The following is a 140,687-nucleotide window of genomic DNA, read 5'->3' as shown; positions in this document are numbered from 1 at the left end:
TTGCCAGTGTCACAGGAGCAGTGCTGGCCCTCGGAACCTGGCCGAGGGGCTGCGGTCAGAGCTGTCGGGAAACTCCTGTCACCAGCATACCAGAGGCCCTCGGGACCACTGCAACACTCTTGCCACACTTGCCCTTAATTCAGCTTCTCAACACACCTTTCACGGCCTGCCCACAGGGCTGCCTGATCCCTGGGCACTGAGCTCAGCATGTTCCCCAGCTCTGCTCCCTCAGGAGATGGACTTAACTGTCACGCCAAGGTCACACCTCGATTCCCATGACAACAGTTCCACCATAGCTTAAAAAATGACTTGTGTAACGTCCTGATTCCAAAATGTATCCCAAAGCTACAGTCGTCAAAACAGGGTGGTCCTGGTACAAAGACAGACATGTGGACCAAAGGAACAGAATCGAGAGCCCATAAATAAACGCTGACGTGTGAGGTCGGATGGTTTTTGACAAGGATACTGAGACTATTCCGTGGGGAAGGATAGTCTTTTCAACAAATGGTGCTGGGAAAACTGGATATCCACATGCAAAAGAATGAAGCTGAACCCCTACCTCACACCATATACAAAAAGTAACACAAAATGGATCAAAGACCTAAACGTAAGACTTAAAATTACAAAACTCTTGGACAAAAACATAGGACAGAAGCTTCATGACATTGGGCCTGGCAGTGATTTCTTGGATGTGACCCCCAAGGCACAGGTAACAAAAGACAAAAATTGACAAATTGAACTTCATGAAAATTTAAAAATTTTGTGCATCAAAAGACAATATCAACAGAGTAAAAATACAATCCACTGAACGGGAGAAAATATTTACAAATCATACATCTGATAAAGAGTTAGTGTCCAGAATTTATAGAGAACCCCTAAAGCTTCACCATCAAAAACCAAACAACTGGATTCAAAAATGGGCCAAGGGCTTGAATGGACGTTTCTCCGAAGAAGACACACGAATGGCCACTAAGCACATGAAAAGCTGCTCAGCATCACTAATCAGAAAAGTTCAGATCAAACCCACGATGAGACACCACTTCATACCCATCAGAATGGCTATGATCCCCAAACGAGAAAACAGGTGCTGACAGGGGTGTGGAGAAACTGGAACCCTTGTATGCTGTTGGCGGGAATGTAAAATGGCACAGCTGCTGTGCACACAGTATGGCAGTTCCTCAAAAACTTAGAGAATTATCATATGACCCAGCAATTTCACGTCTGGGTTTATACTCAGAAGAATTGAAAGCAGGGTCTTGAACATATATTGCACACCCACGTTCACGGCAGCATTATTCACAATAGCTAAAACGTGGAAGCAACCCAAGTGTCCATGGACAGAGGAGTGGATAAACAAAATGTGGTGATAGACACAGTGGAATAGTATTCAACCTAAACGGAGGAGGAAATTCTGACTCAGGCTACAACATGGGTGAACCCGGGTGAGATAAGCCAGACACAGACACACACCCTGATGATTCCACCTGTCGCCCAGTTCATAGACAGAAGGTAGAACGGTAGCTCCAGGGCTGGGGGAAGGGATGGGGAGCGAGTGTTTAGCGGGGGCAGAGCTTCAGTTTTATGAAATGAAAAGAGTTATGGGGACTCATGGTGGTGACGGCCGCACAGCAACGTGAATGTGCCTAATACCACTGACGTGTGCTCCAAAAATGGTCGCAGTGGTAAGTTTTATGTGATGTGTATTTTGAAACAATTTTTTTAGATGGGGGGGTGGGAAATAACCTGTGCAAAAATAGCAGTTACTCCTTGGGCTTCTTGTTGACGTATTTACTGCACTGGGAAGACATAAGTGTCAGGCTCTGCAGGTTTTTGCAGGTGCAAAAATTTCATAATTCTGCCTGCCTTTTCCAGTAACATCATTGTGTGTTTTTGTTTGTTTGTTTGTTTGTTTATTTGTTTTTTGAGGTACGCGGGCCTCTCACTGCTGTGGCCTCTCCCGTTGCAGAGCACAGGCTCCGGACGCGCAGGCTCAGCGGCCATGGCTCACGGGCCCAGCCACTCCGCGGCATGTGGGATCCTCCCGGACCGGGGCACGAACCCGTGTCCCCTGCATCGGCAGGCGGACTCCCAACCACTGCGCCACCAGGGAAGCCCCATTGTGTGTTTTTGATGATATGAGTTATTTGAAAGAAACTGACATTATCCAAAATACAGAACTCCTTTGGAAATTTTGAGGAAGGCTCTTGAACTGCGAAGGGCTTGTCTTCTGTGAGCTGGTCCCTGGAGGGCCAGGTGAGCGGGGGGCCAGAGCCAGGGCTGGGGGAGCAGGAAGCACGAGGGCCCAGAGGCCGAGGCCAGGAGCGCGGGGGCCGCCCTGGTGAAGGTGGGATCCCGCCGGCCCCTCAGCACCCGCCCAGGACCAGCTCCCGGCACAGGGCGTCCTCAGACGTGGAGGACACCCGGCGCTCCCTGCCTGCACCTTCTGCAGCCGTCCACGCCTCCCGCGGTGGCCCTGGGCTAGGGCCTCTGCGCCTTGTCTCCCTCCTCCCGGGAGCCCATGTCTGCCCGGCGGGTCTGTCTGTGCGTCTGGACGCACCCCAGGCTTGTCCTCTGGGCCCTGAGCTGAGGACCACATCCTGGGGCCCCTTCCTGAGGCCCTTTTCTGCCTCTGGGGTGTGTCCTCCTGCTGCGGGGCACCCGGGGCTGGCACAGGGGAAGCTTCTAGTGGCAACGGGTGCCCACAGAGGGGACCCGCCCCAGATCACCCCCGAAGGGAGCAGGCGCATCGAGGGCCCTGGGGCCACACTCTGCTCGGCTGCCCAAGGCTGCAGGGCTGTGACCCCGACGCCCAGGACTCCATGTGACCCCAGCCGAGGGGCCCAGGCCGGGCAGTGCCCGGGAGCAGCGAATCCACAGAAGACGACAGACTTGGGCTCCCTGGAAAAGTCATGATATGCTGAGAGGGAGCTGAGCCGGGTGAGGAGAGAGGGCCCTGCTTCCTGCCGAGCCTGATCTCCCCGAGCCCAGGAGCCGCCGCCCGCCACTCCCACCCTCGCAGGCGCGGCCAGCTTGTCCCATCCCAGGGCCGAGCGGGGAGCCGGAACACACAGGCCTGCGGTTCTGTCCGTTCGGTTTGTGTACAAAGTAGGCACTTCCACACCAGAAGCCTGGGCTCCGAGACCCGGGCTGGACGGGCCCCCGGCCTGTGAACAGCCCGTTGTGGGTGACGGTGACCCCAGAGTCCCACTGTCCTAGCGGCAGGAGGTGGACTCCGGGCCACAGGGTGGTCCCCACAGGCCGGAGGGAGGCCCGGGAAGGTAGGCGACGTCTGCGGGGACTCCGGCAGGTCTTACTGCGCCCCCAGCTCCCAGGACGAGACCTGGACGTGAGTGTGGAGAGGAAGGGGGGCTCCTGAGCCCCGCAGACTGGTTCACGTCCCCGCCCCAGCATTGGGCCCCAGGTTCCTCATCGCTAAGCGTAGGGGCACCCACGGCACCTCCCTGCAGGTGTCGGGTGATGGGGCGGCACCAGCAGCAGGAGGGGGGCGGCAGACTCCCCGAGAGCCCGGGTGCCTGCAAGCCTGGGCCTGGCTGCAGGGGGCGAGGGGCTCTAGCAGCTCCCGGGGTGAGGACCGCTGGGCCCTCGGAGGGCCGAGCCTCAGACCCCAAGCTCCGAGTGGGGAATGGGGTTCTCCTGTGGCTGATTTAGCAGGAAAACAAGGTAGACAGGGAAAACGGGAGTCACGGGTCGGATCGTGTCCCCAGAAAGATACGTTGAAGCCCTAACCCCGGGACCTGTGAACGGGGCCCTGCTTGGGAATAGGGTGCTTGCAGAGGTGACCGTCCTCGAGGCCCAGGGACGATGTCCTGAGACCACCGAGGCAGAGGGGGACGCGGCCGTGAGCTGAGGGGCGCCCGGGGCCCACGTAAGCTGGGAGGCAGGAAGGACCCTCCCCAGAGTCTCTGGCAGACTGGCGGCCTCCAGGCCAGGAGGAATACGTTTCTGTTGTTTTCAGCCACGCCGTTGTGATGGTTGGTCATGGACGCGCACACGAGGGTCAGACAGGGAAACGTGGCTCCTGCAGGCTCACGGCCCCTCGGCTGCAGGAAGAAAGGCTCGGAGACAGGCCCCTCGTCCAAGGTGCTCTGAAGGGAAGGTCTGTATTTTGCTTTTTTCCCCCGGACTCTGTTGCTCCAGGCTCCTTGCGCGGTGACGAGATCTGCCACAAACAGCAGCGGGTGTGGCTGCGCAGGCCTCCAACCCCAGGAGGCAGCGGCGGGAGGCTGATGGCCGGGGCTCCAGGGCGCTGCCGCCTCAACCGTCCAACGGACCATTTCCTCGGTCTCTGCTTAGTGCTCTCAGTTACACTTCTCTTAATAAAGAACATTTGCTGAGGAAAACGACAGAGGCTAAAACAATCCTGGCGCCAGGTTGAATCAAAGTGAAAACAGGTCAGCACTACCTCCACTCCTGGGACTCGACCCCTACGAAGGTGGGAAAGAGGGGTCCCGGGACCAGCAGCGTGGCTCAGGGGCCGGGGCGCAGGTGTGCGTGCGTGTGTGAGCGTGCGCTGCGCTTTGGCGAGAAAGTCCACGAACTCATCCTCAGGCCGTCCCCAGAGCCGCTTGCAGGTCCTGTGCGCCCGTGTCTGCGGACGCTGTTTCTGTGGAGGTGCTGGGATTCTGAGGGATCCTTTCTAAACATGAACAGGAAGTTCTCCAGCTAAAGCTTCTTGGTTCCAAACCTCACTTGCTGCCCAGAGCTCGGGCTGCTCCCAAGGCAGCCTGGGTGCCCCCTGAGGGTGGAGGCCCCAGGCCCTAAGCCCCATGGGGCCCTGCCTGACCCGGGCCTGACCCCTTCAGCCGAGCCCCTCCCAGATCTCAGACAGCACGGTAGCTCCCTGGCCTCATTCACACTAAAGTGTGAGTGACTGATGGCCTTTTAATAGTCCACACACATCTGCATTTTTCGAATAGAAAGCTATTTACCCAAATAGATCTTTAATTGGCTGCCTTCCTGGGGGCTTAAGTGGAAACTTCAAGAAGCAAGCCCTGGGGGAGGGACGGGGTCTCCCCCATCAGCCCTCGAGGTACCCCAGCTCCGACTCTCTCATGCTCCCCCGTACATTTGGGCGAAGGCGGCAGGAACCAGAGGGGTTCCTGAAGGCTGTCGCAGCCAGGAATTCAGAACCGGACATATCCAGGAAGACGCTCATCCTTCCAGACGCCCCTCCTGGGTCTCCCTCCCAGGAGCGCCCCACCTGAAAGCACGTCCCACAGGTGCGGGGTCCATCCTGTGCACTCCGCTGCTGTTGGGCGGCTGCCCCACTGGAGCACCCCTGACCCCCACTTTGTGTCCCATCCCGCCAGCGCCTCTCCATCCCCCGGCCGGAGCGGACCCGGCCCCTCTAGGGGTTTTCTGCCAGTTTCTAGGTTTTCTCCCTGGTCTCAGCGTCCCGGGCGCCCTGCTCTAGTCCACACTCCTGCTGCAGCAATACGGAGACTGTCCATCTATTTTCTCCCCGCAAGTGTGTATCGAGCGCCTACCGTGCCAGCAGCAGCCTCGGTACATACCGCAGGCCCAGCGTCTGGCCTGGTCCCTCCCCCAACGAGCCTGGCGGCCCATGGCTAAGTCGGAAGCAAAATGACTTTAATGACTTTAGGCAGAAAGAAATTGAAAACAGAATCACCAGGGATGCCCCAGGGATGCCCACCTGGGCAACGTGCAGCCGGGACCCTCAGCCAGAGCTGTGCCCACCTCAGGACCCCACAACCAGACGCCAGCAGTCCCGCCAGACCTGGGAAGACTGCCGCACGCTGCTGCCCCGAGGCCGTTCTCGAAGCCTCCAGAGACCAGGCTCACATGTGGTCCAGCTGTGCACGCACAGATGAGGGCACCCAGGGAAGAGGCCGGGGTCCCAGGCTGAGTTTCTGCTTCATTCTCACCCCGCTTCAGACACTGTGCTCTCCAGCCATGGAGGGTCTCGTTATTTCTAGAAGAAGCCCGATGCTTAATCACTTGGTACTTTCACATGTCATGCTGGGGAAAGCTTCTCCCGCTGCAAACTCCTCAACATCCTTCAAAGCCCCACCCTGCATGACTGGGCCTCACCACCCCTGGAGTGAGCCCGCAGGCCAACATTCCGTGGACAGAAGGGGAGCGTGTGGCCAGGAGTGTGGACCAATGCGCTCAGCGCCAGGCCTCCCCGCGGTCCCGTAGGGACGCTGGAGTTGACCAGACTTGGGATGTGGAAAGGGGAGGGGCAGGCGGGGGCTTGTCCAGGCCGCGTGCACGGGTGCTCGCCCCTCCGCTACAGGCTGGTCTGGGAGTCCTCGGTTGTCACTTTCCCTGGACATTCCGGGCCCCGCCCTCTCCCACTCTCTGTCTGGCCGCCTCTCAGCTCACAGGAGAACCTGCCCTTGGCAATCCTTTGGGCGGGCAGGCTGCCCAGTAGGCCGTCTGGGGGAGTCCCCTCCTGCCCGGCCTTGGGGGCTGGGCCCCTCGGTGACGAGACCCCCTCCCCGGCCACAGGGGCGTCCAGGGAAGCTGGATTCCAGGCCTGACGATGCACCAGGACGCAGTGGTGGGGTCGCGGCCGCTGAGAGCGCCCGCCAGCTGGCGGTGCTGCTGGCGCCCACATCACCCCAGCCAGCCTCCAGCTCACCAAATACCTGGGCTTACAGTGCCTGCCTTTCTCCCTCCCGGCAGCGGCCGGGGCCCAGGGGCGGCTTTGTTTGGGCGCTGTCTCTCCGAGCTGTGTGAACACAGCTGTGGAAGAAGGCTGAATCGCAGGCTTGGAGTTTTCACCCTCTTCTCGTTTCAGTTTATGTGACTGAATGGCTTGCAGCTGCTTCAAAGGGATGTCCTCACCCCCCCACCTGCCGCCCCATCACTTTATTCACCGTCCGCAGTGGGGGAGAGGCCCGGCCCGCACAGCTGGAGCGAATTAAAACCCACCTATTCAGGCCTGGCATCTGTGAGCCACGCATACCCACCGCACACACAGACTTACACAGCTCGGCAAAAATGGCCTTTTCATGGCAAGGCAGGACGGAAACCACAGCCGCGTGTAAAAGGCCTCCCAGTCTAGGTCCGGGATCCTCAGATCCAACCTGCGAACAAGGAGCGCTGTGTTCCCGCGACCTCGCTCCCTCGAGAGCCCCGGTGCCCACATTCGACAGATGTGCCGCTGCGTGTTTCTCCCCATCTGCGAAGGGCGCGCCCCAGTTTGTCACATTCTTACGCTTTTCCACTCCCGTTCATTTGAGCCCTTTTACCCAAATTGTTCCACGCGAAGGGAGCTTTCCCCCGGAGCCTCCCCAAAGGGCTCCTGGCAGACGTTGCCCCCTGGACGGCGTCGGGAAGAACAGAGCCGCAGCAGGGCAGCTAGCTTCTCCGGGAGTCAGGATGCTCTCAGCACGTCCACACCCGCCGAAGAGGCCAGGAGTGAACTGCCGCGGGGGCGGCTCAAGCAAACCATTTCGATTCGATGTGACGGAAGGCCCGGCGCAAGTTTGCTAGGATTTGCTCTCCGGGATCTGAGAAGGATGTTCCTTTTTTTTTGTTTTTTTTAAGCTTTTTGCATTATCATTATCTCTCAGCCAGCACTGAGGTGCCTGGAACGCATAAAAGAGTATTTTCCAAACTGAAAATATGAAATAGAAGCACCGATAAAAACAACAAAAGCAGATCCCAGACTTACGACCATGTCTTCACCGCCCTCTCCCTCCCTCTCTTCCTCCCCTTCTCTCTCTCTCTCTCCCTCTCCCTCCCTCTCTTCCTCCCCTTCTCTCTCTCTCTCTCCCTCTCCCTCCCTCTCTTCCTCCCCTTCTCTCTCTCTCCCTTTCCCTCTCTCTCTCATATTTCTTTCTTCCAGTTAACTTGGGACACCTGAAAACAAGTGACGTCAGAGACAAGGGATGGGCTCACCCTGCGTGCTGGGCGCCTCGGTGCCCTCCTGCTGCAGCCCCCGTGCAGCCTCGGGCGGCCGGGCCGGGCGGGGCTCCACCCTCGCCTTTTGAACAGCTGTCTGGCAGCTCTGAGTGAAGGTCGATCTGGGGGTGAACTGCAGAATGCAGGGCGAGTGGTTAAGAAGCGGGGTCTCCACCGTCTTTGCACTTTTGCCTGCGGTTTCCCAGCTGCTCCCAAGGGCTGCCCGGTCGCGGCCGGCTCTAGCCTGTGCCCTTTGGATTCCTCCAGAAGGTTTCCTTCCAGAAGGATTCCTCCAGAAGGTGCTCCCTCCTCGGCCTCTGGGTCCCGTCCCCGCAGGCCCTGCCCTCCGCGGGTCAGCAGCGTCCCCGCGGCCACCTCGCCGCCCGCCGGGCACAGGCCTGTGCAGGGCCGGCCTGTGCAGGGCCAGCCTCGCCGCCGGTGCGTGGACCCGGGCCCGAGAACAGGAGGCCTGAGTCACACCCTCCGGCGCTCGCACCCAGGCCTCTGGGCCCCGTGGCCGCGTCCGGGCCGGGAGTCCTCCGGGGCCCACGTGGCATTTGGCCACCCCTCGCTCTTCCCTCGTCGGCGGGGACTGTTTGTTTTGGGGGCCAAATGCAGACAGAGGGGTGAGGAACTCCCCACAGTGGCCGTTTGCGCCATTTAAAAGTACTTCTTGACCTAACAGACATCAAGAACTTCACTTCACAGTGTTCTGCACAAGCGGTCTGTAGGGTAGAGCCCTTCCCTGTGAGAAATCAGGACAGAGCTATGCTGTCGGCCGTACCGCGCCTCCCAGGTAAACACGGAGTGGCTTTTGCTTTAACATTTTAAGTGAAAGCCATTAGGTCTGCAATTTAGTTTAATTGTTTGCCCTATTTTCGAAATCCTAACCATTCAGGGCTTAAAGCTTTCAGTTTCCTGTCCACCCAGGAATCCGGCAGCTCAGCCCGGGTGGCTGGAGAGCTCTGCTGCCCGGAGAGCAGAAGGCAGAGGCTCCTTCTCGAGGCAGGCCGGCGGGGCAGAGCGTTGTAGGGCAGGGACCCCGTCACCCGGGCCCCTCCCGAGGGCAGCCGTCCCCCGGCACCAGCCCGGTCTTCGGGGAGCTCCGGCCTCAAGGTCAGCAGGGAGTGGGCTCGGCGGAAGGGCCCGCTGTGTGGAGCCTGTGCCCTGCAGGGCGGGGGGGCTCCCACCCGGCCCTCCCACACAGGGAGGCCTGGGCGCTGGTGCTGGGGCGCTCGCGCGCACCCCTGCGCGACGTTCATTTCTCTCCTTGGTGCGCAGCGAGGCCCCCTGGCTTCGGGCCCCTCTCTGTTGTTGATCACCGCACGGGTTACTTTTCCTAAAGTTAACAAATTCCTTTAAATGAAGGCGTATTCTTATGTTTGCAGGGCAACAAGGGAACAGCATCACACCCCGCCTCTCGCCCCCCAAAGGCCCCCATTCCATTTCTTTCCACTTGCTTTTCATTTCTACCTGCAATTTTTGAAAAACGTGTTTCACTGCCAATTTAGGATTTTTCAGACTTAGGTGTCATCCGCTGACGTCCTACTATGGAAGGTGAAGGTTCGGGGCGTTGAACCCTCACCTCTGAGGCCTCACACACGCCCTCCCCTGCCTCCTCGCACTTGGAGTAGGTGACTCACCCCGGGGGTGGCTTTGTTACGTCCACATGGATGCCACGGGGAACACCTGGACGGGCAGCACGGCCGCCACCTCCCTGGCATCGCCACCCTCCTCTTCTAGACGAGACAAGACACGTGCTATGACTTTTTAAAAACTTACTTTTAAACTGAACAAGTTTACATAATATGAATAAATACACTTGGAGTCTGAACCAAATCTCGGACATCATGTCGTTTCATCCATAAATACTTCAGCTTGTGCCTCTTACAGGTGAGGGCTTGTTCCTAAAGTCACCCCAACACCACTTTCATACCCAGCTAAGGTAAGAGTCACCCTCAATATCCCACTTCCTCCAATTTCCTCGAGATGCCTTTTGTAGCAAACTGTCGAGGGGCATGTGGGTAAATATCCAAGGTTCCTTCACAGCAGGTCTGCCCTTGAGTGGGCGGGAAGGGCGGTGGGCTTGGCAGCAAGGGTTAGACCACAGAGGAGGGCCACGGGCTTAGGACAGTGAAACCGCAGGAGACAGGCCTGTGTCCCTGGCGCTAATCTCCCTGGACAGCAAGACACACCAGACTTTGTACCGGTTCCAGGTTTTCCCTGGGGGTACCCACCTGTACCCTCTGCTCTCACACGTGAATCTGGCCACTGGAAAACTGTCACCCAGGACACCCTCTCCCGTGGTCCTCGGAGTCCTCAGCCTCCCACCTGTGCTGGCGCCGTGGTTCCTGGCCCCAGGCTTCCTGTTCCATGATTTACGCTCTCAGGTTGCTGGCGCACATCCTCTAGGAGCCTCCATACCTGTCTGAAAATATCTCTTCTTTCATGCTTGATCGATAAAGCAGTTCCTAAAATGGTAGGAAATTATCTTCCCGAACGAACAGTAAAGCATTTCTCACCGTCTCCTGGGTTCCGTGTTGCTATTTAAGATGCCAGTGTCTTTCCCATTCCTGACCCTCTGGAAGTCGCACGTTCTCTCTGGAAGCTCTTGGGATCTTTATCTCAGAGTTCTCAACTCCAAAATGTCCCGAGGGTGGGTCTCCAAGCAGGCGTGCTTTACTCACAGGGCCAGGAACTTGGTCATTTCAGTCTGGAAACGAAACGCCTCCATCCGTGGAAGCATCTTGCATGGTTTCTTTGATGGTATCCTGCCCTCCGTTTTCTGAACTTCCTTTACTTCGATGTTGGGCCCCTTGGACTGATCTTTTTTTTTTTTTTTTTTTTTGCGGTACGCGGGCCTCTCACTGTTGTGGCCTCTCCCGCTGCGGAGCACAGGCTCCGGACGCGCAGGCTCAGCGGCCATGGCTCACGGGCCCAGGCGCTCCGCGGCACGTGGGATCTTCCCGGACGGGGGCACGAACCTGCGTCCCCTGCGTCGGCAGGCGGGCTCCCAGCCGCTGCGCCCCCGGGGCGGCCCTGATCTTTTAATTCACCGAATCTCTTTCTTCTCCTCTTTGTATTTTTCTTCCACTTTTCGGGATATCTCAGTTTTACCTCCAGCTCCTCCTTTGAATTTTTATTTGTGCTTCATTTTTTCTAATTTCCAAGAGTTCTTTCTTAAACTCTGAATAATCCCTCTAACCTAGCCTCTCCCTCCTGTGTGATTGCAAATGTCTTTTTCTATCTTTCTGAATATTCGTTAGGGTTTGTTCCCCTGCCCCCTACATTGTCTGTGTTCCTACTCTTTTCCTTTTCTGTCTATTCTCCTCTCATGTTATAGGCAGAGCAGAGCTGGAAATTGTTCAGCCATCGGCTCTCTGGAGAAAAAAGCCTTGAGTTGTCCAATTTCCACGGTGCAGATTCTCGCATGGCGGGCAATTTCTGTTACGTGGTGCTCTCCAAAGGCCATGGCAAGCAAGACACCTCCTGCGGCCTGGCAGCGTCCCCGGTGCCGGTCAGCCCTGCGTGGTCAGCACGGAGTGCCTGATCCTCTCTCAAATCCATCTGTGGGTCTCACTGAGGCAGCTGGGAAGGAGGGGTTGAGGCAGCGGGTCTGGATTCAGACAGTCAGCGCTAGGAGGGAAGATGAAAAGTGGTGAAAGAGAGAAGGAAAGAGCAAGAAGGCCCTGCAGCAAGGTCAGCTCACCAGCGAGTGGAAGGGCCACTTCCCGAAAGAGGACCCAGTGGGCTCCAGCTGAGTCATTTTGGGGCGCTCGAGACTGCACATTCCTTTCGCTTACACTGTTCCTAATTATAATTCTGGGAGAAATTAGAGCAGTGGAGAATGGGGCCGATGGCCGAACAGCGTTTCTGAAATAAACATCCCGTCTCTCAAGTATCGAAGCGCCCCGCCAGACGACAAATTGCAGGACGTTAATTCCCGTCTCGTGTCCAGTGGCCAAGCGCACACGCCAGCAGGACGCTGCTGCCACGCTGCTCCGCCCTCACCCAGGCGGACGGCGCTCTCGGGCCCGTGCAACTTCCACGCACCTTTGTTCCCGGACGCGGGCCGTCGGTCGTGGCAGGTCACCCTCCATGGCATCTGCTGAGGCCTCCAGGACGTCGGCTTCCGAGATGGGGGCCGAGCACCCTGTTCTCACCCATCTCCAGTGCAGGAAGGAGACAGATACCCAGGTTGACAGAAAACGAGAGCCCGGCCTCCCACTCCCGTGAGCTTTCACATCGTGACCGTGACAGCTGTAAGGGCTACCCTCCATAATGAGCATAACATTTACAATGGTCAAGTGGCCCGTGGCTTCCAAAAGCTACCATAAAAGACTGGCGCGTGACGCGCGCCCTTTGCACCTTCAGCGTCCGCCCTGCGCTCGCCGCCGCTGCCCCCTTCCCTGGGGCCCCTGCGAGGGCTGGGGATGCTCTGTCTTCAGCGGGTCTGGCTCCGGCCTGGACGAGTGCAGTTCCCTTCGTCTCGATGGCCTGTGCCAGTGCCTCCCCAGGTGCCCAACCGAAAAAGCCGGAAGTCACGTCATCAAGGCGCCGTTTGGGGCCCAAAGGGGCCTCCCGCTCGCCCACTTCTGTTCATCCGCAGCTTCAAATACAAGGACGCTGCAGACATCATTCCTCCCACGTGTGTGCGTTTACACGGAACACATTCATTCTATTCACCGTCGACGGGACTTAGGACTAATTACCTAGTTCCCCAAAGAGTAAGGGGTTGCAGGGGTGACTGTTCCCGGAATCCTGGGGTGGAAACATAGTAACGTTTCTTATCCAACGTCTTGATGCTGTTTGGTCAAAACACACCTGAAGACACAACATAAGGTTCACGGCAAATGCCACAAAAAGCCCACGCAAGGCTGGTACAGCTATGCGAGCGGGCGTTTCCCCTGCACGGGCGCGAAGCAGACCTGGGGGATGTGAGGAGACTCCGTCGGAAGCCTTGACCCCGTGGGGTTTCTGGAGCCCTGCTTACTGGATTTGTGTCGCTCTGTTTGGGCTGATTAACGTGGGTGTTTGTTTGGACCTTGGAAACGTGCTGGCTTGAATCTTGGTCTGTTAATTATGAAGAAGCGTTCCTCTGAGTTTTTCCGGAGATGGATACAACTCGATTCTCCAGAGGTAGGACACTCCTCAGTTCTGTGCTGAAAAGAAATCGTTAGTATATCAAGCGGCTCTAAATTAAAATCTCATCCTGTAACTCAGCTTTGTGTCCAGTTTCTAATATTTACTGGGACCCTTTGGTCAACCTAATCTGTTAGCACGTGGAAGCGCAGCTGTGCCTGGTGCCAGGTTTTTCAGCAATGTTTATGCACCATACACGACAGCAACTAAAGCCTGCACAGAAAAGAAAGCTTGCAGACGGGCTACTTCCTGAGACCTGGTGTTGGATGCATGAGTGAAACATGAGGCCACGAGGCCATGTGATGGGGAAGAATGTGAAACGGGCGGGCATGGCGCCAGCCCAGGGCAAACAAGTCTGACCACCTGGAGAGAATGAACCACCGAACAGCTGGAGGAGCAGCGGCGCTTCCTGAGCTCCGCGGGGCAGTCGGGCCTCCAAGCTTGATCCGCGTTTATCCTCACAACAGCATCTGGGCTGGGCACTGCTGCCACCCCACTGCCCAGAGGAGAACCGAGGCCCAGGGCAGTCCGGGAGCAGAGCAGGGTCAGACCCCGGTTCAAACCCAAGGAGGCCTGATTCCAGGGCCTGTGAGGCTTTACGTTTGGTACGACAGACGCACAGCCAGGTGCACGGCTTGGGGAATGTTCACGTGAGTGTCCGCCCTGAAACCTCCACCGAGACCGAGATACGGAGGGTCCTCGGCACCTCAGAAGGCGGCCCCGAGCCCCACCCAGAGTCAGCCCCTGTGCTGACCTCGGTCACCGTAGGTCACCCCTGCCGGCTCCCGACACTCGGGCCACTGTGCCTGTTTGCTCTCATCTGACCTGTCAGAGCCGTCCCGCGGCGTGAAGGGGCCGGTTTCGTTCCGTGCTGTGTAGTGTCCCGTGTGTGGACACACCAAACTGATGATCTGTTCTGCTGCTGGTGGGCATTTGGGTTGTGTCCGGCGTTTGGCTCTTTGCATAGACAAGACTCTACAAACACGGCCCCCCACATCCCCGGTGGGCACACGCCCGTGCCGCGGGGTGTGCACCAATTGCCGAGCAGATGGGCACAGAGCCCCGCGGGCTCAGCTGCGTGGATGCCGCTGGACGGTTCCCAGCGGCGCTGCCTGCTCACGCCTCCGCCGGGCCTGTGGCCCCCTTGTGCTCCACACCCACGTGCTCGTCAGCCCTTTGGCCTCCAGTCACTCCGAGCCCCTTCCCAGATGCTGGCTGGACGCCCGACGTCTTTGTGTGGACGCCTGCTCAGATCTTCTGCACGCTGGAGGATGGAGCTGTCAGCCTTCCCACGTTGGTTTCTAAGAGTTCTCTGCGTCCTCAGTATCCGTGGCTACGTGGCAGCACCTCTTCACTTTCTGAACGGTATCTTCTGATGAACAAAAGCTCTTAATTTTCATGAAGTCAGATCAATCCACCTGTGTTTGTTGCTAGGTTCTCTGTGTCCTGGTCACCCCTAGGGTCCCCTGCCCCGCCACCTCTCAGCCTCTGCTGCACGGCCGCGTCCCGGCCTAGAACCGTCAGGGCTGCACTCTGTCCTCTCAGCCTCTGCAGACGATGAGGCAGAACAGACGGGAAACAGGACCGGGGGCCTCGGCACTACTTTCTCCCTCCATCCCTCCTGCCTCCGAGGCCAGGGTTCGGAGACGCCCCTCTTCCGTGCACCGCTCTCAGGGGGTGAGCCAAGCACTCCCTCGGCCGACTCAGCTCCGGGAGCAGCACGTTCACTCGGGACGCGGGCGACACCATCGCTGCCACTGAAGGCCGAGTGGCCGCGGGCGCTCCGCGACTCCAGGCGGAGACGGCCTGAGCCCAGTCGTGGGGTAGCGGCCTGAAGCTCCGATCGGCTGAGAGGCACTGACACGGCTCGCCTGGCTAGGGTGCAGGCGAGGTGAAGAGGCGCCCGAGGAAAAGCGAGGGGAGGCCGCTGCCCACCTGCGGGTGGAGGACTCACACCAGCCAGGCTTCAGCTGCAACGCAGAGGCCGCCTGGGCCGGGGGACATGGGCGGGCAGCCGGGCCACCGTCTTGTTTCTCCTCTTCCATCGCGTCCCAGGGGGAAGGTGTGCCAGGACCGGGGCCAGCCTCGCGGGACGGATGGGGCCCTCGCAGACGGAGGCTTCACCTCGAGCCGGGCACCCGCTGTCCCGTGAAACGTGGGCGGACTCCGCAGTGGCCCCATTTTATCCTGCTCTCTCCTAACCTTGATTTTCTTTCTGGTTTTAAAAGTAACCTGATCCGTGGGAGACAATTTGGAAAACGCAGTTAAAAAACTAAAAGCACATTTTCAGAGTCACCCGTAACAGCCGGCTGAGGCTCTGCTGGGCTTTGTCTGCTGTACTGTCGATGGCGTCTTGGTCTGTGGCCACAGCAGAGGGGAGCTTCGGGCAAAGGAGCGCAGGTCCCCCAGGCACCTTCACAGGAGGGGACGGCCGCCCTGGGTCAGCAGGTCCTGGGCAGAGCTGGTGTCCAGCTGCGGCGGCCATCAGGCCAGCGTACACAGAGTTCAGCCAGGCTGCGGTCACCACCCATTAGCTGGCTGTGAAGTCAACGTCATGAGTCCTAGCTAGCATTAAAAAATGGAATAGAGATGTCTATTTCTACGATTGCAACAGACGCTGATTTCTATTGGGGAATCGCTCACCTGGCAAGGTCGTCGCCCATCTGCCTGTGCCGTGTACGCTGTTGTGACAGCAGGGCCATTTCTCATGGCGGGACTGGCCTCGGTTAAGAAGGTTGGGAAGCCCCTGGCTGGCGAGGAGGGGCGTTCGGAGGCTGCCCGTGGCCTTTTCTGATGAGGAGGAGGGGGAGACGCAGTTACCAGGGCCAAGGTGTGTTGACGCCAAGGCGGCCGGAATGTGGGCAGAACAAGGAAGGTGCAGCCGGACCTGCTTAGACCTGGGCTAAGCACCCCCTCCCCGGGCGTCCACCCCTCCACGCGCCACGGCTGTCCCCTTGTCCCCAGCTCCAACCACAGTTTCCCTGGAGGGACCCTTGCAGTGGACATCAGAGAAACACGGGGAGGGTCCACACATGCGTCAGCTTGGGTAGAACACACGCTGGCCGCACACGTGTCTGGTGTGGACACACTCTGGGGCGCGCGGAGCTCCTCCAAGAACTTGCCCTCGACTCCACGCCTGTGCTGGGAGGGCTATTCGCCGATCACATCTCCCTTCCCTCCCAAAGAACGATTCCCGTGTGTCGCTCGGAAACCGAGGCCTCCGCTCCTGGGCTGGCAGCGTCAAGGCCACCGTGCAGCCACCACGCTCGGCCCAGGCACCAGTCTGGGGCCCTAACCCCTCGGCAGGTACCGTGCTGACCGGATCCAGTTAGAGCTGCGAAGCCAGGAGGGACCCTGTGAGGGCGACGCCAAGTGGTCCAGGCCCCTCCCTGGAAGGTCAGTGGGAGACGGGCGCCTGGTGACAGCAGCCTGGCCGTGGGGGGCTGGGTGGTCCTCCTTCCAGCCCAGATGGTGTGGGGGCCCCGAGGAGCCTGCATTTTCGGCTCTCAGAGTCAAGACGCAAGATATGAGACTGGGAGCGTCTGCTCCGGGCCCGTCTTCTGACTTCATATTAAGACAAGTGAGAACGGAAACGGTGGAGAGAACGCCCTGTAGACCCCGCGGGCCCCCTTCCGCGGCCAGCCTGGTGCCCTCTGCCCGCCAGCCGCAGAAATCCCAGGCTTCACGTTCCATCCATAAATATTTGGTCAGCTTTCCCTGAAAAATAAAGATTTTAAAAGAACATGAGTAGCAATCTATTACCACACAGAAAATTAATAATAGCCTTGAGATCATCAAATTTCCAGCCGGTGCTCGGCTCTGGACCGAAGCCACTGGGACAGAGCTCGGTCGCAGCTGCGGGGCAGAGGAGAGTGTGGGGAAGCGAGTCCTCTGGTGCGTCTGCCCCGAGGACAGAGGTTGGACGACGGCAGGAATTCCAGGGCAGCGATTCGCTGCAACGTGAGGAAGAGCTCCTGCGATCAGAGCTGCCCAGTCCCGGCCATCGCTGAAACTGCCCTGCTGCTTCGGGCGCTGTGACGCTGGCGCTGCCCCGGCAGGGCAGAGCCCGGTCGCCTGGCGCCCTTGCGGAGCTGTCTGCTGCCTCTGGCTCCACCCGGCGTCCCCGGTTTCTCCTGAGGCACGGCCCACCGGTCCAGGCCCCACGGGAGGATCCACGCTGGGGCGGCTGTGCCCCGCGGTGCGGGATGCTTTAGTCAGGCTTAAGGCTACCCACTGGCTTCCCACATCCTGCCGTAGTGGACGTCGTCACGTCCCCGCCCGGCATACCGTGCTGGTCCCTCCTGCTTGGTGCAGACACGCGGGGCCACGACGGGGAACCCCGTGCTGCGTCCTCACCACCTGGACACCCCCCAGGCAGCGTGCACTCCGTGCAATGTCACCGCTATTCGATGCGGAACTGCTGCTAACGGCTGGCACGGGGTCACCCAGACAGAGGCCAGAGGCCTGACGGCGAAGATCACGGGGCGCGATCAGACCACGGCGCGGGCCTCGCCCTCCAGCCCTCGGAAGTGAGGCGGAGGGCGGCGGCGCTTTTTTCTTCACTTTTTGTGCAACCAGCTCTGCGTCCTGAGCAGCTCTCCACCCGCACCCGACCCTGTGCTTCCCGCTCTCTCGCACTCACAAGTGTTATACGCAGCCCGCAGAAAAGCCCAGTCAGATCCCCGCGGGAGCCTGTCCAGGGGGTCTGTGTGCTAACAGCCGACCCACAGGCCCCCGGCGGGCCCAGGTGGCCGTGGCGAGCAGCGAACTCTGGGGACGCGGGGCAGGTCCCCGCGAGGGCGCTGCGTGGGTGCCAGGCCCGGTGCAGCCGTACCACATGCCCTGCGGTGAGGCCTCAGGCCCGGGCTGTGGTCCTGCCCAAGGCCCTGCCCCCGGCCCGGATGCTCTGCCGTGGCTGCGCTGCCTTAGAGGCCGGAGTGACCCGCCCATCGGCGCTGCCCACGCAGCCTGACGGGGTCTGTGCGAGCGGCACCCCTGCCCCACCGCGGACGGAAGAGGAAGCGGCACCTTCAGCCCATTTGGTAGAATCACTTTTTGGGGTCGTATCTGAGCATCAGTCCTCAGTTCCACAGGCAATTAGGAACGGCCGGCTGAGCGCCACTAAGCATCTCGGCGCCCCGGCCCGGAGCTCTGGGCTGCCCTGTTCCGTCCCCTCTCAGGCTCATCTCAGAGGGCCGGGTGCCCGTCCCCGGGGGAGTGAACTGGGCGGCCCCCTGGGACAACGGGGGCTGTTGGGTGCCGGGAGCTCAACCTGCTTCCCTAGACCCGCCCTGCCCTCCGCAAGCTGGGTCTCATTCCTGATGGAGCCAGGCCAGCGATGTCCCCCCGCCCCACGGCTGAGTGTCAGCCTGGCTTGGGCTTTGCCTTGTGCCCAGGGCGCTGTGGCGGGATCTGAGCTGCGTCGGGAGGCTGGGGAGCGGCGAGTCCGGGGGGCGGGCGACGTCCGGACACAGTGGTCTGTGGATGGTCAGAGGGGCATGGGGTGGCCAGGTGGCCAGGAGGTGGGAGAGATGCTGCCCCGGGCCACCGAGAGGGTGGAGACCCTTCCAGCCGAGGCAGGGACGGAGCAGTAAGCCGGGCACAGGCTCGGACACTGTGCCCCAGCGCCTCTTTGCCTACAGGCAACCCCAAGCCCGCCCTCCTTCAGACCTGCGCAGACAGCACCTCCCTCACCCTGCGTGCTGCTTCCAGAAGCTCTCGCTGAGCCTAGGCACCTGGGGAGAGAAGGGCCCCGAACACCAGTGACCACGGCCAGCAAATGAGGGGCACCTGGCCCTGCTCACCCCCTGTCAGGGCAGGCAGCCCCTCCCCCAGGACCCCCGTGGCCTCAGGCGGGAGGGCCCCTCCTGGGGAGAACGGCCTGCCCCAAGCCAGCCCTAACCCTCGCCCTGACCCCTGCAGACCCTCGGAGTCCCTCCCCAGTCGTCCGTCTGCCAGAGCACACAGCCAGGGCGGCGTCAGCTGGACAGGTGGACCGGGGTCAAGTCGGTGGGGACGAGGCTGAGGAAAGGAGACGGGGAACCTGAGCCTGGTCTCTCCCCTGCTGCCACTTTGACTAGAAAAACCAAGAATTCTAAGTTCAAAGCTGGACTCTCAGGTGGTTATGAAGGCATAGTTTATACAACTTGCAAGCTTGATTTAACACTTTTCAATATTTAGGCAGCCTTGTACCCAGACAGCAGGGGACCTGTGGCCTCCAGTGCAGAGAGAAAGTGGGTCTGGTTCTCAGAGTCACTGGCCCCAACGCCCGGCGGTCTCAGCGATCTCCGAGGGTCCCACTCAGCTCACCTCCAGACGCAGCCTCTGGGCCGTCCTCTTGGCTTCTAGGACCGGCGACACCCTTTTCGTGGTTAGCTGCTGGCTCTCACCACCATGGGCCCCCAGATCCCCAAGAATGATCCTCCTGGACCACCTCTCTCCAGGCCCCGCAGGGGACGGCCAGTCTTCCCGCAAGCTGGCCACAGAGTGTCTCCCGGACATGTGTCTCCCGGCAGGTGCAGCGCTGTCTCAGGGTGAGGGGGCTTCACCCTAGAAACCACGGAGCTGCCCTGGCCTGGGAGACCCTGAGCCAGACGGGACAGCTGCTCGGGACAGCCGGCTCTGCCTGCAGACCTGTCTCCGTGACTTCCCGAAACCACCCTGAACCAGGGAGACGCAGCCCCCTGACCATGGCTCCGTGACCGACTGGGCGAGTATCTCAAGCCAACCAGGGGCCTTCCCAGCCCTGGGCGGGGTCTCTGCCCCGGCCTCGCCCTCCAGCCATGGGCCTCCCAAGCCACCATCAAGTGGAAACAATGCAGCTTTTTTGTCTGCAAAAAAAAAAAAGAGGGGAGGAGAGAGTGGGGAGGAGAAGAAATCACTTGCCTCCCGGTGGGTGGCAGGGCTCCAGTGTGGAAGCCACTGTGTGACCCCCACTTGCAGCAACCTGAAAAGGACCGTTGCTTCAAGAGCTGGGACTAAATCAAGCAACGTGTCCGTGTTTGCAGGAACATCGAGCGCTCTGAAATGTGCTTTCCATCTACCGCTTAGCATTCAGGAAGATAAACAAGGTGTGGCTTAAACAGCAGTTCCAGACTCCTGGGTACCTCACAGAATTCTGCCAAGGACTGAGGGAGAGGCCATCGGGCAGAGACTCATCGGTGGGGCGCGGGCGGGGTGCCTTGGTCCGGGGACCGCCGGCCAGCCTTCTGAGGTTCACCCAACACCCGCCGAAGGGCCAGGAAGGGGCAACACCCTCCTGACCGGCCAGGGATTCACAGTTACACGTGGCCGTGTGCCGCGTTTGGACTTGGGCTAACTCCTCACTTCGTTTTTCAAGCCAAACTGCACAAACACACGAAACTGAACAGCCCCCGGGAAGAGATAGCCTCGCGGTTTTCAATCAGCCTCTGACAATGGCGAGCGGCGCCTAAGCTAGAGGCGGCTGTACCACACGTTCGAATAAGGAGACGGTTTCCACCTGGAGAGTCAGCTGCGGGAATCAGCAGATCAGAGCGATGCTGGAATTTCTAAGGTCCTCGGTGGCAAAGCGAGCTCTCTCGGATGACGTGGTTCGAGGGGGCCAGGAGGACAGCCCTCCAGCAGAGGCTTGAAATCCCATCAGCTTCTTCAAGCCGTTAGCTTAAGGCGGGAAGGCAGAGGCCTCCTCTCAGGGTCCGAATGTGATTGCTGGGCAGTGGTTCCTGGAGCGCCAGGCTCATTTCTGTCTGGGCTCAGTGGGAGAGGATGCTGGGACCAACAAGCGATGTCTTCCGTGGGCGCGGAGAACGGGCTGGGAGCATGCGTGCCGTGGAGCCCCCGCTGTTCTTTGAGGTTGTCAGCCGCTGTACCTCGGCGCGGTCTGAGAGGATTCAGAGGTGGAGCGGGGACAGTGCGTGGAGCCAGGCGGCACCTGAAGGGACAGGAAGGGACACGAGGTGGCTTGGGGAAATGAGCCTGAACTCGTGTTCTTGTGTAGGGCCTAGACCTGCCACTGGGTCCAGGGTGTCGCCCTGACGGTGAAGAGTTATGGGAATGAAACTTTACTGCCAGTTAACACGGAAAGCGTGGTCACGAGGGGAACTGCTGCTGGAGCAGGGCCTCTCTCCTGAGCCTCTTGTTCCCAGTTCTCCCAGCACCCAGTGCAGCTTCTCGTTCATTCCCTCGTTGCTTTATTCGCCTACGCGTTCACTCAGAGATCAGTAGCCTGGGATGGGCTGTTTACTGTGGAAGGCAGCTTCCATGAGCTTGCGTCTCCGTGGGAAGGCGGGGTCAGGCCGGGTCCGCCTCGGGAGAAGCCGGTTTCCCGCAGCGGGGCAGGCGTGGGGCTCAGACTCGGTGACTCAGCGGGTGGCGCCCAGTCACGTGGTCACGGAGAAGCCGCCCCGCGCTGAAGGTGTCTCCCTAGGTGTGACCGCTGGAACTGGGCCCACCGGTCGGAGGTAGATTTAGTGCTTCACTAATCTAATTTTAAAGTCACAGGACAGAAGCCTAAATGGCCTTTGGCAAGATCACCCTGAATTTCCATTTCTCTTGCTTCCCCAGCTTCCCAGGTGCTGCTGTTAATCCTATAAAAGCAGCTCCTCTGCCAGCCCTGGAGAAGCAGGTCCCAGGGCCGGGCCCACGTGGGCCCCCAGGGCCTCTGAGGCCTCCCCGCCCCGGGGGAGGTGACAGACGCAGAGCCGTCCGGCCTGGACTCCCACGTGTTCAGAGGCGATGCCAACTCCAGCTCCTCGGAGCAAATGCCAAGGAACACATTCCTCCCCGGCTGAGTCACGGCCGGCTCCTAGAGCCTTCTGCTCTGTGCTGTGGGGCTCGGGGAGCTCTGGGGGTAGGACAGCCGGCAGCACAGAGGGCGTGACCGTGGAAAGTCCTGGGAAGTCCACGCGGGGTCCTCGAGGCCTCAGCCGTGGGGCTCTGCAGGCCTCGCCTTCACAGGCTCAGGGCCCCGTCAGGGCCAGAGGGCCCCCCAGGAGGCGGGGCGGGCGGGCTCCCAGTCCCCCTGGAGCTGGTACACCTCTGGACGTGGGTGGGCAGGTCTGCGAGGGGCCCGGCAGGGTGCGGACCGCGTCTTCAGGGCGCACGCAGCACACGAGAGGATTTAAAGCAAAAGCGACAGCACACTGTCCAGCCTCAGGCAGTCGGGGACGGCCGGCTGCCAACCCTGGAGCCAGAGAGCAGGGCCGAGGGCCGAGAACCTCGGAGAATATCCCTGTGCCTCCGGCCCAGAGCCGGCCGGTGCGCGAACACGGGGCGTCCAGCCCCGCCGTGGCTCTGCCTGCAGTACCTCTGCTCCTGGCGTGGGCGCGGACGGACTCAGGCCCCCAGGGTCAGGGTGCGAACCGTGCCTGAGCGGTCCACGGGGGCCAGCTTTCGTCTCTGTAGTTTTCTAGAGAAATCCTGCCCAGCTGTTCACTTTTCTTAGGTTAAATGAGGGCTTTAAAGAAAGATCACGCAGTAGAATACACGCGTTATCTTCTGTGTAAACTGGACTAGTTTCAGTTTGCACTGTGGTGAATTAAGTCTTGTTACCAAGGGAAATGTAAATATATTTTGTCTCGGTGACCAAAAGGAGAGAAAGGAGGGACAGTCGGTAGGAGAACAGTCCTTGGGGAAGCGGAGGCCAAACCCTGGGGAGACTGGACCAGGCCTGGGCGGAGGCGGCGGGATGGGGGGGGAGGGGGGAGGAGTGGCACAGGAGGCCCTGCTGGCGACTGGACAGCAAGTAGGAGGAAGCCCAGCGGCTGACTGCAGGCCTCTGCCGGGGCCCGAGTGTGTCTCCCCGGATGCACACGCTGGAGTCCGACCCCGGGGCCCCGAAGATGCCCCTCTTTGCACGTGACTGGTTAGGATGAGCTTGGGCTGGAGCAGGGTGGCCCTCGCCCAACACGAGTGGTGTCCTTGTGAAAGAGGGACATTTGGACGCAGGCACACCTAGGGAGAGGCCACATGACCACACAGACAGAGATCGGGAACCCCAGCGATTTCAGGCGGCCACCAGAAGCTGGGGAGGGGCTGGGATGAGGTGCCCCTCACGGCTCGGAAGGCACCAGCCTGCCCACAGCTTGGTCTTGGTGTCCAGCCCCAGTCCCGTGAGGCGCTTAGGCTGCCGGCTGTGGGACCTGGTGCAGGCAGCCCAGGGAGGCGACAGCCTCCAGTGACTCCCGCCTTGTCTTCCTGCTTTTGCTCCCGCCCAACCAGGCACCTGGGTGTGAGGCCCTGTGTGCCCACCGGGTTTACAGTCATGCTAATTGGAACCAATTTGCCAGACACACTGGGCAGGTCCCAACAGGAGGTGCTGAAAGGATTGGCAGGAAATTCAGGTGACAGGGAACAGGCAAGGCAGAACCAGAAGCAGATAAAGTGAACAACGCCTTCTTGAAAACACAAATCCAGGTGGGGGGTTGGCTGGCACTGGGGGCTCCCGTCAGAAGGCAGAGAGGGCCGGCCGGGCCCAGGTGGAGGGAGGGCCCAGTCGGAGACAGGCGTCTGACCAGGGCATCTGGGCAAGGGGACCAGGTGGGTCCCCCGTGCGGGGCCCATGGGTGGTTTCGAGGCTGAGGGTGGAGTGACGGGAGGCCCGAGCTGCGGCCTTAGGATCCGAGGGGCCCTGGAGGCAGCCCTGGTCGGATGTGGCCATAGTCGCAGGGCTTGTTGCAGGTCCTGTCCCGGGTCTGAGCTGGACCACGTGCTGTAAGGACCCCCGACCTCTCCTTCCTTTGTTCCCCACCGGCCCTGGGCACCTGTGGCCCCGCCCCCGCCCCTCGGCCTCTAAACCAGTCTCTGCGGGTGGCTTCTGTGCTGTCACGCCCTGCTCAGGGCCTGAGCTTCCCTTTCGCCAGGTTGTAAGGAAAATCCCTGCCTCACACTCGGGCCCCACAGCCAGCGGCCCCGCAGGCCTCAGCCGGCTGCGGAGCTCCCGCTATGGCCGCGCCAGAGTCCCACGGGGGGTCCTGCTGACGGAGGACAGGCCACCGACTGCCCGGGGGGGGCGTGACGCCCGGGGGGGGGGCGTGACACCCGGGGGAGGGCATGACGGTGTGCGGCAGCCCTGGAGGAAGACAGGACAAAGAGGAAGACAGGACACGGTGGCCTCGGGCACTTCCTGTCACAGGGTCACCTGCCCGCTGGCCTTTCCGTCCACGGGGCACAAGCCACAGCACAGAGCCCAGAAGATGTGGTATCAGCTCCACTGTCAGCCACGCGAGAGGGGGGCCCTGAGACCGTCACCCCCCAGGCCACTGTAAGCTTTGCCCCATGGTGACAGACATGGTCTGAGTGGCCCTGGAGGCCAGCACCTGTTTTCCCAGATGCAGAGAAGGAGGCGTAGACGTCTAACTGAGTCAGCACGGATCTGCGTTTCATCAAATCCAAGGGCAGGTGCTCAGCTGCCCCTCTTGGACGGCGGGCACGGTCTGTCCCGTCTCCTCTCCCGTCAGCTGGCCTCGGCTGCTGGTGTGCTGAACGCGAGGCTCCCGGGCAGCGGACTCTGCGGAGGCCACGTGCCCCGGGCTTCATGCCGCAGTCGCCCATGACCGAGGACAGGGCCTCGTCACGGGAGCCTCTGGAACAGAGCAGGGGCCCCACCACGGAGACACCCACGCCACCCAGCGCAGCCCTTCCCCCCGGGCGGCTCTGCCAGTCGCTGGCGCTGTGGGGCCGAGTGCCCTCCGCTGTAAAGAGGGTGGACAGGTCCCTTTGCATCTGTGAGGACGGAGCGTCACCGCCCGCCTCGGCCGCGCGCCCTTGCCGGCAAGGGGACGAGCCACACGCGTGGCCGTCGTGTGCATCTCGCGAGGAGGGGCTGCAGCTGGGGGTCGGGGGGGACGACAGCCAGACAGGGTCCGGGGGGGGCGGGCGTCTTCTTCTTCCAACTCTCTGTCCTGTCGCCACGCCCAGGCTCACGGGCCTCCTGGAGGCTTGTGTAGAGCTTACAGTTTAAACAGGGCCTCACAGGACCTCGACGTCCTGAACCACATTTGAAGCAAAGCTGAGGTTCGGCCTCAGAAGGTGGTGACACAGAGTAACCCTCAGCCGAAGCCCTGCTACAAGCGACGGCAAATTTGCTTTGCCAACCTCCACTTTAGTTCCAAAAGTAACGCACCCACCAAGACCAAAGACGGGAGACAACGCGCCCAGGTTTCGGGAGCAAAGGCACTGACGGCTCTGCTCCAGGAGCGGCTGCCACTGTCCGGTCAACGGCGGGCCGTCAGCAGCGAGCCGGCACGTGCCATCGACGTGTTTCCCCGGAGCCCCTAGCCCCCAGGAATCAGCGCGGCGGGGCCCTCCCACACTCGTCTCCCGCGGTTCGGCCCCAAGCACCCTAGCCCAGGTCCCCCCTTTCTCCCCACGGCTTCTGGTACGTCTGGGTCCCAGCTGCCCGGCCGGGCTCACCACCCGCACGGGTCCAGGGGCGTCCCTGGCAGAGGCCTCGTGCGCACGGGGAACAGGGTGGGGTCCGGCGGCCAGGAGAGTGTGACTCTGGGGCCGCTGGAGGGCGTCGAGTTTGGGTGACAGGGAAACGGCACTTGGACAAACTCGAGGCACCTGGAAGCAGCACGAGCTCAGCTTTAGGCCCCTGGGGGGGCTGAGGCCGGCGTGGCCCCGCAGACGGCACGGCCAGTGAGGGAAAGGGCTACGGAGAGGGTAAGTCCTCTACGTACGGACAGAAATAAAACCGTTAGGTCGTAGCAACCTGTGAGAATATCCGTGCTCTTCACAGCGTCCGGAGGTGTGGGCCAAGCGAGGGAGAGGGTGCGAGCACGGAGCCCCCGTCCCTCGGGCGCGGCTGGTGACCCCCCGCGCGTGTGCGCAGACCCAGCCGTCGGGTTGTGGTCGGGAGCGGGGGTCCACCGTTCCCTCGGGCGCCCGGCTCTCCTTCCCTTCTTGGGGGCTCCTGGAGGCCAGGGCCTGGGTACATTTTCTTTTGTAATAACGCCTTCCCAGCCCGGCCCTCGTTGGGCACTCGGACACCCCCACACACCCTGGGACTCAGCCTGTCGAGCAGGGATGGCAGATATGATGACTCTGCTGAGTTCAGGCCTTGGGGTCCCTTCCAGTCCCCGCGTGCAGTCGCCAAGGGCCAGCCCCCCAGTTGTGGGCGATGACTTCTTTCCTGAGAGCAGGGACGAGACGTCCCACGGGCTGAACAAAGCCAGTACTCTCCCAGAGCCCAGAGGGGTCCCGGCACAAACACAAATGCTTCTAACGAGGACGCGGCCTGCGATGAAACGCCCTGTGACCCGGGAGTGTCCGAGGCCTGTGCTGACTGCTGTCCACAACCGGGGCGCCTCCTGCTTTGGGATCCAGACCCCGTCTCCCATCTCGCCCCTCCGCTGAGCGGCTTCCCGTCCTCAACATGCCCGTCTCCACTCACCCTCTGGAGCCCTGGGTCCCCCTAATTAGCTCTGTGCTCGAGCGTCTTTCTGTATCTCCTCGCTGCCCTGGCTGGGACCTTGGCTAACCTCCCAGCTGAGCCAGCGAGGCAGGCAGCTCCACCGTTTAGGGGGCGCGGCCCCCAACTCCTCCTCCTTAAAGAGACACTGCCTGGGATTTCATCACAAGCCCATCAAAACATAATCCAGAAAGTTTTGCTTAATGGAATAATCAGGAAATAAATGATGTGGTTAATGGGCTTCCTGGTTAATGGGGGTTAAAACCTCTTTTGTCCGAGGCTTTCCTCAGATGTATCACCAGACCACCGCCTCCAGCGCCTGCTGCCACGTGACTCGGTCTTGAACCCTTAACTCCCACAGAACCCTAAGGATAAAGGCAGGCCTTTCCCGGCCCTGCGGCCAGACGTGGCCGTGTTTGTTCCCCAGAGCAGCCTGGCGCTCCCACCCCCGTGGGCTGGAGGATGGCAGCTCAGCTCAGCCCCGGGAGGACGTTCCGTGGAGGGGCAGCTGCACCCCGGGCGCCCACACAGCCGGCGCGCGGGAAGCTGGGCTGCGTGGATCCCGGGCCGCAGGACAGAGCGCGGGTCCGGATCTGCTCACCTGCAGAGCCTGTGTCGATACCGCAGCTGCTGACCTGCCGCCCCTAGGCTGGCCTGGCACCCACCCCGCCCCAGCCCTGGGGACGACAGGCCTAGAGCAGAGCTGACCTGGGAGGCCTCGGGCAGGGCCGGGGGCTAAGAGGGAGAAGCAGCCAGCGCACGGCAGCGCGGACGGCAGAGCGCTGAGCGCGTGCGCACCTGTCCCGGCCGCACGTGGGTCTCTCCGGGACCAGCTCCGAACACGCCTCACCGCTGCACATCAGGTATGGGACGCCCGCAGACAGCTTCCGGGTCACTGAATGTCAAGCGCGGCAACACAGAAAACTCAGAAAGCTGCCTAAGTGCCACTGCTGGCGACTCCGGCTAAAGCCCCGAAGTGCTGCGAGCACGGGGCCTCGAGCTGCTCAGCCCCCAACCCCAGCACCACAGCCCCTCGGCTTGGCAGCCACGGCCCCATCACAGCAGCTCACGCGTCCCGCTTGATGTCTACAAGCACACCCCCCCCGAGGCCTCTGCCCCGCAGGCCCCACCTTCCACATTTCTGGCCACGGGAAGTTCCAGGCAGGGGTGGCTAGGCCAGTGGGGTCCACAGGCGTTGCCTCCATCTTCCGCTTGGTTCTGGCTCCAAGAATAATTAGGAAATCCCTGTGAGGGGAATACCAGGCCATCTGTCACCAACATCCAGGATGGGAGGAGATGGCCTGGCCAAGGGGGCCTGATGACAGGAGCACGGCTGATGGACACAGGGGCAGAAGGAAGCCTACCTACTGGGCCAGCTGCCCCGGCCAGGATGCACATCTGCCAGGAAACTGCAACCAACAGATGCAGAGAAACCCAAATCTAGGCACAACGGTGGGGGGGCAGCAGGAGGGGTCCCTGACCCCCAGCAGAGGAGGGTCACCAAACATGGGGGGGTGGGGCACAGGGGATGAATGGGTGGATGGATGGGTGGGTGGATGGGTGGGTGGGTGGGTGGGTGGATGGATGGGTGGATGGATGGGTGGGTGGATGGGTGGGTGGATGGATGGGTGGGTGGGTGGATGGGTGGGTGGATGGGTGGGTGGATGGATGGTGGATGGATGGGTGGATGGATGGGTGGGTGGATGGATGGTGGATGGATGGGTGGGTGGATGGATGGTGGATGGATGGGTGGATGGGTGGATGGATGGGTGGATGGATGGTGGATGGATGGGTGGATGGATGGATGGATGGGTGGGTGGATGGATGGGTGGGTGGATGGGTGGGTGGATGGGTGGGTGGATGGGTGGATGGATGGGTGGGTGGATGGGTGGGTGGATGGGTGGATGGGTGGGTGGATGGGTGGGTGGATGGGTGGGTGGATGGATGGTGGATGGGTGGATGGATGGGTGGATGGGTGGATGGGTGGATGGGTGGATGGATGGATGGGTGGATGGGTGGGTGGATGGGTGGGTGGATGGGTGGATGGATGGGTGGGTGGATGGATGGGTGGATGGGTGGGTGGATGGGTGGATGGATGGGTGGGTGGATGGGTGGGTGGATGGGTGGGTGGATGGGTGGGTGGATGGATGGATGGGTGTATGGGTGGGTGGATGGGTGGGTGGATGGGTGGATGGACGGGTGGGTGGATGGATGGGTGGACGGATGGGTGGATAGGTGGATGGACGGATGGATGGATGGGTGGATGGATGGGTGGACGGGTGGGTGGATGGATGGGTGGGTGGGTGGATGGATGGGTGGATGGGTGGGTGGGTGGATGGGTGGATGGATGGGTGGGTGGATGGCTGGATGGATGGGTGGATGTGTGGATGGATGTCAGTTCTCTCTCCTCAAAGCACGAGCACAGGGAGAAAGCCACAAGTTAACAGAGACAATTTCCTCCCCCGAGGCCTCAGTAACTTCACCTGTCGACCGGGGGTTTCATTTGTCTCACCTCCCTCACGGGATGGCTTTGAGTATCAAATGAGGTAGAGCGCATTTGAAAATAACTTTGGAAAGTGTCATTGAATCATGTACACGAGCCATGTACCGTTTCTTTTTATTTAAAATTTTAAGTATTTATTTATTTAGGCTGCGCCGTGCAGCTTGTGGGATCTTAATTCTCCAACCTGGGATCGAACCCGTGCCCCCTGAAGTGGAAGCCCAGAGTCCTAACCACTGGACCGCCAGGGAATTCACCTTGTACTGTTATTATCTAGATTAAGTGGAGTGAGTAGAAATTAGTGAGAGGTTTGGATTAGAGGGTATACTTTTAAAAAATTTACTTTATTCCTTTCAAGTATATGTAGTTACAGGAACTAATTACTAATGGTATATTTTCAAGTCAAAGTCCTGCTGGGCCTACTACAATGAATAGGAAAAAAATCATAATTAGCAGCCTTATCTGTATGCAAACAACGAATGTTCCCAAAGACCTTAACGCCACTTACATTCTTTAAGTGATTAAATTGCTCGCAAACCCCTTTCTCACTAGAAAGTCTAAAAGTGAACTTGAACCAGCCAAATACCATTAACGTCTAATTGTTCCAAATTCCAAACGAACGTAGTCTCAGCTGACATTGTTTTCCAGGCACAGTACATGAAAACACAAAAGGTAGCTGCGCCCATGAAGTTCACAGACCCTTATTTCTGGGTGTGAAGCTTAGATGCGCCGACAGCCCACTGTGTTAGTCTTGGGTCCGTGTCGTCTGGGATGAGCCTGATAGCGGCTTTGACCTGGGAGAGGCCGCGGCTGTGAACTTCCTGTCTTCCTGTCACAGGGACAGCAGGACACCAGGGCCGTGTGAGAAGGGTCTCACGCCACCTGAACACAGATATGTGTTTTTCTTCTCTGTTGCGTTTTGAAAAGCCATGACCAGGACTCTTTTGTTCTTCCTCCAAGTAAAAAGCATACTTGGCAGCTAAGGCCGTTTTTCAGCCTCTGTTTGACGCCTTCCCTTCCGGTTAAAATTATACGAGGCCCCGAGGCATGTCTGGTGATCACGGGCCACTCTCTTGGCTAGACGTGTAGTTTTTATGTGAATAGCATTATTGTTATATGATATAAAACGCAGGGAAAATGGAAGCTTGACTACTTCTCTGATTAAAATTTGGCCTACCAAAGAAGCTTTGAGAAGTCAAGCATCAGAACGTCTGCTTTCAGTCAAGGTGGACTAACAGGGCCCAGATTTACCCTCCCACCCAAAACAGTGAAAACTGGAAAACATACATGAAACATGTGTTAGACGTTAGCCATCAGGCAACGAAGAACAGTGATGCCTGAGAGGGGCACCCGGCAGCGGCCCAGCCTGTGGCCTGCAGAGGGTGTTCCAGCCCCCGGTGTGGGGAGATGGACCCCAGGAGAGCCTCCCACAGTTGAGGAGACGAGGGGGCGGGGCAGGGCTGTCGAGGCTGCTCGAAGCTTAGGGGCGTTACTGCAGAGGAGCGGGTTGCCCAGAAGGGGGCTCGGAGACCTGCAGAGGGTTCATCCTCGGGCTGTGGGTGAGTCCTGACCCACACAGGCATGGGGGGGAGTCCCCTCAAGTTCTAGTAAAGAGTGGCGGTCCTAAAGGATTAAAGGGAGAGATGCTCGGTCCCCACACGAGCCTGACACACGGCGGAACATACTTCACAGGGCGTCGGGGAGTGTCCTCGGAAGGGTTTTGCCCTGTGAGTGGGAAAGATTAGCCTCGGCCTAAGTGTTCCCATCAAACAAAGTCTAAAAGCTAAAAAGACCCAAAAGGATCAAAACTTTCCAAGTGACTTAAACTGCATCCCAGAACGAGCATTCATGAAGAACACAGAACATACCCAGCCCTCAAGCAGGCAAAATTCACAATGTCTGACCTCTGATCATGCAAAGAGGCAGGAAATTACAATCCAAATGAGACGAAAAATCAGTCCATGAAAATCAACTAAATACCACACCAATCATGGAGTTAGCAAACGAGGATATTAAAACCGGTATTATAATTACCTCCTACGTGTTCAGGAAGTCAGAGGAGTGAGTTAACATGTTAACAAACAAGCTTCTCGCATTAAAGGCTGCAGTGTCGGGACTGAAACACTCCAGAGCCACAGGGGATTGGATGCCATGGAAGAGGACACAGCACGAGAAACTAAGGAAAGCAAAACAGAAGACGTCTGCAGAACTGAGCGTCGGTGGACTGTGGACGGACTTCACGCAGCCTCGTGTGCGTGATTACAGCTGCGGAAGGAGGGGTAGAAACACTGGACGGGATCGTGGCTGCCGTGTTCCACTTTTGCTGAAAACCATAAAGCCACGGATCCTTGAAGCTCAACAAACCCCGAACACAAACGACACGCATGTGAGGGCAGAGGCGGCTGAGGATGGGGGCTCACACGCCCCAGCTCCCACCTCCCGCATGTGACTTAGCCTTCCCCCCCACCCCAACAGACGCTCGTTAGTGTTCTTCCTCCTCCTCTTTGGAAAAAACGAGGAGTGGCCGCTGAGGACCGATGTGCCCTGGTAATTAAGGTCATGACCACGAGCTGCAGCCCTGCAGCCCTGCGGAGGCCACGACGCTTGAAGACCTGTGGTCACAGCCTCCAAAACACAGCAGCTGCTGGAGGATGGGAGATTCTATGGGCGTGTGTGTGTGTGAGGCGGGTGTCTGCAGCTCTGTTTGCAGAAGGGCCCCGTGGCAGATCCCACCGTCAGCAGGGAGGTCGTGTGAAATGCCGGCAGCAGCTCCGTTCTTTAAGAAACGGGGTGAGGCGCCGGTGGCCCCCGTGAGGCGCTTTTCTCCGCTCTTGGAATTTGGACGTGTGAAGCAAAAGACACACGTGTAATCTGGGGCCTGGTTGGTACCACCTGAACAACTCAGGCTCCCAGGCAGAGGCCCCAGTTTCCTGGCAGGAACCAGGACAGGTTGATTCCACCCAAGAGGCTGTGGAGGGCACCGGTGAGAGCTGCATGGGCATCAACGAACACGTAGTCATCTTATCGTTAGTGTAATTTTTTTGGCACAAAGAATTATAAATACAATGTGCTTCACATATGTGATTCCAGATTAGGTTAGTGATCCAGAGTCTGTCTGAGGGACGGATAATCTAAAAATTGAACACGGGAAAGCAGTTCTTCAAGAAGGAAAACACACAATTACAATATTACCAGGAATTCCACTCCCAGGTGTGTACCCCAGAGAACTGCAAACAGGGGCTGGAACAAAAACTCATATACGAATGTTCAGAGCAGCGTTACTCACAGTAGCCAAAAGGTGGAAACAGCCCAGATGTCCATCGGCTGATGATGGACACAAAGTGTGGTCCATCCGCACAGTGGGTAGTATCTGGCCACAAGGAACGAAGCTGTGGTAAGTGCCGTGATGTGGATGAACCTTGAAATCACTCTGCCCCGCGAAAGAGGCCACGAAGCATCCAGCACGTACGAACCCACGCGCAGAATTAACGTGGTTCCCGGGGGCTGGAGACGGGGCGGGGAGGGACGGCTCACAGGCACAGGGTTTCCTTCTGGGGACACAGGTGGTGGCCACACAACACTGTGAAGGTACCCAATGCCCCGAACTGTGCACTTTAAATCGGCTCATTTCATCTTCTGTGAATTTTACCTTAATTGAAAAAACACAGTGGAGCAAGGACTTCTCCCACATCTGGCCCTTTTCTCGCCGCTTCAGCCGCTCCGGTCTTTCTTCTTTCAATTTCTTCTCCGCAAACACATCAACTCAAATGCAGTTTATATATTGCAACGCGGAACGTATTTCTGAAGGAATATGTAATGCGAGTGGCGCAGAGACCCCCTCCTTGCAGTATCGTTGGCTGGGGCCAACGGCGGGGATCCACGGATCGAAGCAGCTGGGCCCGCGGGTCCCTCCTCGAAGCCAGGGCGGGGCCCACGCATCCCAGGTGGTGGGGAGGGAGCAGCCTGTCTGGGTGACAGGGTCGGGGGCTGCAGGAAGTCTTCCAACCAGCCGGGGACCCGCCTCCTCAGGTCAGGGGCGCCCTCGGACAGACAGGGGCGCCCTCGGGCAGACAGGGGTGCTCCCACGGCGAGCTCTGCTCGGGCTGCACTTGGTCTGACGTTTAGCAGATTTTCTTCACACTGTCCCGTCCTGGGCTGGGGCCGGGCTGGAACCGCAGGCAGCGCGGGAGGGGGAGAGAAGGGAGGTCAGCAGGGCAGCCCCTCGAGGCTGCCCCGCTTGTCCCGCGTCAGCGGCTCTGGGGCCGCACCTGCCCGGTTCCTGCAGGGCCGAGGTCACCCCGGACGTCGCGGGCGGGAAGTGACCCGACGCTCCGGGTCTATACGCTTGAGCGAAACACAGTAGCTGCCCGCAGGAAACAAGCTGGTGGGCATCTTTCCTTATTATTCAAGAGCAACAGAGAAGAAACAACACTAAGTAAACGCGTATTCGCAGAAGCCCAGCCTCCTCTGCAGAAAGCATCGTTTTATAAACGTACATTTTTATTTCTGGAATATAAAACGCTGTTGTTGGGAATGGGGGTGGGCTTGTAAAAACTCACGTTGAAACTAACAGCCTCCAGCACACTCTTCAGCGAGGCGGGCGGAGCTCTGCCCTCCTCTGCGCCCCCCAGCCTCCGGGACTCCCTTTGGGGCCCGGCTCTCCAGCCGGACCTGGGGGCTCGAGGGTACCTTGTCCACAACCCCACCAGGCCCTCTGCGTGTGTCCCCGATTCCCCAAGCTCCTGTGGACATTATCGTTGGGTTCCCTTCAAATGCGTCGGCACAGAAACGGGCTGGGAGAGTCTGTTGCTAACTGCGTTGATGAGATTCTTCTAGGATTTTACCTCAAGCTGTAAACCTTCTGGCCAGAGAAACAGGAATTCTTGCGGTTTGAAAGTCCTGAATGCAAGATGTTGTTTCCATAATTCAGGGCACTCATCCCTAGAGAAGCTCCAGGTGTCACGCTTGCTTTATCAACAACTAGATGCTATTCTCCCACCCAAGCCTGAGGCAGGGGCTGGGGGTAGGGGCAGGGAGGGTGCTGCAAGAAGTAGAAGGAGACGGCAAAGCCAGGCGGCCACTCGCCTCGTCCTGTCCGGCGATGGCGGGTCTCCTGTGAGCGTGGGAGGCCTCGCCAGGCTCCGTCTCTGGGCAGAGATGCTGACGGCCTCCCGACGTGGAAGGAGGAAAGACACACCCCTCACACTGCTCAGCGGGAAGCCCCTCTTACAGACACAGAAGTACACGGACCTACAGCAGAGAACGCGCTTAAGAACAGAGAAGGATTTTCCACACGTGGGAAGAATCACTGTCAAACTAAGATCGTCCAGCAAAAAAATATTGCTTTATTGAATCGATTTTCTAACTACAAAGAGAGCTAACACAGTATCAAACACTTCCTTTCCATAGGACAGTCTCCCGAGAAATGTCTCATGCAACTCCTAGGAGGCTGAATGCAGGGCAGGGCTTCAGGCGGGAAGGCAGGGTCATATGCACACGAAGCCGTATATCTTCAGCTCTTCACAGTAATGTGCAAATGTTACAAATATGGCTTTCAGATTTTCGGTTCTGTGACTTAAAAAAAAGTAAGACGTGATCGTACAGAAGACATTTTTAAAATAATTCTTTCTGTGGGAGAGCGCTTTCCCCACCAAAACGCCGAGTCTGGTGACAGGACTTGTCACCTCCCCCGAGGGTGCCGACTGGGCGGAGTTCCAGGAGGGGGCGTGAGTTCCTAAGGCACAGTCATCAGGTTAAACATGTTTTCGTTAAAACCATGCTTTTTGGTTACGTGAAACGACAGGTCACTGCTAGCAATAACGCGTACTAAGCTGTTAAGGGTACAAAATGCAGTAGTAAAGCTCACACTAACCTATCTGGTAACAGTAACTAGTCTGGAAACACACTACAGTCACCACATATTAAACGCTGTTTTTGGTTATCGTTTCCTTAGATGAAGCAGAGTTATAAGGCTTCTGTGAAATAATAATCTTACAGCTGAACAAATATATTACACTCCTTCTGTAACGTTATTTGTAGTTTCTTTCCAATTTTGCTGTTTGGTAACAGACGGTATTGTGGACGCACCTCTCCCGGCTTTTAAAGTGCTTGGTTAACTGCAGGAGAGGGAAACACACAGACCTCCCGGGGGGTGGGTGACGCCCCCTCGGAAGTGGCTGGGAAGCTGGGTTTGGAGCCTCAGGTGAATTTTCCAGAATGGATACTGGTTATTGCTGACATGGACGCCCTTGCTGGGCGAAGAGTGAGTATCACCACCTCCGTTATGCTTATACATAAATACACGGCTATAGATGTACACGCATGCAAATTCAAGATCCATCCCGAGACAGATAGATTTCTTTTTTTGTCCAGTAACCTACCTTGTGCTATTCAACTTACCTGTGCTATGTTCGAAGCCAGATTAAAAACAAAATCCTAACATGCTATAATGAACAGCCCTAAGGCTTGAGTAACACAGGGTAGGGAAGGCAGTCATGAAAGAGCTGAGATGACACCTTGGAAGAGTTCTGAAATGCACCGCGTAAGGCAACAGGATTGTATCACAGCCCAGGAAACGGTGAAGGAAGTAGGAAACGTGTTAGGCTTTCCTCACCATGCCCGGCTAGCCAGTATTCTCTTAATTTATACATAGGATGAAGCCTCATGACGAAATGTCTTTACAGCTTTTGCTCTTACAGATACTCTCCTGGTAGCCAGTTCAATGCTCAATCCCATGATGCCCGGCTGCTGCGGTCTGCTTAAATAAGGCACTTCCAGTATGAAATGCAGGGGTGCCTGAAGGGTACGCTTGGGGTCAGGCTGCCACGTCGGGTTGCGGTCACGAGGGGCGCATCACACGGTCTGTCTTCTGTGCTTCCCCTACCCACCCACCTTCGTCTCCTTCTTGAGATGACTTTCCTTCAGAAGATGGAGTGGTCTTTTCTTCCTTCCTTGAGCTACTTCTTTGTACGAATGATCTAAGCCTTCACTAAGGTGGAAGTTCCGAGTGGTACCAGGTGTGAGTTCAGTCTGTTGACTCAGTTGTCACCGTCGAATCAACACCACGCAGCTTCTGAGAGTCCCAATTGCCGACTACGAGTGGAGGTTGGTACTGGAGAGGTCGTTTCGTATTATCTCGTTTACTGCAAGAAAACAAAAATAGAGAGCATTAGAGAGACAGGACTCTGCACACAAGCTTACATAAATCACCAGAAATTCCATCAGTCAGTTATGTTCAGCCTGTGAAAAGGTGTCCCCAGAGGATGAGGTGTCCTGAGCCGGCAGGACACAGCTGCCCGGGAGCCGGCACTGTGATTCCAGACACCAGTTAGGCCTCGGCCTCAGGTCCCGACAACTGACCCAGGCGCCGGTGCGCAGCCTGTGCTCCCACAGGTTTGCGAAAACAAAAGATAAACCCTGCAGCGGAAGCACCCCGGTGAAGTCCTCGCCCCGTGGGCCCTTCTCCGTGGCCTCGTGGTCAGACGGGCCAGGGCAGCTCGGGGAGGAGCGCTGGCCTCCCGGGCCTGGGCCTCCCTTTGTTCGGGGCTCTTCCTTCACGTCTGTCCCGTTGTTCGTGTCCACGATCGGCCTGTGATTTTTGGCAGCCGGAGGGGAAGTGAAAGGAGCTGGCAAAGGCCACGGGAGTGACCTGCACGGCATCTGCCCCCCATCACGGCACCAGATGGGGAAATGCTGCCCAGAGGCTGTCACCACCGCTCGCAGGGCTCAGAGGTGGGGACGTGCTTGCGTCACGGAACTGCCTGGGCTCCCTCTACTGCCAGATAAACGTGTGTTTCTGCAGGGCCCCCGCCCAGCCCAGGGCGGCTTCCTGGAGCAATTAGTGGAGTGCGTTTCCCGAGCCCACTCCCTTCCCCAAACTGCCTTTCAACACCCCCCCCCCCAACTATTTTTAAGAATAACAATAATAAGGCCCAGCGGGGGAACCAGGAATTGTGTCACGGGAACTGATAACAGAACGCGCTGGCCCTGGTTCAGTCAGGAGCCCGCCCTGCGGACCCCAGACCCGGGCTCCTCCCGAGGGGCCGCCAGCATGCGGGAAGGGGGCGCCGGGCAGCGGCCTGCAGGGGACACGCCTGACCGACACGGCCGCCTGACGTGCACCACACGTCCTCTGCAGCCTCGCACGGTAAACAGCGGAGGGACTGTGCTCACCCGGCCACCAAGGAGGCCAGGACGAGGCCCAGGGCGCGGGCAGCTCCTGGGTGGTGGGCCGTCTCTGTGCCACTCGGCCGCCCGGGGCATGGGGTGGCGGGACTCGGGCCACCAGGGCCAGAGCTCCTCTCCGTCCACACCTCGCAGAACGTCGCCATGAAAGAACATTCTGACAAGAACACTCACAACGTCCCGGTCTCTTGGGGGTTTGGTCTGGGTCAGGACAGGCCGCACCTGCACGCAGGGTGTCTCTGTCTCAGGCCAAGCGTGTGGAATGTACTAGAAAGATACAGTGTGTGTGTGGGGGACCCACACACGAGGTGTGACAGCACTGGCACCACAGAGCCCTGCACCCTGTATTCACTCAGCAAGCAACAGTTTACAAGGTGCTTTCGTGGCCACCATCGCATTTGTCCTAAAGCAGCCTAGGCTGTGGGCCCAGCGGGGCTTCCTAACCGGTTCTGAGAAAAGCGAAAGGTTTGGGGCCACACATGGGCCAGAGTCCCTCCCACAGGGTGGCAGGTGCTACTGGGAGGGGGGAAGGGAGGCGGCGGGGCCACCTCCACCCAGAAGAGAAATTAGAGTCAAAACCTCAAAGCAGGCCCTGCACGGTGGGAACAGTGGTAAACAAGGTCCCACATGAAGAGGAGGCGTGAAAGTTCAATCGTACCACACAGAACTGGGGTATGCCTTCCCACTCAGGGTTTAGGACAATGAAAGTCCCAGAGCAGAAATCTGATTCTAGTAAGACCAGCAAGAGGGGTAGAAAAATGTCTGAGGGGTAATAATGACAGGAATTGGGATGGAAGCCTGAGGGGTAATAATGAAGGGGATTGGGAGGGAGGCCTGAGGGGTAATGAGGAAGGGAATTGGGAGGGAGGCCTGAGGAGTAATAATGAGGGGGATTGGGAAGGAGGCCTGAGGGGTAATAATGAAGGGAATTGGGATGGAGGCCTGAGGGGTAATAATGAAGGGGATTGGGAGGGAGGCCTGAGGGGTAATAATGAAGGAAATTGGGAAGGAGGCCTGAGGGGTAATAATGAAGGGGATTGGGATGGAGGCCTGAGGGGTAATAATGAAGGGGATTGGGAGGGAGGCCTGAGGAGTAATAATGAAGGGGATTGGGAGGGAGGCCTGAGGAGTAATAATGAAGGGGATTGGGAGGGAGGCCTGAGGGGTAATAATGACAGGAATTGGGCGGGAGGCCTGAGGGGTAATGAGGAAGGGAATTGGGAGGGAGGCCTGAGGAGTAATAATGAGGGGGATTGGGAAGGAGGCCTGAGGGGTAATAATGACAGGAATTGGGCGGGAGGCCTGAGGGGTAATGATGAAGGGGATTCAGAAGGAGGCCTGAGGGGTAATAATGAAGGGAATTGGGATGGAGGCCTGAGGGGTAATAATGAAGGGGATTGGGAGGGAGGCCTGAGGGGTAATAATTAAGGGGATTGGGAGGGATGCCTGAGGAGTAATAATGAGGGGGATTGGGAGGGAGGCCTGAGGTGTAATAATGAAGGGGATTGGGAGGGATGCCTGAGGGGTATTAATGAGAGGAATTGGGAGGGAGGCCTGAGGGGTAATAATGACAGGAATTGGGAGGGAGGCCTGAGGGGTAATAATGAAGGGGATTGGGAGGGAGGCCTGAGGGGTAATAATTAAGGGGATTGGAAGGAGGCCTGAGAAGTAATAATGACAGGATTTGGAGGAAGGCCTGAGGGGTAATAATGACAGGAATTGGGAGGGAGACCTGAGGGGTAATAATGAAGGGGAGTGGGAGGGAGGCCTGAGGGGTAATAATGAAGGGGATTGGGAGGGAGGCCTGAGGGGTAATGATGAAGGGGATTGGGAGGGAGGCCTGAGGGGTAATAATGAAGGGGATTGGGAGGGAGGCCTGAGGAGTAATAATGACAGGTATTGGGAGGGAAGCCTGAGGGGTAATAATGAAGGGGATTGGGAGGGATGCCTGAGGAGTAATAATGAGGGGGATTGGGAGGGAGGCCTGAGGGGTAATAATGAAGGGGGTTAGGAGGGATGCCTGAGGGGTAATAATGAGAGGAATTGGGAGGGAGGCCTGAGGGGTAATAATTAAGGGGATTGGAAGGAGGCCTGAGGAGTAATAATGACAGGATTTGGAGGAAGGCCTGAGGGGTAATAATGACAGGAATTGGGAGGGAGACCTGAGGGGTAATAATGAAGGGGAGTGGGAGGGAGGCCTGAGGGGTAATAATGAAGGGGATTGGGAGGGAGGCCTGAGGGGTAATAATGACAGGAATTGGGAGGGAGGCCGTAGGGGTAATGATGAAGGGAATTGGGAAGGAGGCCTGAGGGGTAATAATGAATGGAATTGGGAGGAAGACCTGAGGAGTAATAATGAAGGGAATTGGGAGGGAGGCCTGAGGGGTAATAATGAAGGGATCTGAGAGGGAGGCCTGAGGGGTAATAATGACAGGAATTGGGAACGAGGTCTGAGGGGTAATGATGAAGGGAATTGGGAAGGAGTCCTGAGGAGTAATAATGAAGGGAATTGGGAGGGAGTCCTGAGGGGTAATAATGACAGGTATTGGGAGGGAGGCCTGAGGGGTAATGATGAAGGGGATTGGGCGGGAGGCCTGAGGAGTAATAATGAGGGGGATTGGGAGGGAGGCCTGAGGGGTAGTAAGGCAGCAGCAGAGTAGCTGCGAATCTTTTAGTTACTCAGGGTTATGCAGACCACAGGAAAAATAACATCTGTCTGACAAGAGAAAAGGGGAAGAAGCCTCAGAAGTGGGCTTCCCCCTACTACCCACTGGGGCACCTGAACCTCGGAGGGGGTGCCATTGCTCGATGTGTCCTGGACATTCTGGGCCCAGACGCAGGCCATGGCGTGGCTACTCTCTGAGTGAGGCTGGGCCCTGTCCTCCTTTGGCCCCGTCGGGAGCCCTCAGGAGAGCGGCACGGGATGCGCCAGGGCAGCCGAAGCTCTTGCCCATCACGGCGGGTCAGTGGTATCTGACGAGCCTCCCTGAGGACAACCTGTCAGCTGGACCCACTGCTGTCCACACCTGGCAAGGTCAGGCTGGAGTCACAGGGTTTCATTCCTTTTAGGAACAGACTCAAGAACCACCCCACACGCACAAACATCCTCCAGCATCTTCCCTGAGCGCCGCGGGGCCTGAGCCGGGCAGCTGCCCAAAGTGAAGCTGGACGGCCAGGAGCCCCACGGCAGATGACGCTTCACACAGCGTCCACACGGCTGAGGGTGGACGCCCAGACCTCACTCTCTTCCAGAGACACAATCTGGACAGGAACCCTGTAGGGAAGCCATGACGGTCCCATTTCACAGATGGATAAAGAAAGACCACATCAGGGAAGGGCTGCTGAGGTGGAGGGGCCTTTGACGGTGGGCGAGGGCGCGAAGCACAGGGTCCTGGGGCCCCGCCGCCTCCCAGCCACATCCTATCTTCCCTCCGTGAGGTCATGGGTCCGAGCCCGTATCAGTCCCGGCCGTGGGGCTCTGTGTGGGTTATTTTGGGGGTGGCTTTCTCTCTTTGATATGGTTGTGCCGATGACACCTACGATTTCCCACAATGTCTTCTCTCTACTGATAATTTCCATCTTCTTATTCAGCTTTTCCACCGACACAGAGGTTTTTTTATCTTTACAGAAGTATTTTGAACTGCAGGTAACATGTGACCCTCACGGATCGTCAGGAACCTGAAAGAGGAACCTTTGCTCCGCTTCACGTCAGATGTCCTTGCAACAGGATGTGGTGAGCTGTTATACCACAATTTAATAAGAAGGGTTTTTTCCCTTATATTTAATTTTTCTCTAAAATGCTCCTAAGGTGGAAACTCTTGTTTTTTTTCTAAAACTCATGTGGCAGTTTGAATTGTTGTTTCAATCTGGGGTATGTACGCAGGGTGTTATGTGTATATCTGATACACACACACAAATCCACCTCTCTATATAAATCTGGAATTGAGAGAAAAGGAAGGCAGCATTTTTTAAAATACCAAAACTAACATGTACAAAGTACAGGCGTAGCTTTTCACCTGTACTTGCATGACATTTGTAAATATCCTTCCTGACACTATAGAAAGATGTCTCTGCTATTCGTAAATGAGCATGTAAATTAACTAATAAGGTGAAACGTCCTTTTTAAAGTAAAATATTTGAGTTTCTTCTTTTGAGCCCCCCTTTGAGAACAGTTGGCGTCAGAGCTTCACGTTGTAGTGAAACATCCATGGTTCATCTCTCAGGTTTCACGTGTGGGTTTTGTGTGACTATCTTGAGAACAGTGCAAACCTAAAAGGAACTGTGAGTCCCAACAGTTTTTATGTATTTCTCCCCTCTCGACGCCTAACCTTTAAGCAAAGCGCTCCCACGTTTCTGAGTGCTTGGTTTCTGAGTGCTAAACTAAGGATCTCAAGACGTATCTCAAGGAACGAACAAACCACGGATCTACCCAACACCTACGCAGCCTTCAGCGTTCACTTCTAAGCCCTCGCACGCACATCGTTCTTCATTCTGCAGCAACCCCTCGAGAAAGACAAGGCAGGCAGTGTGACGATGGAGGCCTGGCCAGTGGGAACGGGGCCGCTGCCCTTGAGTGACAGGGGAGAAGCTGAGATCGGGACTTGGGGCCGCACGCCCCGCGGCTCTGGGAGCTTCCAGGCTGCTCCCTCCTGGCTCCACGGGCAGACCCACAGGGCCGGCGTGAACTGCTCTCCTCTCAGTGCTCACCGGGAAAGTCGGGAAGGCGCAGGGGAAAGGTGGACGGGCACAGCCCAGCCCTCGGGACCCCTGCCTGTTCGTCCCCTCCTCCCGGGCCTGCCCCCACCCCCAGGTCCCTTGTGTCCCTGGTCCTCACGTCCTCCGCGGCGAAGCCGGTCAGAACACAGAGGCGAGGGGAGGCGAGGGCACAGCCACTGCTTTCCTTTCCTGTGCACATTTCTCTTTCAACAGAACAAAACATCAACACACCCACCAGCCACCACACACACACGGTGCTGTGTCTGAGCTAAAAAGACCTTTTCTTTCCGTCATTTTTCCTGTATAGCTTTTACGTGCTTCAGAAACTTTTTTTCAAAAAGGAGGACAAGTTGCAGGTGACCGTGGACTATTTCCCCTGCCCTGGGGAGCCACACGCCAGCAGCACGGCCCCGGCTCTAGAACCGACGGCAGATGAGCTGGTCGGTACCAACCTGCTGGCGCAGGTACCGGCGCCAGGAGGGGGCATGCTGGCCGCTGTCGCAGGAACGTCACCCCAACGCCGCAGCCGCGCCAGCCTGTCACATGAGCAGCCCGGGGAGGCTCTGAGCGAGAGCTGCCCCGCGCCGAGGCACCTGGCGGGCTTCTCACGCTTCTCTTCTCACTATTCTATCCGACTTGACTTGGTTTTCAGATTTGACATCCGAGCAGCAGCGGGCGGCCGTCAAAGCGCAGGGGCCGTGGCTGGCGGGGGGGCCTCTCACCCTCCCAGCCCCGAGGCGGGTCCTCACAGCCAGCGTCACGGCCTTATCGGTCCCAGGACTTTATCAGCAGCGGCCCCGCTTCCCTGACTCTAAGTGAAGAAGCGATATGTATGCTTCTGTGTTCGACTCTGAATAATCGGGACTTGGACCACAGTGATAATAACATCACTTTGCTCTGCGAGAGGAAAGAATGACTACGACGGAAAGCCCAGGGTCCTGACACCCAGCAGGTCCCCGACACCCCAGGAAACACAGGACAGCACGTGGTCAGAGTCAAAATATAAAGCAACCCTACGGCGCGACAGAAGCCACAGAGGGCTTCAAGGTGGAGCTGTTTCTAAAGACGGCCCGGCCCGGGTTCCCTGGGCAGCACCTGGGCCCCGGCTCCTCTGACGCCAGTGGGCAACCTCGAAGCCAAGCATCCTTTACTTTTTCAACTTCTCTCAGACCTAAGTTCTTGCCATGTCCACGTTGTAGCATTCAAACCATCACTCAGAGACGTGTGAGCAGCCTGTGACCTTCCTTTAGAAAACCTGATACAAGGCCTTCGCCCTGAACGCGCTGTGGGGAAAGTGCGGGACAACGGCCACCCGTCCTTTCCTCATTCTGCCTCCAAAGCCCCCCTGAGACTGTCCTGCCCCTGTGGGGCCTGGAGGTTTTCTCTGTGACAACAGGAGGCTTGACTAAGGCCCCTTTCTGCCCCAAGAATCGGGGAACTCCTCAGTCATGTCAGAGGGAGAAACAGATTCCTCCTGGGTTAGAGTTCTGTGTGCTGGGAAAGGCATGCCCCCGCATCTTCCCAGCTCTGGGGGGCAGCTACTGCTCTGATTCTTACTTTGGATGGGACCAGAGAGGGCAGGAGACGCACCAGGGCTCACACAGCGGGGACGGCAGGGGCCTCCCTGGGGGAGGCAGCCCGGGCAGAGGGGCTGGCGACAGGGCAGCCCCTCGGTCTGTCTCAATGTGGCAGGATGGCCGCTGAGAAGCCTCCATCAGCGGGCTCGCCATCCTGCATGGGTAAAGGGAAGAGAAGTGCTCTAGCACCTTCTGGTGAACTTTCAATTTACCGACTGTCGGAAAAAGAGAAAACGACTGGGCGTGTGAGTGGCAGCCGCCCTGGTCTGCAGTTAATGCAAAGTCTGGGTTCAACCACAAGACACAAAGCGGGATGAGGGACAGGGCCACCTCAACTCTTTCAGTTTCCTTATTGCTGACAACGTGTGTGTGGATCCCTTTATTGTCAGAACCAGTATCTGTGTAGGGTTTTCAGGTTAATGAGAACATCAGCCACGTCCTTTCGTTGGTCAGAGAACCGGCAGTGTCGCTAGTCTCTCATCGGACACAGCTGTGAGTGACGACCGGAAAAAGCAACGGGAAAGCTGCCTGTGCCTGGCCCCAGGCTGGGAGCGGGCGGTGGGCTCTGTCCCTTTCCCTTGTCGGGACCCCAGCAGAGACGTGGCCCTGCCTGCGGGGCTTGGGGAAGGAAGCGCCAGGAGAAGCAGGTGCTAGAACCTTCCGGCTGGCCTTCACACAGACACCATCCTAGTTTCTCAGGCCTGGGCTTGAGGTTAGAGAATAAGAAATCTAGTTCAGCAGTGTTAACCTAGCCACACTGTTTAATCCTCGCTTAGAAAAAAAAAAGCTTAATTAACTCGGATAAGGACCATACTTTACAAATAATACCTTTGTGTGAATTAAGAAAAAACATATTTGTTGATACAGCTTATCACACTAGCCAAATTCCACGATTACATACTTAACTACGTACAACACACTTTAAAGCGTCTTTCTCTTTTCCAACAGTTATGTCAGTTCCAATAAGGAAATGAACTGTACTACGAATTTTAAAAAACTAACAGTATTTATCTACTGCTACTTAGTAAACCAGCCAGCCCAGCAGGGATACTGTCATTCTTTCCATCTCTGGCTTTACAACGTTCTGCGATGCTGCTTTCACGGAGAGAACGATTTCTTTAAAGCATCGATGTCCTTTAAACAAGAGCAATGCAGGGACCAAAGAAGGTCTTGGCGATTCCACTGCGGGCCCCGTAGAGCTCTGTCCCCAACCCCGTTCCAACACACCACCACACGCTGCATGAGGTACCACGATTCTTTCCGTCAGAGCTCACCATCAAATTAAACACTCTACAGAAATAAACGCATGGCACAAAAGCTGCTGTTACTTGCCCACTCCACTTTCCTCCGAGGGACAGAAAAATGCGTATTCTTCCAGAGGACAAGTCATCAGAAACATTTCTATTTTTAAGGGAAAGCCAGAATAGCTTTTTGAAGAGCAAAACAAAACAGGAAGGACATTCTTTCCCATTCTTATAACTAAAAGATAATTAAAAAAACTATTTGCTAACTTTCCCAGAAAATACACCTTTGGCTGAAGTTAGTATTGTAACCTGAGAGGATGATAATTTGGGTGGACAGAAGTAAGGATGTCTCAGGCCAAACCTCTTCTTAAAGAGCTAACTTCTAGGAAGTCTCCAGATGCCATGTGCTGCGCTAAGCCTGCAGATCTAACGATTCTTGGATAAGGAAGCCCCTTGGTGGTGGCTGAGAATCCTAATGGACGTACGGACCGTCACTGCGGCGACTCTGTTACCGCTGGGACACACGTGCCCCAGGTGAGGACACACGCCGTCCCCGCTTGCACTGCGAATTTACACTCAGGTCTCACTTCGGGGAGCAAAGTGGACGTGAGCTAAGCCGAGGTTCAACACGATTAAAGCCGCAATTCAGAGATCAGGGCACAGCCAGGGAAGCACGTGCTCCGGTGCCACTGGGAGGGGGGCGTCAGCTCAGGTGCAGGAAACGTGAGGTGGTGACTCCCGTGTGGGTGTTTAGTGTCTTGGGAAGAGGCGGCCTCCTGGCAAGTCCGCCTCCCCACAGGTGGGCCCGGGTCAGTCGTCTCCCCGGTCCGGTGGCCTCTGTGTCCACAGTGTGGCCGCATCTGGTCCACCAGCCGCCCCTGCCCACCCACCTCGGGAGGCGCTGCCTCCATGAGACTCTGGGCTGAAAATGGTGATTTTGCCACGAGCGCATCACAACTGCTGTAATTCTGAAAATGCAGAGTTGCAACATCACTAAAATCCTTTTCTGCTTTTCTTTTTTTTTTTCCAGAGATGCTTTGTGAAGCAGTGGAAAATAAAACAGTTTCTCAAGTTTCATTAAAAAGTAAGTTCTCGTGTTACCTCGGGTGTCCTGGACCTACTTCAGCTTTCACTTATTTTTATCTTTTTAATCATAATAAGCCACTGCCACGGGGCCTGCTATTTTTGGAAGGAGAGAATGGGACAGCGGAGGGACTGGATGACGACAAGTCACGGTTTTAATAAAATATGACCCTCCCAGCTGGATGCAGGCTTGGCTCTGATGGACACCATTGTTAGGTGGAGCTGCCAGCCATTAAAACAGAATAATTGTCCTACCTCCGTGGCTGCTTCCTTATTTAGCCTGAATACGCCAAATAGCGCAAACGCCCCGCGTGGAAACTCCAGGGCCCGTGGGGAGGGGGCGGCCACCTGACCGGGAGGGTCCCCTGGCTCGTCCCCCCTCCCACTGGTGTGTGCCAGTGAATGCTTTCCATGTGACTGGCGCCATTATTTCATCTGTGCCAAACTCACTCTGCTTTACTCACTGGGGTCATTAAATCACCAACAAGCATTTTTCCAGGGCCTGCTTTGTGCCGCTAGAAACCACGCTGCCCCAGTGATGAAATTCCTATTCCAACAATTAACAAGAGTTGGATAAATAACAAATTTAAAAGCACTTTAATTAAAAAACAAAATAGAGTAAATGCACGCGGACGAGGAGCCACCGTGGGCTGGCAGGTTTGCCCCCGTCACCCGGCTGCGGGAGCACAGGCCCTGCTCTGGTGGCGGGCACGTGACGTCAGGGCGCCCTAAGGCCCAAGACACACACCACGTGGCTGGTCTTACTTTGTGGGGCGTCAGAAGGGACAGTGAGGTCAGACACGCCCACTCCGAGTCTGGGGCACTTGGGCCCCCGTGGGACCCGACCCCCCACCTGGCGCCAGTTTTGGTCAGAAGATGCTGCTCGTGAAGGAAGCACAGGAAGACGCTGGGTTCGCAGGAAAAGAAACCACACCTCAAAGCTAACCGTGACCTTGAACTAAACCCTCACCTCACCCGAGCATCATCGGTAGTTCTGTTAGGTGTGATCGTGTCAAAAAATGGCCATTTAAAAGGACGCCTGTCGGACTTCCCTGGCAGCGCAGTGGCTAAGAATCCGCCTGCCAATGCAATGGACACGGGTTCGAGCCCTGGTCTGGGAAGACCCCACATGCCACGGAGTAACTAAGCCCGTGCAACACAACTACTGAGCCTGCACGCCACAACTACTGAGGCTGCGAGCCACAACTACTGAAGCCCGCACACCTAGAGCCCGTGCTCCGCAACAAGAGAAGCCACCGCAATAAGAAGCCCGCGCACCACAACGAAGACCCAGCGCAGCCAAAACAAATGGAAAAAACAAAAAGGACGCCCGTGTCTGGGGGACACAGGGTGAAAGACGCGAGTCCGGGACTGATTTTTAAACATCTCGGCACGAGGTGGCAGATGCAGTGACAGTGCCCTACTACCCCCCCGCACCCGGCCTTGAATCAGGGTGAGGGGCTGCGGGACCCTTTACGCTGTCCATTCTGCCCCAGCAGACATCTGGAATTTTCATAATTCAGCAACAGCACCACGATCAGAGAGAAGCTGGGGACGGGCTGGCTCAGCACCCACGGTCCTGCAGCGACAGGGACACGAGGGCCCCGCGCTCCGCCGGCCATCACCCCCACTCCCCACCCCCGGCCATGCCCGCTGCCCAGGCCGGGTCCTCGTGCCGCCTGAGCTGGGAGGATGCCAACGCTTAGGCCCACCCAGACCCACTGAACGTTCTAAGTAGATCCCCGAAGACTGCATTTGAGCCCACGAGAGTCTGGGGGTCCCTGGGCTAGTTGGGGGATGGACGGGGGGCAGACAGGAAGCCTTCGGTACCACACAAGAGATTTACCTTAAAGACAATTTTCCAGAGCTGCTGCCGTAAAGGCCACGCCTACACCCCTGTGGACAGAAAAGCACACTCTTCTCACCTTCAAAATATTCTAAGCTATCGTTCAAATCGCTGAGAAGAGGTGCTGCACCACAGGCCCCGGGCAGCCCAGGGAGGGCACAGCTGCGCTCGGCCACTGGGCGCAGCCCGGCTCCTCCGGGGCGTTGAGGAAAGAACTGAAGGGACGCGCAGAGACTGTCACTTGTATCGGTATAGCTTGCAGGCGATGCTGCTTTTAAAGCAGTATTTCAAATTATTATTGGTGCAACTCCCCGTTTCCTAGACTGAATTCCTGCGAGACCACCTCCACTTAGGGTGCACAGGCCGCGGGGGCAGGGGAGAGGGCCGCGAGCCGACGACCGGGCCTCACTGTTCCCTGCGGGCTCGCGCGAGCGCACCATCCTCCGCCGTCCTCCCCGCATGCGCGGGGCCTCAGGCCCACTAGGGCCGTGCGTCCGTCAGGGCTCCAGCTCTGAGAGCGCTGGGACCGCAAGGCCTCGGCTGTGGGAGCAGACGCCGCCCTGGGCCCTTCCCACGTCCCTGCCCAGAGCAGCGCTCGCCCTCCGCGGCTAAGGAGGACAGTCCGGGCGTGGGTGTCGTCCGGGCCCGGCATCGTCGGGGCGGCTCTGGAAGGACAACTAAGAATTTCGGGGCCCGGTGGCTCGGGGCAAGGCCGGCAGCGGGGGCGCGGCGTGGACACCTTGGCTGTTCACAGGACAGCGCCTCCAGTTCAATTTCAGCAAAAGGTCCAAACCATGGCCTCGGGAGCCCTGCGCACCCCCGCGCGCCGTCAGGGGTGCGGGTGCACGCTCCCGGCTCCCACGCCGTCCCTACGGACTCAGACATGGCCGCCACGCGGTAGCAGGGCCCCAGCCTTCTCCTGGGCTCCACCGTCCGGGTCCTGAACATGGCGGCCGCCCCGTCCGCCCGCTCGCACGGGTCACCTGCGCACCAAGCGCCAGTGCCGGCCAATCGCCCAGCGCCCCACCCGCGGCCGGCGCGAGTAGGCGCAGGACGGACGTCACGGAGGGTGCGCAGGGCCCGTGCCTGCAGCCCATCTGCCCCCCGGGCAGCCCCCAGCCCGTGCCGACCGCTCCCCCGAGACCAGACGCCAGCCCACTCCCGCCGCCGCCTCCGTGCGGCCAGTCTGCCCCTCCTCACGGCTCCGAGGCCGCCTTGAGGGTCACGCTGTACCTCTGAATGCTGACAAAAGCAACCGACAGCAGATCCTGTTTGCTCACTCGGTAAAGATCTGAACAGAAAAACCACAGACGGCGTGAAGAAAGTGTGCAATACCAAGCCGGCAAATGACTCAAAATCAGCAAATTCGGAAAAAACAGGCCGATAGACAGGGAGGCGAGGAGTCAGAAAATTCGGGCAACTGAGACAGGCCCCACAATCCTCAGGACACACTGACCTGGGGGTAGGAAAAAGGCAAAAACCAAGACTGCATTTTTGTATTGATTATCCAATTATGAATCTTTACAGAAGCTATTCCAACACTGCACGTAATGAGCAATTCATCAAAGTATATTAGGTGCCATGGAAGCTGCCTTCAGTATAAAGGGCCATTAAGTTTCTTGTAATTGCACATCACTGGAGCTTTCGTTAGCTCTAAATCAAATCAGCAGGGCCGGCATGCACGCACTCCAATCGACTTCATGTAATGACGCCGTGCCCCGGTGCTTACCCAAACGAGCAGCCCTGCAGAGCCGCCCTGCCCCAAGCCCACTTCTCAGCCTGAGGAACGGCCCAGCCGCTTCTAACGACACTTGCAAGAACCCGGAAAGGACGCACAGGCCTGTGGACCGGGGACCCCCGGGGGGTGGGGGGCACCAGGGGCACATCCCCGTGGGAAGGGTCTTACAGGCCGGTTTCTGGAGGAAGTTCTAAAATTGACCGCTCCCGAACTCGACAGACGTGGAACCCAGGGCTGGAAATGTGTCCTGCAGAGGCCTCAGGCCCAGTGACACTGAATTTCCCAAGTGAAACAGAGACGCCAGTTGAGGTAGAGAAGACAGCCTCTGAGGCTTAGCTCCCATCTCTGAAAAGTCCTTCCTGAAATGATCTCTAAGTCCCTCAAACCTAAAAGCAAGAGCGCTGGAATCACTGGCCTCCGTAATTTACTAGGCAGCCAATCGGGTGCTGTCTGGAGCCCTGCTTTGTCATCCTGAATTGTTGTTTATATTGTAAATACTATTTAGCTGTTTAACCTGCTCTCCCAGACCCCACTCTAACTTCGCAGGGGTCAGGAGTCTGATGCAATCACGTGTCTCGACAGCCCTGCGATGCCGGAGCAGAGCAAGCAATCTGCAAATACTGGTTGGGTTCTGTCGTCTTTGAACGTTGAATTAATCCCTTGCAGGAGCCTCACCGAGGTTGAGTCTGGGCAAGGTCTGCCCCGCAGGCCTCAGAGCACTGGTTGCCCAGCTGTGAAGTTACAACCACAGTAACCTGCACATCATCTTCCTGTCCCTGGGGCGGAGCTGTGTGTTTGGAAATTTAAATTCCTTCTCTGTTTATCTAAATTTGATTTCTGAAGAAGCCTTGAAATAACGTCCTTAAAAAAAAAAAAAGAAAGGAAACAGTACGTAGAGAACAAACTATGTAGAACATTAGTTCACAGTAAGTGTCAACTCAGACTGAAGATAAACGAGGCCTTATGGCAGCACCTTGAGGGGTCATCGCTGTGCCTGAGCTGTGCTGGACTTTCACGTGGGATTCAGAGTGAGCTTAAGGATAAATCAGGGGCCCATTTCCGTCACAGGGCATGAAGAGATCCGAGATGAAGTGACAGGAGTCTCAGGCCAGGAGCTGGGGCTCTGAGCTCCGCGCCTTCCCTGCTGGCCACCGTCCGCTGCTCCATGAGCTGCCGGACAAGCTTCCTGCGCAAGAGCACAGGCAAGACGTTTTATCAAAACACTGTGTATTTAGCAAGCCCTGGTCCAGCGGAGATCACTGATGCAAGCAAAGGGATGAAAACTCCTTAAAAAATCCCACAAGTGTCTGTAAAATTCCCCGTGGTGAGCAGGACACGTTTCTAAATCCAGGGGGTCCTCTAACCAGCCAGTGACAGTGAAGGGCTCCGTGAAGGAATGTCATCCTGCATTTTTAAGTCTCCTCCTCACCCTCCTACCACTTAGTTAAGTGCTCGCCGCCTGCGGAGCGAGGCTCGCGCCCCATGGCCCGGCTCCTGCCCTCTGTGTCGCCGTGTCCTGGCGGGGCAGGTAGGAGCCAGGGGGTCTGGGTGACCCCAAGGCCGGCTCTGAAGACTTAGCAACGGTGGTGATCGGACAGCTCCAGCCGACTGTGGTGGCCGGTGGATGTCGGCCTGTTTATGAGTCAGAGGTCGTGAGCCGACCTGGCCTTGAAAGCAGAGAGAAACAGGACGCCATGCGGAAGAGGGCACGGCAGGTGAGGGCAGGAGTGCGATGCTGGGGAGAGGTTGCCCGCGAGCCCAGGTCAAAGCCCATCCACAGGGAGCCCACCCAGCTTGTCACATTCACCCATCGCGGAGTTTCTATCCGCATGTCTCCCTGCAGCTCTGTGATTCCGCAGCGTCACGGCAGGAAACTGCTCGCAGGATGGAAAGCTGGCATGTGATCCAGTGGAAATCACCGTTTCCAGAGAGGGAAGGACAGTGTCACAAGAACATCGCAGGCTACAGCTGGGGGCGGCAGCTGCTCTGCGTTTCGCGGCCTGATCAGTGGACGAGCTCTGAAGGACGACGACCTGTGCTCCCAACTGTGGCTTTCTGTCCAGCACGAAGGCCGAGTTAACAGACAGACTCTGACAACAGGATTTGAGCTCTTTCCTCAAACTAAAGCGCATTAAAACCGCCTGCGCAGCACCCCGCCTCCAACGCGGGCCAGCCGCCCGGCCGCGGCTTTTCCAGGGCGGCTGCAAGCGCCCCTGCCGACGCCAGAGCAAACACCCAGGTGGCGCCCCGCGCGGCCACCGCGCTCCAGCCACGTCCACCGCCTCTTCTGCTCCGACCGTCTGCCAAGAGGAAATCACTCCGCTGCGCTGGGAGCCTGCGAATCCCAGAAAACAATCTTAAATCCACAAAAATAACTGACTTCGCTTCTCCTGAGCTGCCCGGTTCCATTCTGATTTTTATTACAATGTCAACAAGAGTTTAATTTGCTTTAAAGTTTAGGTTCTTAAATCTGAGTGATATAGGGTAGTTTACAGCTTGCTGGCAACAGCTACTGTGGAAAAAGAAGGAACGCACATATAAAGGCGATTCTAAGTTTGACGCTGTGAAAGCAAGGAGCCGTGCCAACAGCAGCACACGGCAGGCCTTCCCCTCCGGACAGCGGCCCCGACACGTGGCCACGCTCCGTGTCCCTCCCTGACCAATCTCGCCCAGGGACAGTAATTAAGAGGAAATGCCCTTACGTCTCATTTCTCTCCCTAAACACTCGAGGATGCCAGCTGTCTTACCTGGGCTCCTCCCTAAAAACCGATTCCAGAGAAAACCCTTGAGGGGGAAGGAGGGTGCTCTCCCCGCCCCTCACTAGGTGACCTTCTCATTCCCTAGACTTTGGTCCCCGAGCTGAGCAGACGCCGCACGTGTCTGCACAGGACGCTCCGACCTCAAACGCAGTCAGAGGCGAGATGTCAGCTCCTGAGGCCTCTGCTGGGGCCCAGCTCTCATCTCTGCTGAAACTCTCTGCAGAGACTCGAGACTAGCCGGCCAGCCAAGCCGCCTTATGGAGAAAGGACGGGGCAGGCCTTGAAACAGGGCTGTCCCTGGAGCCCCTACCCCCGGCAGGGCAGCAGAGGGAGCCGTCGGGCCAGCGGTTCACAGCCGAGGCCCCTGTCTGCTGCAGACGCCCCGGCGGCATCTCCCCCTCTTCCCTCCTGCCAGGCCTCTTTCTAGCTGTCGCCCAGGGCTCTTCCAGGCACCCTTCCTGCGTATTTGAAATAACAGGCTGTGGGGCCTGATAGGGCAGAGATGGGGCAGCCTTCGTGGGGAGGGAGGGCAGGCTGGGCCGATAAAACCTCCCAGGCCCCGGCTAAGGACTGTGTCCAGCACTGTCTACCCGGCTTCGGGACAAAAGAAAGCTGGCCACCGGGCTCTGGGAGCGATAAGCGTCCGCGGCCTGGGGGGGGCGGGCCTGGCCCGCCAGCTTGGCTCATTGTCCCAGGACCAGGCTGTGATTAGCCGGGTCCCCCGGGCCTGATAAGGGCGGATGTTTTAAAAGGGGGAATAGACTTTCTTTGTTCTTTACTGTGTGGAAGAGTCCACATTATAATCTGGAAGGAAGGAAGGACGTTGTGTCAAAATTCAAACTGAAAAAGGTAAAGGGACTCAAGATTTTGTGTGCCCAGCCTACGTGAAGAACCCACGTCACCACGGTCGGCAAACGTCTGGGGCTGGTCCTGCATGCGGCCCACATTTTGATGAAGAGAATCCTTAATTTAACTAAACAGGTAAGTAACGAGAAGCACACACATTTTTATTCCACGAGAGAAGCTCTCCCATCAGCATTATGTTCGTGTCATATAAACACAGAATTAGAATTTTCTCCCAACACTCCTGAAAGAGGGCTGTGCGTGTTCCACGGACAGAGGGAAACGTGCACGGCACACACAAGCCTTCGCTTGAAAAGCACTTTTCTCCTTCTGCGTTTTAACAAAACTGTACTTAATGAACCTGCATAAGAGATCAGACCAGAAACATCCCCAAGCCAGGCTGCTGGCTGCTTCTGGAGAGTTGCCTTTCTGGACATCTTCATACAAATGGAACCAGAATACATGGTCTTCTGCGTCTGGCCTTTCGATTCAGTGTGATGTTTTCAAGGTTCATCCATGTCCTAGCATGACTCGTACTTCCTTCCTCCTTCCGGCTGAATAATACTCCATTGTATGGGTATGTCACACGTTTTCTATCTATTCCCTAGTTGCTGGACATTTAGGTTGTTTCAGGTGTTTGGATGTTATACATAATGCTGCTAAGAACATTTGTGCACAAGTCCTTGTGTGCACATACATGTGTGTTCATTTCTCTTGGGCAGACGCCTAAGCACAGACTTGTTGGGTCTTAGGGCAAACGTATGTTCAACTTTTGAGACACTGCCAAAGTGGCTGCACTGTTTCGTGTCCCCACCAGTAATGTGTGAGGGTTCCAGTTTCTCCACATCCTCTCCAAAATTTGCTATTGTCTCTGTTATTTTTTACAGGTATGCAATGGTATCTCATTGGCATTCCCTGTGACTGATGATGTTGAGTATATCTTCATGTATTTATTAGCCGTTCATATACCTTCCTCGGAGAAATGTCTATTTAAATCTTTTACCCAGTTTTTGATGAGGCTTTTTATCTTATTACTGAGATATGTGTTCTTTGCATTTTCTAAATATAAGCCCTTTATCATACGTTCGTCTCGTATGCTGCTTGTCTTTTTCTGGACGTGCTGCATGGCTTGTGGGATCTTAGTTCCCTGCCCAGGGTAGAACCCAGGCCCTGGCGGTGAAAGCACTGAATCCTAACCACTGGACTGCCAGGGAATTCCCTTGTCTTTCTTTTTCTTAATGGTATCTCTTGAAGCACAAACATTTTGAATTTTGATGAGGTCTAATTTATCAATTTTTCAATGTTATGGACTGTGTTCTTGGTGTCATATCTAAAAGAATCTTCGCCTAATCCAAGGTCTCAAAGATTTTCTCATATGTTATCTCCTAAAAGTTTTGTTTTAGCTCTTACATTTAAGTCCATGATCAATTCTGAGTTAACTTTTTCGTGTAAGGTGAGAGGTAAGGGTCTAAGTTTACTTCTTCCAGTGTATCATTTAAATGCTTTTTTGGTCTTGTTTTGTTTTGTTTACTACATATATTCTTAACATTTTCTTAGTGGCTCCTCCAGAGATTACAGTATACTTAATATCTGTTTCAGATTAATACTTATTTCTAATAATATATAGAAACTGTTCCAATACAGCTTCCTTCCCTACTCCTTCCTTTCTACTACCATCGTCACAAAAATGACATTTTTATATACGCCCATCAGCACAGGTTTGTAATCATCGTCTTATGCTTTCTTAGAATGCTTATGTTGCTTTTTTAATTATGTAATTACTTTTACCAGTGCTTTTTACTTCTTCATGTGGATCTGAGTTACTTACTGAAGGACTCCCTTTGGTACTTTCTGTAGGCCAGGTCTGACGGCACTACATTCTCTATGGCGTCTTTGCTTACTTCTCCTCTATTGTTAAGGCTAGTTTTGCTAGATAGAAACTTCTTGGCCACCAGTCGTTTTCTCTGAGCGCTTTCGAGGATGCTGTCCCACTGCTTTCCAGCTTCCATGATTGCTAACGAGAAGTCAGCTGTTGATCTTTTTGAAGATTCCACGTACTGTACCTGATGACTTGGTTTTTTTCTTGTGGCTTTTAGAACTGTCTCTTTTTCTTTGACTTTTGACAGTTTGGCTATGATGTGACTCTCTGAATTTATCCTACTTGGAATTTGTTGACCTTTTGGGATGTCTACAATGTTTTTCTTCCAATCTGGGAAGATTTTGACCATTATTTCTTCAAATACTTTTTCTACCCCTTTCTTCTCTCTTTCTGGATTCTTATTATACACACATTTGTATGCCTGATGGTGTTTCACTTCTTCAATTTTCTTTAATCTTCTTACTTTCTATCCCTCAGACTGGATAACCTATTGACTTTTCTTCAAGTCTGTTGATTCTTTTATGCTGTCAGCTCCAAAATGTTGTTCAGCCCTTCTAATGTTTTTTCATTTCAGTTATTGTATGTTTCAACTCTAGAATTTCTACGTGGCTCTTTTAGAAAATGTATCTCCATTTGGTCAGACACAGTTGTCCCACTTTCCTTTAATTCTCTAGACGCAGTTCCCTTTGGTTCCTTGAGCATCTCTGTGGTGGCTGATTTGCTTTGCTACGAAGTCCGATACCTGAGCCCGCTCAGGGACATTGCCCACTGCGTGCGGGTTGCTTCTTCCCCTGTGTGTGGGACATATTTTCATGTTTCTCTGCATGTCTCATAACTCTTTGGTTGAACACTGGACATTAGAGATAGTACACTGCAGCAGCTCTGCAATCAGCTCCCTCCCCCACCCCACCCCCATCCAGGATTTGTTGTTATTGCTGGATTCTTTTTTTTCCTTAGTTGTTGCTTATTTGATTAGTGACTTTCCTGGACTAATTCCATAGATTCTGTATCTCTGCAGTGTGTAGCTGCGAAGTTCTGTTCCACTTTTTAAAAAAAGTCTTGCTTTTATTTTTGAGCCTGGCTTCCTAGGGGTCACCCTCAGGTTAGCATCCTTCAAGGATCAGTCTGGTTTCTCTGAATGCCTTGAACCATTAGGCCTCCCCGTTTTGTCGAGGAGATATGTGTGCAGAGGCCGCCTCTGACACGCCCTCAGTTCACAGTCAGCCTGGGCTTCACTCCTGTTCGTACAGTCGCGAGGTGAAGGAGCCACAGGTGAACGGCTGGGCCCTCTCCTTGCCCACGTCTTCTGAGCGTTCACACACCCACATGCATGCGTGCGGCCTTCCTGAGTGTGCACATATCCATGTGCACGTGTGCAGTCTTCCAGACCCCCAGGAGCATGTCAGGGGTTTTCAGAATCCCCTGTGGTCACCTAGCTTGGCCAGGCTCCTTTGCCCTAATTGAGATCACAGCCTTGGGCAGCTCCAATGAGGATGACCCCAGCCATCTGCTACTTTTTATGCTGCCCTGGGAACGAGGCTTTTCCAGGGAGCTTCACAACCAGTCAAAGGACTGACTGTGCTTTGGGGATGGGGTTTTTTAACAGAGCCCCAAAGAGGCCAATCTCCTTCACTGTCAGTGAAGCTGCTGGCTTTTCACAGCTACACTCCATGGAGCTGGGGAGGGGGCATGGGAGTAGCCCCAAATTACAGCACCACAGATCCCACGTTCGTCACCAAGGTCCAGTTTCCCTTGAATAAGTGCTTTTCAGTTTTTTCTGCCTCTGGTTGATGTTCAGACTCTGGGATAATTGATTTGAAAGTTTCGTCACTGTTTTTACTGCTTTTTAGGGGGTGCTCTCTCAGTGAGGTCCTCTCTCCACCATTTTGGAAGTCCTGCCTGTCTTCCAGTCCTTCTTGGGTCATCAAAAGTGCCTCAGTTAATAACCAGAGATTCTCTGATGAAGAAAAAAATATACCAGCTTCTCTTTGTCTCGCAAGGCCATTCATACCTGGAAGCTGGACTTCTGCGCAGGAGTCTTTGCTCACTGCATCTCTAGTGGGCTAAAAAAAAGCTCAATAACACAGCTCAGCCTTGAGAGTAGAGAGACAGTGTTGAAGTCAGGACTGGCGGGTCAAGGTGGTGTCCCTGGTCCCGTCACTCACCAGCTGTGTCCTGAGCAGGTCGAGTGACGTTTCTCTCTAAGCTGCGGCCTCCGTCTTTGTCCGCTGGGGCTGAATCGGCAGTCTTGCCCCCTCACAGGATTGCCGTGAGGCTGAATAGGTCAACAGAGACTGTATGGAAACGTCACTCTGGAAGGAGCCGAAGGCCACACACAGGTGCTGTTTCGCCGTTTGGGTTTTCTGTGTGCTGGCAATGATGTCAGGTTGGACTGGGAACCGCCTTCTCAGCTCGACGGTAAGACGGTTACTCCAATAGCAATTTTCCAGGTTCTTCTCTGCCTGGACGTGATGGACGGCTGCACCAGGTACTCTCTGTCCCTCGGGGCTCCACGTGAAGAGGGCACTCGTATCAGGGGTCACTTAGAAGTCCCACGGCGCTGGCCCTGTGCGTGGCGTCCAGGGCAGGGCCGCCACGCGCCTGGCGGCTCTCGTGGAAGCGCAGGCACCCCGCAGAGGGAGTCGTAGCCCTCTGTGGCCCTGGTCGCCACTCTCCCCAAAGAGACGCCAAGCCCTGATGGTCCAGCATCACCTGGGCGTTTGAACGTGGCTCCTGTGCTGCTGGACACCTTTCCTTCTGGCTTCACGCTCTGGTGAACACAATACAGCCGTGTGCCAGGTGTGGCTCGCGGATCTGAGAGGATCTGTCAGGTGTGCTTGTTCTTCAGCGAGAAAGCGCTTTGAAATGTATGGCATCAGAGAGAGAAAACGCAGAGACCAGGCCAAGGTTGTGCAACCTGGTCTGCAAGGGAGACGGAGCTGATTAAATCCCCCTGGAAAGATGCTCGCCTCTGCAGAAGTATTGCCACACTGGAAAACTGCGTCACGGTCCTGACGCGCTCACTTGCCAACACTCTCCCACCCTCACAGCCTGCCCGAGACTGGAGACAACGCACCACGAGGCGCCCAAGTGCCCCGCACGCAGCCAGGTCCGAGCGCCAGCTTCCGTCGCCAGTGTTTCCGGCACCAGGTAGACCTAAGTGGTTCTAGTTCCACAAGACCTTTCCAGCTCTTCCCTCGCTTTCTCCCCTGTTTCTTTCCCTCCAATTAAGAACGTCAAACAGCTCTCCCATCTACAGAAGGAAATCAGCTAAGACCTAGGATTAAGGGAGAAGGTGAATGTTAGCTGAAAGCAAACCACCAAATTCCCCTCCAAGTGCACAGAAAATAACTGGGCTGGAGAAGACCTGATTAGAAGTCAAAGCAGTCCACGCTTCTAGCTAGCGTCTACATCCTGCAACTGAGAGGCGCCCCGAACCTCGGACACCTAAGCTGCAGTGTCATACGAGCTGCAGGAGACTCTCAAACGTCCTAGCCTAGCAAGCTGTGTCCCCGGGGCCAAAGGCAGTGCCCTATTTATAGAGGCCCTGACTCAGCGGACACCTCAGAGCAGTCCCTGCCTTCCCTCCTCCTCCGCCAGAGGCAGATCCTAACGGCTGCTGCCCTGCAGCGCACCGCAGCGGCGAGCACACACCTCCCAGGGCGCAGCAGACGCGCAGTGCTCGAGCGCTGCCCGTGGCGGGCTGACAGTGGTCGACCGCTCCCGCCACTCACTGGCTGTTGCTCGGGTCCACCCAGTCGGGGACGAGGCAGAGACTTGCGCCCAAGCCTGCACACCGGTCTGACCCACTTGGAGGCACAGCGGCCCTGGAAGCTCAGCCCCGAGTCCCCGTGCATACGGACTCCGGCGCCCGGGAGGCACGCACCGCCACCGGGTGGGCAAAGTGGAAGTGAGCGGGCGGGGGCTCCGCTCCTCCGGGTGGCAGCTTCAGCCCGGGCCCCGGTGGACTCCACCTCAGGAGATAAAGCCTGCGGGTCAGCGTGCCACCAGCATCCGCCGCCTCTGGTGGTACCCCAGGGGCCCGGGCCTTAAGGACTGACCCTCAGGAACCGCGTGCACGGCTGAATGCGTCCTCCCGCCCCCGGGTAGCAGCCCACGTCTGCGGTGTTAACAAGCCCGTGCGTTTGACCTGCAAGGCAGGCTCTTTCCATCATCACCAGGAGCGGGGAAGGCCTCAGAGCCGGGCCCTGGGCCAGGTTAGTAAGACTTTCCATGAGGAAAGCACCGTGTCCTCCCCCAGAGCAGCCCAGGCTCAGGAAAGAAGGGGGGACGCGGGGGACGCACAGCCAGACGCGGGGCAGACATGGTCCTGGCCGCCTGCTCCACCTGCTTGCTGTTCTAATGACATCTAGACTTGTGGAAACCCGAGAGCCCCTGCAGGGGACCGAAAGGGCCGACCGTGGCCGAGGCCACAGGGCGGGCGGGGCACGACGCGGCGGGGCTGCTACGGTGGCAGACAAACCGACACCCCGGGAGCCGTCGCTTGGGTCGCAAAGGGGGATCCTCACGTCAGCAAAACGGGGCCGCTTCACGTTAACGCTGGCTGGATAAACTCTGCGAGCTTCAGGGACGTTCACGATGGCTTTCCAGCAGATGTACGCAAGCGGCACACGGACTACTGTGCGCGTGTGTGTGAGCCGCCCACGTTCTCACGTGTGTCGGTCAAGGACAACCCGTCGCCCAGAGAGGGCTGCTGCTGTGCGGTCGCGTAGCGCAGCTCTGCGAGGGGCGGGTCCCAAAAGTCACACCGCGGAAAGGCTCACGTGTGGCTTTTATGACACATTTCATTCAAAATGAATGAGGCCCTAAGCTAATTTTAAAAGAAAAGCTGCGCCGTGGAACCGCCACGATCGAGAAGTCCGAGGGGAGAGCATGTTTCACGCATATTGTTGAACCAAAGAATAAACCATAGTGGGAACTATTTATGGTCCAGACACTTTTGAAACAAAACCGAAGAGTAGAAACAACTTAAAAAAAAGCAACCCTGTCGACAAGTTGGGGTTCATCTGAGGCGAGTCCTCGTGCACTCAAATTGTTCCTCGAGGTAAATGGAGACTTGGGACGTGCGTTAACCCGCCACATCTGGGGAGCCACTCCACAGACTGAGCAGCTGGCCCCCGCGTAAGGCACGGCTGCTTTGCGGTCTCTAAATGGTTCATTTACGGGCCCCAGATGCCCCAGGCTCTCTGGAGCTGGACATAATATCCTATTATTGCCTTTTTCATTCTACGTTCCTGGAAAGCAAAAAACCCAAATAAAAAACCAGAACACGTGTGAGATAAGCTCTCACCCCTCACAGACCTGGCGCCATTAGCATCACAAACAAGCCCGAGGAACCCCAATCGCCCCCTGACTCAGTGGTTGCACCCACGAAGCAAGCAAGGGCCAGAGTCACTGCAGCCTCGGCTCCCATCAGCCTCTGAGAGCCCTGAGGGCGGTGGTGGTGAGGGGCGGGGCCAGGCGGGATGTCACCTAACCTGTCACCTTGGGGTCGTGACGCGCAATGGCTCTGCGTGCCTGCAAGTGACACGGGGCTGAGTTCGCTGTGTGAGCCGTGGTGCACGGCTGGTCCCTCCTGCCCTGGGGGAACGGCGCCACGGCTCTCGGGGCGAAGCCCAGGCGACAAGCAGGTCGTACCCGCCAGCGGCCCCTGGCACCAGCTACCCCGTCCTGCTGAGACGAGGCCTGGGGAGGGGCCGCCGTGCACAGCCTGACTCGCCCCCTCCCTCCTCCCCCTGCGCCCCCTCCTGGCCCTTGTTCCCTGGTCCCTGTCGTCAGCCACCCCAACTACCCGCCTCCCCCTGGCTGTCAATGACAACGATGAAATCTCTGCCTTTCGACGTCAAGGCCACTTGAAAGCAGCGCCTCGTTTTCTGATGTAGTTTTCCGCCCTCGTCTCCATTTTCTCTCCTCTGCACCTTCCTGGGCTGGGCTGCCAACTAAAACCCAGACATACAAGGAAAGTCGCGTGTGCCTTAGACTGAGGCGATGACCCCCTCCCCGGGCCCCCTTCCAAACCTTTCACAGGGGCCTCTTTTCTAAATCAGGGATCGGCCTGGCCGACCGGCTCCCTCTCCCACCCGGGCCTCGGGGGCCGCGCTCTGTACACGCGCCCTCGAGGCACGCCATCCTCCCCCCAGAACAAGCGGGAGTGTGGACATCGTCCCTCTTAACAAACTAACTTTCAAACCCCTCAACCACAAACGTTTAATGGTGGGACCGGACAAGGATCAGGTCACTGGTGCCAACTCAAGGCGTCCAAGCTGTACAGGAACCTCGGGGGCCCACACCCACCCCACGACACCGGCGTACCCCTCCCCCCATCCCCGTCAGGAGGGACCAGTAAGAACCTGCCCCGGAGCCCCTCAGCCCCTGGGCCGGGGAGGCTGGGGATTCAGGTCCCCACGCCACCATGTGGGCCTTTATTCTGCACTAGGCGGTCTTTCGAGGACTTACGAGGGACTGACCTGTGTCTACGTCACAGCTCCTGTAAGCAAGAGAGCAAGTGGGTTCCAGGCGGAGGAACCACGGTGAGCACGGAGATGTGGCCTCAAGGTCCCCCAAGAGCCCCCCCGGCACGCAGCTGACAGCTCCGGCCACCCGCTCACGAGGACAGACGTGCTTCCTGCTGCTTCCACTACAAGCCTTCTAGCAAGAGCCGGGCCCCTTCTCTATGCTCACTGCCTGTGGACGCGGGGAGTCTTGAGCCGCTCAGACCGAGCAACAAACACTTGAACTGCTTTCCTGCGCAGGGACGGACGCCTGACCGGAAGGCGTGTGGTTCCAACTCCAGGAGAGAAGCCCCATAGCCTTAGTTTTCAGTGGCCACTTCCAGGGCCGTTCCTCCGGCCTGTGTGCTCAGACCGACCCCGCGGGCCCGAGAGCCCCCCGCAGGGAAGCCAGGCTCGTGCGGGGCCGCCTCCCGGCCACGCGGCGTGTGCGCCCGAGGCCTCCCTCCACCTCGGGGGCCTCCCTCTGGGAAAGACCGCTCGGGGGGACGCTGGGCGCAGCGTCCACGCAGGGGATGTCCACCCACAGGGACGTGGCGGGGCTCCTCGGAACGGGGCCAGGGCAGCGTTTACTCTTTGCCGCTCAGGGCTCCACCCTGGCGTGGCTTTAACTGGGGACGAGCAGGGTGGCACCGAAACGTCACGCGTGGGGGTGGTGTGAAGATACATGCACGTTCACGGACACGCGTTCACCGCTTTCTGGGGAAGCCGCACACCGTGACCCCAATCCTGACCAAGGAAACCGACGTCACTTCGCTCTCGTGGCCAAAACCGAAAGGCCGCGTTGACAGCTGGCCCGGGCGATGGCCGCTGAGTACAAAGCAGGGCCCACGAGGATCCTTTCGGGACCGAGTCCCTGAAGCTGCTGTCCCAGGAGTGGCCGCAGGTGCCCCCGGGGCCCCCGCTCGCCGCCCCGCCTGACGCTCAGGTGCAGGCGGGCCTGGAGCACAGGGGCCTTCCTGCTGGTGAAACGCCGGCTGCAGCCCCCAGCCCAGCAACAGGGCTGGACCCCGTCAGCTTGGCCACCCCAGGCCTCAGGGTCTCACAGGTCCCTGTCTGCTCGGGGGGCAGTGAGGCCCCTCCCAGGGCCTCCCCTGCTCTTTCCTGAATCAAGGCCACACGCTTTCAAGTGTCCTTCTTCTGTAAACGCAGGCGGCCCCTCTGTAGGGTGTGCTGGTGGGACCCTAGAGAGGCCAGGTCCCTCCCTCCCACCCTCAGACGTGCTTTCAGAGGCACCGCCCCGAGTTCAGGGGCTCTTCCCTTGAGGACCACGTTCTGGGCCCTCAGCAACCTTAGGGGCTTGGTCACGGCCCAGGAGGTGCCAGGCTCACCGAACCAGACGCCTGCGCTCACAATGGGACCGGGACGGCGGTCAGGACGGGAGGAGGCCCTGCTCCGCACCCCCGCTCACCCCGGCGCCTTTGACCCCAGGGTCCGGCCGAGGCAGGCCCGTGTCTGAGGTTGGACGCTGGCCCTCAGGTCTGCTTTGCGCCAGCAAGCTCCGCCGTGGTCCCGCTGGAGTCCGGGCGGGGGCCGCAGAAGGCGCCCGTCTCCCTCCTCCAGGCCCTGCCCCGCCTCACAGCTTTCGGGCGAGAGCAGACGGCTGGGCTTGGGCCCCCGTCCCCCATGGGCTCTCCCGGCCCTGCACCCGCCGACGGCGCTCGTCTGCCCGCTGTTTTCGGGGCACACGTGTGGTCCCGGGGCCCCTCAGGCAGAGGTTCTGAGACCAGCCCGGTGCGGCTTCCTCTGGGGGACGGGTTCTCGCTGCCTTGTTCCAGGCTGGCTTTGTGCGCCCACACGGACGGACCGTCCACGCAGGGCCCACGAGAGCACCGGTGACCTCTCACCCACCAGATCACGGGGCCCCCGGCACCTTTTCCCAAATGAAAGAGAAAAACAATCCTTCGACGAGGTGCCTTCTGCTCTCATTTTATAGGAAGACCTTGGGGCTCAGATTTTTACACGAATTAGCCTGACTGCAGGTGTCTCGAGGACGCCTGGTTTCCAAATCACCCTGAACGCGTCTCCATGGAGTCCGGTGCCGCGCTGGGACCCGAGCCCCGGTCCAGGGAGCCACCGGCACCTCATCGCCTGATCACTGAGCTTCCGACAAGCCTGTCACGTGCTTAAAATGTTCTCATGAGCCAAACAGGGTGCCAGTCGCTCACTTTCAGCTGCGCGAATACATAAACGGTTCACGCGACTAGAGAAGCAGTTCGGACACTAGGAATCGAGAAGCTGGAGCCGCGGCCGAGGCCAGGCGGTCTTCTCTCCTAACAGGGCACGTCAGCTCCCGGGGGCGCTTGCTCCACGCGGCCAGGGCCGGCACACCCGGGCGCCCCGAGCTCTCCCCGTGTCTCCCCGTGGACAGTGTACCCGAGGGTCGACAGCCACAGGCCCCCACCGGGCAGAGCTGCGCGACCCCGCTGGCTGGCGGCAACACTGCCGGCCGCCAGGGGCCACTGAGGGCGGCAGGGGCGTCCCGCAGGACACACGCCAGGCCCGCCCCAGCTGGGCGGCTGGTGCACGCGCCCCTCCTGCCGCGGCGGGCCCACGGCGCCAGGCTGGCCGCACGCCTGCCCGCGAGCACTTACCGTCGTCCAGGTCCAGCGGGTCCAGCTCCTGAGGCTCTCGCTTGACCGTTACGGGAATGGGGGCCAGACTATGATTACTGTCCTCACGCACCTCGGGCGCTGGCAGGGGCCGGGCGGCTGCAGGCTCGCTGCTCGGAACCTCGGACGGCTGCTGCTGCTGGTGGCCTGTCCCGGGGGGGCGCGCGGGGCCGCAGGGCTGCAGGCGGGTCGGCTCTTGGGTCCCGGGCGGCAGCGGAGAGGAGGGACTGTGGGGACAGAGCGCTGGCCGGCACCCCGGGGAGCAGCTACCACTCGACGGCGGACTCACCTGTGGCTGCAGCGGGGCGGGGGGCGGCGGCTGGGGGGGCCCGGGAGGCACGCCCGCGGGTCTCGGCGCCTCCTGGCCGGCGAGGACCCCGCCGACTGGCCGCGGAAGTCCGAGGGGGCCGTGGCCCGGGCCGGCCGTGGCCGGGCCGTAGGGGGCGCAGGAGAGGTCATGGAGCTCGGGGCTGGCGCTGCTCTGCGGACGGGGCGGGAAGCCGGGCGCGAGGCAGGAGCCCGGGTCAGGCGGCAGGGCGAGCGGCTGGCCGTAGCAGGGCTTGGGGAGCGGACTCAGGCCCTGGCTCATTGGTCCACAGGTGAGGGCAGGCTCGTAGTCATCACTGGGCTCCGTCTTTATGATTGGAACTGCGAGAAAGAAAAGAAGTTAAATAAACACGCGCTGCAGATGGGAGCCGCGGGGCGGGCCCGTGGCTAGGATACCCTCCGAAAACAAACAGCGCTTTGACTGAGTCCCTGTGTGTCTCCTGCCTGCTTCTCCCACCCGATTAAAAGGAGGGTGTGAGTCATCGGCCCAGAAAGCTGCAGCTGGCTCTCATACGAGAGCACTGTTTTCCTTGGCATCTCCCCCAGCACTAATGTGCTAGAAGAATCCATTCGCAAACTGCGGTGGAAGCCTTGGGCCCAAGGGCCCGCGGATTTGTAGTAACCAGAGGGACATTTTTAACTTGGATGCACTACTGCATTTCTGCTGCTACTGACGCCCTATCTGATAAATGTCTGACATTTGGTGAACCTGAACGGTAAGATGGCGTTTGGAAGTCAGTAAAAATCTGACAGAAAAGATGAGTGTCCATTTGCTGTAGGAGAGGAGCCTTCAGCCACTCGACAAGGAAACCAGTTCCACACGAGCAAATACACCACCCCTCCCTCCTGCTGCTTCGTTTCCACTGGAGACAACACACAGCCAGTGATCGCGCAGCTCCTGGGGCAGAGCCGGAAGCCCCCGGACGGCTTCCAGACCACTGCCCTGTCCACCCCTCGCTAGGAAGCCGGCGGTGCAGAGAACCGGGCTGGGAGGAGGGCGTGATGGGCACTGGAGGGTCCCCTTCACTCCCCTCCAGGCCGTGGGCCCGACCAGGCGCCGAGAGGGCCAGGGAGAAGGTGAGCAGATGTGCCGTGGGGTCTGCACAGGGGCTGGGGCTCCACTCCCGCCCTTGCTTACTTCCTGTGTCCCGTTTTCTCGTTGGTTCCTGCCTCTTACACCAGTTTACAGGAGACATCCCGGTGGTCAGATTATCCTGCTAGTGACTGGTAAGAGCGCAGTTAAATTCGTAACAGATGCCCGGCGCTGCCGTAGCAAACGCAGGATGGGTAATGAGCTGTCATCAGATCCCCCCTAATCACATTTTCACCTCTTCGTGTGTGTGCTGCCGGATTCCCGGCGGCCGGGGCAGCCGCACGGAGGGAACGCCCCTCGCAATCCCAGCCTCCTCCTTAAGTAAATAAAGGTTCTCTCCCAAACAGAGCTTTGCTCTAACCAAGGTCTCGAGCCAGCAAGGATGCACATCTCTTCCGGAACAGCCGGCACCTGCGAATCCACAGCAGCCGTGACGAGGAAGACGGCCTCTTGCGAAGCCTGTCCGCGGGGCGCCTGGGTAGCACGGTAGCCACACGGCTGGGACCCAGGGGACACTCCAGACCCACTGACGCAGGAGCACATAACTCCGCTGAGCGTCTCCAGGCCCTGGGCTTTCGACTCAGGATTCCCAGAGAAGCTGTTTCCTTTAGTCTTGCCCTCGTTGTGCCAACTTCCCAGCCCCTGCTTCCCGTCATTCTTCCCGCGTCTGACGTGTCTGCATGCTGGGCAGGGAGGCGCCTGGTCCCCGGGCGGCGCTGACAGCTGGAGGGCAGGGAGGAAACACGCGGGTGATGGTCATTGAGGGGCCGCCACGGGAAGTATCCCTGCTGCCTGCAGGCCGAGCCACGGTCGGCCACTCGTCCCCGAAGTCACGTCGGGCCGAGAGCTGTAGGGCGCGGCGCCTCGGACGCCCCGACCCCAGTGTGCCCAGCGTTCTTGGACAGGACGCACCCAGCACGGCGGGGGCAGGCGAGCCTGCGGAGGGTGCACGGGGCGTCCTCACCCCGGGTGCTCCGCGGGGGTGTGCGTTTGCTTTCATCAGCCAGGCCGACGACCCACAGGGCCTGGCCCGCCCCGGTGCCCACACTCACGGGCCTTTGCTGGGGAAGGGACCTCTCTCCCTCTCTCTCTCACAGTCAGCTAGGGCTCTGCGTGAGGGGTCGGGTCCCCGCAGGACTGGATTCCAGGGAAAGTGTCACTGGCTGCCGGCAGGACACCGAGAAGGGCCGCTGCCCGCCGTCCTCGGGTGGCACTGATCTCCGTGTGGCTCACACGTGGGGGAAACGCCCGCAGGTCCCGGCAGCAGCCGCGTGTGTCTCCCGTGGCTCCGAGGGCTTCCTCCGCAGCGAGGGTGTGAAGATTCCCCACGTGAACGTGCCCTGACGCAGGGACCGCAGGCCCCAGGGGAGGGGTGGGCACTTGGTACAGGAGCTGTTCACAGCCCAGGCTGGGCCCCCAGACTCGGTGCGCCTGTGGCCCCGTGTCCCGGCGCGAATGCGGAAGCACTTGTGGCTTCGTCGGGTGGCCCCTCAGGACCAAGGGTCTCTCCGCTCCCGATCCGCACGCCCGTGGCGGCAGCTTCTGCAGCCCAGGGGTTCTTTCTTTTAAATTAATTTATTTGTTTATTTATTTTTGGCTGTGTTGGGTCTTCACTGCTGCGTGTGGGCTTTCTCTAGTTGCAGTGAGCAGGGACCACTCTTCCTTGCAGTGTGCGGGCTTCTCATTGCGGTGGCTTCTCTTGTGGTGGAGCACCGGCTCTAGGCACGTGGGCTTCAGTAGTTGTGGCACGTGGGCTCAGTAGTTGTGGCTCACGGGCTCTAGAACGCAGGCTCAGTAGTTGTAGCGCACAGGCTTAGGTGCTCCGCAGCGTGTGGGATCCCAGACCAGGGCTCGAACCCGTGTCCCCTGCATTGGCAGGCCGATTCTTAACCACTGCACCACCAGGGAAGTCCCAACCTGGGGTTTCTGCCGTGAGCACCTACCGGCTGGGGTCCCCGCGTGGAAGCCCACCTCAAGGAGGGGCCTCTGCTGGGTCCAAGCTCTGTGCAGCCCGACACGGGCTCCTGCTCCGAGCTGGGCCTCCCAGGGAGGCGGGCTGGGGGTAGCGGAGCGGCCTGGGGCAACCCTGACACAGACGCACGTCCTCGCCTGTAAGAGAACACGTGATGTGCCGCGCACGCCTCCCGCTACAATGCCCAGGGTGTGAAGGTGGCCGTCAGCTCCAGCACAGGCAAGACGGCCTCTCCCAGGAACAAGCGGCCCTGCCTCTGGTCCTACAGCCTCAGGCTCCAGGACGTGGCTCTGCAGACGGCACTGCGGAGCTGGGGGCAGCCTCCAACCAGAATCATCCAGAAACGGCCAGTGGGCACAGCTGTCACTAAAAACAGCCCCGACAAACCCATATGACCCGGGGCGGGGGGAGGATTCGAAAGCTGCCCGTGTGGCCTGTGGCGTCCAGAATGGCAAGGGTTAAGCTCTGCATCAGCGCGCTGAGGCTCAGAGCTCTCGACCTTAAGGAAATACGTGTCTAGCAGGTTAAGTTAAAGCCCTGCTGGGTGCCTCTCTCCTGCACCGGATTTTCAGCCAGCATGAGGGCCAGCTCGCCCCTTTCGTCCAGGGTCCCCCGAGCTCTCTAAAAACCCTCACCCTGTCTGCTCTGCCGGCTTTGGAGGTGCAGCCGGGGAAACGGCCGTGGGCCTGATTTACATGCCACGCGGCCAGCCTGGGCCCTGCGATCCCGGGGGCTGGCGGAGGGCAGGAGCGATCGGGCATCTGTGCTGCTGGCCACTTCAATGTCCGTGGTTTATGACCTGTTTAAAGCTGCCCTGGGGCACCCGCGTTCACTCCCTCTTCGCCCTGGGGGTCTTTCTGGGAAAGTCTCAGCAAGACGATCTTGGGGGGCCTCTGTGGGCCAGACCCGGCCGAGGGCATGAGGCGAGGGCTCAGGAAATGCATCACCTTCCCATGGCGTCGGGACCCACTGGATTCTTCCCACGGTCGGGTGGAGACTCGACCCGGGCGGGACCCCTCCCCACCGCAGCCTCCGGGCCTTCGCGGGCGCACGAGTCCTTGGTGACCCAGCAGAGCTGGGCCTCCTTGCTCGGCTCAGACGCCCTCCCCTGCATTTGCAGCCTCTCCGCACCCGCGCAGTGGGCCGATCCCACCTCTGGAGGCCCCAGCACGAGGCCACCACTACGAACTCCCTTTGGGCACAGACTCCTGTGCACTTAACGGAGATAATCCCCCCCCTGCCTGCCCTGAGGGCTCCGCACAGCCCAGGGACAGTGACCAGGACAGAGACCCCAGCGCCTCAGCGCCAGGTGGGGGCAGTTCCCGGCAGACGTGGAGCAGACGCGGGGCCCGGGGCACATGCGCCCGCTACCCCCAGGGCACCTACAGAGTCTAAACGCACCGAAAGCAGAGGGTGCCTCCCGCCTCCTCTGGGGACGAAGGGGACCTGCCCGGCCGTGGGCCCGCCTGCTGGCCACCCAGTGGGATCGGGGAGGCCCAGGCAGGTCCGGCCGCGTTTCCGGATCCGCTGCCAGACCCGCACCTCCTCGGGTGGACGCTCTCCAGGTCCTCGCGGTTCACAGACGCGGCCGCACTGCCGTGTCACTCACGTGGCCAAGCAGTGTGAGCCTTGCTCTGTCCGCAGGGCGCGGGGTGGACACGTGGCCCCCCAGGCACAGCTGCCCCATCCCATCCGCACGCCCTCCCGACGCCTCTCAGATGGCATCCACCCATGGGAATCGGTGCCCACGTCCACACCCTGCCCTTCACCCGGGGTTCAGTGGATTTTGCAAATGGCTGATTTAATGGAAGATCAGACAAGGGCAGCAGAGGCCCTCGGCTCACGGCCACTCGGCCCTGGGCCGCTACCAGGACCCGGGGCAGAACTGAGGCCTGGGGTCCTCAACTCAGCCTGACCCCCAGGATCCCACGTGGACGGAGAAGCCAGGGGGCAGCGTGACACGACCCCTGCCGGGGAGCGGGGCTCACACCCTGGCCTGCCGGCCGTTCACAGAAGGACGCCGTCTCTCGTGAATCACGCCATCACCTTCCCACCGTCCCCGGGCAGACAGGTGGAGCACAGCAGCCGTCCCGGGCTCCCCTCACACCCGTGCGCCTGGGGCTCGTGCCCAGACCAGGACCCACACACGAAGCAGGAGGAGCTGGGCGCCCTCCACCACCTTAAGAGCACGGCCCAGGGGTCCGACCACGGGACGCCCGTCCTCTGACCCCCGGGAGGCCAAGGCCATGGCCCAGGGGTCCGACCACAGGACGCCCGTCCTCTGACCCCCGGGAGGCCAAGGCCACGGCCCAGGGGTCCAACCACGGGACGCCCGTCCTCTGACCCCCGGGAGGCCAAGGCCGACTGCCTGGCAGCTACAGGGGAGACATTTGGGCCTCGGCCCTCTTGAGTATCAGAACCACGGGAACCCAACTGTTTTATTCAGAAGACTTTTCGCGCCTGTGACACAAGCTCCTCTGTGAGTCCCCGGAGCTCAGGGTTTTACAGACGTTCGCATCCCTGGCACTTTGCATGGCGTCCAGACGCAGGCGAGTGAAGAACAAAGGCAAAACGGACGCAGAAAAGCAGGCCAGCCCGAAACTGCACCAAGAGAAAAGCAGGCACTCCTCCTAAACGCACAGCTAGTGTCCTGCACACACGGACGGACGCACAGACGTGGCCACACCTGGGACGAGGGCGAACGTCTGCGCTGCTCTCAGGTGGATGAACTCAGAGCCCCGGCAGGCACCCGCCGGCTGCGCGGCCCTGGGGCTGATCCTGTGACCCACAGGCCTCGCTTTTCCAGCTGTAACACAGACGTGACGGCCACCTAAGAGGTGGTGAGGGACCCAACGTGGCATGAGCCGTAAGGGCAGCGGCACCGAGCCTCCCTCGCACAGGGACAGCGGTGCAGGGCCCTCCCTCTTACCAACCCGCTGGCACAGGGAGCAGCGGGGCCAGGGCTCAGGCTTGGGGCCACAGCCCAGCTCTTTGGCCTCGGACAGGCCAGGGGTGCTGCTGCCGACTGAACTGTCCCCCAGACGCGGGGGCTGAAGCCCTAACTCCAGGGTGACTGTGTTTGGAAATGGGCCATTAGGAAAGGAGTCGGGTTCAATGAGGTTGGAGGGGCCCTGATGCCATAGGGCTGTGGTCTTAAGAGGGAGAGAGGGTCTCGCTGTGCATGGGGGACATGGCGAGAAGGGGGTGTACGGGCGCTGAGCATCCCCCGCAGGCGAGGACGCCCCCTGTGACCGCCCCCCGCCCCTCCCACCAAGGCCTCAGCGGTTCGGCTGCGGCCACCGCCCTGTGCAGAAGAGGTTGCCCCGAGCCCGGAGAACGAAGCTCAGACTGTCTTCTGTTTGTTACGCGTGAGCCGCGGACACAAACGCCAGCAGGGCAGCTTCAGGGCGCGACTTTTCTGAGGCCGGAGACGTGGTGGCAGGAGCCTTCTGCACCGCCGGCCCTCAGCAAGCGGGCGCCCACGTCTGCGTCCAGGGCCGAGAGGGGGCTGGGGCGGATGGACCGGAGGACGAGGAGGGGACTCACAGACCCCACCGCCGCGTGATGGCAGGCACAAGCTCCTACCCCCCCTCCCCCAGCACAGCCAGCACTTGCGCCAGGTCCTCGGGTTCCCAGAGGACAAGGCTCTGGGCCGCATGGCAGGAACCTCCCGACCGAGACACCACAGACTCCGCTGAGACCCCAGCTCCGCGGTGGCGGCAGTGCCCGCCACGCCCGACGGGGTGGCCTGTCCTCCCTCGGGTCCTCCCCGCCTTTCTGGGGGTGCTGCCTGGCAGCCTCTGCGGGAGCGTCGAGTGGACACCGGGAGACAGCTCTGTCGCGGCAGGCGGGGTGTGAGCGGGTATGGCGGCCTCGCCGTCTGTGGCACCAGCCCCGTGGCTCCAGGGCCCTTACCCGGGGCTCCGGCTCCCCGCAGCTGGGTTGGCCATGGCCTTCGGGCAGAGCAGACCGCACGAGCCAGCAAACGCGCCGCTTGGACTTCACCCGCTGTTGCCAGCGCTGCGTCCGAAGGGAATGTGATTCACTCTCCTGTGGTTTGACCCGAGCAGCTGTGCACAGAGGGCTGTGACTTGGCGGGGGGCCGTGCTGGGGTAACCCCCGCGCCGCGCGCTGTCGTGGGCAGGCCCCGGTCCCCGGGGGAAGGGGTCACCAGGTCTTCCCTCCGCAAGGCTGTGCTCAGACTTCTTGGGGGTCCAGCCTCACTCCCGACTTGCGTTGCCTTTGCAGTCGGTGGCCGTGGCCCTCAGGTGTCTGATCAAAACCACCCTCCCCCTCGCTGTTCCGCCACGGGTGACGGTCTCAGTGGGGGAGCCTTGGGTGTGGCCCCCCCCACGGAAAGGGCACCCGCCTTCTTTCCCAGCAGCTCAGGCCCCACGATTCACCCCCTCGTCCTACTCTGTTCCAAGCTCAAACCCCTCCCTGCGGATTCAAGGCCACGTCGGGGGCCTCAGGCCGGTGTCTGTCAGGACGGTCGACAGAGTTGACCCCGTGGCGGCCTTTAGAGGGGAAGCCCCCTCCCCTTCACATGCCTGGGCTCTCCTGCCACCGGGTCTGGACACCTCACGGGGAGGCCAGCGGCGTGCGAACCAGACACAGCGTGAGGAGCTCAGGCCCGTGGAGAGCGCTGCGGGGAAGGGCGGCTTCCAAACCCTCCCCACGGGCCCCGGCCCGGCCCTGACTCGTCCCTCCCGGGGCGCCCGGTGGGGCAGCCAGTTCCCTGCCTCTCTGCGGCGGCAGGTTTAACGTGGAAAGAAATGAAAACATCGGTCCCTCGTTCTCCTGCTGGAACAGCGAGAGCGCCCGAAAATTGGCAATTTACTAACAGCAGCCTCCGGGACGCGGGAGTTCCCAGGAGAAGGTGCATCACAGCGCCTGCATGAGCCCGACGTGCGTAGCTGTGCACCGTCCCCCTCCAATGCACGCTCACCGCCACGCGGTCGCCACGCCACTGAGCTGACTCAGGAAGGTTCCAAAAGGCCCATGGGCAGCGGCCGTGCCACCAGCCACAGCGGGCGCCCCGTCCCGGCTCCCGCCGGCCTGCACCGGGACCCACCCGGCTCCCCTCAGCCTTCAGGTGGGAGTGTCGGGTGGGCTTCAGGCCCAGGATCAACACCCCCAGGGCCTCCCTGGCTGACTCTGGTGAAGCTCCAGGACCCCCACCCCGAGCAACAGGTGGGCAGGGGGCCTGGTGCCACTGCAGGCGCTCCTGGGGACCAGCTAGAAACATCTCAGGGGAACAGGCAGACCCTCCAGGCCCGAGGATCTGTCATGACTGACCTCCTCATTCTAGGAACATGCTGACTTTGGCCCATGACTCTGAAGTCGTTGGCTGGGATTCCCCCCTAGTGTGTGAGCTGCCGCCCCTGCCTGCTCGTCCCGGGGTCACTTGGCAGCGTCGGAAACGGAAGCCCTGGGGACACAGCCAGGGTGGACGCCGTCGTCCCCCCGAACCCAGGGGCTGCTCCCCACAGAGTAGGCTGTTTTCCCTCTTTAACTGGGGCTGTTTCCCCGGGGTCTCGGCCTCGTGACAGGTACCAGGGCCCCTCAGCTCACAGCGCTGGAGAGAGCGGACGCTTTCTTTCGGGAGACTGCGGTTAAACCCAGACAGCGACAAGAAACTGAGGAAAACCTCCCTGGCTGCACGTGGGTGGGTCCGTGGCCTCTCCTGCAACTGCCCGGCTGTCTTCTCTGCTCTGCCCTTGACCTTCCCGCCAGGAACCCCCGCTGTACACACTCTGCTTGCTCAGGGCGTCCTACACGCACCTGGAGACTTTCCCCCAAACACGGCCCCCAGAGACGGGGAGCGGCCCTAGCTGCCCGGGCCCCGCGCAGACCCGCAGCCGGGCTTCCTTCCGGTTTGAACGACACGAACGATGCGTCAGACGGCGGGCGGCGGGGTGGTAGGCTTCTCTGTGCGGAGGCTTCAGAGGGTAAGGACAGGCTGAGACCCGACGTGGGAAGGAGGTGCCCACCTGGCCCCTAACCAGCACCACCTGCTGAACCACGTGAAGACTCAGCGCGAAGCTGCAGGGGGCAGAAGCGACCGCGAGAAAAAACACCAAACCTAAAAGCTGGGAGCTCGAGTCCCGCTCTTGCACTGGTGCATTTACTGTTTGCAAGAGAAAAGCACAGGAGGACGGTCCCCACGACCCGGGCACGGAGTCAGGGCCGGCTGGGTCCCTGCTCCCAGGGAGCTCACGGCCCCACGGGGCACGGCCACCCAGGAAGGCAGGGCAGGGCCGGGGCTCTCAGGCGTGGGTGGCACGGACCCCTCGACCCCCTGGGGATGGCGCAGATTTCCAGGAGAGAAGTGAAGGGAGACCAGGGCCTGATGAGAGCAGCACAGGCCACAGAGCCAGACAGCCATGCTCCGGAGGGACGGACGGACGGACGGACGGCTCTGTGGGCGGGGCTGGGTCACCAGCTCGAGCGACCGGGGGGTCCGGGTGACGGTCCACACAGCATGAGCGATGGGTGTGCTGGCCTGACACGGGGGTGATGGGGTGCGGAGCGGGGGGCAGGTCAGCCCCTGGCGGGAGGGAGCCTGCAGGACTGAACGGCAGCTGTAGGGTTGGGGGGAGACGGTGGCCCCTCGACAGTCCTGCCCCAGAATCTCAGTGACGTGTCTCTGGGGGCCTCGGTACCTCCCCCGAAAGGGGGACCCGGTTTGCGCGCAGACCCCCTCCCTCTGACTGGGGGCGTCTGTGTTAAGCGGGAGGTGAACTTCGAGCAGGAACTGCAGGAAACGACATTCGAGCTGATTTCTAAACTGCTCTAGAAAGGAATTTTTCTTTATAAGCCTAGGTTTTCTTTAAAGCATTCAATTTTTAGTCAACCATGCTTGAATTTTAATTAGGACACGATCATTACATTTCCAAACAAAGACTGAGTATTTTCTGCTGTAAGGACTGTAGTACACATCCGAGAACAGGCAGGATTAGTGGAGTGCGCAGTGCCCATCCCAGAAGTCCCAGAGGGGCCCCCACAGACGGCCCCACGGCAACGCACACTCCTGCAGGTCTGTTCACGTACACGCTCGTGACGTGATGAGCACGAGACCACGTTATTCAAGCCTGGACAGGCGTGGCTAGCGTCTGCCCCCAAAACAGTTGATTCTGCTTGCTATCCCCTCGGGTTTTCCAGGGCTTTCTATCACCTAGTCTATCGTACGTGACATTTCACACTAGGAGGAGACCGAAGCCTTCAAAAACGTCTTGCTTTTACTAAGATGATGACATGGCTGCTTTCGCAATCAGTCCTAGTGCGTGGTTTCCCTCCTAGGTTATATGAATCTCAAGTTTTTAAAACAGCAGTCACAGTATAACAAGACCGTTGGCACAGCTGTGCTTACGTGACACAGGTGAATCAGGACGCGGCCCTCTCTGGACACACACCCTGCCGGCCTGGAGGAGGGCGGCATGGGCCCCAGGCGCCAGGCCTCGGGTCTGGGCAACACCGAGAAACAACTTTCTACTAGTTCAGAAGCGAAACAACACACGATGCTGTTCTCCTTCAGAAAACAGCCTGAAAAGTGGAGAAGGTACACACACAGGTCTTTTTCAGGCCAAGAAACCATCCTCAGAGCGTGTGAGCGGACAACCTGAACGAGGTGCTTTTTGGTCGAGTAAAGGGTGTTTGGGAGCGCAAGCCCCCTGGTCACCGGAGACGCAATTATCCAACCAGGAGTTTTCTGTGGGACGTTAGCTCGAGGACAGAAATCATTACCGTCAGTTAATGATCACACCAACCACCAGCCTTCAGGCTTCATACAAGGGTTTATTTCTAAAGGCACCTGCAAAATCATTATAACCATTTGCTTCTCCGCCTTAAACATCTCTAGAATTTAAACTCACACCGAGGCCACCTCAGCTTCTGTGTACAGAAGAGCTGCACCTCTTCCCCCTTGGCGGTTGTATATCTGCAAGCAGCTAGCAAAATGATCAGTAATTATTCCCAAATGCAGCCCCCAGCCCCAAGAGTGACGAAGGAAAATACACTGAAAGCTCCACTTTTCTCTGGAAGGAACCGACGACGTGATCTTGCTAACAGGACGGTAACAGCTCGGGCGTGCAGCGCGACCACACGGTCTGAAGCCACCACGTGTCAGGGTTCCTGATTTTCTTTCAGGAAAAGCACCCCGTGGGTTGGTTCGCAGCGTTTAGGGTTAGAAAGAGAGCGTTACCATTGGCGGGCAGGTAGGTGAAGTGCTGGTACTGGCTCCTCTTCCGCTTCCCGTTGCAGACGTAGAAGTTGACTTGGACGGGGCTGGTTATCCTCTGGTTGCGAAAAGGCGGGATCTCCACCACCAGCGAATTCTAGTGAGAAAGCGGCAGAAGGAGGGGGCGGTGAGCATCTCGCAAACGCACAGACACACCCAGGCCCTCCCGGAGTGTGAAACACACGGCAGGTTTGCCCTTCAGAGAGGCCACCCTGAGAGCCTGCAGGGACCCTGATTCCTCCCAGCAGAGCCGAAAGGTGGGCTGGGGTGTGTGCGAGGTAGGGAGGCGGGGGCTTCACCTACGATGCCACCGACTGGGCCCAGGAGAGAAGCCGTGAGCACAGATGCTAAGAGCGGGCCCGCTACCGGGCAGGGAAGTCTCCACAAGACCCCACGCCCCTCTGCCCCCACGCCAGGGCATGACCTTCAGAAAACTAAGCCCACATTCACCGACTTGGTGCTCCTGGGGAAGCCGGGAGCAGCAGTTCAGGTAACTGGCAACGAAGACCCAGGGGAAGTGCTCGCCGCAGACGTTCTGTGCCGACGGCCCAAAGCCCAAGCCATGACCCTCTCAAATCGAAGGGGACGGGAGAGTCGGACTCAGCGAACTTGGGGGGCCAGACAGTCAGGCACGGATGCATCAGGGTGGCTTGCGGAAGCTGCTGTTACCTTTCCATGTTTTCAATGAAAAGTCAACGACATGTTTACAAAAGTGGCCCTTTCAAGTACAGGTATAAACACAGGTCGCCGTGGGGCAGCACGCGTGTGGGAGAAGGAAGCAGGCTGGGGTCCCTGTGCCGAGACCGGGCGTCCACGTGAGGGCCTGTCCTTGGCGGCAAGGAGGTGCCCTCGCTTTGGGGGTGGGGAGGAGAGTTCACATCCAGAAAGTTTCTTCCAGGTTTTTTGTCATATGACTTCGGTTAACAAGTAGGAAGATGTATAAGAAAAATCCATGGCACCCTTTTTTTTTAATTAGAGTAACTGCAGCCTGGTACCCAATTTAACAGCAAAATTATTGAATCCTGTTAACAGTGTAATCTGAAGAGTGTCTAACCGAAACCGAGGAGAACTTCGGGACAACCGCTTCCCTCTCCAGGCGAAGAAAGGGGCTCAGAAGCCTGCTGCGGAGGGCACACGGGTGGCAGGGCCGGAGGGGCCGGGACCCGGGCTGCAGCCCCCTCTGGGCTCCGTCCCCTGGGGCCACACTTGCGTCAGGCAATGGCCCCTGTTGTTCTAACAGCCTCATTCCATTTGGAAGAAGCCACAAGCACGCAGGTCTCCTGCCTGAGCAAAGGGACCCCAAGGGGACGGACCCAGTGGGGGTGAGGGTGTGCGCCCGGCCAGACCCCTGCAGAGAGTCTGCACCCCAGCTACGCGGCCCGTGTTCGGGAGCCTGGCTGGGGCCCGACGGGTCTGGGTTCCTGCCCTGGCTCTGCCATCTCTGAGTCTTAGCTCCACCACCTGCGCAGGGAACCGGAAGAGAAAGACACTCCTTGGGGGCTGTTTTCTGAGAATTCAATGATATGAGGCGACCCTGCAGGTGATGCTGGCCCCCGGCACACAGCGGGTGCGCCATGATGGCAGACACGGCGGCCCACGGTGACCAGAGCCTGATCTCTACAGGAGGAACCAGGACAAGAGACAGAAAGGAAGAGGGTTTGCCTGAGCTGAGGCCAGAAGCAAAGCGGGGAGGCGTCAACAGGAGCGGCTGCAGGAAGCACCGGGATGCGTCCGGCAGGGCAAGGAGCCTCGACGGTTCCACGTCGCGCGGTCGGCTTCTGTGGGTTCTAAGAGGCTGGAGGGCTGTGTTTTGATGTGGTCACAGACTGCTATGCTAGACAAACTATGAAATTTTGTGACGAAGTTCTGTCCTCGTGGGAGCACTAATGCTAAATACACAGTAAGGTAGAGGTGGGAAGGAAAATGCAGTGACAGGAAAACCTGTCACGACAGGAACAGAGTAAGGGTTACCAACGGCACTCAGTACATCCATGTCACCTGCTTTAAGAACACCCACTGTCTGGGGGCTTCCCTGGTGGCGCAGTGGTTAAGGATCCACCTGCCAATGCAGGGTACATGGGTTTGATCCCTGGTCCGGGAGGATCCCACAGGCCGCGGAGCAACTAAGCCCGCGAGCCACAGTTACTGAAGCCCACGCGCCTAGAGCCCGTGAGCCACAACAAGAGAAGCCGCCGCAACAAGAAGAAGCCTGCGCACCGCAACTAGAGAAAAGCCCGTGTGCAGCAACAAAGACCCAATGCAGCCAAAGATAAATAAATAAGATAAATAAATTAATTAAAAAAAGAAAACCCATTGTCTAAATTGCTCACGACAGTACATAGACTACAAATACAGCACAATCCGACCCTGTTTTAAATATGCACACGACACAAGGCACGTGTATATATGTGTGTGCACGTGCAGACACACACCCATGACAGGAAAAGCATGGAAGGAAATACGCCCAAATGTGAATGCTGGCTACATCCAAGTGGTGAAATTACACTAGGCGTTTTCTTTGGTTATACTTTGCTATATCTTCCAATTTTCCACAGTAAATATGACACTCTTTTATAATTAGAAAAAAATATATAAAGGTAAACTTCATTTAAGGGATAAGAAAGATGAACTGGTGAACGTAAAGCACACCATCATTCACATGTCCTACGTTTCTTTTAGAACACATGACTGATAACCGTTAAGCTTTCTTTAACATATGCGCTGTTCACAGTGGAAAAGGAAACTCAACAACGGAAAATCTGAACATGCAAACTTGGCAGAATTATTTCGATGCCAACAGATGCATAGCTTCTGCAGGCCTCTCCTTCCTGCCCAGGGAGAAGGGGTGGGCGGCACTGGGGCCTGGGGGCAGAGGACTCGGGCCTGCGGTGGGGCTGGAACTGGGAGCCGAGGGCCCCCGTTTCGGGGTGACGGCTGGTGGCCAGTGTCTGTCACAGCAAACCTGAGGGCCGGCTCTGCGACTGCTGGGCCTGCGGGACCCAGAGTCCCCGTCAGAAAGTGGAGCTGCCTGAGATGGGGCACTTTCTCGGGGGGGCCAGGAGGAGCCCAAGAGGATGTGTGAGGTTAGAGGCCTGGACACCCTGGGGGGAGCGAGGTCGTGGACGCAGGTGTCACCCCTGGGCCAGGGAGGAAGCATCTCCTTCTGATACCATTTGAAAAGCCTTCTGGTAAATGGGTCGGTGCTTGGAAAAGAAAGCTTAAGTCGCAGGTGAAAGATGCTTCTTCCTGACAGCGCCGCCTGTGCGGAGGAAGTGCAGGCCCCAGGCCTCCTTCCCAGCACGTGTCCTCCCGGCCACCGTGCAGAGGGCGCCTAGATCCCTTCGGCAAAGCGCACAGCCCGAGGTCCCCTGTTCACACGGGGGAGCCTGAGGAAAAAATTCAGTCCTTGACCTGGACGAGATTCTGAACCGTGACCCCCCCATTCCCTGCATCCACACACCTGCGTCAGGAGTGGCTGGTGGGCCGAGGCAGAGAGCCTGGAAGCTCTGTGAATGTCTCCAGAGAGTCACCTGCTAGCCTGGACATTATGTTACCTGAAGGTTTCTACTGCTCTTCTGGGACCAAGTAGGACACACACGCACTCGGTGGTGCACAGTTAACCCAAGCCCGGCAATGATCGCTTCACACACAATGGTCTCAACGCCCCAACGAGAAGACAGAGGCTGTGAGGCAGGTAAGAACACCCTGGCTCTTTGCTGTCTGCAAGGGCCCGCTTAAGACACAAGGACACAGACTGAAAGGCGGGTCAGAGAACGCTGCGGCAGCTACGACTCCACACAGAAAACATCCTCCGTCGACAACTCGAGAAAGTCATTCTGCCTCAGGTCCCTCCGTGCGTGAACACCACGAGGGCCACGGGAGGCCGCGCGTAAGGACGGGCTCAGGCAGGCCCTGGGCCAGCGCGGCGACCCCTCAGAGGTCAGGCGTGTGCGGCGGGTGCCCGTCCCCGCAGGGGCCCCGGCTGCCGGCCAACGGACAAGCCGGCTGAGCACACTGAGGTCTGACCTCGCGTCTGTGTCCTGGCTCTTCCCTGGGAGGACAGCAGTGAGGGGTCACTGTCAAGGATGCTGGCGGAACCCCGAGGCCCACCTGCCCAGGAGCGGGGAAGGTGTGCTCAGGTTCCGGACAGCAGGTCCTCCCGGCGGGGGGAGGGGGCAGCGGGCCCCCTGGGGCCCTGGTGACAACGGCAGCCAGCGGGGACAGCAGGCCCCGGGGGTATGAGTGCATCCTGGGCTTCCTGGTGGGGGGCCTGCAGCACACGAGGCGCCCTGTCCTCCCTGGTGGCCCCACGTCCGAGTCGTCCCCGTGCTGCAAGTCCCGAGCGCTTATGTCGGGAGGCATTTCCCAACCATCTCCGAGCCTCGCTCTGTCTGTTATGTTCATCAGTGGTTCGTTTTAACAAAGTAGAAGCCATGTGCCTCGTGCCAGGAGCCGCCGCCGCCAAGAGCCCCGCCCATAATAAGTCCCGCCCATAATAAGCCCCGCCCATAAGAAGCCCCGCCCGGAGAGCGCCGCCCGCCGCACTCACCGGCTTGCACAGCGCTCCGTCGATCTTCGCCTCCATCTCCCAGATGTGGTGGCCGTCTGCAAGAAAGGGCGCGAGAAGTCCGTTACTCTGTCCTGACCGGGCACCGCCCCGAAATCACACCCGGATGCAGGCAGACGGGACTCGGGGCGGGAACCCTCTGATGAGAGGGTCCACCCTGGCCCGGCCGGCCCACTCACAGCTGGTGAGACTGGTGAGACCCGACCGCACCTGACTGACCGGCTGGAGAGAGGCCACGAGGCCCCAGGGAGAAGCTCAAACCCAAACCCGAGAGCATGGACCTGGCGGGGCCTGGAGACCCCCGCTCTGCAGGAAGGAGCCACGTGCCAGCCCCGGGAGGGGTCCACGCTCGGGTCTCCAAGGGGAGCGAGCCCGGGAGGCGTGCGGATGACCCGGGTAGGAAGGGCACTGTCTGGGGACTCGGACACGGTTTGAGTCTGGCCTGCGGCGTACAGGGGGCTGCGGGGCCTCGCGGCCGGGGCCACAGAGCCCTCGGTGTCTCGGGGGCAGGGTTATTCTAACGAGCAGGGGCCCGGGAGCCTCGGTCCTGCCCCAGCTCAGGGGAACCGCCGGGTGAACAAGAAAATCCGCTCTGTGACTGCGCTTTGGCGCATCAGGATACAGAAATGCAAAACACAAGGTATTTTTAACCTCACCCTGTGGCGTTTGCATGTTTGAAAAAACTGAAAAGGCTCCAGTGCCGTGAAAGAAAGGGTTTATTGTCCCCGGACCAGGCCCTCGAGGGAGCCGAAGGCTGGAAGCCCGCCCTCCGGGGTGACGGAGCGGAGCCTGTTCTGGGAGCTGGGAAGCACTTCTGGCAGGCACGCTGTTTGTGGACCACGTCTGGCCGCTACTTTGAATTAATAGACGTCAGTCTCCTACAGGGGCCTCCTTCCTCTGCATCTTGTATAAAGTCGGCTCCCCAAACAAACCATTACAGCTGGATGGGCTGAGCTGTTGCTTATTCTCTGTTTTCCAAGAAGAAATGTGTGTGTGTTCCAAATCCTAAATTATAAATAAATTAGACAAAATCTCCTTTTTCTCCCTGGCAGTGCTGGCCGGGCAGGGGTGGAGGGTGGAGCAGAGAGGAAATGTGACTCACAGAGCGGCTGGGCCGTGCCAGGACCACACCAGCCCCTCGGGACGCGGAGGTGCCCAAGCTGAGTAGCCACCATATGGACCCACTCGGTGATAAGACAGGGGCCGGGGCCCGAGGGAACCGCATCCAGCTCTCCTCGAGGAAAAAATAACAGGAAACGGAAAGAACACCCACCGCCCTAAAGGCATCGGGAGTCTGCAAAGCAGCGAACGCTCCAGAGTCCCGCGAGCACAGGACTCGGTGAACGAGGTGCCCTGGCTCCGGGCCGATAAATGAGGGGGATCCCAGCGCCTGTGCAGAGCGCTACGGGACGCAGGCTGCTGCGTGGCGCGGCCCAGACCTGCCGCGCACGCGGACGTGCTGTCGGGCCCCCCACCGGTTTGAGGAGATCGAAGTTACTCTTCCTGTAACCAAGGCTCCCGTGTCCCTGGTGCCTTTTAAGATCAACAAGTTTTCTCACGACAAAGCCTATCTTCGTCCCTTTCCCCCAAAACAGCTTTAAGCGCTCAAACCTGAACTGTCGGCAGCCGCTCCGTCTTTCGTCGACAGAGGCTGACAGGCCTCCCGTCAGGAGAGGGGAGACTGAGGCCGCCCGGCATTACCCGGCGTCCACCTTACCACCACCGCCCTCCAGGAGGGGCCCAAGACCAGACCAGCCTCCCGGGAACGCTGTTGCAGGTTCACCCGTGGAACAAAAATTAAGGGAAATACAGGCGTGGAGTGGAGCGGGCGGTGGGGTGTGCACGCTCAGGACACGCAGGGCGGGAGGGGTCTCTTCCCTCCAGGGCCTCCCGGGCCTTTGGGACACCGTCCTTGTCACAGCGCCCGCCTGGGGGCCGGCGGTCCCACTGTGCGCACCAGGGCTGCGAGCCAGCCGGGCCTGGCCACCGGCACCGTTTCTGAAAGTGCAGACCCTTCAAACCACACCACTAAAGCCCGACTCGCAGGCCCAGGGCTCCCTGTGTCCCCGCCACCTGGCCCTGGGGGGCTCTGGCCCCGAGTCTCTATTCTGTGGTTGGGTCACAGCCGAGGGGCCGGCCTCGGGGATCCCAAGCGCAGCGTGAGCTCTCGGAGGCCAGGGTCTCCTCGGTCAGAAGTGCACATGCAGCCCTGCTCAGGGCCAAGACCGGAGGAGCCGCCCAGGGCTGGTGACTGCCTGCTCTGTCGTCACACGGGGACCCTCCCCACCGGCACCCGGAGCCCCGCTGGCTGCTGACTCCCCAGAGCTGCCCTGGCCTCCCTCGGGTGGGAGGCCATGCGGCCTCTGGGCGGCCTCTTCTGCACAGGCCCGGCTGGGCGTCCTGCGCAAGTTCAGCCTCTACCGGGAAGGGAAGCTATCGGCCCTGAACGGCCCTTTGTGTTCCAGCCTTATCAGGAACTTGCTGGCTTTCTCAGTAGGAAACTGCGCGCAAGCCCAGAAGTAAAAATATTCCCAATCATTAGGGAATTCCCTGCGGCGTGAGTCATCAGAAAGGCTTCCCCACCCCACCCACGGCCAGGAGGCTTCCACAGCCGCCTCGGGAGGAGCTGCCTCCATGGGACAGGGCTGAGCGGGGGCCACCGACAGAGGCCCGAGGGTCCCAGCAGCCTCCCTTGTTTCCGGCCCTCCGCAGGGCCGGGGGGGAGGTGCTGCCTCTGACCCACACGTGGTGGCACACTCGGGCCGTCGGCGCCCCGCGGACCAGCAGATGTACCTCCAGAGTGACGGAAGGTCCAGCCGCTGCGGCACCTCTGAGGCCCGACACCCCCACCAGGAGCGCCCAGGGGAGCAACACATGTGTGCTCTCGGGAGCCCGCGCACAGAGTCACTGCAGCGTCACGCATGACACCGACAGCCGTGCACGGCGAACGATGACCAGGACATTCTCTCTCCGGCCCTCAGAGGGTGATGTCCTGATGCTCCCGCGGGATGGACCTCAAGGACCTCGCTGGGTGGAGGAGCTGGGCCCACAGGACGCCCTGAGCAGGCAAGTCCGTGGAGACAGAAAGCGGTCCTCGGCTGCCAGGCTAGCGGGTGAAGCTTCTCTGGGGTGAGGAGAATGTCCTGGGATATATGTGCTGGGCTCCGAACCAACCCAAGCCCTTGGACTTTAGCTGGGCGAGTTGTGCGGTCTGTGAGTTACAGCTCAACATGGCTGACACGGAAAATGAATCCTCCCACACGGCCGCACGTGGCGTCGCCACACGTGGTCCTGAAAGAGGTGGAGGAGGCCAGAGCCCGGAGCCGCTCCCCCCGCCGTGCCCACTCCCACCCCGCTGCCCCTCCCCGGGAGGAACCCGGGCCCACTCTCTGGAGCGCTCCTGGGGAGGCGCTGGAGGAAGGGACGAGCGAGCCTGGCTAAGCTGAGGGGGCTCTCTGGTGACACCCACGCGTGCACAGGACTCCACTCTGGCTGCTGCAGCCCCCGCAAGGCTCACAGCCGGCCTCACACCCCCGCACCCTCCACTGCAGGCGGCCGTGCCCTGGAGGGAGAGGTGCAGCTTGGGCCGTGAAGGCCTGGGAGGGCAGAGGTCACGCTGAGCCCACCGCCCGGTCCAGCAGCTGCAGCCCACTCCCCTCCCCAGCCTGTCGCATGCGCACCCACGAGGAGAGCCCTGCAGGGAGGGGAGGTCCCCGGGGACAGGGGTGAGGGCGCGTCCCGGGACACCGACAAAGGGGAGAGCTCGGAGCCGGGAGGAGAAGGGCCCTCGGGCCCCTGACGCCAACAGAGCCTGCACACCTGACAGGGCCCTGCCCGTCTGCCCATCTCTGCGGAGGGGTGCCGGGGTAGCGTGATCCTGCCCAAGCCGGTTCAAGATGTTGCGTAGTTTAGAAGCGTGGGAGGATCACTGAATTCCGAGGCCACGAAGTGAGAAAGAGCCTTCTGAGGACAGGAGGGGCCCAGCCGCTGCTCTTGTCTGCTGACTGGGGTCAGGGCCGTTTCCCGGACGGTCAGGCCCAGGCAGGTCGCAGGCTGGGGCTACCAAGGGCAGCAGCTCCCACGCCCCCGCCGCCCCACGAGCCCACACCCGGAGGCGTCTCGGCCCAGGGCTACCCTAAGACCCCACCCGCAGAGGTCAGCCGCCCACGACCACAGCCGTCCTCGTGGACGCGCAGCACCTTCCCCGCCCGCCTTCCTGGGTCAGCACCAGAAGCATCTGAACGCAGCGTCTCCCCCGCACCAAGTCTTGGCTTCTGGGTGTGAGCGGCGCACCAGCCAGCGGGGGCCGTTCTGTGCAAGTTCCAGAACCCCTGGGACCAACACCTGGGTCAGCGGGGCCGCAGCCTGAGTGCCAGCTGGACAACCAGCGAGTGACACCTGACCCGCAAGGCCCTACCCGAGATGCCGCCTGGCAAAGGTCGACCACAGCGGCCAGACCCCAAAAGCCAAAGGACCGCCGGGCACCACCAGCCGGGGTGGCCCCATGACGACCCGACTCCGATCCTCTTCCGTAAAACGGGCAACGTCTCCGTCTGGTTCAGTGTGGACTCCGGCTGCAGAACGCTTCCCCGCAGGAGGCAAGTCCTGCTTCCGCTTTAAGGTCTTAGGAGACCCTGGACGCAACCTTTTCTTCGGGGGTCTGTCTCTGTTGGCTCTGGGGCCTTGGTAAGAGGTCTGACAAGGAGGTGGTCCAGTCGTGTGGCAGGCGGTCACGCTGTGCCTGGTGACCCTCCACGTCTACACCCTGGGCGTCCTACCTCCAAGTCTGGGCAGGCGGGACCTGGTGAGCCCCAGTGTGGTGCGGCCCCTCTGAGTCTGGGCCTTGAGGAGGCCTGGCGCCCACGGAGGGTGCCCGGCGCCTTGTGTAGGAGACCCGGGGGCCACGGCTGCGTCCAGCCACACGCGAGGGCCGGCAAACTGTTGTCTGTTGAAGCCGCCAAGTTCTGGTGAGGTCCGTCGTGCAGCAGAAGAAGCCCAAACAGGCTTCACACGGTTTCCAGGAATTGCAGAGAACAGGCCGGGGCTGCACACAGCGGGGACTTTCAGCGTCGGCGTCAAGAACATAACATTCACGGCAACGGAACCTCTGAAGCCTCCCTCTCTCCTGTCTCCAGAAGCGGCAGTTCCCCTCCACGTGGGCGCTCTCTGTGTGCTCTCATGTATTTGTCAGGCTGTTTCAAACACTCACGCCTGCGCACAGATATGTCCCCCGCGCACAGGTCTGAAGAGAGACCACCAGATCTTCAGTGGGAGACGGGGCACAGCATCTCACTTCCTGCAGGTGGCCCTGCCGTGGCGTGCCGCACCTGCCGCGCCCCCTATGTGAGCCTGTGCCGGTGTCCACGCACACACACGGCCACCGTGGGAGGTGTCATCTGACGCGGAGGCCGCGGCTGTCAACCGTGAAGGCCAGGCCCCGCAGCCTCTTGCTGGACACAAAGACCTCAGAAGAATCACAGGACGGTTCCGGAAAGTTGTCACCTGATGCAGCCAGAGCTGAGCGTGGCTGGTCCACGGCGCTTTGTGACGGGCCCCTCGTCCACAGACGGGGCTTTGCTCCTACATCCCGAGGGCCGTCCTCCTGCGGGCACCCTGCTCGGTCACCATGATGAGGACACAGGTGACGGCGGGGCCTCAACCAGGAGGAACCCTGAAACACTGAGGACGCTCCGAGCGCGGCCCAGTGCAGCCGAGGGGACGTGGTGACGTGAAGCTCGGCTCCCCCGGGCCTGACGTGGCGGCGTTCACAGCAGCTATGGACTATATGCTCCTGCAGCGGCTGCCACGGGGCCCACTGCCCACGTCCAGCGGCTCCAGAGACCAGGCTCACTGTGTGCGCCGGCCTTGCTGCCACCAAGCAGGGGGTGAAATAACTTTCAAGCAGACCGGGCGGCCTCCTCGCAAGCCTAGAGGACGATCAGGCTTTGAATCTAAATTGACTTCAGTGGTTTCTCCCCCCGCAAATCAACCAAGAGAAGCCCAGCGACAGTTCGGCCGGCCAGGCAGCGTCGGCGTGCACTGTGCTGAGAATGAAGGCAGAGGCAGAAAGCGTGTGGACACCTGCCCCTCCTGCAAACACAGAACTGGCCCGAGTACGCGCGCAGACGTGCCAACAGCCCTGCTGGGACACAAGCACGACGTGACAGGACGCACAGCCGCGTCTCTACGTCTCCCTTGTCGCACGGTGTTCACGGGACGTCTGGCCTCCACCCACTTGCTGGTTTCTCGCCTTCCGCCTGCCAGACGCAGATCTGCCGCAGGAGCGAGCGGGCTGGGGACGGGCCCCGACGTGACAGCGAGCGACAGCGGCGCTCGGCCTGCATGGGGCCGGGGCGGCCCGGGAGGCCACGTGAGGGCGACGGTCAGACATCCGAGGACTCGGCTCCCGCCTGCAGGCGGGTGGCCGCTGTGAAGGCCCCGTGACTGGGCCACGGTAAGCCACGCCAACCTAGGAGCCCCACGGGCACCCACGACGAGCCGAGGGGGTCAGGAGACGTCTCACAGTCGCATCCTGGCACCAAGGTCAAAGTCGGGGCTAACTGGTCGAGGAAACAGCGAGGGGCGCCGGCTGGTTCCCACCACAGACGTCTGTGCGCGGTGAGGATGAGGCGAGGACGCAGCACCGGGCCTGGGCTCCCCCCCCCCCCACGCACTGCGCATGTGCACACGTCTAAAGCACAAAGGCTCACACTATTTCCGAATTCACCTCATCCAAAGGGGGGCTTTCCGGGAGCACAGATTCCCCCCCACCACTGTACTTGGTCGGGTTTGCTCCAGCCTCTAAAACAGTTTCCAATCACACGCGCGACCGTACAGGCAGAACACGTTGAACGTGAGAGACTTTTTAAGCCCACTTCGATTGAAGGACTTAAGTTTCCTGCAAACTGTACAAAACCAACCCCATTACGGAGGCTGAGTGCCTCCGCGGTTTGCGGTACTCAGCACGAGCCCTGCCCCGGCGCTCAGGAGGGGGACCGTGACCGGGAAAGAGAAGGCGAGGGATAAGGCAGCAGGCCCGGACCCCACAGGAGCCCCTCCCCAGCCTGGGGGCCAGCTCCCTGCAAGGACCCGCCCCCAAAACAAACTCTGGAGTTTGAGAGAGACAGAAGGTCCACACGCTTCCCCTATTGCCATGTGGCCACGTGGTTGGACCGGGCGTCCCGGGGCAGGAGCTGTGCCGCCCCTGCGTCTCCCCTGCAGCACAGCGAGAGGCTCATTGCCTGGTTCCCCAGACACCAGAGGGAGGAGACCCTTCCCCTTCAAACCCGCAGCCCCCTTTCCCAAGCACACGTGCAGAGGTCCACACAGGTGTGCACACATGCACGGAGCGGCCCAGGGGCCGCCGTCACTGAAAGAACAGCGGCTGCCTGTGCACCTTGGGGTTCTGTGCTGACAAGGGCGAGGGCCTGAAGCGTGCCCTGGGGGTACAGCAAGGTCTCCGGGCCCCAGTGGGGTTCCGCTCGGCCACCGTGGCCGCTCCATGCCCAGGCGCCTGCCTCGGACGGTCTGTGGTTCTGAGAAACGAGAAGACGCCTCCGCACGGGCAGGCCCGGCAGCAGGAGCTGGTCGGAGCCCACGAGGGAGGCGCCCGCTAGCCAGGCAGACGCAGGGCCGCCCCTCAGCAGAGCACAGCCTCCTGCAGGCCCCGCACCTGCAGCCCCTCTACAGCCGGCACGGCGTGCAGTGGTCCAGGACTGTGCACGGCACCCGTGGCCGCCCGCGCCCACCTCCTGCCAGCCAACCTCCGCTGGCACCCAAACAGCAAGGGCTCGATGTCGGTTTTTAAAGAAGATACCTGGCGCTTTCTCCACGAAAATGACCTTGGAGTCCTGCAGAAAGTTGTGGCCGGACAGGACCATCCTCTTCCCGCCGAGGACGGGGCCGCTGGCCGCGCTCTGCTTCTCCACGAGGGGCAGCTCCTGGGCCGAGCGCTGGGCTGTGTGGGGCAGGAGAGCAACGGGAGTGAGACGCCCAGGCCCCTCTGCTTGGCCCTCTCGGGGGCGGCCGCTATACCCTGCTTTCAAAGAGTTCCTGGGTGAGCAGTGCGACCCGTCCCTGGTACACGGAACAGAAGAGTAACCACGCGTGGTCCGTGTCTTCACAGTCTACTCCAGGTTAGAGTGACACGGGAAGGCAGCCACGCCTCTGACTTGTCCATGTGGAGACAGCTCACCTCTCAGTGACGAGCGTGCACACGCGTGTAAGTGAGTGGGCGCGCTCTGCCAGGGTGACTGACTGCCAGTGGGAAGGGCCCGGGGAAGCCGTGGGGAGCCCTGCTGGTGATGGGGAGGCCACGGCCCGGAGAGCAGGCGTCCCCAGCTAGGAGGTGGGATGTGGGGACCCGTCTGAAGCAGGCTCTGGCTTAAGGGCTGGCGGGCCACAGGCGGCCGAGCTCAGGCTGTCGGGGAGGGCGGGACGGGCAAAGGACCAGTGTGGCTGGAGAGGTGGTGAGGCCAAGCCAGGGGTCCTGACACAGTCACCCAACAGCCAGGGGACCTGAGAGGGAGGGTCCCACTCCACCTCACGGGGCGGGGGCCTCGGGGCAGGGGGGCAGAGCCATCCGTGGCAGACCCCACGGCCTGGAGATGGACTTCAAGAGACTGGACGGGAGGGTCCAGCAGCAGCAGGGGGGAGGGCTGGGAGGGAGGTGAAGACCACACAGCAGAGAAGGAGAAGGGGCTGCGGGGGAGGATGCCCCGTCGCCGAGGTCTGGCCGACGCTCAGGTCAGAGGCTGAGGAACTGAACCAGGACGTTCCCGCCGAGACGGGTGGGCGGCTGAGCCGCGAGGTCGGGGGTGTCCTGAGACAGCCCACACCGGAGGGGTGGGGCGGTGCTTCAGAGATGAGAGAAGGAGGAGGGCGGGTGGAAAGGCTCTCGCTGGGGCCGTGGCCAGTGGAGACTCTGGTCCCCCCCTGGGTCCGGGTGCCGGGTCGGGGGAGAGCACTGTGGGGTTTCCATGAGGAGCTGAACCGGTCACCCGACTCGCTAACAAAACGAACAGCGTCACTGTAAGAGGAAGCTGACCCCAGGCCGCGGCGGTCCCCGCTCCTGGAGGAGCTGCGTGGTCACGGGCATCCGAGCCAGAAGCGTCTCGGCACCGGGGCCCGTCCACGCACACCGAGGGCCGTGAACCCAGGGCCACCAGGGACAGAGGCCCGAGTTACATACGGGCAGGCTTGCAAATTCAGGTCCCTTCAGTCCAACAGATTTCAAGGCCAAAATGCCACTTTCTCAGGTTCCCTGAATCGTGAGGGGATTAAGTCAAATTCGGTCACGGCAAACATCTCCGTACTTCGGGACAAACCTCCTTTCCCTCTTACGCCCTCCTGCAGGTGCCGGGAGTCGGCGGCAGCCCTCACACCACGCACGCACAGGAGCTGCGGGCGCCCTGGCCAGGGTGCAGGTGTTTCCGTGGCTGCACGGGAAGGTGCGGGTGTTGTGGGTGGGACGAGCACAGCTCAGGGGCTGCGCACGAGAACCAAGGTGCTACTGGAAAGGAAACCTGCGGCAGGGGCTGGCCCCGCTCAGCCTGGAGACGGGGGTGGGGTGGGGGGTGGTGGGGGGCAGCACTCACAGCACTCGATGGGGTTGGAGGCGACCTGCAGCGACAGCGTCCGGCCGTTGGGCTGCGGGACGTGGACGCGGAAGACCAGCCTCACGCGCGTGTTCTTCCTCCCGATGTCCGTCTCCCCCTTGCGGAGCTCGATGTCAGAGTTCCTGAGCTTCAGGATGCCGGCGCAGTCGATGCTGCCGGAAACAAGGGTCTATGCTCAGCCCCGGACCCCCGCCCCATCCCGGGCGACCGCTCACCGAAGGGTCTTTGCGGCCCTGCCCAGGGGCCGGGGTGGCCAGACATCCACCCGTCAACTGAGCTGGGGCCGAGGCAGCAGGAGACGAGCCAGCCCCGGCCTCAGGAGCCCGGAACCCAGGCAGGCAGAGCTGCCACACGCTCAGGGCTCCAGAAGCCCCAGCCCCGCTGCCCTGGGCTCGGTGGACGCCCCGGAGCAGGACGCGGCGTCCAAAGCAAGGCTCCCCCGGCTGCTCCAGAAACCTCCTTCCACTTGAGATTCCGGCGGCGTCCCCCTTAATCCAGCATCCTGAGTTTTCTAGGGTCTCACATGATTTCACTTAATTTCATTTAACTTAACAGTGCATTCAACACCAGACTCCAGCAGCACCACTCAGGCGCCATTCATCAGATGGAAACCAGCCCTTTCCCTCTGTCGGAAGCTAAGGAAACGAGGCCGCGTGATGCCTCTGGGTCAGGACCACAGCCCAGCCCGGAGCAGCAGGGAAGCCCTGGCCCTGGAGCCCGGGGCCAGTCCCGCTCCCGTGGTGTCTACACCGTCTCTGGGTTGGATGGTATTGTGGTAAATGCAGCCACCGAAGGAACGGCTGCTGCTGAAGGAACCAGCAGTTCTCTCAAACCATCTGCCCTGGTCCGAGGGAACTGTGATAACAGCTCTTGAAGCAAACCCAAGGATTTAGAATGAATTCCCCCAAATCCGTGAAAAGCCAACATGGAGAGAAGGCCTTCCCTTTTTCCTTTTTTCTCTCTTTTTTTTTTTTTGTTGCAAGCACGGGCTCTAAGGCACGTGGGCTTCAGTAGTTGTGGCATGTGGGCTCAGCAGTTGTGGCTCACAGGCTCAGTAGTTGTGGCTCATGGGCTCTAGAGCACAGGCTCAGTAGTTGTGGCGCATGGGCTTAGTTGCTCCGCGGCATGTGGGATCTTCCGGGACCAGGGCTTGAACCCGTGTCCCCTGCATTGGCAGGTGGATTCTCAACCGCTGCGCCACCAGGGAAGCCCCTCCCTTTGCTTTTGACTTAGAGGGTTTATGAGTTACAAACAACTTACCCAAATCCCATGCAAAGCTCTACACGATGTGGCTTCCACACCCGCTCCCTCACCCGCCACAGCCCTGAGCTCCTCGCTGCCCCGTGGATGCCCCAGACTCACTCCTGCCTTGGGGCCTCTGCACTTGCTGCCTTCCTGCAGGGTCAGCTCTCGGCTTCTGTGCTGCCCCCCCACAGACACTCGCCCCCAAAGTCTCCAACAGGCCCCCCATGCTAATGAGTTCCTGCCTTATGTCCCCCGCCCCAGAGGCCCCCAGAAGGCAAGTCCTGTGGGACAACCGTGTCCCCTTTCTCTGCTGCATTCACAGCTCAGGAGTGAAATGCATGTAGCAGTCACTCAGTTCAGGAAGCCACGAACACAAGCCCTACTTGGACACGAGAAGATTGCCCTGCAGCTCGTTAACCAATTCACCTCTAAACTACTGAGTCAGATCTGACCTGCACATTCCAGCTGGTCACATCGGAGATGCAGAAACCCTCAGTGAAAATACGACCCAGACACACCGATCTCTTTAACGTTTCAATGTTTGCCTTTTGACCATTGCTCTAGCTTTCACAGTGCAGTCACAGAAATAAATGGGTGACACGTTCACACGTGGAGGAAGTACTGACAGCTGTGAACTGAGATACTTAAAGTGGCAACACGCACAGGGGCTGAAACCCCAGGAAGAAACAAATCCATTGTCATAAATATTTGTAATGTTTACTGAGGTGTTAAGCCCAGGGCACCCAAGGCCCCTGAGCTGTGGAAACGCGGGGAGACATGCAGGCGTGCAAGCGCCCACCGAGCCCCCGCCCCCGCCCACCGAGCCCCCGAGGTGCAGCTTACATTGCTCGCATGTTGTTCTCCGGCAGCAGCGGGATTTCCAGGACCTTGGTGTTGGAGAGGATGGCCTCGTGGCTGGTGGTGGAGACGGTCTTGCCCGTGATCCGGTGCACCTGGTAGAAGGCGTGGGGCCTCAGCAGCCGGTCGTCCGCTGTCCCGATGAACAGCTGCAGGGTGAGCGGCTCGCTCTCCATGTAGCCGTGCAGCTGGGGAGAGAGGGGGACAGGCCTGTGAGCGCCGCGCCGACGCCCGGACCCTCCGTGCTCCCCGTGTGGAGGCTGGTTCAGAGGGGAGCGTGCGCAGGCCGGGTCTGGTCCCCCCGCCCCTCCTGCACCTCGGGCCCCAAAGTCTGGGGCCTCTGCTCCGCAGTCGGTTCTGAACACTTGGCTGCCCACGCTGGAACACACACACACAGACATGCAGTGCACACCTGCACGCATGTACCTGCATCCCAGGAGCACACGTGCCCCATGCCCGGGACCGTGACGGGGACCCGCAGGGGGAGGCAGATGAGAAGCAGAGCCAGTCTCTCCGGGCCACTGCCTCCTCCTCAGGCCACCCCTCTGCCCACACGCGGGCGACACAGCAGCTTGTGGGGCCCCACCCGAAGCTGGGCCAGTGCCAAGCCGTCCGCACAAGCCTCCCCTGATGAATTCAGACACTTGCCCAAGAGGACGCCATCCACTTTCCCCTGCTCAGGCCAGTCCGAACCAGCAAACAGGATGCTTGCAAACAAGATACAAGCAGCATCGGCCCTTTTCAGCCTGGCTCGGCAGGTGGTGGCTACGGGCTGCCCTGGTGCCCGCTGCAGGCGCCCCTGGACCGGCTGCGGGCAGCCCCAGGTCGTGGCCCGTCTGCCACCAGCATCAGACCCAACACGGGCGGCCGCGCGTGGCCGTTCCGACCGTGTGGGCCAGCCGGCTAGGCGCACGGTCTTGAAGACAAGATCGTGTGTGGGCACAAAACCCAGTGAGACTCGGGCCCCAGAACCGGAACGAGCCCATCGTGCACCAGGAGCCCATGGGAGAGCGCTGCTCCCGCATTTCAGGACCTACACTGGCCGCCCCCGGGCTGACCACCAGGGGCGCAGGTCAGAGCCCTCCTCGTGCCCCTGCACCTCCAGCCGCTGCCTCCCTCAGGGTGAGTCCTTTTCAGAACTGAACCTGACTCGCCTTCTCCGTCCAGGTCACAGCTGACCGTACTCAAGAGGCAAATCCTGAAGAAAGCAGGCAGTTCAGGGCGAGGCCCAGGCCCAGGCCCAGATTCCACAGGACCCCTGGGGCTCACCCCTCCTCCTGCAGAGGCAGGCGATGCGTCCAGCCAGAGCCCCCAAGGGTCCCGACGCAGGACCCCCGCGGAAGGGGCAGCCCCACGAGCAGACAGGCTCAGTCAGCACAGCTGTGCTGCTTCTCGCGTTGTGGTCACGTTCTCCCTGGACTAATTTTAGCCGCTTTGACAACAGGTAGCAACTGTAACACAGTCTGATGGGCCAAACTAGTGCCGTCCCCGAGAGCGCTGTCACTGCTTCCACAGCAGCAGAGACCCTGGTGCGGCAGTGCCAATGAGGCCACCTGCAGGCCCCAGACCCGCCTGCTCCCCTGCGGGATTCTCAGGGGGTCGCGAGCCCCTCCCAGCCCTGTGGCCGAGTGGAAGCCACGGAAGAACCAGCCCGCAGCGGGGTTGCGGTCGGGTCCACGCGCCCCGTGAGCCCCGTCCGGGCTCCGTCTCTGCCCTGTGGGAAGGCGCCCTGACAGTCACTGCACAGCCCACGGGGAAGAAGCTCAGGCTGGATGACCAAGACCTTCTAAGCCGCACTGGCTCAGGACACGGAGCGGGCCGGGGCACAGCGCAAAGGGCCAGGCTGCCAGGTGACCGAGGGAGCACAAGAGGGGCATGTGTCAGTGACCCGAAGAAACGGGAAACCTCCGGTCCAGCTGCAGCTGACCGCGGTGACCGAGATCCTGCTTCCGTCTCTACGGGTCATTTTTCCAAGTTGGGACGTTAGAATGGAAGCTGAAGCTCCGTCCAGATGGGTGAGTCGGAATCCGCTGGGAGGTCCAGCGCTGGGAGCTGAGCGCTTCCTCTGCCCGGGTGTCTCGCTCGCTGTCTTCCTTGCAGAGAACTCACTATATGCTGCCCTGGCTGGTTTTCCATTTCTTTCTACGACATTCAGTTAGCAGCGCCCGCCTTGTCCCCCCCCCGCACTGTGGCCTCCCCGAGCTCTCCTCCATCCCTGCGTTTGGGAACAAATGTCTCTTCAACCCAGAGAAGCGAGCGCCTGCTGTTTCAAGTGTGGTTCAAATCAGCCGTGAAGCGTTCATCAAAGCCGCGCTGACGAAGACCAGCTACTGCGCTGACCTCACTTAATTACGAGACGAAGAAGCACTTACAAGTTTTCAGAGCTCAGGAGACAGTCCCAACGACAGGCCGTTCACGGGAGCCTCACAGAGCTCAGGAGACAGTCCCAAACAACACAGGCCGTTCACGGGAGCCTCACGGGCACTCAGCAAGCAGAGGGCCAGGGCCCGCGCGCCACCCGCTTGGGGCCCCCGGGAAGGATGTGCCTGGGCGCCAGGCCGCTGGTGGGGCTGACAGCCGGGCCAGACGAGGGATCCAGGTGGCGCCTTATTAGGACGGGGCCCCCGCAGGGTCAGCGGCTCCTTCCCCCCCGTCCCGTCTTCCGGCCAACAGGGTCTGCATGGTGTCGCAACTATGGATAGGAGACAGCAGGCCACGAGCCAGGACTGACCGCTGCTGGACCGCAGCCCCCGATGAATGAATTTACAGCTTCAGGTGAACGTCCAGCAGCTCTGAGGCTCCCACACGAGCTCACCACGGGTGTCCGGTGTCTGCGGACATTCCAGAGCATTCCGTAGCACCCGGTTAATATTTAACAGCCCGTGTTTGTCACAGGCTGTGGAGTGGCCCCCGGGGGCTCTGAACGTCACCCTTGAGATTTTCTGGAGACAAGCAGGAGCTCCACGTAGGACAGGTGTGCACGGACGCACACGCAGCACACGGAGCACACACGCGCACATTCACACTCAGACACGCGCACACACGCACGCGCTCTCCAGACTGGTCTGGAATGCGGTAGTTGGTTGGGAAGATCTCATTTCCTGGCGGCGGCAGGAGTTTCACGCGTCAGGCTCCCAATTTTGATCGTTTTCGTCTGTGACGTGTTTCCAAGCACCCGTGGATGTGCTCGTGGTCGAAGTGGTTCCTTCCTAGTAAAATACTCGAGCTTTCACACCGACCCACAGGTGTCCGTCCCACATGGACCGGATGAGTGTCTGACGGGCGTGCACAGAGGAGGGGAGTCGGTCTCAGGCCTGTGGCTGAACCCGAGCGGCCGTGGTGAGCGGAGAGCTAGAGGAAGCGTCACGTTTGCTGAGAGACCCACGCGTCCACTCGCGGCCCTCCTGGCCTGCTGCGCCCCTCGCGAGGCCAGTGCAGAGCCTTTCCCGCCCTAAGGCCGCCACACAGAGAACCTGCCAGGAGCCCCCCAGCGCCTGACGCTCATTTCAAGGTGGGTCCTGCTCACATGGCTTAATTCTGCAGAAACAAGATGCCTCTCCTGTTTGAACTGAAGAGCTTTTTTCCTGTGTGGACACGGGAGCATCTCTACACACAGAGTTCAGTTAGGGGGGAACCAAGACCAGCTTGCCGGGTCCACCCAACTTCTCCCTGCTGGGGAGCGGGAGTCCGGTCTTTTGCCAATTTAACAAACCTCCTAAGAAACCTGTACTCTGTGCTGGACTTGACCTACATTTTAAAACAGGAAATGTAAAAATAAAATCAGAGACTGATGAAGAAACAAATTTTGCCTCTTAGCATTCCATTTTGTGACATTTAATATAAGAATATGTAAATGAGTCTTTGGCTAAGACTGTCTCTTGTGTGGCCAAGGCGTATTCCTCCCAGCCCCCAGGCCAGCACATGGCCTGGCCGGGGTCAGACCATTTGAAAATGACAATTTCAAATCCCACGGGACTCACACCGGGGCCCTGCTCTGACGGCACATAGGATTCAGTGGACTGTGGGAGTAACTTTGCCTTTTTAAAAACATGCCATTTCAGTGAAAATGGGAATAGTTAAGGTTTAACCCGGAAGATAAACGTCTATTATTGAAAACATAAAGTTCATTTTAAGAGAAGTAATTTAAATACTTCACATATTCCACTGCGTGGGTTTTCTGCCCCTGGCACATTCTCCTATCTGTCAAAATAATATTTATAAAATTACCTGTCATATTTTCTCCAAAGAAGATATACAGACTGCCAACAAACACATGAAAGAATGCTTAACATCATTAATCATTAGAGAAATGCAAATAAAATACAATGAGATATCATCTCACACCGGTCAGAATGGCCATCATCAAAATATCTAGAAACAATAAATGCTGGAGAGGGTGTGGAGAAAAGGGAACACTCTTGCACTGCTGGTGGGAATGTGAATTGGTACAGCCACTATGGAGAACAGTATGGAGGTTCCTTAAAAAACTACAAATAGAACTACCATATGACCCAGCAATCCCACTACTGGGCATATACCCTGAGAAAACCATAATTCAAAAAGAGTCATGTACAACAATAGTCATTGCAGCTCTATTTACGATAGCCAGGACATGGAAGCAACCTAAGTGTCCATCATCGGATGAATGGATAAAGAAGATGTGGCACATATATACAATGGAATATTACTCAGCCATAAAAAGAAACGAAATTGAGCTATTTGTAATGAGGTGGATAGACCTAGAGTCTGTCATACAGAGTGAAGTAAGTCAGAAAGAGAAAGACAAATACCGTATGCTAACAAATATATATGGAATTTAAGAAAAAAAAAAGTCATGAAGAACCTAGGGGTAAGACAGGAATAAAGACACAGACCTACTAGAGAACGGACTAGAGGATATGGGGAGGGGGAAGGGTAAGCTGTGACGAAGTGAGAGAGTGGCATGGACACATATACACTACCAAACGTAAGGTAGATAGCTAGTGGGAAGCAGCCGCATAGCACAGGGAGATCAGCTCGGTGCTTTGTGACCACCTGGAGGGGTGGGATAGGGAGGGTGGGAGGGAGGGAGACGCAAGAGGGAGGGGATATGGGGACATATGTATATGTATAACTGATTCACTTTGTTATAAAGCAGAAACTAACACACCATTGTAAAGCAACTATACTCCAATAAAGATGTAAAAAAAAAAAAAGTAGATAGACAAGCAAAAAAGAAACAATCACCCTTCATCCCATCACCTAAAATAAATCAGTATTTTGAACGCACACACACACACAAAAATAAAATAAAATAAAATAAAATTACCTGTCATAACAATGACCTCTCTTTGCTTCAACCTAAACAAAATGTGCTATTCCATTTTCAAGGTGTAAGACCTGGTGAGTTTCCTACACATAAAAATGTTTGTTTTTAGCTGCTCTGCTCACCTTCGCACTTGCACGGCAGGATGACGGGCAGAGGGAATGACTGACGCCAAATTTACTCGGTGCTGAAATTCCCACAGCGCAAGCCCACAGTGGCAGGAGCGTCGTACAAAGGACCAGTTAATTGAGGGAAATTACTTTCCAGTACGTTTTGAGCTGGGACAAACGTACACCGAGCAAGAGATCCTCGTGCACAGCGCGGCAGGCGGTTTAAAGGGAAATCACGCGTTAACCCAGATGTCAACTCTGCATCTTTACACAACACCCAGAGGGGCTCTGCAGGAAGGAGAGAATCCACGCAACACCCAGAGGGGCTCTGCAGGAAGGAGAGAATCCACGCAACACCCAGAGGGGCTCTGCAGGAAGGAGAGAATCCACGCAACACCCAGAGGGGCTCTGCAGGAAGGAGAGAATCCACGCAACACCCAGAGGGGCTCTGCAGGAAGGAGAGAATCCACGCAACACCCAGAGGGGGTCTGCAGGAAGGAGAGAATCAGCGCACAAGCTGTTTCCACTTCTTTCAACCCCAACTTTCCCAGTACTGGATTGACTTAAGAGACTGCGTCGTGTGAGCTTTTGGTCTCCAAAACCACAGGAGAGCTTTCCCCACGGGGCGCCGCCCGCCCCCCACCCCACGCCGGCCCGGGAGGAAGGACGGGCCCAGGGCATGCGGTCAGCTCACAGGAGACCAGACCTCAGGCGGGCAGGGCCAAGGCTGTGCTCCCGAACCCTCCTTCCCCGGGACGGCCTCTCTGAACTCACTGGAAACACTGCACGACGGACAGGGGCAGTGGCCACCCCTCAGGCATACGGGGCGGGCAGAGGGCCTGGCCCTTGATGTTTATCACCAGCACTCAAAGGGCGGCCTCGGGCAGGGCCCGGACGAGGGCTGACGGAGGCGCTGTGTGGGCCGAGGGTGCTGCCTGCCAGACACCCACATGCCCACGCGACGGTCACTGGCCTGCCGTCGGGCCAGCCCTGCCCTGGCACCAGCTGCTGCTGAGGGGCGGCCACCACCGCCAGCCACGGCACGATCATGAGTCCCGCTGGGCGGGGCCCGGCCCACAGCAGGGCCGAGCTGGCTATCTATGCTGACCAGAGCCCAGTGTCCCGTTCAGGAGAAGGAGACTGGGGCCACGCCGCCCCACCCTCGAGTGTGCAGACGGGGTGCTCGCGGCTCCCCAGCTGCGTGCGGGGCAGGGGCAGCGCTCAGGGAGCCAGCACACCCCAAATCCAGAGCGCCCCCCGGAGACAGAGCCGTCTGCAAAGCACAGCAGGAAGGGGTGCCCAGGAGGACCTAGACACGGGGTCGCTGCCGGGAGCCACCCACCTGCGAGCCGGGCGTAGACACTGGGCCCCAGAGCTCGGGCCGGCGTGCCCTCTGTGGCTCTCGTCCTCCTTCTGCCCACGGAGGGCAGGCCGCGCAGCGGGCGCACCTCCCTACGTCCCTGTGCTGGGCGGTGCCCCAGGAGGACGACGCCCAGAAGACCCTCCCTGGGGAGAGCTTGGCCCGAAGGCGAAGGACAGGGTTCTGCACGGGGCAGCAGGCCGGGGGCTGCCAGCGGGAGGGAGACCCGGCCCCGAAGCAAACGAGGCGGGGATCTCCCACCGGGCCACCCCCCAGCCGAGGGCACTGGGCATCTGTCTCAGCCGCCCGTGGTGCGGCCCCCAGGAGACCATGGAGCCCCCAGTGAGAGGGGAGGGCCAGCCAGGGCCACGGATTTTCCTATTTTGTCATTTTTATCAAAGACAGTGGTTTCTCACCATTATCTCCGTTACACCGTCTGGCAGCCCCCCCCCCCCACCTGCACCTCGTGTGAGTGTTCTGACAGCTGCGATGGGGCCGGAGTGCCGACGCATAGCTCTGAACTGAAACGGTCCGGCACATGGCTCCGCCCTCAAAAGACATCAGGAAAACATCCTGGGATAATGCAGAAAGCACAGCAGAATTACGGAAAGTCATCAGGGGTTCTGTGCCCGAGGCGACTTTTATTCTAGAATTCCCGCAGCCTGGAACACAGAAGCCAAAACTCTTGAATTAGAAGATTTTTGGAGGCTGACGATGTTGTTTATTGCTCTGAAAAGGTTTCCACTGCTGAGCTACTCGCGGACTTTATCCCCCAGCGACTGTATCGGCTGCAGGAAAACTTGAACTGTGCTGTCCTCAGTTCTGTTGCCCAATGAAACTCTAAAACAGGTGTTTAAAAACCAATGTGCTGTACCTGAGATCGAGTGTCTGTGCCATGTGTCAGCAGACAGCAGCAAGATCCCAGCTATGTTTCCTATTAATTATTATCACTGGCAACGACTCCACTGAACGCCTCACCGAGACCACGCAGGCACAGGCACCTCTCTGCTTTGGCAGGAACGTAAATGGCAAACCCCCCGCTCGGTGCCCTGAGCTTCCGCAGAGCCCACTGTGTCGTGGGAACAATGGCAGCGGCTCCCGCGACACAGGTGTGTCTACAAAGAGTGAGACCGTCCAGGCCTGTGTGCGCAGCCGGCCCAGAGGGAAACGGCCACCTGCCCGGACGCTGCTGGAAGAGCAGAGGGCAGCTGTCCGCTGCCCAGCTGCCCCATAAAAGATTAATCCGCCCCACGGGCAGGTCAGCGGCGTTTGGCTGCCGGACGACCGGGGTCCGGGCTAGCGTCAGACCTGCGTCCGAGCGCTGTCTCAGCTCCTGGGGTAGGGGGTGGGGTCTGGGCTGGAGCAGGGCTGCTGCTATAGGGCAGTTCTGACCCTCAGCTCCTCACTGGGCCCAAGGAATTTCTTCCAGTAGCATCTATTTCTCTGGCTTTTGTGAAAACCTTGGCTTCCAGGTTAACGATCCTGTCTCAATCCGGTTTCCGTAAGAAAGAATGGAGCAAAGCTTTGGGTAAAACAGAACATGCCGCGGACGCCAGATGAAAGAAAGCACTGCTGTGTGTCCGCAGTACTCAGACACCCCCAGGAAGCCTACTTCTTGAAAGGCTGATGCTTCTGGACCCAGGGGTGCGGGGTGCTACAGGAAATGAAAAGTGATAACAGCCGACCGGCTGATTGTAACGATCTGGAAAGAATGGCTGGTTCCTGGCGTGTTCCTTCCTCGGTGTCAGCTCGAACGTCTTACATAGTAGAAAAATACCTGTCCGGGCCTACGGCGGCAAACGTGAGCCTCAAAGCCGACCCCCCTAAAGAGAGGCCCCTGCACCACGCAGGGCACCAGGCCGGGGCCGGGACCCCCCTCGGGCCAGCCCGGCCTCCCGGTCCCCACTGCCTGGGCCAGTCACCCGGCCTGACAGGGGTTACACTGGTCACTCATAACTGACAGGAACACAAATTACAAACCTAAAGTGCTGTTTAGGAATTGACAGGCCTCCGCCGAGTCTCACGTTTCTGCGACCTATTAATTATTCACACAGGCCTGGCCTCCTGTGTGACGGGCTAGATGCTATCGAGCAGGTTATTTTGGTAACTGGGTAAACAGAGCTTCATCCTTTGACCCCTGGGTCAGAGATCGTGACGACCCCCAGCTCACTCCCCCAGCCCCCATGGGGCGGCAGGAACCGGGGACCTTCCCGGAAGGGACCTCTGCTCTCGGGACAGGGGACCAGGGATGCAGCGCAGCGGGCAGGGAAGAGTGACGGCCAGGCCTGGCCAACAGCCCAGGAGGGTAGACGGGAGCCGGGGACACAGCAGGAAAGAAAAGCAGAAAAGTGAAGTGCGCAGCGACGGCCCCCTGGGGCTGCAGGTTTCTCTGCGGAGGCAGAGGGGACACGGGGACCCCTTTGGGGACGCACACTCTGAGTTAGCAAAAACACACAGCCCGACGGCTCTCTGCTCTCCCTCCCCAGGGAGAAGGTGGGGGACTCTCCCTCCTCAGCCCAGACCCACTGACGGCAACGGCAGGGAATCAGCTGCGGCTGCCGTCCAGGCGCTGGGCGCGGACGCGGGGCGGGGTGCCAGCAGGATGGGCTGGGAGACTGGACGGAAGGGAGGCCCCAGACGCAGCCAGAACACCTGGCCCCGGGGCGAAGGGGCCCTGCACTCATCCCACCGGAGAGCCGCTGTGAGCCCTGCAGCTCAGGAGACACAGAACAACGGTGTGAAGCCCCCACTCCGACGGCTCCGGGTCGGTCTGTCCTGCCGGCACCGCTGGGGAAGGCCTTTGCATCCCCGTCGGAAGCTCTCGGGGCTCCTGCATCTTAAACCAGAGAGCGGCCCATGGATTTACACACACACGCGGGGCGCTGGTGGCAGAAGGTCTGGACCGATGACAAGAGGGGCCCTGGGCGCTGGGAGCCAGGACACTCCACCCTGCCCCCAGCTGGATGCCTCCCGCCCGGGAGGATTCTGCGTGTGTCTGAATCCTTTGGCAGTAGGAGAAAAGGTACGATTTTAAAGTTCAGGGAAACCCACACTCTCTTCCTCCCTGGTCCCATCATTACAAAGTCAGCAGAGGCCAGCGCAGACCCGGGGCCCCTGGCGCTCGCTGTGGCCGCATCACACGCACACCCGCCGGTGGAGCCGGGGGCCTCGAGGAGGACGGCCCGCACCCACCCAGCTCCAGCCCGGCCAGCTCCAGCTCGCACCCGACAGGGCCGTCACAGCAGCCTCGGGGGCCCAGACGCGCCCGCCGGGCACACCCACCAGGGCCGTCAAGGACTCTGGAGAGTCTGGGTGGTGGACGGTCTGGAACGCTCACTCCCGGCACCAGCCCCCGAACGATGCTGGGCGAGCCCCGTACACATCTGTGTCCCCAAATGAAAACGGGGACAAGACCACGTGAATGCAAGGTCCTTTCCTAATCTGAAATTGCAGCCTGATTCTGCCTGGAAAGAAGGTTCTGCATTTCGTCGCGTCTCCTAGACTCAGAGGAGGGGCCGCGGAGGTGGAGGCAGCTCCCCCTGCGTCTTGGGTGCTCGGGAAATGCAGGAGTCCTCCCTGGGCCTGGCAGGGCCTGTCCTACACAAGGCCACTGCCCCTGACTTCACGACAAGCTTGGGGATGCAGAAGCAAGTCGATGAGCTGGCTGTCCTAGGAGGGCAGCAAAAGCCCCGGGTGCAGGCCTCCTCTGAGCTCCATGTGACAGCGGCTCCGAGGGACAGCCTGGGTGCCCCAGAACCAAAACCCGGCTTCCCTCTGACCAGCCGACCGCAGAACGGCCAGTGGGAGCGGCTGTCTCCCCAGCATGTGGACCAGCCTGCGGCCGAGCTCCGGGGAGCCGCGGTGTCGGAGGATGTGCTAAAATAACTCGCAGCGCAGAATAAAACCCTGTGGTTACTGGGCTTTCACGGCAACTGAGAGCTTTCTGTTTTCATCTGTTTTACAATTGTGTGCAAATTCTATTTTTATCCAGTTTGTGCTCCACTAACTGAAAAAGAAAACAAACCCCAAAGCCCCTCTTTTTACCTGCTCACGTCACCTTGCACACAGACTCCCTCTACCGCAGACAGATCAGAGAAGTCTCCAGTCCTAACCCTCTTGCAGGAGGAATGCTGATAGAGGCTGACATTTCTGTTGGGCCTGGTTTCCTCTCGCGGTTCAGCTGTGCAGCAGGGGGAGGGGCCTTCATTCTGCTTAAACCCAGAAGCAGCCTCTCCCATCCTGCCGTCACTGAACTCGAAATAATTTTGGAGGATTCACTCTTAAGGTATTTCCAATGCGGTTTCAAGTTTCAGAATTCCTCCGCAAGTCTCAGTCCTCTCCATCTCCTCGACACTGAGAGATCACCACCGCCCTGCGCCCAAGACACCTGCCCGGAGGGAATGGGAGCACGGCGCTGGGACCCTGCAGGGGGTGGGTTCCTTGGGCTCCCAGAAGAGGCGGGGCACACCCTCATCCCCAGGGCCACAGCCACCAGGCGAAGGACAGGGACGGCCCTCGCTCAGGGCCTCAGCCCCGCGCTTTGCATCTCACGACAGGAGTGTCCACGTGGCACGGGGCTCCCTGCCCTCCAGGGCCAGCGCCCCTCGCCAATGTAATTGACAAGAAACGGGGGCTTTGGGCCATTATTTCTCTGCTGCTTTATTTTAATTTCTCCTTATTGAACAGCCTACTTCCTCACCTTTGTAATGTCTTTTCCATTCAGCAGCAACGTACTTTCTTCCAGTGGAAACCGCAGCAGGAAGGGACTTAAACACCGTTCATGGACTTGGCTAAGCGCAGGCGTTATCCGACCTGCCTCCGCCCGGAGGGGATCTGAAAGGGCCGCTGGCAGCTGGGCGCTGCTGAGCCCGCTCTGCGTTTCCCAAGTCAAGCGGCCAACCAATACCAAGTGGGTATTAACCGGCGTCGAGCGCACAGCCTCCGATGTCGCCCTAACGTCACCCCGCGAACTCCAGGCCCTGAACGCTGCGTCGGCGGACCGGCACTTGTCTGCGCCCTCCTGCCCTCGCAAGCTTTATTTTTATTTATCTAAATGGAATCAAATACAAACACGGGGTGCCCTGCTGCTTCCCCTTCGGCTTGCACCATTCCCTAAATGACGGGGTTGGGGAGCGGACTGGACAGGCGGGGGCGTAGCTAGACGGGGGAGAACCGTCTCCATCAGCGCTGTACGGCTGCAGTTCTGGGGCAAGAGGGCAAGCTCACGTCCAAGGGGACGGTCACAGGTCACATCGCAGGGGTCTGGTGGGAGACGCTGGGCTGATGAGGTGACACGTGTGACCAAATGCCAACGCCTGCAGGACAGCCTGTCCGCGAGTTCACCTTTACCTCCTGGGCTGGAGGGGAGCGACAGGTTTGGGATGGCGGGCGCGGCCTGGACACCAGCTCTGAACACGTTGACTCTGACGCCACGTACACCCATCTCCCCCGGGGTGTGTGAGGCTGGGGAGTGGCACCCGGAGCCACACCGACAGAGCCCCGCCGGCTCCCCATGAGGCCGGAGCAGCCCCTCCCCGATGCTGCCCCGGCCCCGACACCCCACGGCAGGTCCCCGCTCCTCCTGTCCCCAGCTGAGAAGCAAAGTGGCGGGTCCCAGCCGGCACTCCAGGGCCCAGTGGGGCGCGTGGGCCAGAAAATCGCATCTCTAAGGGACCCTGGGCAGGCTTACTTTGGGAACCACCGCCTCAAAGGGTCCAAGGCTTCAGAGAGGAAAGGATGGAGTCTTTAAAAGTAGCCTCTGAAAACCCCAAACCAGAGGCAGCAGCCGTGCAGACGGACTTCGCTGCCTTGGACAAATCTTAACGTGGCCCAAGGAGACCTTGGTCGAGGCTCTGTTGACGGCCGTGGGGAGACGTGCTACAAGGATGGTGGCCACATTTGGGGAAGCAGCCCCAGGAGGTGGGCGGCCACGGCCAACGCAGGAGGGGAACAGCGGCTGCGGGCAGAGCAGGGCTGCACGCTCTTCCCATCTGTCCCCATCTGTGATCTGGGGGATGGGGTTAATTCTGAGCAGAGGGCTGGGCAGAGGTGGGCTCCATTCCCCTTGGGGCTGGAGAGGGCAGAGGGCCCCTGGATTCGATTCTCTGACTCTCCCCAGAGCAGGGGCGCCAGGAGGAGTCCTCTGCCCGTCCGTGTGTGGCGTGCACGGCACCCAGCGTGTGGTGTACGCTGTGGAACGTCTGCACCAGGAACGATGGACAAAATGCAGCTGGGTTAGAAATCGAGGGGGAGCTTCTCAGCAGAAGCTTCAGTCCTTGGTTCTAATAACCCTGAACACTTATTTCTACAGATTTGTTAAAGAAAAGGTCCTCAAAAATAAAGCCCTTTTATTTCAAAGGTGTATTTCTTTTCTTTTAAATTTTCCTATTCCAGGACACCTTCAAACGAAATAGCACCAAGGTCAAGTCTACTGAGAGGTCTAGACAGCAGCCCCCAGGCCACACTGCCCACTGGCCACCATCCAGGCAGCGAGATGGACCCTCAAGGTGGCCCAGGGCATCTTCCTGGACACACTGTCTCCCCTTGGCTTCTCTCTTCCCTCTTTCCCATCTGTTCTGAGTGGAACATGACTGCTCAGGGACACATGGGGATAAAGGGCATTGTCCACCGGGACAAAGCAGTAGCCGGGCTGTACCGAGGTCCCCTCAGTTACCCACCAGGAGACACAAGCAAAAGCTACAGCCATTCTGCCTCCTCGTTGAGTAAAGGCTTGCTGGCAACACCCTCCAGGGGAGTCCCCCCAACCCTGCCGGGCTGGTCACGCCCCCACGATCTTCAGGGTATCGCCTGCTCCCCCAGAGCAGTCCCACCGAAGAGGAGCCTCAGGTGTCACGAGTGCAGCTGGTCTGTGAGCTCCAGAGGCAAGCAGGGCTTGGCACCTCTATGCCATTGTATATTGTACCATTGTACCACTCCATGTATCGAGGAGAAAACTGGGGCTTGACTGTGCATAAAATATTTAGCTAAACTGGTTGGGAGATGAGAATATTTTTAAAAAAGACAGAAAATGAAAGGTGCTGTTAGCTGTTACCGCAAAGTGGCCTTTGGATTAAACCAGCCCCAGCTGCTGCCCCTGCAGCAGGGACAGGACCTGGGGTCAGAGCAGAGCGGATACCTGCACACTGGGGTGTCCTCCGGCCAACGCCTTCACGGCCCCGCGGCTCCCCTCCGTCTCGTAATGAGCTCTGTGGTGGGACTTGGGCTGCACCTCGATCCTCAGCTCGTATGGTCCTGAGTGTGACGGCAGCTGCCAGTCGAGGGCAGGGAGAGACGGGCTGAAATGGAACACAGAGCATTAAACATTCATGCCACGCTTCCCGCAGACCACAGACCCACCTAAGACCCTGGGGCCCTGGGAAGTAGCTCATCCTGCCAGGCTTGTATCTGAAATTCCCATCGATAAGGATAACGGCCTGACACAGCCAATGGCAACCCGATCGTGATGGACGCCCAGAGCCTTGTCAGGCCTTCATGACGAGCTTCTGAATAAGATGGAAACATTTTCCCACACGACCTTAAAATATTTTCCTTCCTTCACGATAGGCCTATAAATTATTTAACCTCCCTAATAAGATAGGTTCCAGAATTAAAGACCTTTTCAGAATCACAATTCTATCAGCCTGGCCTCAGAACTGGGCGGCCTGGCTCCCCTCCCCTGTGTCCCACGCGCGCTGGCTGCGGGCAGGAGTGAACCGTCGGGGGTGCCGCCAGGTCCCTGATAAAATGGCGGGGTTGCGGCAATCTCACCCAGCCCCCTACATCCCGTGCTCCGTGAACGACAACTGGGCAGCCGCCCACCCAGGGCACGAGTGAGCTGCAGACAAAGACCACAGAACCAAGGGAGCGGCCCTGGGGCCCAGGGCAGATTTGCAAGGCGGGTTTGTCACTTGGAGGCTGAAGAGGGGAGAGGGGAGTGAGCCGGGCCCTGCCTGAGGGGTCCACGAGGCCCACGACAAGCTCAGATCTCTGGGGCACTGACAGTCTCACTGCACAGACGGGAGATGGAGGCCATTTGCCACCTGAAACCAGGTCCACGTGAGGCCAAAGGTCCTGCTCTCCCTACAGAACATGCTTCAGGGTCCTGCCCTGTAAAAAGACAAAAGGCTGACACCAAAAGCCACAGTCCACAGGCAGAGGCCGCCAGGCCCTCACAGGAGCTGGGGTCTGGCCCACCCACTGCCTTCCTACAACGAGCGCCCAGTGGGGGTGGGGTGGCTTTGGTCCCCACGGTGACAGCCCCTCCCCCTCCCCTCTCGGATGCAGAACCTGACCCAACAGAGATGCTGCTCGTCAGACCTCAGAGTGTCTGGAAGCCAAGCCCGGGCCGGCCAGGAGGGCTGCAGAGCGGGGGCAGTGTGAGGACCCCCTGCCCCCGCAGGGGTGGACGGGAGGCGCCCAGGTCTCGCCCTCCACACACGGCGCTGAAGGTGCCCTTGCTCCCAGAGTCTCCGCCGTCTGGGCGCCACTGTCCCCTCGCCCCGCTCCGCCTGTCGCTGACGTGTCCGTCTCCGCGCATGCAGCAGAGACCGTGCGTGCCGGCGGCTTGTTTGGGACAGGTGGCTGGGAAGGGTGGGTTTTGTTTAGAGGCCCAGACACACGGACGCAGCGCTCGTGGCGTCTCAGCCTGGAAGGAGTCGGTACACTACTTCCCCGAAACGTCCCCCAGCCTCTCCGCCTCATCTCAGACGATGAATCAGGGTGATTTTTAAAACACAAAACAATAGATAGAATAAAGGTACTTTTTGAAAGGAGAAAAAGCCCAGAAGTCAGCTTGAATTGGAATCAAACATGTAATTTCTAAAAAACGTGTAAAATACTCCTGGAAAGGACAGTATATTTCCGGGCATTCGTGGTTTTCTAGTGACGGCAGAAACGGAATCATCTCGCCACGCACGTGCAGTTACTGCTGAATCAGCTTTGCGGACACCCTGTCCACCCTCGGGTTCTGCAGCCCCGCCCGCTGGGCTCCTCTGAGAGCACACGGCGCTGCTGAGAGCCTGGCGGGACGCAGGCCGCGCACACCACACCCCACTATAAAGTGTTCACTGAGTCCCAGGGACACCGCCAGCCCCGATGCCACCCGGGCGGACGGGCCTCCCAGTGGGCCTGAGCTCGACCTTCGAGCAGCAAATCAAAGGCTCTAACGTGAGAAGAGGCTGCATCTGTGTCGACGCAGCGAGAAATTTAAAATCCTAACTGGAATCCACCGCAGATACAGTGAAGTGGGCGTGTCCAACAGTCAGACGCCAGTGGAGGTGGGGAAGACCAGCGCCCCCCAGGGGCCAGGACCTCCGTGCAGGCACGGAGGCGGCTTTGGAGTGTGTCCCTCAGCCCCCGTGTCCACCCTGCTGGGCCCTAAAATCACCGTCTGCATGGGAGGCCTTCCAACCCTGGGAAGCCCCTCCTCCAGACTACATGTCAGATTCCAGGACCAACTTGCACTTGAAAACCCTCTATTCAATGGCCAACCTAAACCCAGATTTCTTCAGGAAGCGAGACCGCAGGCGGGTGCGATGCTCATCGCCCACCCGCCGGGCCCCCGTCTGCTGTCTACATGTTGATTCCATGTCAACAAGATGCCCCCCGCCCCCCGGTTCTCACTAAGTACAGCCTCGGAAAACTCAAGACGATGTGACCAAGAAGAATGGGAGGGACACGTGTGTGCGCAGAGATTCCGAGATGCCCAGACTAGGGAAACGCCCAAGTCACGGGCTGAGCGCAGGAGCCCCCCGCCCCGCCCCCAATGCCAGGTGGCTTCTGAGAAACGCTAAACAGAATCGAATGGGAGTTTTCCTGGTGGGCGAAGCTCCGCGGTGCGTTTAGCAGTCTCCCGGGCTGTGGTGCGCAGAAGCACATTCTTGACGTGTTATCAGCGACACATGCGGCCACACCGCCAGGACGAAGGACCAGCGAGCCACGGGCTTCGAGCGCGAGGCCGGCCCTCGGTAACTAGCATCTTACGGGAGCTGCCCCGACCCCCAGACAAACCGCCCAGCTCAGCACACCCCGCCCGGAGGGAGCGGACCACATCTCCGTTTAGAATATCCAACGTACTAATCTGTTCTGTTATCTTATACATACTGTTGATCTAAGTGAAAACACTGTCCTCTGCTGTAAACAGAAAAGAAACAAATGAGAAACAAAATAAAAGTTAGGTTCATCTGACTCCCAGGAAATTAAAAAACGAGAGTGTGCGACGGAAAGAGAAGCAAAGGAAGGATGGAAAGTGCAATCCCTCGCCGTCTGCGCAGGGCAAGCAACTTCTGAGCCGCTCCGCACTTGAACGCCATAGAGGAATAGATCTGGGGAAATGATTGGCTCCTGAATCACGGACAAAGCCAGCAACACAGTGTGAGCGCAGTTTCGAGTTAGAATGGTCCGCAAAATAAATACTGTAATACAGACAATTTAAAGTTAGAATGGTCCGCAAAATAAATACTGTAATACAGACAATTTAAAGTTAGAATGGTCCGCAAAATGAATACTGTAACACAGACAATTTAAAGTTAGAATGGTCCACAAAATAAATATTGTAATACAGACAATTTAAATTATTGTTTGGGGTTGGACATTTTCAGCATGAGTTTGGCAACTCCACAAAAATTGTAAATGTATCTCTGATTCAGAGAAAAGGCCTAAGACTGGAAAGAATGTTCCAAGACGCAGCGGCCCCTGCCGCGAGGACGGTGATTCACGGCTGCGCTGTCCCAGCCCAACCCCCTCACGGGCCCCGCAGCCGAGCGTCATTCCTGGGGGTCACCAGCGACCCGGAGAGGAGCCGCCACGGGGACCACATCAGGAGAGTTCTCTCATGGCCTCAGCCCAGGGCTGCTGAATAACTTCAAACTCACCTCCAACTTAACTGGATTTTTTACAAAGCCACACTCAATGCAGCCAAGACAACATGCGGTTCAATTCGAATCTAAGATCCCGCTGATCTGTACGAACAGAAGCTACCTTACACTCTCTCCACACACACACGTATATATCTCATAATCAACCAGAGAAACTACCTCCACAGCTGGGCGTATATCTGCAAGTATTTTTACACAAAAGGGATAGATCTTAACAAAATAAAATACATAGTGTGATACCCTGGCTTTTTTAACGTAAAGATCACATGTTGAGCATTTTAGCACATTGTTCAAAAATGGTTTGATCTCAGCATCACGTCTTGTCCTGCAGATGACTGATCAGTGCTCTGTGGATGGACTTGTGGGTTGCCCCCAATTTGTTGCTCTTACCAGTACCAGAGGTGTGAACATCCAGCGTGAGATCCTGGTGGCCTTTCTGGTCATTTCCTCAGCACAGATCCACAGCCTCCGTCAAAGAGCATGAACACTTGGGGCTCCTGACACCTCCCGGGGGTCAGGTCCCCTGCACGGCCTCGCCAACACAGGGCCCGATGGATTTAATCTTTGCCAAACCACACAGGGAAGGGCGCTCTGAGGCTGCATCTTCCTGTAACGCTGTAACACGCACCCATCACGTGGTAACAATAAACTGAAACACTCTGAACCCCCAGTGGTAACGTCTCTGAAAGTCTCCAGGCCTCTCAAACGTCCCCTGACCTCTTACACGCGTTTGACTAATGGCAACGTGGGACTCCAGGCCCCCCACACCCCAACTCTGGCTCCTTCGGGGTCTCCAAAGGCCACTCCGGGATGACGGCCACTGTCCTTAATGTCAACTTGTCATTGCTGGGGACCCTGGCTGAAGGGGACACAGATCTCTCTGCAACTCTCTGTGAGTCTGGAATTCTTGCAAATAGAAGGTTTTTCTAAATGGCTGTTGTGCACTTGGCACGTAAGGACCTGAATCACGTTCCTTTTGCTCCCGTTTAAAGAAGAGGAGGCTGGAGGCCGCATCTCACGCACCGCCCCCCCCACACCGAGGAGCGACGCTGGTGCCCGTCGGCGCTGAGTGCCTGCGGTTTCCACCCGTTACCACCGGCACCATCACCCCACCCCCAGGGCCGAGGGGTGGACCAGGCCCATGGCCTCCCCGAGCCACCAGGAGCCCCGCTGTGAGTAGGTGTTAAGCAGCCTGGCTTGGCCTGGCTGGCCCTGGCCTCCAGGCTGGGGACGCCGGCTCGTGTGACACAAGGAAGGGAGTCACGCGACCTCCATCGGGGAGCCCCCTGGGCCCCAATCTGAATCCCCTGCTCCTGGAGCTGCTGCCACCATCCACTTCCCACCGGAAAGCCTTTCGTGTCCTATCGAATCTCTGTGCTTCCTTCATGCGGGAAAAGGGTGAAGGATCTTTTCTGACGCTTAGTTCACGGCCTGGAGCCTGGAGCCCACCTCCCCACGGGCATGCAGAGCCCGAGACGAACCTGAACGTCTCTCAGCCCGTGTCTCCCGCCCCCATCCAGGCCCTGCCCCAGCTGCCCGGGGCCCCTCCTCCCTGCCCGGCCACTGTGGTCACCTGCTCGGGGCTTCCCTGGGTACCCGCGAGTCCGGGGCAGTCTTTCCAGCACACAAAGGATTTCACAGACAGCCTCCCGCGCTTCAGCAAAAGCTGTGCCGCCCCGGAGCAGGTGTTTACGAGACCGCAGCTCTGACCTCGGCACCGCCGGCCGCCTGCACACGCCTCGACACCAGCCAAACCCGGCCCTGAGCAGGACCCAGGGACACCCACCGACCTGCCAGTCTCCGCGGGTGCAGCCTGCCAATGACGTGTTTCTCCAGCACAGGAGACCCGGCCTGGAGCGCGGCTGACCGCGGGGACACAGACGGACGGAGGCCTTTCGCACTGATTCAGAACCAAGGTCATCGCAGGGCTCAGGGCTCCGGAGAGCCTCACTCCGTCCCCACCACCCCTCTGGGCTCCCGACGGCCAGCGGGGCGGGGCTCGGGCTGGACCTGCTCACCCCGGGCCTCCCCATGTAAACCACTTCATCGGCCGCTGCTGCCACCACGGAGACGCCAGAACCCGCCTGAGGGAACGGCACGCACCACTCCGCCAAAACTCGGACCCAGATCCCAGCAGGGCCCCGATTCTGCACCAATTCGAGGAAAAACCGCGAACGCCAGGGACAGAGGAGTGTGCCAGGTGCCCCGGACTGGGGCCTGCCGAGCCCCCTACAGCCGAGTGCGGGGAAAACAGAGATTTCTGCACCTGAGCCGATCGGGAGGCCTGGAGCTGGAATCCGACCACCTCGGAGAAAGTACGTCAGGAGAGCCTGGACACTTGCTCGGTGATACCAAGGGATTCCCTTAAATCACGTATCAGTGTCGGGTACGGTATCTACTGGTGTCACGATTCGTTTCTAAAACTGAGCCCCCATCTCTGAGAGACACGCTGAGTATCGATGGGTAAGACTTCACGAGGTCTGGGAGTTACTGCCAAGGAACAGGTGTGGGTGACGAGGTGAGGCAAGAGGACCACAAGTAGTCAGTCCGTTAGGTGTGGGCGTGGCGGCCCAGGACTAGTCTCTGACTCGTGTACAGTTTGGTTTTCTGTGATACAGAGCGAAAGAGCAACGCTGAAAAACAGGCACTCAAGTTACCCCAGTGATGTTCCAGGGCCGGGAGCTGTCAGGGATTCACTGCCCTCTGTTTACGGGCATTGAACAGTCTCCACAGAGAAGGATGTGAACTGTAAACCCCCCAAACCGTCTACTTTCTCACCTTCCTGTTCTCGCCCTGCCGAGCTCGGTGACTGAGTCAGAGGCAGCGACTTCCCTAAACTGGCTGCACTCGAGCCTGGAGCCCTTCCGGAACCTTCTCCCGGAAAAAAGGCCTTGTCCACTCAACGTCAGAGAACCCCCGTGCACTGGACATCCCACCGCAAGGTGCCGAGACGAGAGCCTCAGCAAAGCCCCCGTGCTGTGGAGTTCTCCCTCCGTGTAGACACCCGGGAAGGGGGCTGCTCTTTGGTTCAGGTGGTTTGGGTGGAATCCTTTCAGTTCTGAATTTTCTGAGACCTAAGGCTCACATGGACTTATCGCTTAGAAGAAAACTGTAAAAGCTTTCAGGACTCTTCTGTTTCTGCAAGAGCTGAAGCTACAAACTCGGACCTGGCAGGACTGAAGTCCGCCCGAATGAGAGCGAGAACCAGAGCAGAAGGGGAAGGACACCACCCCAACTTTAAAGCAGCACGTTTTCCCAGGGTCGGGAGCCCATGGCCGCCTCTTACTAGCTGTGTTTTGTCTCTTCCCCTCCAATTTTAAAAAGGTCATCAGCTCAGTTCTCGGCTATTTAATCAAGCAGGGGCTCCCGCAGGCCAAGGCTTGGCCGGGACCACACACCTCGCCCCAAGGTCCACCCAGCTCCCCCCGGGGCCCCCAAGAGGCACGGGTGAGGAAGCGCCTCCCATGCCAGAAAGGCCGGCCTTCCTGGAGGGCGCCCTGGAGAAGCCGACCTCTCCGCTGATGACCCCCCAGAGGTTCGCGGGCCGTGGGTGGCGTCCTCACCCACCCACCCACCCTCCCAGGGAACAGCCCTCGGGGAGGGGCTGGCTGTGATCCACGAAAGGCCAAAGTCCTTCGGGGCTGGCCTTGCACGTCTGATGGGTCTGGAAGGGATGGGACTGGGGGGCGGGCCTCAGACAGGAACTCACGCCCGGGGGTCTCAGGTGGTCACCCCCAGCTGTTGGGACCGGCTTCCTCTGCACTGTCACTCAGATGGCGCTGAGGGGACTCGGGGACAGGACTGGCCACGAGGAGGACGGTGGCCTGGAGGAGATGCCCTGAGCACCCCTGGAGGCTGGAAAAGTGCTTTTATGGAGACGTTGGTGGGTGAACAGGGGGCCGAGGGACAGAGCCGGGCAGTACAAGGCAAGGAAGCGGGCGAGGCGAGAGGAGGGAGCCCCACGTCGGGTGCTGTAGGCAGGGCCCCCGCACCCCGAGATTCTGCGGCCAGTGACCTGTCCTGAGGCCCAGGATCCCCCCCAAGAGGCCCTGTCTGGGTCACACCAGTGCCAGATGCCTCCCTGCTGCCACCTCGGCCCTGACTTGTTCCCGACCGGTCCCCAACTTGTCCCCATGCCCCGGGGACTTGGGGGGGGGCACGGACGGGGTGCAGTGCCTGGGGCGTGCTCGGGAGCTGGGCAGCCCAGGAAGGGCCACCTGCTCGTTCTCCACACTCTCGGAGGCTCTGCCAGGCCCAGGTCTGCTCAGAAATCCAATTCAAACTCAGCCATGGACCTGGAACTTTCAGAACAAGAACAGCGAGGCCATCGTGGAGAGATTCTTTTTTTTTCTTAATGATCAATTCAGGAATTTCATAAGAATCCGTTGCTTTCAGTGGCTCCACCGAACAGGGTGTGGAGAAATCCAAGGGGCTAAGACTTCCTTCCAGCTTTCCGGAAAACTGCCGTCATCCTTACTCTGCACCACTCATCCCCCCGCCGCCCCCCCCAAAACAGGCCAGTTTCACGTAAGCCTCTCAGGCCCTGCCGTCCAAACTTGCATCCCGACAGTTCCCACCGCCCTGCACCTGTACGGGGGGAGCCAGGCAGCCTCCAGGACCCCCAGGCAGACTGGACCTGGCCCCTCTCCCGGGCAGACAGCCACCTGGGGTCTCCTCCTCGGCTCGCGAGAGGGCAGCATCGCTGCGGGGCCCTCCTCTCACAGAGCTGGCCCTCTGTTCTCCAGGAAAACAAGCCCTCCAACTCCTAAAACCTCTCCCGAGAGAAGACACGTCTAAGGACACCAGATGCTCCTACAACTCAATGTGGGGGCAGCCCAGTGGGACACAAAGAGCTCTTGTCCAGAAATCCAGCTGAGGTGGAAAATAAGCTACTTTGGAGGAATTTCTCAAACTACTGGGGCTTCTCCTCCTGACCCAAGACTAGACAATTGCATTTGCACCCAGTTCCTCCGTCCCCGGGGACCAGAACTGTCTAGACAAGGGAGGACGCCGCCTTTCCCTCACGTCCACTACTGGAGTGGAACAAAGGGCACAGGGAGGGCCCATGCCTTGGGTGGGTGGATGGATGTCTGGGTGGATGGGTGTACAGATGGGTGGATGGAAAGAAAGGTGGGTGGATGGGTGGAAGAATGTTTACTTGGTGAGGACCCCCGCGGGAAGCTGAGCTCTAGGTGGTCCCTCTGCTTCTCCACTGACCCTCTTGTTTGTTACAGGGGGCAGATGCCAGCGAGTTTGTGACTGTTACTGGGCCCCAAATGCCTTTTCAGATGCCACTAGAGCCTGCTGCTAACCAGTCATTACAGGGCTTGAGAAAGCTCAGATGATACCTGCCACACTGCTCATAAAAACCAAGAAACAGAATCGCCGAGCTAGTGTGGGATGGGGCATAAATAAGCCATGAAACTGACACTTGGATTTGATTTCTACCCAGAGATGCCAGGACCGTCAGGGGGCAGCTCCCAGAGTTCACCCTTAATCTGTTTTAATAAGGGAGCCACAGAAAACCCCGGACAGTCATGAAATAGTAACCATTCCATTTCCAAACTCTTTAAAACAGACTTCAGGGGCTCAGAACGTAATAAATAAGCTTCTCAGATCATCTGCAGGAACGTACCTGCATCAGGCACGTTGCTCCCTGAGGACTAGAGAAGCTCACGGCCCCAGCGAGGGTCTCGCTGAAACAGAGCTCAGCCTGTGGTCAGGCCAGAGGAGACCCCGTGCCCGACAGGCACGCCTGCTGGGCGTTGCGCCCATTGCCGTGCTCTCTGGACACCAAGGGCGAGTGACCGCAGCACCCCGGACTCCGCCTCCCCCCACCCCCCATAACATCCGACTTGAAATAAAACAGTGGGACGCCAGTACCACCTACAGGTGCATGTCCAGCCCCGAGACGTGCCCCCGCAGGGGGGGACTCACGGCCATCACTGGATCCTCCCAGCCTTGAGCCCTGCAGTGACCACCCTCGTCCCGCACCCCCAGACTCGGCAACTGGAGCCTTGCAGCCTTTTGTCTTTCGTTTTGTGTCTAGCAATTTCCAAGTGCCTCAGTTTCCCCATCTGTAAAGTGAGACCCATCCACGCCTCCCGTGAGCTCACTGGCCCCGAGCCCAGGTCCCCGGGGAGGGATGCTGAGGCCACAGTGCACGCACGTCCCAACAGCCCTGCAGAGCTCTGGGCTCAGGGGAAACAGGCATCATCACGGTGTGACTGCCCTGCAGGTGGCTACGCTCACCTGTGGGAAGTGACTCTTGGAGGAAAATCAGGCGTTCCCAGGGGCCTCGGGGCTTCCAAGGCTTGAGCAGAACGGTCAGATCCCGGAAACAGCCCGCCTTAAATCTACATGAAGCCTGAGCAGGGAGAGGACAGAACCATCCACCTCAACAAGCCTGTAAAACATGGCCGGAGTGACAAAGGCACCGTCGCTGAGAGCACTGGACGCAGGGCGTAATTAATGCACCGCTTCCGTGCTCCAGTCGTGAGGGTTTTCGCAGCCGGTGCCTGTTGGGCGCTCAGAGCACAGACGAACCTGGACGGGAAACCTCAGAGGGAAAAACAACATGCGGGTCGCTTTCTTTACCAAAACCCAGCTAGCTCAATGCTGTGGGTCAAGCCCCAGCTTCCAGAAGGTATTTTATTTTATTATTTTATTTTTTTGCGGTACGCGGGCTTCTCGCTGCTGTGGCCTCTCCTGTTGCTCCGGACGCGCAGGCTCAGCGGCCATGGCTCACGGGCCCAGCTGCTCCGCGGCATGTGGGATCTTCCCGGACCGGGGCACGAACCCGCGTCCCCTGCATCGGCAGGCGGACTCAACCACTGCGCCACCAGGGAAGCCCCAGAAGATATTTTAGAAGCATTTATTTAAAAAGCAAAGCCCATCATGACATATAAATACAATTTTGCTCATTAATTTTCACGGAAGGCCGAGTTTTAAAGCTGTCTCACGATTACATTTCAGTCTCCGGCAGGACTGTTCCCTTGTTTCCCCGGAGGCCCAGCCCAGGTGTGCTGCAGGTGCACCGGGTCCCCGACGAGCGCCCCACACTCTCCTCGGAGGAAAATGTCTGAGCAGAAAGCAATTCTGTTGTGTCTGTGGTCACTCGTGCGTGTCGTCACTGGACACTTGCTCCTGGTCGAGTCTCCTCACGGTTTGGAAAATCTCAAGATTGGAGACCCGGGAAGGGGCCCCGGGATGGGAGACCCCTGAGCGCAGCAGCCCCGCCTTCACACGCAATGGGTGGACGGCCCGGCGGGAGCAGGACCAGGCCAGGAGCTGACGGTTCCATAGCCGAGACTGCGGACATTCGGATTATCTACAAGATCAGCCAACATGGCAGAGCTCAAGGGCTAGACTTAAACATCTGTGTGTAAAGCCACAAAGATTCAAATTATTTTATCCTCTCCAGGAACGCAAAAGTACCTGAGATCCTCTTTCTCCTTTTCGTGGCTAAAAATAGACATTCACAGAACAACATCAAAAAGAGAAATCAGGGCGTCCCTGGTGGCGCAGTGGTCGAGAGTGCGCCTGCCGATGCAGGGGACACAGGTTCGTGCCCCGGTCCAGGAAGATCCCACATGCCGCAGAGCGGCTGGGCCCGTGAGCCATGGCCGCTGAGCCTGTGCGTCCAGAACCTGTGCTCCACAGCGGGAGAGGCCACAGCAGTGAGAGGCCCGCGTACCGCAAAAAAAAAAAAAAGAGAAATCAGGGCCTACATCCTCCACGTACACCTTGGGGGAAGGGTCCTAAAGGTGGAGCAGAAGCCTCCCCCTCTGCCACAAACCCACAGATCACAGCTGAATCTGCAAGGCTAACTTTTCCAGTTGGAAGTCAGTACACAGAGCACCTTTTCTGGCGTCAGCTGTGAACTCTGGGAAACCAGAAAGAGCCTGCCCTGCGGGGATGAGGGTTTGGGCCTCTGAGACCACATAGTCCTGCAGCAAGGAAGCACAACTGCAGAAACGCACAGCCCGGGTCTTGCACTCAGACTCCGAATTCACCTGCAGGAGCCTCTGCAGGCCTGTGGCCAAGGTCAGCCTCTGGCCTCGTGAGGACCTCTGTCTGCGGGGCTCCCACCCTCCCCGAGCGCCACCAGCATCCTGGGAGCAGGACGCGGACGTCAGAGAAAGGTCCCAGGCTCCCCGACGCCCCCCGATTAGAGGGAAAACTCGTCAGGGCTACGGGGAGCAGGGGCCCAGCCAGGGGCGCCTCTGGGGTGAGCTAATCACGGCGTGAGTCCAGCTCTACCTCTTACTAGTGGGGCCTGAACACGTGACCCTGGCGCTGGGTCTTGTAAGCAAGTGCTCAGGGGGACCGTGCAGAGACCTCCCCACAAACTGTCTTCTTTTTAAAGCTCGCTATCAGTGAGCTTCCTTTTTTTTTTTGGTAATCTTTTAAAAATTTTTTTTAACTTTCCGGCCGTGCCGCATATGGGATCTTAACTCCCCAACCAGGAATTGAACCTGAGCCCCCCGCAGTGGAGGCGCAGAGTCTTAACCGCTGGACCACCAGGGGAGTCCCCAGCGAGCTTCCTTTTGTGATCTTCAGATGATGTGGCTGAGGGTCCTTTGCCAGGTCAGAAGAGAGACAATAACCCAGAAGTGACTGACTGCTCCAGAAGCCCGCGTGGGCTGGCCCTATGGAGACCACCGAGTGCAGACGGGCGGGGCCTGGGGTGCCCCAGCGGAACGACGTGCAGTTGGATTTGTTACCACCTCCGGCTTCATTTAATCTTATTCCAAATTAGGATACACTCCGAAATATTCAAACAACTTACAAAATGCAGTCAGAGTCAGCAGTAGTTTCATCGGACTTTTGGAAACTAACAGTTAGACACAGCATAAAGGTTATGGATGTTATTAAAATCATCGATCGGACCCAACAACCTAAAAGAAACCGCGTCTGAAATACTGATTTGGACACGCAGCCCCTCGGGTCACTGAACCCAGTAGCCCCAAGTAACCCTGTTCATCGCGGGCCCTCGCCCCTGAAGAAAGTCCACTCTTTAAGTACTCAAATCACAACAGCAAAGTCTGTCTGCAGGAATTTAATTCAACACGCGTGCTGTTGATGTCACAAAAGGCTCACCTTAAAATGCTCCGCATTCCCAAAACTAGTTTCCTTTTAAGTATTACACATTCCTCGTGTAACTTTGCCCCTTTAAAGGCAAATCCAGAGGTTATGCCGGGCACAGACAGAGGCATAAGACCTCAGAAGTTGGGGCTTTCCCCGAGCCTATCCTAAAGGAAACACAAGTTCACTGGACACACACAGCGAGGACCCTGGGTACGGACCCTCGCCCAGGGCAGACGCTCAAGTACGTTCGCTTGAACCAACGGACATTTAAACTTTAGTTCCTTTGGGACAATACAACGTCCTCTGAAAGCCACCAAGGAGAAACAATCCACCGGGAGTGGGAATCGGCCGGTCGCCTCCACCCTCACGGCCGCAGCCGATCGTGGGAGCCGCGTGGCACCATCCTTGGCGGAATCGCTTTCTCGTCCACAGAAGGAAGCGAGGTGGGAAGACCGCCCCCTTCTGAAGAGGCTCGCGGCCTGTCGGACGTGAGCGCGGGGGGCACTTAAAACAAGCCGCCTGCGTTTCCCCAAAGCTTTAAGCGCAGAAGCGTCATTCTCTGAGGCGCTAAAATAAGTCTAAAGTCTTAGTTGAAAGCCATGAACTTCCATCCAACACTGCTGCTGGCTTCACAGACCTCCTGTGGGAAGAACTCAGCAGCATTCCGTGACCCCGCGGGCCCATCAGAAGGCTCTGCACACGGGCGAGCCACGCACGCTGTACAGACAGAAAGACCCCAAAGGGGCAGTGAGCCCACGGCCCCCAAATTCCTTGGGTAGAGAGTAACGCTGCACACTTCTCATTAAAAAGTTCCTTTCGCCGGCAAGACGGAAGCAGAAGTGCCCAGAGGCGCCGCACCACAGGCTGGGAGGTGGATCTGTCCCGATAAGCCGTCCACCCCACACGTCGCAGCCTGGCAGCACTGGGCACCCCGGCTGGGCAGCCCGAGACCCCGTGGGCAGGAAGTCTGGCCACCTTCCCGGCAGGTGAGTGCCTCGACCTCTCTCTTCTCCCGTGGCCTCCAGCCGCCCACCCTACCCCCACCCCCTGCACCTGCTGACGGGATCACACGGAAACACATCGCCAGGGACCAGGAAACACATTTTGATGTGGAACCAAAACAGAGGGAAAAGTGGACTTCAAACCCTCGGGGGGAAGTGTGGGGCCTTCACAGCGTTCGTTGGCGTGAACTCACAGGAACGCCGGGAGCGTCACACCTCGCCTGGAGCTCTGGGACCAAGAGATAAATGGAGCAGGGCACTCAACCAGGGAATCATCACCGAGACCCCAGAGCAGACAGCAGGCAGCAGCTCTGCGTCCTGACGCAGGACGACCCCCCAGAAACACCCGCGTTCCCGCAGGCTCCCCGTTGCTGAGGTCCTGAGGAAGCCACCCCATCTGCCACCGGGGGTCACAGGCTGAGCTGGTCCCTCCAAAAGTCCCAGGTTGGAGTCCTAACCCCAGGACCTCAGAAGGCCACCGCGCTTGGATGTGGGGTCTTTACAGGGGCCGTCAAGGTAGGGCAAGGCCCCTGGGTGGTCCTGGTCCAAGGACTTCAACGCCGGTGCCTGGATCGCAGACTCCAGGCCCCAGAACCCTGAGGGATAAACGCCTGCTGTTTAAGCTGCCCCGTCTGTGGGGTTTGGTCACAGCAGCTCCTGGAGACACGGTAGCTACCTTTGCACCTGCAGTGATGATGTGGGTTCACTGATGCCCCGTCACGGTCCATGAAAATGAGAAGGTCCTAAACTGTGCGTGGGCCTGTGTGCTTGAGCAGGTTAGCTTCAAAACCTTCTTCTTCTTAGGTAATAATTATAAAGAAAGGACAGCTTGCATAAACAGCTTTTATATTTTAAAATGCCTCCAAAGGGGTTTTTTAAATTCCCACATTTATGAATTAAATCCAGGTTCTGATTCCCGGTCCACGGTAACCCTTGCTTCTCTACCTCTCGACTCCTAAATGTGCCACCAGAAAGGGAGTATTCACTGTCCGATGCTTTAGAAACTTTCATCTCTCACACTGTTTCTTTGCCACAAACTTCCAAAAAGGTTTAGCTGTGTTCATTCGGCGCCTGGAACTACATTATCCACTGGCAGCTCTAACTCACTCATGTGTGCTTTAGTTGTGGAGAAAAAGAGGGTCTGAGCACAACAGAGAAAATTCTGGAACAAATGAAACCCTACCGATTTGCTCTCCTCATCTAACGGGCACGACGGCTGGAAGGCACTGGGCCCCACCATGCGGTCTTGCCGCCAGAACAAAAAAGGGAGCAGGACAAGAAAACACCGAGCCTCGAATACCTGAATCTACAGGCAGACGCCTGCATGCCTGTCACACACGCCTCTTCCTGGAGAGGCCCCCGCAGCCCCCACGGCAAAGGCCGTGCACCTCCTGGGAAGGCCCGTGTGCACAGTCTACGCCTGACAAAATCCTGGAGCAGAAAGCACTCTGCCAGGGGTCATTAGCGGCCCACCTGTTGGGAAAGCTGTTTAGTTAAAAATAAAAACCCTGGGCTGAGTAAGTGGACCCAACAGAGCACCGGCAGCCCCAACGCTCGGAGGAGCTGAGGCTCCTGCCAGGCAGCCCGCCTCCTGGGAGGAGAAGGCTGCGCTGTTTCCAAACGCCGGCGGGTGGGGCTGGTGCAGGCGCGCTACTCCGGGGAATCGCGGAGCCGAGGCCCCATCTGCACCGACAGTGCAGTGACGGCAATCAAGTGCGAGCAGGGAAGCCAAAACACAGACACGAGCGTCACCTGGCTTTATAGGAAACAAGACAAAAACTGAGCCCACGTGTCGGTAAACCCTTGTGACGGGCTGACTCCTGCCCCCAAAGGTCTGACCCCGCTCCCCGCTCCAGCACCTCGGATATGACCTCACCTGGAGACAGGCCTTTAAAAAGGAGAGAATTCGTGAAGGTGAGGTCTTGGGGGTGGTCCCTCGACCAACACGACTGGGTTCCGACAGAGGGAGATTTCGACACAGACACAGGCCGGGAGAAGGCCGAGGGGTGTGAAGGCAGAGGGACGCCAGGACGGCAGCAGACCCGGCGCTGGAGAGCGGGAGATCCTCCCTGAGCCTTGGAAGGAAGCAGCCCTGCCGGCACTGGGCCTCGGGAACCCGCTGCCTCGGCCCACGCCCACCTGCACCCGCTTACCTGGTGTAGGACGTTGGGGACCTCGGCCGGGCCCACGGGTACAGGTGCTGCGGCACCGACAGGTACTGGTCGCAGAAGGCGCCCTTGCGGATGTGCTGGAAGGATGGGAACTCCTCGGGTGGGAAATCAGACGTGGGCGGCGTGGCCCCCAGGTCCTCCCCGGCTGGCTCCACCTTGAGCGCCACTGACGGCGAGTGGTCCAGGGCGGTCTTGCGGGCCTTGACGGGGACGCCGTCGCCCAGGTCCAGGCTGCCGTCGGTGCTCAGGGCGTTGATGGCGGCCACGATGGCCGAGCTGGTGTACTGCGTGGTGTTGCCCAGCCAGGTGTCGTCGGTGACGCTGACCCGTGGCGATCCTTGAGGGGACGGCGTGGGCGAGGGGTGGGGGGAGCAGGACAGCTGCCGGCCGTTGAGGCCGTACTTCCGCTTGTTGCAGGGGGACGAGGGCCTGGACGTGCGGGCCCCCAGCCAGCTCTCCTCAGTGACGCTGGTGCGCGGCGACGTGGAGGGCGAGTGCCTCGGGGACCCGAGCAGGCCGCAGGCCCCCAGGCCACGGGGGAAGCCCTCCTCGGGGTCTGTGGTCTTGGGGGACACGCAGGGGGACTGCCACGGGGACGTCTGCGGGGACACGTACGGGTACGAGAAGCTGGACTCGTAGGACGAGGCCTCGGAGTTGCAGCTGCGGGACGACAGGCTGCTGGCCGGGCTCAGGCACGAGGGGTCGCGGTAGGCCTCCAGGCTGGGCAGGTTCAGGGTGGCCGTGGACGGGGACCGCTTGGAGCTGGGAAGGACGTCTTCCGCGTCCGCGTCATGGAAGAACTGGCCGTTGCCGTGGTGCAGCCCCAGGTAGGAGGTGATCTCGATGCGAGGGCTCTCCAGGGCCGGGGCCCCGTTCGGCCTGACTCCGCCGGAGGAGAGGAAGTAGCTCGAGGGCCCGCCGTCCAGGGCGGCCCCGTAGCCTGCGGTGGAGACGCCCGGGGCCGAGGTCTGCAGGCCGTGGCACGGGGCCGGCAGCGAGGGGTGGGCGGAGGAGAGGGGCAGGCCAGAGCCGATGCCGGAGGTGACGTAACTGTAGTGCTCTGGAAGGGAGGGGGAGACGGGTGAGGCGCTGGCCACGGAACCGCCACCCACGTGCTCAGGGACCCCGCGATCCGGGACCGGCCTCACCCCTCACCCCGCAGGCCTGGCCTCCGAGATGGGCTCGCTACTGCTGCTCCAGCGGAGAAGCAGCCCGAGCCCCGGCCTGGCCAGCAGGGTCCCTGCGCCCCGCCCGGGCCCCTCCTCTCTCCACTCCAGCCACCGCCCTCTCACTTGGACACGCGCCCACCGGGGCTTCCCTCTGCACAAACGTCCTTCCCGCAGAGCCGCAGCGCCGGTCCCCTTACTTTTTTCTGCTTTTTCTCAAAAATCACATCCCCCACCTGCCCTACCCCAGTCGCAGCCCCCAGCCCAACAGGCGTGTCACCCTCCCCCACTTTCTTTCTTCTCCTCACGTTCACCATCTCCCCCATCACGTCCTGCACCAGCAGAACCCATGCCTCTGAGGGCCGCGTCGGGCCCGCCCAGGTCTACCCTGGTCCACCCCTGCCTCCAGGGCCCAGGCCTGTGCCTGGTCCACGACGGTGCGCCATCTGTCCAACCAAGAGACGGGTGGGCAGGTTTTCGACACGGGGGCCTGGACGCTTAAAGACGCTGTGATAGACTCATCGCCAGCGACAGAGAAAACACCCCAGGGGTTCTGGACGCACACATCGGTTCCGGGATCGCTCGTGTACCTTCTGATGGTGGCTCATGGCCTAGGAGTCCTTCTTTTACAGGAAACACACGAAGCAGACGGCACTGAGGTACGGCCGTATGTTAGACCAGCACACACTGATTACAGCCTCAGTAAAACGTTCTAAGAAAGTCACACCAGTGTAATTAGTCATTTTTAGCAGCAAAGCCCCACGTCTGGACTTCCAATTTGAACAGACCCTTTGTAGCACGTGGGTACCTCATTATCGTGTGCCTAGAGCTGAGGCTCCCAAGGTCTCTGAATAATGGAGCTGCTCGTGGAAACCCTACACCACCTCCCGGGCCAAGCGCACCAGCCCGGAGACGCTTCATCCAATGACAGTGCCGCCCTTCCGCTGGGCTGCAGAAACCCACCCGGGCGGACCCCAGAGAATCAAGGGCCTCAAAGTACAGGCTCACATCCCATCCGATTTATTAACGGAAGTGGGTCCAGCTCCCCCAGTAGGGGGATATCTATTTCCATTATGGCTTATTTCAGAAGGAGCATACAACCTCCCTCTGGCAACCCAGACCCTTACATCTTTGCTATCAAGAAACTCTGGCTTTACACTCTGAATCCCCTGCCCCATAAAACACTGTTCTCTGCTGCTCCCCAAAAGGGCGGCCCACAGGGAACACACAGGCCTTGCCCTCCCCGCCCCCCGCCCCGGGGGTCAAGGCCAGGCTGTCTTCTGGGGAGAAAGCGTCAGTGTTGTCCAGATGCTCAGATTCCGGGCCGGATTGTAAACGGCCCCAGGGAGAGACTGAGCCGTGAGGAGGAGAGAAGCGAAACTGCAGCGGAGGGAACCAGAAGCTCTGAGTGGGAGGTGGCGCCTGGGCAGAGGGGGGCTAGGCGGGTCCGCGGATATGCCCCCCGCAAGCCTTGCCACCCCCTCGTCCTGAGAGGGAAGGACGGGCGGCGCGACCAGGGGCCGGACCCCGACGCCAGCGCCCGGCCCACCTGGGGCTGCTGGGTGAAGCTCCCCTCAACTGCCGGGTCCCCCGCTCACACCAACACCCTCGCAGGCCCACGGACACATTTAACACAAAAACCGTACTAGAATGTTAAAAATCGGAGGACAGTCTTTGCAAAAACCACACAGGAGGTTAATAAGCCTGGAAAGGCATGTCCAGAGGAGACAGTCAAGACTGCTCAGAAGGAGGGGGCCGGGGGCTGCAGGCCAGGCCGCTGAGGCCCCGCTCGCCACGCGGTGACCCCTCGGGACAGGTGCGGACACCCCTGCCTCAGCCCCACCCTGTGCCTGGGTGAGCGGAGGCCCTGGACGCAGAGGAGGCCGGGCCAGTGCTGTCCAGAGGGACCCCGGCAGCGGGCGGGTGCGGATCCCACAGGAGGCCCCGGGGTCTCTGCGAGGGCAGGACCCATCAGGGGCGGCAGTGGTGTCAACAAGGAATCAGTCTTCTCTCAGTTACCGTGGGAGCCTAAATGCTGCTGTGTGTTTCTTCCCAGAGGCACCTGGCCGATGCGCCGGGCAGAACCAAGGTCCCCTTCAGGCCACAGCGCGGTGGTACCTTACACGGACCTTACAGCCACATCCACAGACCTCCCACTAAGAGGGTCTCCCTTCACCGCTGGCCCAACACTGTCCAAACCATTCTAACCAGAACTGCCAGTTTGAGAAACAAAAAATCGTTCCCAGTAGCTGCGTGGCTTCAGGTAAGTCAGATGTCGACCAAAAGAGGCTGGACGGGCTGGAGCGTCCAGCACCACCTGTTGTTGTGTGGTTGTGATGAGGGCTGCGTGGCCAGTACGCAGAACATTAACAAATCGTATTCCATACGTCCAGGGCAGGAATTTCAGTAACGACACTTCAGCAAGTGGCTGCATTACGTTTGACGTGTTCCAAGGTCAAGTGTGAGTTACACAGACCCTGGCTCCCTGCCCACCCCCTCCCACCCAGGTGCCACGTGGGCTAAAGCCCGGAACCAGCATTTCTGGCATTTCTCAGGCGGCTTCTCATAACCGGCTCTCCAGCTCCACCTCAGCGAGTGGGGTCTTCACCCCGCCCGCCCTGGCTCCCCTGCAGGCCCGCAGCCCAACACACGGGCCCCGCCTCTGCCTGCACCCTGACACCACAGGGCACTCGCCGGCCTGAACCAGCCTGGACGCGCGCCTTCCCAGCTCCTGCGGACAAAGAGCCCCGGGCAGCAGCTATGATGCGGCACGAGCCCCATGCCTCCCTGACGTTCTGTCCGCAAGGGGACAACACGCCAGCCCCCCCCAGCTGAAAGAGGGCCCCAGACCTGGCCGCTCCTGGGAGCAGTGAAGGTGCCCCAGGCCTGCACCCTCGCTTCTGTGGTCACCGTGTGCTTTGAGCCCTTTCCTCCACGTGAAGAGCACAGGCCATCCGGCCTTCGACGAAGAACGGACTTCATTGTAAAGACGAGTCACGACTCCAGGAGGGAAGCCCAGGCAGGACACGACGGCAAACATACAAACTGTGCACAGAGCCCAGGCCCGGGTCCGCACACACCCTCAACGGGCCTGCCGGGCCCCTTCCCCAGCACCCGGAGGCCTTGGGGGGCCTTGCAGGGGTTTAGTGGACAGAGCCTACACTTCCCGCCCAGCTAAGAATATTATGCAAATCTGTCATTTATTTTAAAAGATACAGCTGATCCCACCACTGAACTACCATTTGCTGGCAGGAAGGTAATTCCAAGAATTCAAAAAAATCCTAGCCATCAGCTTGGGGCCTCCCCACCACCTGCCCACGGGACGCCGCCACATTCGCGGTCCCGAGCCCGAGTCGTGGCGGGGACCTGAGAGCGTGCCCGCCCCTGCCCCCGGCCCCCAGAGGGAGATGGGAACAGGGGGTCCGCTGACTCCCAGGGCATTCCGAAGGGGGGCCTTTATTTAACCAGAGTCTGTCAATAAGCGCGACGCAACGAGGGAGAGAAGAACACGAGCCTTTATGAGCCTTTATTAAACACAGAAAAGACCACCTCAGCGTGCGTTCGCCTTAATTAACTGAATTGCACAGCAAAAGCCTTAGGCGCCTCAACCTGATTCTGAGCTCAGCCACCGTCTGCTGATGGAAGTTCTCCCTTTGCGGACAAAACGTGTCCAGGTAGGTCCCGGCCTGCCCGGGGCCTGCCTTCCTGCCGGGGCTGGGGGGGGGGCATCTCTCCCCTCCCCTCATCCCTCCCAGCTTCCACTCAATCTCCTACCTAAACCGTAATTCAAATCTGAATTCTTTAACTATTCAAAGGGATTACATTTACCTGGAATGAAAACATTTCCAGTGACTTTCCTGACAGCCCCGAGATGCTCAGGCTGACGCCTGCCACATCGGCGGCCACTGGGGAGCTCCGCACCCATTACTCCCAGTTTCTGCTGCTGCCTCCAGAGCCTGGCTGCCTGCCCAGAAGATTCATCAACTTACAGCGCAGGAGTCTAAGCAAATATTGGGGAGAGCTTATTCAAAACGGCTTAATGTAGTGGACATTCATGAAAGCGTGGCTCATCTCTGAAGCCATGCCGCCTCCAGGTCCCCGGCGGGGGCAGGCGCAGACATGGACGCCAGCGTGGGGAGTAGGGGTGCCTGGAGCCTGCGGACCGCGCATCAGCTCCCAGTGGGTCCAGCGCCCACTGCGAGCTCCATCCGCAGCTCGTTCAACAGGCCAGAGCTGGCGGAAGTATTTCCTCTCATTCTGAAAGCTCGTGTATTTCAGAACCGCACAAACGCATCATCTCTGCACAGCCACCAAAAAAGTCGATCCGTGTCCTTCCACCATGGCCGACTGCATCTCAGCAGGTTCCCGAGTGCTCAGACCCCTGCCCAGCGCCATCCGGGGCCTCGAGGGGGACGCAGAGCGCACTGCTGGCTGCGCCCTCGCCCCGCACACGGCGGCCGTCTCACCAGAGACGGGGGAGCCACCTTGCCCCTGCCCGCGTCCCCCGTCCGTCACAGACCCTGAGAGGAAGCCCGTCATGGCGACTTTTGTTTTTCATTGTACGGAACACCCCCTTCAGCATTTGCTGGGGTTGAGCCGTAGGACACGAAGCTAGAAATAGAACTGGAAGCAGCCTGGCAGCCAGGCCTCCTCTCCCCAGCCGTGGGCACTGCCCTCGCGGCCAGATCATACTTCGCAGGTAGTGGAAACAAAACAAAACACAAAACAAAAAAGACGCTCCACGCCAGGACCTTTCTGTCGGGAGCTGTTTACTGGGCAGGGCAGGAGCCAGGCCCGTGGGTGACAGACAGACACAGCTCTGAGGGCACCGGTCACCCCACTGCCTGCCAGGGAGATGACTTCCAGAGGCAACAAGCAGCCGTCCTCACAGGGGTCCCCTGCGTCGCGACGGGGACGGGCTCCAACGCCCCAGCCTCACTGCCTTAGGTCTTCACCTTCCCAGGCCCCGCGTTTAAGGAATTAAAAACAGCCTGTGGCCACGAGTCGCTGTGGCCTTCCTCTGACAAACATCACAGAGAATTAAAATGTCCTCTGGGACAAAGCAGCCCGCTGGTGGAAACATCTCTGGAACTTTGGGGCTGCTGAGCTGAAGGTGCAAGGGCAGTCACCTGTGCTAAGAGGCCAAGGGGCCGCCTGCGCTCTGGGCGCTGGGCCCCGCGCCCTCCTGCGCAGACACGCGGGCCTCTGGGGCGTCCTCGCCATCACCATCACCACCGCTGAGGAGGGAACTGAGAATAAAAACGCCCCCAAGTCTTCACGTCATCAGAAGATGCCCCCTTTCACACGTGAGCCGTGAAACGCCATCCTGCACAGTCAAGGTGGCGGTGAGGGACCTGCCCTCGAGGCCAGGAGGCCGAGGCCAGGCCCATTTCCTCCTGAGTTGCCAGGGCTACAGTCCCCAGCCCGGCGGCCAAAATAACTTAGAAAACAGGAGCCCCAGGCGGGCGGGAAGCAGGGCCACGCCCGCCGCCCGGCTGACAGCAGAGCAGCTATTTCCTGAGACCCAGAGAGAAGCAGGAGGCCCTCTGCCTGCTCCCCAGAGACGGAAGCCCACCGCCCAGCCTCCTCCCTAGAGGGGCCGGGAGTGCCCCGGGAGGGCAAACAACACCCTGCCCAGCCCAGCCCAGGGCAGATTATTTTTAAAATTCTCTTTTCTTTCTCCCAACAAATGGTGGCTGACTGTCTATCCGCACCGCCGAGCGCTCTGGAAGTAAAGAACCCCAGGACCCACGGCCCCTCGAACACCCGGGGGCCACGCTTCCCAGCGCAAGAGGTGGCGGGAGTGACAGGGTGACAGGTGAGAGGATGCCGCTCTCAACTCAGAGAAAATCGTGACAGGGACAAGGGACCCCAAGGTCAGGGCTGGCCGTGTCCTTTTGAGAAGGTGCCCACTTTTGGTTCAGTATCATCTCTAAGGCTGTGCGCCAGCGCGCTTCACACTCGATCTCAGAATTAGTCATTCATTCATTTATTTCTATCCAGGTTCATTCCGGAAATAATGTGAAGGCACTCCCGTCACCCATTGAGAGCTGAAGAATTTAACATAACAATGTAACCACGAACTTAATAGTTACAATATAATGTTAGTAACTAATAAGAACAAGAAGAAAGTACTTTATTCATAAATGCCAAAACTTAGAAGCAACCAAGATGTCCTTTGGTAAGTTGAATGGATAGATAAACCGGGGTCCATCCAGACAAGGGAATATTATTTAGCACCAGAGCCAGCAAGTCACGAAGAGGCATGCAGGAGACGGAAACGCATGTTGCTAAGTGAAAAAAGCCCATATGAAACGGCTGAGCACTGTGTGTCCAACTACGGGACGTTCTGGAAAAGACAAAACTGTGGACCCGGTGAGCAGATCAGTGGTGCCGGGGGCTGGGGGAGGGAGGGAGATACGGGGGGGGCACAGAGGATGTTTACGGCAGTGAAAACACTCCGTATGACCCCATGATGGTGGATACGTGTCATTGCACACCTGTCCAAACCCACAGAATGTACAACACCCAGAGTGAACCCTATGTAAACTACAGACTTTAGGTGATGATGTGTCAGTGTAGGTTCATCGACTGTAACAAAGGTACCATCTCGTAGGGATGTTGATAGTGGGGGAGACCGTCCCTGCGGGAGGAGGGGGAAATCTCTATACCTTCCACCCAGTTCTGCCGTGAAGCTAACACTGTTCTCAAAAAGTCTTAATAAAAAAGAAAAAAGTATGAGTGCTTCTCACATAAATAGGCAAGAAGGAATGTTTTCTATCAACTTCTTCCTAACACCATGACAAGGGGAAGGAGCCCTTTCCATCTCTGCCCAGAGCTCTCTCCAGCTGCCCTTCCCCCAAAGCCTGGTGAACGCTGGGCCCCAGCTGCCAGCACCCCAGAGGCCTTCCTGCAGGAGGCTTTAATGGGACTGTGGTCCCTGGAGGTTGGGGTGGGGGCTGTATGCTTGGCAGTGAGGCTGAAAAGGCCCCTTGACAGTGTTACTCAGCTCGCTGTCGGGGGGAGCAGACATGCAAAGAGACGGGGGGAGGCCGTGAGGGCTTCCCCAACTCTGGGAGCTTCCCAAGCACCAAGCGGGCAGCAGAGCCCCTGAGGACACAGGACGAGCATGGCAGTCCCTGTCCTGGACTGGCTTTCACACCCTGAAGAGGTCACCAAGCCTCTCATCAAAGATATCTGCTAAACAGACTGAAAAGGGGGTTGGATACCAAGGGAGAAAGCCTTCTGGTGGAAACAACCCAGGAAGCCCAGCCAGGACCTGCGCACAGACAGCCGAAGCCCAGCAAGTGCAGAAGGCCTTCAGGGCCTGTTTCTCCACTTCCGCCCCAGATCTGTTCAGACAATTGCCTCGGTCTCCCACCCGCGCCTGCCTTGTCACCGCCTGACCCAAAGGCCTGGAAATGGTACAGCCGAGGAAGTGGAAAAGAGAAGACGTTTAGGGAGGACAGATCCAAGCAGCCTTGGCCTGGTTGGAACATTTATTTTTTAAAAAAACGAGCAGGGGGCTTCCCTGGTGGTGCAGTGGTCGAGAGTCCGCCTGTCGATGCAGGGGACACGGGTTCGTGCCCCGGTCCGGGAAGATCCCACATGCCGCGGAGCGGCTGGGCCTGTGAGCCATGGCCGCTGAGCCTGCGCGTCGGGAGCCTGCGCTCCACAACAGAGAGGCCCACGTACCGGAAAAAAAAAAAAAAAACACACAAAAACGAGCAGGACGTTGCACTTTTAAAAGAGGGGCAGTGAATGATACGGAAAATATTATACAGTCATTGCAGAGACGGGCGCCCGCCAGTGCCAAGTGTGCTGGGCTCAGCTTCACCACTTCACCGCCACGTGGGCAGGGACAGAGAGAACATCTTGAAGACAGACACAGAAAGAGGGCCGACAGGGGGCAGAAAGACAGGTCGGGGAGAGCCAGGCTGCAAGGAGGGGGCTCTCGGTTCCCTCCACGCAGGGCGACCCTAGGCACAGACTGGGTCTTCCAGTAAAAGGGGGCGTGATCGTTCAAGGGCTTACTCTTATCCAAGAGCACACACTCTAGGGGGCTGGAGGATTCCTTTATCTTCTGTTTAAGTAGAACCTTTATTTTTGACCGAGAAGAGAAAACGAAAGAAAGGCAAGGCCCGGGGACTTGGTGGTCCGAGGTACCGGAGGCTAGTTCCATTGGAACTTTTCCTGGTGGCAGGGGGAAGGGAGGCTTCAGCGCTGAGGGCACAGGGAGCGGGCGGGCAGACTCGGGGAGCTCGTGGCCCCCGCCCCGCCGGGACGTCCAAGTCCAGGGCCTGGCACACTGTCCCCTGGCGGGAGCGGCGCCCCGCCCTAAACAGGAGGCCCCTCCAGCGGGAATGCGCTCAGGGCTCAGCTGGAGTGCGGCCCCGAGCCTAGCACACTTGGCCGGGGGATCTGCCTACTCCAAAGGGGCCTCTCTCGTTACCCCGCTCGCCCCTCAACTGGACCCGCTGGGTAGGCTACGGGCGCTGCCCCCGCCCCTGGCGCCGCGGGGGGTCGGGGACGGGAGACTGGGGGGCGCCCCGGGGCAGAGGAGCGGGAGCCGCGGCGCGCCTCCGGGCCCGCCCCTCCCGCCGCGGATCCGGCCCGCCCGGCCCCGCGCCCCCTCCCTGCGCCCCGGCCCCGCGCGGACCCACCTGCGGTGGCCGCGGCGGCGCCCTCGTCGCTCTGGTTAAACTCGAAGAGAAAATCAAAGTCGAACTCCTGGTCCTCCTCCAGCCCCGTCATGTTGGGTCGGGGGTCAGAGATCAGAGGGTCGGGGTCCGAGGTCAGGGGTCTGGGGTCCGGGGTCGGGGTCGGAGGTCAGGGGTGGGATCGGATCCGGGGTTCGGGTCTGGTCGGGGGTCGGGGACCTGGTTGGGGTCCCGGGTCGGGGTCCGGGGTCGGGATCTAGGCTGGAGTCGGGCGGGGTCCGGTGTCAGGAGTCAAGGCCTGGGTCGGGGTCCTGGACTGGAGTCAGGCTGGGGTCCGGGGTCGGGGTCGGGATGCCAGGTTGGGGTCGGGGTCGGGGTTAGGGCCCTGGAGGGGGTCCGGTCGGGGTCCAGGGTCGGAGCCCCGGCCGCGGGCACCTGTGGTCGAGGCGCCCGGGGCTCGGCTGCGCCCTGCGCTCGGCCGCGCGTCCTCGGGTAACGTGACTCCCGCTCGCGCCCCTCCCCCCGGCCCTCCCCCGCCGCGCCCCTCCCCCCGCTGTTTCCGGGTTTACATAAACAAGCAGCTTGCCGGCCGCCGGCTTCCGAGTTTTAAATAAACTCTCCCCGCGAGCTGGAGCGCACGCCTTTCACTGGTGTCCCGGCTCCCGGCGCCCACACCCGCGCCCGGGGCCCCCAGGAGGCTCTCGGGTCCGCCCCTCCGCGCGAGCGAGACCCCCGAGTGCCCCCCGGGTCCGCACTCGGGGGGATACGCGTGCGCCGGGGACTGGGGGGAGGGGACACGGGGTCCAGCCACCTCCGTCCGCCCCGCCGCCCGAGCGCCCCTGCGGCCGGAGCCGGGTGGGCAGAGGCTGGGGGCGGGCGAGGACGGGAGCCGGCGGTGGACCCCCGCCCGCCTGCAGCCTCACTCCGGGGAGGCGGGCACCGCTAGCGGTGCCGGCTGGCTGCACCCGGAGGCAGCGGGTCGCGAAGATCAATAGCTGCGTCCCGAGTTGCTGCTGACGCCTCACCAACCTACTGAACGTGCCTAGAGGGGCCTCCCCGCTGCCTGGCCCCTCGTAGGACGAGGATCAGCCCGTCTCGGTTGTTGCCGAGTCTGTAACGCGCACGTCCAGCCGAAGCCCCGCAGCCAGCGCCCGGAGTAGAATTCCCTGGACCGCAGGGCTCGCTTTCAAAGCAGCGGCTTCTTCCCCAGCCCGCTGCGAAAGAGCAACGAACACAGGGAACACCGTTTTCCAGCCCCCAGAGCCCGAAAGAGGAAGGTGGGAGGTTGGTCGGGGCTGGGAGCGCGCTCTCCTTCGCACCTTGAGGCCGGGCTGCTTTACGCGGCCTTCCACTCGCAGGCTGATGCCCAACTGGCACCCCTTCCTTTTTGGGACCCCGTTCACGTTAGTCCCTCAGATTCCTGAAACACGCTTGCACACGCCTGTGCGCGCACAAGTAGCCTGCCAGCCACCCGTGAGTGACTCCAAAGCTTTCCCAGGTTGAGGGAGAGCTCGCGGGGGGGTGAAACCCAAGGCCCGGACACAGAGCAGCCCGTCCGCACAACAGCAGTATAAAAGGCTAGGCCCGCCTGAGCACCAACTCTCCCCAGGACTTTCTCCCAGGTGTTTGTTCTAACTGCCCGAGAATCTTGGCACCCCGTGACACCAGCATCTGCAAGAGCAACGGGATGGTGGCCAAGACGGCGGTGTGAGAGGCTGAGAACGACCCGCGCAGGGGGAGTCGAGTGGGAAAGGAGGAGAGTGCACAAGTGTCCGTTTCTGCAACTCCGCTGCTAATCAAACGAGTCCTGCTCTCTGCCCCGCAGGCCCTCTGGCCCCGTGGGGATTGCTTTTTTCGGAAGCAGATAACCTGGGAATCACGTGACCCCTCCCCCAAACCCTTTCCCTCTCATGACCCTTTCCAAATCGCTGGTTTTCTCCAGTGATAAACTATAGTTCACTTTGGCCTGATTTAGTTTCTAATAATAGTTCTATCTTTGAGATGTATGTTGGAGGGCTGTTTTGTTTTAGTTTGCTTTTTTTGCTGACCTTCAGGCAAATGGAAGTTCTGTTTTCCGTTCAGAAGCCACAACATTTCATTTTCTCTCTTTTCGGGTTTTTTTTTTTAAGTTCAGCCACCTTCTCACCCCCACCAAAAATTTACACACAAACAACAGCCTCTACCATCTGTTTAGACTAAAACTTCTCGCTCAAACTGTTCTGTCCAGGAGAAAGTGGGTTTACCCTTCCGGGCGCACCCGAGCCCCTCGGGGTCAGGACTGGGGTCTGCTTTATCCTAAGGCCGAGCTGATCCCCGCCTACTTGCAGATCCCCCACCGACGTAACCGGATAGGGTGGCCGTGTTTTAACTGCTCCTCTTCCCAGCACCCCCGTGCCTTTCGTCTTGTAAATGGTTTGGAGCTATTTGCTAATTCAGCAGACACTCCCGTCTTGATGGAAACGTTTAGCTGGCTCTTCCTGTCAGAGGCTGCCGGTGTGCACCGGGCCCAGAGCTCCAGCCCTGGGTGTGACAGAGCAGCAGGGCCTTTTCTAATCTGGATTAGGAAACAACGCCGCGAAGTTAAGTGGCAGGAGAACAGCGCGGGCATTGTTCCGTTCTGGAGAGCCCCGGGCACTCAGTGTGGAACCACCTCTGGATGGGTGGGTGGGTGTACCTACGAGGCCTGCATCTCTCTGCATTCCCCACGCACAAGAACGAGCACAGGGCCTTCTCCAACAGCAGTGCCCAGTGAGCTTTGACCACATGCTCACTAAACTGGAGGGAAGCGCTGGGGAATCCCTGAGATTCTCACATGGGCAACTAAAGCCCAGCCGGGCCTGCGGGGGAAGGCCTCAGCACGGCAGGCGTGGACCTGCAGGCCCTGCCTCTCATACCCTGTGCCTGGCTCTATGAAGGATTAGATCATACTTTCTGTTTAGCCTAATTCTGTGGTCCTTATAAATACACCAATATTTGTTTAGTCAAAGGGCATCATCACGCCTGGCGTGCTGCCTCTTAGCAGGGACACCTTCAAATGTATTTTCTTAAGCTGGAAACCTGAAAGATAACCACCACCCCCATAGACGCCTTTTCCTCTTGTAAGAGAAAAAAGATTCTCTATCGCAGACAGACCACCGACTGTAGAGGTAAAGAAACCTAAACTTTGAAAAACCCACATTTATAAAAAGCAGTGATAAGAAACTTTGAAATAAGTGTCAAGGATGTAAAATCAAAATCTCGACAACTTTTAAAACTTTTTTAACAGTAAGAGCTTGTCCTGTAAACGTCACCTGCTGTTTACATTTCAGCATCTTCTAAATTGGGATGAAATGGTGAGAAACATGGGATACATCTTCCTCCCTTGATGAAAATATGTAGAAATAACATAAGACATCAAGACACTGACCCCATACCGCTGTTCTTATATTGAATGTACGGTCTTGAGCTCACGTTTGCTAAAGAGAAGGAAGTTCTCCCGAGCCGGCAGTCTTTGAAAAGCGCAGCTGTAATGCAGGAGGGGCCGTCACATTGATTAGATCGTGCAGGAGACGGGCAGCAATTACTTCCTAGCTCTCCCCACAGGGGTGTCTGCCCTGCGAAGTACGAGCACTCATCATGCACTGGCAGGCGAGGCGGTTTTCTTAAAATAGTTTAGACAAAGTACTTCAGGGTTGCTACGGCATTGGGAAAGGTGTCTCCCAGCTTCCATCGTGCTCCCTGACGAGGATGCTCGTCACCCCTTTCGGAGGCTATCTTCAGACACCTTCAGGAACGCCGTAGGAACTCTGGGCTGCTTTGGTCAGGGGTGGGAGGAGTGTTGAGAGGGTGCGGGTGAGGGGACTGTGGACCTAAGACCGCACGCGGGAGGGTCGCAAGCGCACCGTCAGTAGCGGCGGCCTCGCCAACACCAGCCTTCAGGGCAGGGCAGACGCTTATGCCATCTTCGTGACTATGAACAAGTAGCTTGAAACTCGGAGGTCTCTTTTCCAACTGTCCTGGAACATCTACGTTTGGAACTCTCAAGTCTCTAAGGCTGCAAACTGTCTTGAATCAGGGGCTGTGCCCGACCGCTCCTCTGATGGCTTTTAGTCCTGCGGGTCGAGCCACCGGCGGGGCAGCGCCACACGGAGCGGTTCGCGGGGCCCAGCGCCTGGAAGGAATCTGCTACCGACTGAGCTCGTGGAGGGGCGCAGAACACCGCCCCCCCCCTCGCAACCTCACCGTACGGCTGGTCTTCCTGGGGCCTTGCCCCACGGGGGAAGACACCGGCCATCCCTCTTTCCCAGAGAAACCTCGCTGCTTTCCAAAGTGTCCTTCCTTCGTGGTTCTGACGGCCCTAACCTCGCCCCGTCCCCCAGCCGCCTGCATTTGAACTGAGTTTCTATAGCCGGAGCAGCCGCGAGGCTGCACCAGCGAAGGCCAAGTGCGCGCACTCAGCGCTAGAGAAGAGGAGACACCTATTGGCAAGAAGGCGCGCACGAAATCAGGGCTGCTCTGGGGAAACACCAGGGGGACACCGATTCCCAATCTGTGCAGCGCGCCCGCCGCGCGCCCCTCCCTGCGCGCGGACCCTGGACCGGCCTGCTCGCCCCTCCGCGGGCCGGGACCCCGCCGGGCGTGGGTCGGACGGGCGCGGGCCGCACGGGCGCCGGGCTCAGGGCGCGGGGCCGGGGGCCCCCGGGGGCCGCGGCGGGGGTCTGCGGCCGCTCCGGCTTACCTTCCTCTGCCGACTTCATGGTGCCGCCGGCGGGCGCAGAGGGCCCCAAAGTTTCTCCGCTCCCGCAGACTGCAGCCGGAGGGCCGAGTGGAAACTTGGAAGGGACTGGAAAACTGGTACTTGGCATCCACGCGGCGCCGGCGGCGGCGGCGGCGGCGGCGGCGGCAGCGGGAGGAGCGGGAGGAGGAGCGGGCGTCTTGCGCCGCCGCGCGGGGCCGGGTCTCCCGAGGAAGGACGCCTCTCCCCCGGCGGACGCGCGCCGGCCCGGGCTCAGCGCCGCGCGCCCCAGAGAAGCGTTGTGAGGGGCGTGTGCGCGCGTGGCGGGTCCGGGCTGCGGCGGCCCCGGGAGCCCGGCAGGCTGACGGGCGGCGGGGGCTCGGAGGTGTGCGCCCGCGCCCCGGTCCCCGCGCCCGGCCGCCCTCCCCGGCGCGGTGACTGACTGTGCCGGCGAGTTCGGAGCCTCTGAGTCTCGCTCTGACGCAGGGCCGCGCTCTGCCTGCTGCCTTTTTAAAGCTGGAAAACACCTCCCCCGCCTCCCCGCCGGCCCGGCCGCTCCCGCGCCCCCTCCCTGCCGTGACATCACGCCCCAGCCCGCCCGAGCCAGCGCTGGGCCCGGGGGACCAGCGGCCGAGCGCCCGCCCCTCCCCGCGCCGGGCAGCCGCTCGACCGGCCCGCGGGGCGCAACGGGGGGCGGGCGGGGGCGCACCCGGCGCACGGCCCGGCCCGGACGCCTGGGTCCACGCGGGTGTCCTGAGAGAGCCACACTCTGCTTTAATGAGGGGGCGGGGAGGGGGGCCGGAGACGAGGGGGGTGCCGAGAGGGCCCTGCATGCTGAAGTCATTATGTAAAATCGCAGGCTTTCCCTGCTGTGGAAATTTGGAAAAGCGCTTCCACTGGCAGGCCCGAGAAAGGAAATTCCCATCCCGCTAAATTACTAACAGATTGCACGGCAGTCCCGGGACGTGGAGTTATTGTCATTTTTCTTCTGTAAATATCTGAGCGACCCAGATTGCCTGTTGCATGGCGGGCTGGGGGGAGGGGGTGTCTTGGAGAACCGCGAGCCCCTCCCCGGGCTCCCAGCCGCCGGCACCCGGCCCGCCCCAGAGGGCCAGGGGCGGTTTACGGGCGCGACTTCGGGATTTCTAACCGACGGGGGCTGGTCTGAGAACCGAGAGCCGGCGCTCGGGGAAACCTCTCCAACCGGCCCGTTTCACTTTACACTTTCCTCTTTCAGACCCTGCTGCTTCTCCTCGGCGCGGCTCAGCGGCCAAAACGGGACCGTAGTTTCGTGTTGGCCTTGGAGGGAAGGGACTGGAGTGTTTGTTCGGGCGGTTAAAATGTCTGGTGTATAAAAATAATAAATCTATTGCACGACACCCTATGTGGTTTAAAATAAACCCAAAGCAAAAAACTTGTCTGCCGCGGGGACCGGGAGGCCTCCAGGTCGCGCGGGTGGGCACCCTCAACGACTTCACGCCCGGGACCTGGGGAAAGTGGGGTGCGACATTTGACCCCCATCTGTGTGTTTCGCTGCCCCTTGGGCGCGATATTAAACAGTAAGAAGGTGCCCGGCGGGGGCGATACCCGCGTCACCGCTGCCGGTTATCGGTTCATCGCAGCGGCGTCGACCCGACAGGGCTGAAATCCCTTCTTCCGGCTCAGGTCTCCCCTCGGGTGTCTGGTGGGTGTCAGGACACTTTTCGGGTGCCACTACCTGTGGGTCTGCTCCCACCGCGAGAGCCGGGCCTGGCACGCGCCTTGTGCCCCAGGCAAAGGGGGGGAACCCCGCGTGGACACCGGGGCTGGGGGTGGGGGGACCCCACGAGGAGGCTGGAGGCCTAAAAGTGGGACCTCGCGAGGATGCTGAGGCTCGGGGGAGTCGCCAGGACACCGAGACTGGAGGGACCCCGCGAGGACGACGAGGCTGGGGGGACCCCTCAAGGATGCTGGACGCGGGGCGGGGGCGGAGGCGGGGCGGGGGGGGCCGGGGCGTGCAACAGAGCCGGAAGCCGCCAGGGGGCGCTAGGGTCGGGCCGCCCACGCCCCTCCCTCGCCCCTCCCTTTAAAATGATCTGGCCGCTGTACGTTCTGGTGTCCCCAGACCTGGGTGCCAGGGTTCTGCCAGGAGAGTGTGCGTGGAGAGGTCCCGCCCCACTACCGGGACGGGCCAGGAGGAGGGGGCCGAGTCCTTGCGGGGGGCGAAGGGGGGTGTGGAAAGTTGTATGAAAATAAAGACTGACTCTCACCCCCTCCCCTCCGCCCCTCTCGCGCTTTCACACGCGCGCGGGACCGTCTCCCGGTCCTGGAGCCCGCGGGACCCCCTGGGGCCGGGGGCGCCCCTGGGTTGCAGAGGGGCCGAGCTGGGGGCTGTTGGCCGCCACTGCCCCTCCTCCTCTTCCTCCAATAAATAATTTTCACTCCATCCAGAAAAGCTCTTTTCCTGTCTGCTCTCAACGCGCCCCTTATTCCCCCGCCCGGGTGACGGAATCCCCGTCTGTTTCCCTCTGTTTAATTCCGTTGCCGGGACCACGGTGGCCGCGCGCCAGGGCGCAGGGAGTTCCGGGGGCGGCGGCGCAGCTCGGCGGCCAGCGCGCCCCCGTGTCCGCCTCGGGCCGGTCCTGCGGCCACTGCGGGACCACGGGCCTCCGTCCCCGCGGCCGCGGCCCCCCGCGCTCCCCTTCCGCCTCTCCGGCTCCTCGGGCCTCCTCTCGAAGTGTGTTTATAGCTGCTACTAGGAGAGACGTTACACGGGTTTTATTTTAAGGATGGGTGATGACTAACGAAGTTAAAAGGAGCTTAGGACAGAAAACAAGACTATTTTTAGATTACTGTTGTTTCTGTGGATTATTGGGGCAAATACACCCAAAGAAGCTTACCATTTTCAAAGTCGCTTCGGATGCCAAATCCTCTCTCTTGGCGCACACTTGGGTAATCCATCCACCCTGCCTAATATTTCCTATAGACTCTGCAGTTGCTTGGGCTTTTGTGTTTAAGCACAACTGCTATGGAGACGCCACCCTCAGTGACGTGGGCGGTCCGGGACCTGGTCAGGAGGACCTGGGAAGCCCTGGCCTGGCTGGAGCTGCCCTGAAGGGGATGCTCTGTCCCCCGCCCTGGGAGCCCCGCTGGGGACCGTCTGGCCCACCTGGCCTGGGGCTTTCCAGCCTCCAGGGAGGCAGCTTCCGTGCACACACTGCACTGGCAGGGGCTCCTGGGCAGGTGCTGGGCCACGGCCCACCCTTTCTTCCTGTTCCTCAGGCCACGGCCCACCCTTTCTTCCTGTTCCTCAGTCGCACACCCAGGCGCCACTTCTTGCTGGTGAAAATCACCTCAAACGTCTGCGGGTTGCACGTGAATGCTTTGTGCTCGCCAGGTCCACGTGGTGAGCCCGGCAGTGGCCAGCTTGACGTTCTCCCATTTGGAAACACCTTGGGCACCTGAATCCTCTATAAGGGGCAGGTGTGCGTTCTTCCTGCAGGCAGCGAGAAGCACACGGACTGAACAGAGGCGCTGGCAGGTGCGCTTGGGGACAGCGGCAGCTAGCCAGAGGGTGGAGACTGGCATGACGTTAAAAATCAGAATTGTGAAGAGGGTATTTACTTCTAAGTAAACTTAGCTGAGGTGGTTTTCAAAAAGCCAGCGGCAGTGCACCTCCAGGTCGTGGCTGAAGTTGAGAAAGACGGGGCTGCACACCTGTGTCAGCCCCTCCGGACGTCCCGCTTCGGTCTGACGTGTCCTTAGAGGTCCACGGATTTAGGGCTTGGAAGTTTACACTGTGCGTTTACTTGTGAAATCGCTCTTTAATCCACCCCTCTTCCCTGGAACGGTGCAGGGGCCTCCTTCGTCTCCCGAGCACGCACTCCAAGCACCACCACCAGGTCTAAAGCCTCAGTCATCAGTCAGTCACCTCCCCTGAGCACAGCTCTCAGTGTGGCTCCTGCTGTCCCTCCCCCTCCCCCACCTCCCTGCCACCCACCCTGAGTCTCAGCCTCACCCCCACCAACGCCCAGAGCCCTCCTCCAGTCCACCTGCCCCCCCTCCCCGGGTCCTTATCACCGTCTGAAACATCTTTGCCCACCTCCGTAGCCCCTCGCACTGCCGTCCAGTGTGGTGGCCTTGGACAGCCGAGTCTGCTCTATAGCCTAAAACATCCTCCCTGGTGAACGTCCCACGTGACCTCGAGAGGAATGTGTGTCCCGCTGTGGCGGGGTGGCACGTCCGAAGCACGTCTGTAGGCCTCGTTGCTTCACGGTGTGGCTCAAGCCTTCTGCTTCCTGGTTGGCTTCCGTCTGGCCGTTACGTCCGTTATCGACAGTGGGGTATTGACGCCTCCACCTGTCGCTGTAGGACCATCTATTTCTCCCTTCCTTCCATCA

The 140,687-nt window shown here is 59.2% G+C and overlaps 1 protein-coding gene across 6 annotated transcripts; it reads right to left on the bottom strand.

Annotated features, from left to right (window-relative positions):
• Positions 1-34,263: 34,263 nt before the first annotated feature.
• Positions 34,264-136,438, bottom strand: NFATC1 (nuclear factor of activated T cells 1; the record flags this gene model as incomplete). Of its 6 annotated transcripts, XR_014297538.1 has the most annotated exons (11): positions 34,264-34,502; positions 35,328-36,070; positions 63,922-64,587; positions 75,535-75,667; positions 80,120-80,175; positions 87,954-88,094; positions 89,734-89,906; positions 91,843-92,045; positions 105,768-105,927; positions 121,751-122,828; positions 136,312-136,438. XR_014297538.1 is itself a non-coding variant. In XM_082667618.1 (10 exons), the coding sequence occupies 10 exons, from the start codon at positions 136,436-136,438 to the stop codon at positions 36,021-36,023; spliced, it is 2,787 nt and encodes a 928-aa protein (XP_082523744.1). In that variant the 3' UTR covers positions 34,264-36,020. The 6 variants fall into 6 exon arrangements, 5 of the variants coding, with proteins under 5 accessions (XP_082523744.1, XP_082523740.1, XP_082523743.1 ...); XM_082667618.1 differs by having other exon boundaries at positions 34,264-36,070; XM_082667614.1 differs by lacking the exon at positions 136,312-136,438 and adding an exon at positions 131,598-132,054 and having other exon boundaries at positions 34,264-36,070.
• Positions 136,439-140,687: the final 4,249 nt, after the last annotated feature.

The sequence above is a fragment of the Grampus griseus genome (assembly GCF_964374135.1).
Source record: "Grampus griseus genome assembly, chromosome: 12".
NCBI classification, from domain to species: domain Eukaryota; kingdom Metazoa; phylum Chordata; class Mammalia; order Artiodactyla; family Delphinidae; genus Grampus; species Grampus griseus.
Note: the sequence above shows the minus strand (reverse complement) of the source record. Positions and strands in the feature narration are given on the sequence as shown.